General features: G+C 43.7%; 3 protein-coding genes across 6 annotated transcripts in view; 1 reads left to right on the top strand and 2 right to left on the bottom strand.

The window, feature by feature from the left end:
* The window catches only part of ptprn2 (protein tyrosine phosphatase receptor type N2), a 177,143-nt gene extending 155,116 nt beyond the window's left edge, over window positions 1-22,027 (top strand). Inside the window, 10 exon segments of the mRNA XM_031584363.1 lie at window positions 915-1,017; window positions 1,020-1,061; window positions 1,747-1,820; window positions 7,147-7,224; window positions 11,101-11,220; window positions 11,596-11,762; window positions 14,428-14,481; window positions 16,361-16,425; window positions 18,494-18,567; window positions 20,899-22,027. Coding sequence (XP_031440223.1) covers window positions 915-1,017; window positions 1,020-1,061; window positions 1,747-1,820; window positions 7,147-7,224; window positions 11,101-11,220; window positions 11,596-11,762; window positions 14,428-14,481; window positions 16,361-16,425; window positions 18,494-18,567; window positions 20,899-20,970 — 849 coding nt within the window. The 3' untranslated portion in view covers window positions 20,971-22,027.
* A 28,103-nt stretch (window positions 22,028-50,130) lies between these two features.
* Window positions 50,131-85,748, bottom strand: dnajb6b (DnaJ heat shock protein family (Hsp40) member B6b). Of its 2 annotated transcripts, XM_012815211.3 has the most exons (10): window positions 85,196-85,748; window positions 77,044-77,181; window positions 74,658-74,767; window positions 71,005-71,091; window positions 70,386-70,487; window positions 67,000-67,137; window positions 66,719-66,872; window positions 65,663-65,733; window positions 53,120-53,278; window positions 50,131-52,151 (listed from the first exon to the last, which is right to left on the bottom strand). In XM_012815211.3, the coding sequence occupies exons 2-10, from the start codon at window positions 77,106-77,108 to the stop codon at window positions 52,051-52,053; spliced, it is 987 nt and encodes a 328-aa protein (XP_012670665.2). In that variant the 5' UTR covers window positions 77,109-77,181; window positions 85,196-85,748; the 3' UTR covers window positions 50,131-52,050. The 2 variants fall into 2 exon arrangements, with proteins under 2 accessions (XP_012670665.2, XP_042566130.1); XM_042710196.1 differs by lacking the exons at window positions 50,131-52,151; window positions 53,120-53,278 and having other exon boundaries at window positions 64,426-65,733; window positions 85,196-85,746.
* Window positions 85,749-88,240: 2,492 nt separating this feature from the next.
* ube3c (ubiquitin protein ligase E3C) lies at window positions 88,241-123,246 on the bottom strand. 3 transcript variants are annotated; one of them, XM_012815154.3, is made up of 24 exons: window positions 123,108-123,246; window positions 121,377-121,483; window positions 121,198-121,251; window positions 120,786-120,860; window positions 120,418-120,564; window positions 119,755-119,870; window positions 119,385-119,542; window positions 119,033-119,186; window positions 116,252-116,472; window positions 115,951-116,102; window positions 115,464-115,651; window positions 111,108-111,194; window positions 110,770-110,972; window positions 110,312-110,541; window positions 108,307-108,411; window positions 107,944-108,031; window positions 105,423-105,520; window positions 104,644-104,776; window positions 102,888-103,135; window positions 95,530-95,742; window positions 92,650-92,838; window positions 92,271-92,337; window positions 91,948-92,078; window positions 88,241-89,882 (listed from the first exon to the last, which is right to left on the bottom strand). In XM_012815154.3, the coding sequence occupies exons 2-24, from the start codon at window positions 121,440-121,442 to the stop codon at window positions 89,712-89,714; spliced, it is 3,294 nt and encodes a 1,097-aa protein (XP_012670608.1). In that variant the 5' UTR covers window positions 121,443-121,483; window positions 123,108-123,246; the 3' UTR covers window positions 88,241-89,711. The 3 variants fall into 3 exon arrangements, with proteins under 3 accessions (XP_012670608.1, XP_012670609.1, XP_031439408.1); XM_012815155.3 differs by having other exon boundaries at window positions 110,788-110,972; XM_031583548.2 differs by having other exon boundaries at window positions 110,815-110,972.
* Between the last annotated feature and the right edge of the window lie 1,754 nt (window positions 123,247-125,000).

Below are 125,000 nucleotides of genomic sequence, written 5' to 3'. Positions count from 1 at the left end.
CCACACCCACAGCTCTGTCAGACAAGCCTTGCTCTCTTTTCTTCTCTTATTCCCTCTCCCTTCTTTTTTCTCTCCCTCTCTCTCCCACCCTCCCTCCCTCCTTTGTCTCCGGTGAATTCAATTCAATTTGGTCTTCTCCGGGAGACGGCTTAGACGCGGACAATCTTATCAGCGTTTTTGCAAGCAGTGAAAGGGTTGATTGAAGCACCCCTGAAGTACGCGTGGATGCAGACGGACCTTTCAGGAGTCTTAATTGCATGCGATTGTCAGTCCGGGTCCCCTCCTTCCCTCCCTCTCCCCCTCTACCTTCCTCTCTCCCTCTCCCTTTCCCTCCCTCCCTCTCTCCATCTCTCTCTCCCTCCCTCCCTCCCTCCCTCCTTCTCTCACCGGTAGTGTCGTGCTCACGCATAGCACAGAGGTGCAGGATTAGCTGTCTGCGGCTGCTGTCTAGGGTGGCGTAAATGGGGGATCAGTGGGCCGACGTGCGGCCGGAGGCTCTGCCATGGCGTATGGTGAGGTGGGTCGTCGGGGCCGGCATGAATGGTGAAGTCGGAGCGAGAGCTTGGCACTGCATCTGCTCATGGCAGGAGGATGCTGGAATGTGCATATTCACATATTCACAGACAAATACAAACACTCCTGTTTTTAAACACAGTTCTTGGTACTGGCCAATCAATTCTTTGCACACACAATGGCCAAATAAAAATCTCCAGCATTCAGTTGTACATCAAATGTGCTGGTCCCCCCAAATAACATCGGAAAAAAATAGCGTGTCTCTCATGTCTAATCTTTTGTGGCACAGACAGTTTTATATTTGTTACAGAAAGTGTCTAGCAGTGGGAGTCTTTGTGACATTCTAATTTGATCCTCTTTCTCCTCCCCCCCCCCCCCTCTGTGCATCTGTCTCTCTCCAGTCGTACATGGAGGACCACTTGAAGAACAAGAACCGACTAGAGAAGGAGTGGGAGGCTCTTTGCAGCTACCAGGCTGAGCCAGGGTTCTCTGCTGTGGGCCTGGAGGCCAGAACGCCCCGCGGAACCGCCCCAATGGGGTCCTTGTCTGTAAGTAACCCCTCTCTCTGTCTCACCTCTGTACGCCCCCTCCGTTAAACCACCTCTCTGGAAAAAAAACACAACCTGCTGGGCCTTGAGCTTCTGGCGGGGATCTGTTGAGGGTGAAGCCTTTTAACTAAGGTGCCATTCAGAGCTCCAGCTACCCACTGACCTCTCGGTACTGAGCTGCCCTGGTGAATAAACATGCTCTGAAGCCCAGCCGGGGGTTTCAAGCACCCTGCTGTCAATTGAAGGCTTGAGTATTTGTGTGTGTGTGTAAGTGTTAGAAGGAATACAAAAAGATGTAGTCATACACCTAGGTATTATTTTAAAAAGGCATGAGGAAAAACTAAAACAAAAAAAAATAGCAGGATAAAACCTCTTTTTAGAAGGTATCATGCCTGTGAAATCTAGTAGTTCGGGAGATTTGGGGGGTTAAGATAGGAGTTCTGAGCTCACTTGGGTTGGAGCAGCGGTGGTGGTGTAGCAGTGCATTTCGGTGCACTCCTTTCAAGCGGAAGTGGAGATATTCACAGAAAATGAGCTCGAAAAATGAGACGTACCGCTGCTTCCTCTCTAAATGAAGTGTTATCACCAAACGTAGTGTGAGGGAGTGGAACACAAGAGTCGGAGAGAAAAAGAGAGAGGGAGAGAGAAAGAAAGAGAGGGCTGAAATTATGTGTTTCCATTTCAGACGATCACTCCAGAGTCACCTTGAAGCCTGAGAACAACCACAGCAACTCCGATTACATCAACGCCAGCCCCATTGTGAGTAGCTGCATGCTTCCAGAAAACTGTCGTCATGCCCACCCTCTGCATTTGTTCTTTCAGTCACTTCTCTTCATTTTCTTTTTTTCTTTTTTTGTCATTATTCCCATCATTCTCTTCCTATGATGCTTTTTAGCGATCATTTCTATTCAAATGGTTCACTCATCATTGTCAGTCGTGTACGTTCTTGTCAAAGTTATTTGAAATTTCGACGCCATCCTAAGCCTGGAAGATGAACTCTGCAGTATCAGCTGAGTTGAAATTGCAATAAAAGGTTTTTTTTTCTAGGCGATATTTTATTCATCTGGGCATTGATCTCGCTGCCTTTGTTCCTTGCCTGCCCTTCTCAGCGCCGTCTCGTGAGATGAGCCTTACCTTCTCAGCGCCGTCTCGTGAGATGAGCCTTACCTTTAACAGCAAAAGACCAAGACGCCAAGACGTGCGCATGTAACGGCACACTGAGCATGCTCTCTGGGCCACCCTTTTACAAGGGACGGGAACAGGAGACCTTGCTATTTGAACAGCTCAAATTCCTTGCGGGGCTTTTGAGTGTTCAAGTTTTTCTTTACGAAGCTGTATCAAAACTGGGGGGGGGGGGGGATATATATTTATGCTATTTATGATTTGGCTGGAGGGGCCAGGCAGAGAGAGGGGGAGGGTGGGAGAGATTCCATTAAACGAACAGGAAGCTATGCATTTCAAATCCACTGCCCCAGCCCCTACAGCGGCCAGGAGAGGGATTTGATGGCAGGCTGCACAAACAAGCGCTTATTAAAGTCCCAGGCAATCCGAGGCCACTCATCCATCCATCCGTCCATCCATCTATCTATCCATTTTGACCGCAGTCCTGTCCCCTCCTCCTGGCCCGACTCGAGAAACAAATCGTGCGTCATCAATAATCAATAAGCCCCTCGGTAATCATGCTGAAGGACGGAGATTGAGGTGGAACTTGGAACAGGAAGCTTGAACGTGAATTGTTCTGCATCAGTATTACACCCCACCCCACCCCACCACCATCACCACGTTCTTTTTTTGGGAAGGTGGGTTGAGGCAGTGAGTGGGAGGTGTTGTGCTTGCTGTTGGGAAGGTGGCTCCATTGAGAGGGAAACAAAAGAGGCGAGAGGAAGAGAGGGAGTTAGCGCCCAGCTCCCCCGCGTTGCTAATCGGAGGCAGCGCGGGTGTAGCAATGGCTGATTCAGGGAGGCAAGTATGATGGGGGGGCATTGAGGGTAGGGGTGGGGGGTAATTACACCATAACAGCAGCAGAGAGGGCTGGTGGTGAGGGTGTGGGGTGGGGGAGTTAGTACGGTAGTTGGAATGGGAGGGGGGTGATAATTATGTGTGTCAGCGTTACAGCTTCCTCCTCATTAGGTTGTCGGGGGGGGGAAATGGCCCAAGAGTGAATCATTTCAGAGCTTTTGTGTCCTCTGTCCATTCTATGTCTGTATGTTTTTGTCTTTCTTCAAGGCTGTGTGAGTCTGTGTGAGTGTGTGAGTCTTTTTGTGAGTCTGTGTGTGTGTGAGTGTGTGAGTGTGTGCACCTTCTTGGAATGTAAAAGAATTGTGTGAGGTTTGAGAGGGAATGGACACTGTGACCTTTTGGACTCTTTGTGCTGTCATCTGTTCTTCACACATACACACACACACAGACACACACACACACAAACACACACACACACACACACACACACACACACACACACACACACACACACACACACACACACACACAGAGGGGGAGAGAGATACACCCACACACACTTACCAACTCACTTACAGCAACCTGAAAGAGCGTCTCTCGAATGAATCCCATCTTGATGTTGTCGTGGTAACAAGTGAGATCGAAGATGCAACAGTGTGACCTTTCACCACTATGTCCGAAGGTCCACAACCATCTGTCTGAGGTCTTGCTGTGGGCGCCTCTACAGAAGCAGTAGATGCAATCTGCCTGATACTCTTCATAAAAAACACACAAGTGGCAAACTGGAAACTAAAGATCGCCCTGAGAGTACCTAAAATGCCAGTCTTCCCATTAGGGTGTAGAGTTTCATGGTTTCACTTGTGATAACAGGCTTTATTGTCCTCTTCTCTCGATGCTGGTGAGACCTGCGGCCCAATCTTGACTGAGGTGTCGTGCGCACTGTTTGATTGACTTCCAAAATGATACACATCTCTACTTAAAGTCATTAGATTTTAGTTACAGACATGATCCCCGAGTCTCACTGCTAATGTCACTACTTTAATAAGCCTGCTCATAAACCTTCGAACAAGCCATCAGAGACGGTCTCATACATGCTTCCTGTCATCATCGTTCACAGCTATAATTGCTCTTATATATTAAATTGCTCCCTTCCAACAATTAAGGTTGCACCGAACAATTGTATCCATTTACAGTATGGAATAATGATCGGGGTTGTCATTCAACATAATTGCAGATGCCAAATTAGACGGTTTATTTCTCCCTCTCCCTTTTTGGTCGCCTTTTGTTCGCCCGGAGTTCCCATTCTTTGGCGAGAAGAATGGATCGGCGTGGGGGGAGTAGCGACGCCGTGCAAACTTGGCGCTCCCAGGCGAGTCGTGACGGCGGTGGTCCGCGTGGGGTGAGGCGCGAGGGAACTCCGGCGCTTTTGTTTTCGACGACCACCGAGTCCGTGCCAGGCATCCTCCCCTCGCCCGCCTCTAGTGTTCCTTCACGCCCTGATTTGATTTCTCCTGCCGTGTCTTTCTCTCCGTCTCTCAATCTCTCTCTCTCTCTGTCTATCATTTTCTCTTCCTCCTCCTTTTGCTCTCTCTCTCTCTCAACCTCTCTTTTTTCTTTTTCCCATAGCCCTACGCCATGCAGGGAGGTTTAATATCGCAGTGCCTGGTTCGAAAATCTCACACTTCACGCGCACTTCACACACTCATGTACACCAATTACACACGCACACACACTGGGTACAAGAAAAAATGTGTGACCAAGGCTAGCCCTGACAATGGACGTAGGCCTGAGCACTGCAGTGGAGCACATACCCCCCAACACACACACACTTAAAGTACCCAGGCCTTTGTGTCCAAACAAAATAGCTGGTTTCTGAAGCAATGACAAATTCCATTTCGTTTAATAAGTGGATCTGTTTCAAGGGTTTTTCTTTTTTTCCAACCCCTGCCCACCATGTAGTCATGATTAAAGCGTTCTCTCTCACCATCCCACTGGCATTACTAATTTCGCAATACGATGGTGCCGACAGGTCTTTTATTTTTTTATTTATATCTGTATTTTCAAAAACATTTCATGAATGGAGTTTTAGTGTTTTTCCAGTGCATGTGGACTGTGAAGGATGCTCTCCAGCGGTGCGAAGGCCCATCCAGGCGTTTAGTAACACGGTGAATGGCAGAATATCGGCCCCCCTCGTCCAAAACACAGCACCATTTAAAAGCATTCCACTCAGACAGGGGGAGCAGAGACAAAGCACTGTGAGACCGTGCGTGTAGTTGAGTTCACACACACAGCACTCATGCCGTTTTTGTCTCTTGTACACACACACACACACACACACACACACACGTAAAATGTTTCAATCAAATGGCAGAAGAGGCAAATCTCATCTCGGTCTCAGTAATTGGGCTTGATGCTCTTAATGGACACAAAACGGCTTTTTTTTACTTCTGCGCTGAACGCTGCCTAGTCTGGGGTTAGGGAGCAGGGAGCGAGGGGGTGAGAGGGATGTGTGGGCCGCACGGTCAGGAAGTATTCACTCCTTCATAGCAGCTCAGCGCCACTTCGGCTCTCATGGCTGAAAGGTGTGTTGGAAACACCTTCCGTCTGCTGTCAGAAAGACACGCACTGAACCACTGTAACACCACCCAACAGAGTCACATTCAGAAGTGCACGAAGAGGACACAAAGTCAGAGTCAAGTCACCAAAAAAATAAAAAAAGAGAACACCAGGCAAAGAGATGTAGAGAAGATCCCCGGTACAAACTCATCGATGTCTCTTCACATCGCTGTGCAGACAGGCTAGCATTGACACGGTAGGGAGGGAATGTGTCAGTGTGAGCCGTGTGACAGGCACAGACAGAGAGAGAGAGCGAGAGAGAGACTGACTGAAATGCTGGTCTCTGCCACCGTTACAATAGTATTTTTTCCACAAGTATACACAAAATGGGTTTTATACTGCCTGTGCAACCAGGCTGAAGGGCTTAAGGGGGACGGTGTTTGCTAGAGAGCGGGAGAGACAGTGAGCATTACTGCTGTCTGTGGCTGACTATTTGTTGGTCTGCATACTGATAGCACACATACTATTGCACACACACACACACACACACACCGTCACACACACACACATATGTATGTGCACCCACACACACTCTCGCACACGCAAACAGCCTTGCTGAGAGTTTGATCAATATTTGTGTTTACTAATGTCTCACTTTACCACTGTGGTAAGTGTCAGAAGTATGAAAGAATAAACATGATGGGAGAGAAGAGAGAGAAGAGTCAGAGTCAGATGGAGAAGAAATATGGATGGTTCTGAATAAAGACATGGAGGGATGAAAAGAGGAAGGGAGGGAGGGAAAGAGGAAGGGAGGGAGGGAAAAAAAGATGTATGTTAGTGGAGTGACTAAGTCTGCTAATTTCTCTGAGTTCTTATGTATTCATCTACTGTATTTATTTCTCTATCCTTTATCTCTGATGATCTAGAAATGATTACTCACATGTTCATAGATGCCTATTTGTTTCACTCGGTTGCATCACTGACATTGATGACTTGTTGATTTGACAACTAGTATGTCTTCAAATAAGGCAAAGCACCTTTCGGAAAACATACCCAAAATGACAGAAAAGCGTTGCAGAGGAGTTGTTATTGGTCTTGGTTTGGAAGTGCCAAAAAAACATTATGGTGGTCAGGAATCCTCTTTTTAGATTTCTCTAATTGGACCAAAAAGTGCCCGGGGAGACGGGGGATGAAGGACGTGTTGATTTGACAGATGGCAAGATAAACAGATCACAGATTTCACCTCATATTACTTTTTATTTTATGTTTTGAAAATATGCCATAAAAAAAACGTGTATTTCCTCTTTTAAATCAATGAGGGTATACTTTGTCTTGGATGATAAGCAAACAAAAATCTAGATATTTGTGTCCAGACCGGGCAGTATGTGATTCATGGCATTTCATGTGAAATAGGCATCCTTTGTCAAGTGATGACCATTGAGTGTAGTGCGTGACTTAAAGTGATGTAGAGCATGTGGGATTATTGATCACTGATCGGTCATCCACAATAATTGGATTGTAATGAAAGGGTTTTAATCTCTTTCTCACTCTGTCTCTGGCTCTTTCTCAGATGGATCACGACCCTCGTAACCCTGCCTTCATTGCTGCCCAAGGCCCCCTGCCTGCTACTGTGGCTGATTTTTGGCAGGTAAGAAACAGCATCACCTCCTTGAAAAAGACCTTCACACTTACAAGGGAAAAGCACAACCCTCTGGGAAGGTTCTAGTATTTATGATGTCACGCACTGCAAGTGGCTGCTGTTAAGCTGTCACGTGTACAGGTACTGATTGTGCATCAGGCTCATGGTACCTCAACAACATATAGAGTTTACCTTTACACAATGATAAAACCGAACATAGCGTTCATATATGTGCTGTATGTGAAATCTGTCGGTGGATGGAGTAGTGTTAATCCAAGAACAGAGTAGGCCTACGTTTAATAGCCCAGTAATTATCTTTATGCAATCAATCATCCATAGCACTGTTGTTCATTATTATGCACACGAGACGGCAAAGGAGACTTTGATCGATCAATATCACTTTTGGTTTTAATCAAACGCTACAGCGATGAAATCATTCATTCCATTTTACACAAACACCTGCCTTTGGACAAATAAATCTTCTATTGTTTTTCACGGACCCCTACACACATTGATTACAACTCAGGGCACAAACCAAGAACAGGATGTGACTAATTCCCACTTCCCACTATTGGCGCCTCTGTCCGTTGCATTAACGCTGAGCATGCTATCAGACGTCATAAGCCCAGGTCCCCGATGCTATACGGTGGGGATTGGAGCGCTACAGTTGTCCTCAGTTATCAAGTGCAGGCCTTATGGAAACATATTAGCCTAATTAGGCCATTAGGCCATCCGTCCGATCATACTGGGCCGTTCGTCTGCTGCAGAGGGCTGCTGCTGCTATGGACACAGAGGTGAAGGTTTAAAAGGCCAAGGCACCAGATGGTTTCCAGTCCTGTCACAGGGCCCGTCTCTGGTGTGTACAGGCTAGGTATGAATGGTAGTTTTTAAAAGGTGTGTGTGTGTGTGATTGTGTGTGTGTCTGCACTTGTGTGTGCATGTGCAAGTGCATCTGTGTCTGTCTGACTGTACGTGTGTGTGTGTGTGTGTTCTCTGCTCTTCTATGTGGATACATTTGAAGGTTTGCCAGTGATTGGGTGTGTATGTGTGTGTAAACATCCATGTCGGCTTGTGTGTGTGTGTGTTGTTTGTGTGTGTAGAGAGAGCTGGCTTGTTTTCTGCCCTTGTCGTCCTTGTTGTGCCCACACATATTAGTCATTCAGAGAATGGCTGCACCAGTGTTGTGTTGTTCGCTAATGGATTAGATTGTGATGTTGAGGTAGAGGTCTCCATGTTAACACATCAATTATGATGTGATCTCTTCATACTGTTAGTCTTTTGTTTGAGAAGTGTGCTTTGATTGAACTGGTTGGCTGTCTTTTTAATGTGTTGATTCTGTCATTTTTTTTTTCATTCTAATTAACCATCCGTTTGTGCCAACTCCAACTACAAAAAAGTTGATTATCATTGTTTGTTTTTTTCATAGCTGCCATTTTGTCAATTAATCAGTAAATATCCATTATCTAAATTGAATTAACTATTTACCCGCAAATTAGTCACAGTTGAATCCTCCCTATCAAAACATGCCTTTCAATAAAATAAAAGTATTAAAAACCCAACTGAGAATGATTAAACTTTTTAGCGCAACCTCCTCCACAATTATTTCTAATGAGTCATTCCCTTTCTATTTCTTTTTTTCTTTTCCACCCGAAAGTTCAATTCAATTCAATTTAAAGTTACGTTAATTGTTCTCATTATTTCAAATGGTGGTCCCCCTTTTCCGCATCTGAAAGAGGCCAAAATGGAGTCTGGGCCGGCCAGGCTAATGGAGGGGGGTGAAGGAGGAGACTCTTCAGGTTGGGCTTGTGTCTAATCCCAGCAGTAGCCCAGCAAGCCCCCACCCCCCACCCAAACCTCTGCCTAATCCACCACTCCTGTCCCCTTATCCTCCCCCATTCCCTCAATCAACTCTCCCTCTCTTTTTCTTCCCTCTCTCTCTCTCTCTCTCTCTCTCTTTCTCTCCCCTCCCTGTTTGAACAGTTCCTGTATTGCACCTGAGTAAGCCTTATCCATCTCCAGCACACTATTGACATTTTCTCTGGATTAGATCGACTCTGTTAGGCTTTCAGCTGTGTGTGGGTTGGTTTTTTCTTTGCTTCTTCATACATTTGTTTGTATCAATCCAAATCCTCTGGATATATAAATATATTAATTTAGTCAAACACTTATACTGTATATAAATTCTGATCACTTACAGCCAATGAGTCGAATTTTCGATGAAAGGTGTTTACAGTAATTAGAGCTAATTTAGGTTTGAAAAATCTTTTCAGGACATGTTTCTGTAGGCTTATGAAACCATTGTAATGGTATGTATCATCCTCTGAACCAGCAGACACAACAAGGCCCCACATTTTTTTTTCAGTTTACAAGAATACAAAATAGGCAGGGGCATGACAGAAATGCAGCAAAATGTGTACTCACAGGTTTGCACGCTGTTTTACCGCTGGATTCTTAAACCCTGAAAGGCAGAAACAGACAGTAAACAGCACATACTGAAAAAATGTTATATGGTTAAAGGCCTAAAAATGTAATACACCGATAACAGTATGAAGATAAATGCTCTAAAATGTGAGGTATTATATGAGATCTTATGTAAGTTACTTTGGTATGGTCAGAATATATGTAGATAAATATAAAAATAACATAGCTTTGTTTGGTAGGTTGTGGAGACTGGCACTTTTATTGTAGCGTGTCATCTTGGCACATCTCTGCTAATGTCTCCATGGGGATACATCACAGGTGCGCTTGTGTGATTAGTTTATGGTCAAGACCATTGTATTTTTATGGCTCTCATAAAAGTCAGTGTTTTTTCCTCATTTTCCTAATGGCCCCAGTGGGGCCTTAGATCTTCCAAGGACACATTAAAGTGTGATAAGGGGAAATGGAGTGTAGCGCGAAGGCTGCTAGCTTTAGCATTACCTTTTAGGCTTTGCCGCTGTCTTTAGCATTACCTTTCAGGCTCGCCACTGTCAGCTGTGAGATATGAGTGCAGCGAGCAAGCACAGACACCTCTGATCACTCAGCCACATGCAGCGGACGGATGGCACCCGCACAGACATTCAGTTCAATTCATTCAATGCTTTAGCCGCTAATGTCATACTCAATTTTGGCAGCTAAATCGCCACAGTGAATTTCCCCCTCCAAGATATGCAAACACATTGGTGATGGTCAGTCTTTTAAGGAGGTGCAACAGAATGTGGTGTTGAACCTGTTTACTTTGCTTGTTCTTGACAAACACTTTGATTGACAATGTGAGACAACTCTTCCAGGCCACTGTGCGTGTTATTATAATTTGCCGCTTCACTATTAATTGCCTGATTGTTTTAATTAATGAGCTGAAGAGTCTTCTCACCTTGTCTGCACGGCTGTAATCAATTCATGATTGGAAGATTGTGATGGAACAGTATCAGCTCGCCAGTCTGTGGAGAGATAGGCAGTATAACTGACAAACAAGAATGGGTGATTTTACCACAGTCTGAGGTGCAGCTTTTGTACTATGTATTCCACCAGTATTGAGTGCTATTACGCTAATGTCAGAAATTAGAAGTGCATTGTGCGTGAGTGTGAAGTGATCACAGATCCTCGCAGGCTGCCTCGTGATCAGCAATCATGATGCAAGACCATTCCCTTCCTACTTAAAAACTATGGAATTAAGTATGGATCAATTTCCACTTGTATTTAATAGTTTGTTAAATATCAGAAAATGGAACTCTGCAGTTTTTGACCATCTCCTCACACACTGCATGTATGTGCTCATCATGGAGTTATGCCACTGTGGCCACGCCCACAGAGCACAAATGAGGAGTGTTTCTTGTTTGTTTTTTGTAGTGTCTCTGTAACTAACCTCTGTTTTGTGCGTGTGTTTGTGTGTGTGTGTGTGTGTAGATGGTGTGGGAGAGTGGCTGTGTGGTGGTGGTCATGCTCACTCCCCTGACAGAGAGCGGTAACAAGCAGTGTCATCAGTACTGGCCCGATGAGGGCTCCACCCTCTACCACATCTACGAGGTACGTCAGAAACAGAGCGAGTGTCTGATGGAGCGTATCAGGTGGGGAGATGAATGAGCGTAGTGCACAGGGAGTAGTGAGTTATAAGTCTTTATATCTGAGTATTTCTGATTGTTACTATATATATTGTGATAGCTATGGTAGAAAAAAAACTACTTTAACCAGCAGAGAATATCTGAAGAGCAAACACAATCAGACTTAATTCCACATAAGAGCCCTGTCTAATATCTATGTATGTATGTATGTATGTATGTATGTATGTATGTATGTATGTATGTATGTATGTATGTATGTATGTATGTATGTTTGTATGTATGTATTGTGTGTGTATCCCTGCTGTGATAACAGTACTCCAATGCTCCATTGCCACTGCAGGTGAACCTGGTGTCGGAGCACATCTGGTGCGAGGACTTCCTGGTACGCAGCTTCTACCTGAAGAACGTGCAGACTAACGAGACACGCACCGTGTCGCAGTTCCACTTCCTGTCCTGGATGGACCAGAGTGTCCCCGAGTCGGCCAGGACCCTGCTGGACTTCCGCAGGTAAGGTTGCAATTTTGAGAGCAGACAAGCTTTCTCGTTTTAAAGACTGGAACAGGCTGGAGTATCCTGACACCCTCCCGGTGATCGCTGCCCGTTGCCCTCTGCCAGTTAACTCTACTTCCCTCTTCTCCCTCAGTGAGTGGCTCACGTTGTTGTCTGACTAAGAGCAGGTGTCTTCTTCAGTGCACTGTCGATTTTAGGCCACACGCACACACACACACACACACACACACACACACACACTTGGCAGCAAATTAACTGTCCACGTTGCGTGGCAATCCTTAATTTAAACAGGCAATTAAATGTGAAATGTCCAGCAGTAAAAGCGGGGTGAGGAAAGAGAAAAGCCGATGAAGTGTGTTTGCTCGGGTCGGTGTGTGAGCTCGCTCTGATGGCCCTCAATGGCTCCCCTGGGTCAGACCGTAAGCAGTTGGAAAATCCTTTTAAATGAGAATATATACCTCAGAAGAGTGGGCCAGGTTCGATCCACTACCACCCCCAGCAGCACCACCTCCACTGTGTGACCAGAGACACAGATATCAAGGTGTTTGGTTGGTTTGGAACACAGTTTGTTTTGTTGGTTTTGCACTTTTAACAAAAAAAAGCTTTCTCTCCCACCCGCTATCTCTGAAATGAAAGAAGAGGAAATGAAACCGAGTCCAAGAGGGAGATTGTAATACTTCTTCACAATTTTGTGTGCTTTTTACGCTCTCAAATGTGGTGCATGGGATATTTGATTGTGGCGGAATCGAATAGATGCCCGTTCACTTATTGCAGCTATTAACCAACCATCCTGAAGATTTCAAGAGGAGATAATCCACCCGCATCCAACCATCCAAAAACACTGTTTTGTGTTTACGGGCCCACTTCACTTCAACAAAAGGGAAGCTGAGTCAGAAGTAGTTTCTTTTTCTTTGAAGTCAAAATGAGATTCTAAATGATTCATTCATCCATCTTTCCCTTGCACTTTGCACCAGTTGCAGTTAAAGGTTCCTCCTCGATAACATACAAAAGCATTTATTCCTTTTGCTGGTTTCTATGCGCTGCTTTCTGGCTTCTTACTCCTCATCACAAAGACTATGAGACAAGCAAAACTCAGCTGACATTTTGTTTTACGGTTTTACATTTTTCTATGGTTTATTTTTGTTGGGTTTCTTTTGGCCAGCTAATTAGCGGTTGCCAGTGTCATTTTTGTGATGTTGCAGCTAGTAATATGAGCCCAGTTGCATAGTCACAAAAGTGATCATTGGAGACTGTGTCTCTTCAGCCAGGCCCTTGCTTTTTCCCCGCTTCTTTTCCTCTCACTCTCTCCTTGTATCTCTCTTTTTTGTTTTTTTGCCGACTCTCCACTTCTCTTGCTATTCCTGGTTTCTCCCCACTAACTTCTCTGATCTTACCTGCCCCACACTCGCATGGCGGCTCCCAACCATCTGTCCTACTCTCAGTCAACTAAAACACCTGGATTGTATGATTGAACCAGAATCCTTCTGAAAGCCACTCTTATATTTCGGTTGGATGTTGGTTTGATGCTCAATTTTTACCAAATTTGATGTGTGTTAAAATATTATTCTTACACGTATCTTATATACTAAATCAACAGACTGTACCTGAACCAGTAGGTTGTCTTGACAATATTGATTTAGACAAATGTGTTGTCGTATATGAAATCCAAGTGTCCAAAGAAGACAAGGAGTGAGATATACTTTTTTTGTAAGTTTTGTCCACATTTGCTGTCCAGTTGAAAGCATCCATTGTGGTTTTCAGCTTATCAGTAAATTGGTAATGACAATTTTTTTGGAGTTATAGGAAAATAAATTGGCTTTCAATGAAACAAAACCCTCATTGGTCATAATTGTGTAATTGCTTGTGTGTGCATATGTGCGTGTGTGTGCATGTGTGCGTGAGCGCGTGTGTGTGCATGTGTGTGTGAGTGTGCGCATGTGTGTGTGCATGTTCTAAAAGTGTTGGCCCTCATGTTCCTTTTACAGGCGTGTAACATTGATAATTGTGCAGGGTTAATGTGCAGTGGATTGCACCACCTCGCCACGGCATCCATCACCACCCTAACAGCATGTCACAATATGGAGTTTTAAAAGGACCAAATTCCTTTTAATTGCTTAACGCTCGCTCATTTTGTCTCCGGATGATTTTGATTGACAAGGCACTTTAATGGAGGGGAAAGAACGGTCACAGTTTTCCATCACAGTTGAAAGTGTATGCAAATAGGATGTTGTTTCTGTGTGCATTCAGGCAGAGGAAGATCAGTCTAAATACTTTAAAAGACCCAAACTCTAATTCCATTCAGCATATTTAAAACTAATGAAGTCAACAAAATATATACTTGTATGTGTAGGCCATGAACTTCGAAAAAAAAGTAATTCTCTGAGACAATCCAACTTCATAAAGTATATTTTTGTTACTTGTGTGAAACTCTGATTTAGGTTTCCTCGTGATAATTATCTAGTAATAACTCCGCTGCAAGTACAGGGAGAGCTGTATAGTACAGGGAGAGTATGTATAGTTAGTATGTATAGAGTATGTAAAGTATAGTATGTATAGCTGTATAGTATGAACATAAGTCAGACAGACAGGACCTGAGCTGCATTGTTTTCTTGTCTTGTCATTTATGGCATATTTCCTTCTCTCTTTTTCTCTCTCACAACAGAAAGATTAACAAGTGCTACCGGGGTCGGTCTTGTCCGGTCATAATCCACTGCAGGCAAGTATATCTGCCTCTTTCAACACACACACACACACACACACACACCCCAATTGTATCTCTACAACAAGCCACTAATGCAAAGGGTGAGCTGATGTATCTGAATTCAGAGTTGTTTTCCATTGGAGTCACTGATAGATTTTGAGCACTTGAGAGCCCCCTCAGAGTCACATCTGGTTTCAACCATTTGCCTTGTGCAGTGTCAGAATCTCATTCTAAATCGCTTTTCAGTTGGATCAGTTGAATTCGCACAGTTAAGTCGCAGTGTGTGTGAGAGCAGTCATTTGGCGTTCTCACAGAAGATGTGTGTGTGTGTGTGTGTGTGTGTGTGTGTGTGTGTGTGTGTGTGTGTGTGTGTGTGTGTGTGTGTGTGTGTGTGTGTGTGTGTGTGTGTGTGTGTGTGTGTTTGAGACCATCAGACAAAAGGGAGGGGGCCTGGGCAGGGCTCTGTGGGTGAATTCATCCCTAGAGTGTGAAAGCCACCAGAGAGCAGATGGCCCCCTCGGAGGCTCCTTCTCCGCGCAGTAGTGACTGACGCCCGTGATTGATGCCCTCTGCTCACCGCACTCCCGTTTGAAAAGAGCCCGTCTTAGCTGAGCGGGCGGCTCCAAATAATGCAGCATGACCTTTTCTGCTCCTGATGGGTCAAGGAGGTCAGGGGCGGTCACCCGTCTCATCCAACCCCCGACCCTCAGCTTTCATCTGCAAGGATTTGCATCGCAGGCCATGCGCATTTGCATGCTTAGTCTGCCGCTGACGTTTGCCTGGTGATGTGTGACACTCCGCAAGAGTCACTGTCTTTATAGGCGCAGCTGCACTGTGGGTTAGTGTAGCCAGCATGGCCTACACACAGGCCAGATTGCGCGTCGTGGAATAGGTAACAGAGGATTAATGAACCATCCGTTTTTTTGAGGCTGGTGCAGCCTGGGAGGTTTGATTGCCAAGAACTTTATTAGCGGGATGCTAGCTCTGTGTGCCAGTTAACACGCGTGCAGTCTGCAATTAAAAAGCAAACACATATGTGCACCTCGTTATGATGTGCACTGGCAGTCAATGGAGAGAGAGAGTCGTTCCAAGACTGTATGACAGAAGTATGATACAGCGGCATGGGGCTGTCTTAGAGGCCTGGGAAAGTGGGTTGTTGCCCTTCAGTATTATAATGGCAATAAGCAGCTGGAGATGTTTCTATGATTCACATACATACAACCCCTCTCACAAGGACACTAACATTAACAAAAAAGAGACCTTTCTCATTTATACATACATAAATGTACACTTCTTTCTGTCGCTCTCTCCCTCACACACACACCCACAGACACATTTAAATGCTTTCTGAGAAGAAAGGATTAAAATGAGATTCCCTGTTATTTCTGGGCAGAAGCAGTTCAGCCTTAAACGGTGCTTATTTCAGTGCTGTCTCACTGCCATTCAACTTTTCTCATTAAAGCATGGATCAATACCCATTTTAGTTAAGGGTCTCTCACACTCTGATAATTGTATTGTTTTGTATCGGAATAATTAGTTTGTCATATCACATCAGTTCTCAAACATATCTTGGTCTTTCTTGGCTTGCTCTCAGAAACAGTGAAAATTCACTAAATCAACAGACAACCAGGAGGATTAGGCTTGTTTTTGTTGTTTGCAACAGGACTGTTGTACACATGCTCGGCGATGATGCAACAGCAAACAATGACACTGAAATAAAAGAAAAAGAAATGAGCAATTTGTTTTCGTTTGAGAGGCAAGCCTTCTTTTTATGTTGAAACCCAAACAGGTTTCTGCTTTTTTTTCTCCTTTCTAGCGGTGCTAATGAGACTCTCTCTTTTTCCCTCTGCCTCCCTCTTTTTCTTGCTCTCTATCTCCCTCTCATTGTTTGCAGTGATGGCGCCGGGAGAAGCGGAACATACATCCTGATTGACATGGTCCTCAATAAGATGGCTAAAGGTGGGAGTCGATAGGCTTCTTTTTTTTTTACCCCTTCTTTCTTGCGTGTGTGGAGGCGTTGCCGTGGCAACACTAAAGCCTCAATTTTCAGCAGAAGGTCTTGCAATGCATTAGAGGATGACTGAGGGTCCTGCTTGAATACTCAAGGATCTGAGGAGAACAAGGGAGGAAGGAGGGGGAGGGAGGGAGGGGAAGAGAGGAAGAAAAAGGGAAAGGATTGAGGACTGAAGTAAATTGGAAAAATTCCCAACAAAACGAGGGGAGGAAAATGCTGTCAGGAGCTGCTGTAGGTTTTGGCTTTAGACATGCTTTCTCCTTTGTGCCGAAGGTATTTACACTCTAATTGTTTCTTGTGGAGAATGAAAAATATATTTTTTCATTTAATTCAAAAGGACCACAGTAATTCCAGGTGAAAAGAGGTCAGCTCTTTGGATCTCAACCACAATCTCGGTGCCTTACTTACCAGTAGACAAATTCTGCTCTCCCCTTCTCAACTCCAACCTCAGCAGGGTTGCATTAAATTAAACAGCTCATGTGAATCTAGCCAAGAAGACAATGGGGTGGCCTCCGCGCCCCCTTCTCCCACCCCTCGTCACCCCCAGAACCCTCCTCCTCTGGCCCCTGCCCCCCCATCCTCTTCCCCAGGCGGAGCAGGTCATCCGTGCATCTGCCGTGACCCCGTCCTTCCCTGGGTCTGTTGGAGTCAGTGGGATCTCAGGCCACCTGACCACGCTGGCCACCTCCCTCCATAATGAGAGATCAAAGGCCAGAGGCAGGGCAGGGCTCTACCCACTGGGAGGGCCCTTTCCCAGGCTGTCAGGGGCCTCGGTGCTGGGGCCTCGGCCGGTTCTCCCCTGGTTCTCCTTTTGTCTGTCTCTGAGAAGGAGGCCCAGGTTGCTGCTCGCTGTGTGCACTTGTGTGATCAAAGCAGCAAAGGCTGATGGGAACGGCCACACTGCCGCTCTCCTTCCTCCACCTCCTCCCCTTCATTTGGTCTCCGTTTTCTTTTTCTGCGATTTTTTTCTACCCCCACCCCCCGCCAACCCCGATTTCTCAGAATGAATTGTAAATTACTCAAGAATGCTGTTTTATTCCCAAAGTCTTTTCTTGTGGAAGAGAGGCTTCTCCCTCCTAAACTGAGGCATCCAACACTTCTTAAGACTTGAAAGTGTTGGAGCACTTTTTGAGTTGGGAACCCAGCTGCACTCTGCTTCTTTTCCGAAAAAAAAAGAGAAAGAAAAAAAGGTCTGTAAGGATTCTAGCTTTTTCTCTCACTCTCTCTCTCGCTCGCCCTCTCTCCATCCGTTCTCTCTGAGAAGGGGGTCTCTATTCTTTCAGGGAACGAGTGAATCTAAAATGAGCCCTTGTGAGCTTTGCCCCCCCCCCCCCCCCCCCCACCCCCAGTAGTTTCTGGTTTATGAGTGAGCCCAACAATAGTCCAGTTGTTAAAGTCATTCAAGCTAAAGGTGAATGGAGAAGGTCTTTTTTTTCCGAATCGTGAGTTTATATCACTTTTGTGTGATTTGGTCTCTTTGTCACTCCACCATAACGGCAGTTGGGTGAATAACAAAGTTCCTGGACAAGCCTTGTAGGGAAAAAATGAGCGTAGCTGAGGTTCACTCAATACGAGTCCCGCACAGACAATAAAAGCCCACATGCGAGTGTTGTTCCCACAAAACCATATTTGCCCGCCCGGGTCAAGATTACGCACAGATGCACTCAGGTTTGTTTGGAAGAAAAGAACCATTAATAACTGCTTCAGCACTAGACATGAAGTCCCCTCTGATATCGCGTGTCTTCATGTACCAACCTGCTTTGGGTACCTGAGAGTGTAGCATTCCATTTAAAAAAGGCTACAAGGTTCTTTGCCAGACCTTCTGAAGCGATGAATGCAATAATTTTCAATCACTGCATGCTTCTAGTGGGTTTGTGATACCCAAACAGAGTAAGAGAGGGGAGAGGGAGAGAGAGAAAGTGAAAGAGAGAAGGAGAGGGAGAGAGAGATTGACAGATGCATGCAGGATTACAGGGTTTCTTTGAACTCAGTCCAATTTGCGGTCTGTTGCAGGTGCTAAAGAGATTGATATTGCTGCTACCCTGGAGCACTTGAGAGACCAGAGACCCGGCATGGTGCAGACAAAGGTAAGGCCCTTCAGTTTGCCTGGGGCTCTGAGTGAAAAGGGTGGGAGGGAGGGATGGAGGGAGGGAGGAAGGGAGGGATGGAGGGAGAGGTAATGTGTGTGCGTCATCTCATCTTGCCCATAGAGGGATTTGTCTTAAATACTTCAGAAATGGTGAAGGCAGTGCCAAGACAAGACTGACTTTGCAGACAGAGGGAGTTGTTTCAGGGGCTTCTTTTGTTGTTCTTATCCTTCAAGAGAGGGAGAGTGAGGGGAAAAATGTTATTTGGGGTCTATGAAAGGGATTACAGACAGGCCCTAAATAGACCACTGGGTGGCTTGCCGAGTAGGAAAACATTATCTACCTACATTACCAACCCCACTCACCCGCCTACACATCTGAAGGTGCTCACCTCAAGACTCAACCTGTACACGTACTGGTCTCTTAGTTCATTAAACCGAGCGTGGAGCTTCAGTTTTAATCACTTTCCCACACCGTTTCCTAACCCGTGTAGGGCTAGCACACTTGCGCTAGCATAATTAAGGATATGAAATCAATTTGTAATCTTGGCACCACATAGTCAATACGTTGCCACATTTAAATTAAAGGTAGCATTGATTTTAGTTACCTGGACAATTTTATTAAATCCTCCTATATGGAGCTACACTCAGTTGAGAGGCTTTCAAGGTGGACAGCGAGGATTTGTCGCCACGGCCTTGTAAAATGAATGGATCATCTTGCCATCACACGTGGACATAAAAGCGATTGGGACAAAGCCAATAGAAATCGAGCGGTGGACTGGTTAGCGCACGCAGGTTCTCCTCTTTAGGTTCCTGTTAGAGTTTGTTTGTAAAAGGTCTGTGACGATGCCAATCTCCACAGGGTGCTGTTTATTTATTTATATATTTGCGGTACTTTCCTCGCTCTTTTTTTTCTTTTCTCAAAGTAGCCTATCTAATTCATTTATTCAGACGTGTGACAAATTTCAAATATCTGATTACGAGGCGACGGGGGTGCTCTCTGGAGAATTTGTTTTGATGGGTTTAAACAAACCATGTGTGCGTTTCGCTGCATACCAATGATGAGCACTGGAGCTTTCAGAGTCATTTAAAGCTCCGCGTTAAGAGTGAGTGCGGAAATGTCAATTACGGCACATCCTTGGGCAAAATTAGTCTGCAAGGCTTCCACGCCATTCATGTTTGTCCAAGCTACCGCAGCATCACTCAGTTGTATTAAAGCACTGGTCTTAGCCACACCTCTCTAATCAAACATTTGTGTTTTTACGAGTGAATTATGGGTTCTGGACTAACATTTCTTTGCTAGGCGACTGTTGAAGATCCAAATCAAATAAAGGAAGAGAAATTATTTTATATCCAGCTCATACGTTGTAGAGAATGCTGCTGTGGTGAAAAGAAAATCCAAGGATTCAGAATTTCGACAGTTTCATAAAACGATGAATGTTTTCATTTAATACGACTATGCCCTTCGACTGCTAACTGTTGTTGAAATAATCTGCCGATATTTCTGATAAGTGTACTTCTGAGGGGGAAACAACATTGCTGATAATTATCTCTTTACAGCTCTGTCTGATGTTTGACTCCCTCTAGTGGTGGTAACCTAACACATGCTGTCTGTTTGTCACACCTTCAAGCAACCTTGGAGAAAAAATCTAATGTAGTTATTTTGGCAGATCCTGTTAACATGCATTTTGGTCTGTTTTACTGCGGGTGGGAGTTGTTGAGTAGAGGAAAAATGATGACAGCATTCTGACCTTAATAACTGTATTGTGAATCAAGAAGAATCAAGACAAACTTACGTCTTGAGGGTATTTCTGAGGTTCTTTCCTCATCTTAAGCCTCTCTGCTCTGAAACACCCACCAGTGTGAGCTTTATTTCATGGCCAGCGGAGGGGTGGAATTTCAAACATTAGTTTTGGGGTCGGTCTTCAGACAAGAGATCGATATGGGATAGTGCCCTGGAGGGAAATAAAGTGAGTCACTTTCAGCCTTGAGTCTGAGTCTGAGTCAGGTGCTTATTTAAAGACAGGCAGATCTCACACATTGTGAAGAGCATAGATGCATACATACACACACACAAACACACACAGAGGAAAACCAGCCTCCTGAATTGGTTCCCCAAGGCACACACATTCATGTACACACAAACACAGATGTGTACACACCCACGCACCTGCAAACACACACACACACACACACACACACACTTGAAGGACTTTCACCTACTAGAAACACCTCAGCTGGGGGGGGGCATTGTTTGCTTTATATTGCAAAGCAAATGATTGCATTGTCATTTGAAATCATTTTTTTCTCCTTTTCTCTCTCTCTCCTTCAGGAGCAGTTTGAGTTTGCGCTGACAGCAGTGGCTGAAGAGGTGAACGCCATCCTCAAAGCGCTTCCACAGTGAGGGTCATGAGCAGTCACTCTTCAGACTGGCAGCTGTCCTCTCTAGACACTTCTCTCTCTCCCTCTCTCTCTCCCTCTGAATCTCTCTAAGCCTCTCACTCCCTCTCTCTCCTTGCTCGCACTCGTTCTCAAGAGGACTGTACCCTCCCCTCCTCTCCTGTCTTTCACTCCTTTTGAAGATGGATGCACCTGCCCTTTTCCTTCATCTCTGTCTCTCTCATTTTCTCCCCTCCTCCCCATGTCTTCCCCTGCCTTTTTCATCTCTCTTTGTATAAACAAAATGCATCCTCCACTTTCCCTCTCTCTTTTCACTGTACTATAGCGGCTATCCCTCTTCTCCTCTTCTAACCTCCAACACTTTTTGTGAACGTGTGACTCTGTGAGCATATTCATAAATGTGTTGTGTTCTAATAGAAAATGTTTTTAGAACAAAACCTTCCTGTGGTGGTAGAAATGAAAAAAAAAAAAGATATCTATAAAGAGCCTCTCCCCCTTTACTCCTGCAACCTGAGTAAAAATGATACACTATAACCAACCTCAGAGAAATGATTTAGATGTGTGAATGTTGTAAGGAAAGTCTGATATTCTTTCTCTTACTCTCTGTCTTGCTCTCTTTGAACTGAGGTTCCTAGACTTGAGTTGATGCAAGTAGAAAATCTCATGACATGCAGCATTGGTATATGACACATCCCATAAAGAACCATGTATCAGTGTTTATACTAATCTCATTTATTTCTGTGCAATGGATCAATATAGCAGCCACTGCCTCAATGTGAATATCAATGTGACAAATCTGGATACATGAATGGTGACAAGCAATATCAAACATATTACCCATGGAGATTGCCAGACGGTGAAAAGTTTAATTGTGGCATATTGGTTGTGTCCACACAAATCTTGTGATTGTGTAATTTAGACTGATAACTCAAGCGTATACCATGAATATGAAATAATTAATCTTGTATTGCCATCTGATATGTTCTGTAAATTGTAAAATATATTTTTGTGTGTAAATGATATGCCTATCATGTTAGTAATAAAGCTCTATTTAAACTGGCTCTTTTCTCAAGCATTGGGGGTTGTTTTCTAACTGGCATTTCCTGTTGATGTGGCTTTGGACTGGAGCAGTTTGACATGAATACTGTGCTCAGTATGTAAATTATACTTTATATATTACTGATAGTAGAAACATTTTGGGCATTTTACATTTTGCATTTTACACGTAAAGGCTGCAACATATAGGGCTATTACACGTAGAAAGTAAAGCTCTGGTGAACTCATCATCACTTACTAGTTCTGTTTCTCTCTCTCTGTCTCTGTCCCTGTCCCTCTCTCTCTCTCTCTCTCTCTCTCTCTCTCTCAAAGACATACACACTAAATCAGTGGAGGTAGGTCATGAGTTCCATCAGTTGATTCATTCAGAAGCATCAAGTCAATGCTGGAACATCTTTTAGCCACATCTCCAGGACTGAGGGATCATTACTGTCTCACATCACCGCCTGTGTCACCTCACAGTCACTACTGATGTAGTAGCAAAAGAATTACAAATAATGACTCCGTACTTCCTTGCTCATCATTTGTGGAAAATTGGAGACATAATTGTTGAAAACTTGTTGAATAAACTTGAAATGCTAAAAGAGGACTGTTGCTTTCTAATATAATTTATTTACCTGGCACATTGAACATTCGATAATAACAATATTAACAAGGACATGAACATGACAGGAAAAAAATCCATTCCAAGACATATCCACAACAGCTAAGATTGCTCCATTACTGCAACTTAACAGTGAGTACAAACTTATTAACTAATTAATATTAACTGACACATCCAGCCCATCTGTCCACACAAGCTGGCTCCCTCTCTCTCAATCTCTCCCAGGCTCGGGGCAAAACACCAAATGTGGCTATTTCCTTGCGGCGAGGGTATTATTGACAGTCCTAATGAGTGTCTTAATTCATAATTTGCCTGAGATTTTCGGAAGACTAGCCATACACACAATCCTAAAGCTAACATTAAGCACAAACCTCGCGCTGCTCATTATGCAGCCTCCTCTTGCATATAAGCCTACATGCTAATGAGCTGATGAATAACTGTATGGAAACCATGATTACGCTTGTTTAATTGGTTATCACCTGAGCGATATAAGTTTATTAGGGATACAATTATCGATGGTAATTGCTTCCTTCAGTACCTAGTGCACTCTGCAACACAATCCTGTCACCTCCCATTCGCCAGAATTAATATAACCACAATATCTGCTCAGAATAGCTTACACAATTAATTATTGATTTCCACTGTGATTGGTCTACCTCAAGCTGAGTTTTAATTAACAAAGTGTAGAATTACCATTTTGGTTCTTGTTTTTTTATCTTCTCCACCCCATCATTAAAGTTATCCCTGGAAAGCCGCCGTCGTCATGTAGGCATTGCACTTCCGCCCCATCAGTGTCGTGGGTAGCTGTGCAATGGTTTGACGCATGCCCAGGCCTCACGCTGATTGATGGCAGCATTGGATGTGGATTGTGACCCCCAGCACCCAAATATTTAGATTGAAATTAGCTGATATTCAAGATGGCGCCGCGAATGGCTGCCACGGTGGTGCGCTCTCTCGTGCTTTTTATGTTTTTGTTTACCGTTGCACTGTTTGTTTTGTATTGTGTTGTAATGTATATTTTGTGTAAGCACACTGAGAGCCACTTTACCAAGTCAAATTCCTTGTTTGTGAAAACTTACTTGGCCAATAAAACCTGATTCTGATTCTGATAATAATATTGACTATGTATGACTATGTCTATTCCCACCTCTCTGGAAGAAAGTCTGAAACCAAATCTGCACTATTTTCTACATTAACCTTCTTTATTAAGACATAATGGGCATAGCCAGATTAATGGCAAGTGATGAAACATCAGTTGATGACACTGTCAAACTATTGACTATCAAAGTGAAACAGGCCTGTAAGAATAGAACCAAAATATCAATAATGTCTTTTGGAGTGTGCATATGACAAATTCCTGGAACCAACAGTATGTCAATATGGAAGCACCCCAACATTGACCGCAGATGCAGACACTGAGTAAGAGAAGTGGCTACTACAGCTTTGGCTCCACAGATCAAGTGGCCAGTCCACTTCTATCCAGACGTCGCTAGCCAGGCCGCAGTCCCAGAAATGAATTCATCTGAAAGAATTAAAGAGTGAGAGGGGAAAGAGTCCCTTTTTGCGTGGAGCTTCTCATACATTTCAGGCTGAAAGTTGAGATTAGAGTCCTCGAGAGGGCGATTCAATCATCAGTCTGGGCACCAAGAAAAAAAAACCTCCCTGAAAAACCCAATTATTCTCAGATAATATGCCTAAGTCCCTCTGACAATTGCAGCCTCTGCTTCTCTGCTCTGAGAGAGGACCGTCTCAGCCTGAGATCACTTTAATGGCACTTAAAACACTGTCACAATCTACCCTATAAGGACATCGCATCTCCTAAACTCTATCCAAAAACCAACGAGTCCATCTATGGCACACAGAAAGACAGATGGAGATAGAGACAGTGAACAAATCTTCCTATGCAAAACCTGCATAAACTTTCTCACAGTCTGAACCCTGACAAGTACGAATCAATGCTGGCAGACTCACACAGATTAAGTTAAAACTTTTTTGGTTCATCAGTAAATGTATCAAGGCTCGCCAATGAACATGTCTACAGTGAATACCCATGCCTGCCTATAACTCTTCTCTTCATTAGTAGTCCAGAGGTCGGTTGAGTAAGTGTTATGAATTGGTGGGAAATTCCATTAATAATTTAGGCGAGGGGGCTCCAGGGTATAGAAAGCCCCCCTGAAGATACCATTAAGGAGTCTACAAAAGTAATTGATATTGTAAATTAAACCAAGGCCCAATGAATGATGGAGGAGACAGGGAAAAAATTCCCACCATATCAGGGAAGGAGTGGAGCTGACGAGAAAGCCATCAATGGCCCTGTAATGTATAAAAGCCCGCCCTCGCTTCAGGAGAGGATTGGAAAAACAACATTTTCTGAGAGACAGCAGGCCCTAATTTGATAGATGCGCACCGTGGGTTATTACGTGCAACAAAGAAAAGCTAGTGCAAAGCTATTTTGATTACTAGGGCACATTCATTTGATAATTTCATAACATGCGCGCAGACCTAAGCGCCTTTGTGGGCGGACTGACGCCTCATTTGGGTGTGTCTGATCAAAAAGGTAGGCGTTGCATGGAAATTGTTTTGAGGAAACCATTCTGCCACTTCCGCCATTGAAATGTATACTACCTCTTGGTTTTGTGTCTGGCAGGCACATTTAATCAAATGTCTACACAGTTTGATAGCATAACATTGACCACTCAGTTACTAAATTGACAAATCATTTAACTCAACAAAATATGTTACCAAATAGGTACGTAGGCTATGCAACTACGCTCAACATCACATAGAGAGTGAATCCGAACAGTGGTCCGAACAGCTTCTGTTCGGGCATAGTTTCGGAGCAATGCCAGACTGAACTTCCCAACCTCAAATGTTGTGGGCGGGGCTAAGTTCGTGCTGGCACCCAGGCTAGTTTTAATATGCCATGGAACTAAATTGAAAATAAACATGGAGTCAAAAGTTTCAAGCACATGACTCCATTGGAGAGCAGCCTTTACCACTGCCTCATGACTGATGTGCAGATGGGATGCTACACATCAGCTTCAAGTAGTGCCTAGCGACAGTGGTCATGATTAGCGACAGTGTTCATGATTATTTTCAGTTGAACTTGACAAACTCTCCCCGTGCTGTCCTCAATGGTCTTGGTGACTCGCCCCATGATCCAGGAACTTCTGGGAGCTGAATCGTCACCAACAGCAACATTGCACCCTGGGTGCAACCACTTCCAAAACAAATCCACCAGATACTGGACTTGGAGAGTCTGGAGTAGATATCCATCTCATTAAAAACACCTGGTGGAGACTTGTGAAGATTTGATCACACCCACTTGATCCCTTGTAGCAACAAGCCTATGTAAGACATTAATACAGGAGGAGTAATACAGGTGAAGTTGCTCTTCCAAAGCTATGTGGCTTGACAACATTTCACTTCAAACTCAGGTCTCAACTCAAACACAGGCCTGCTACCCATTGTTCCAACTGCATCATCCCACCCATGCTTCGTCACACACAATTCCTGCAGTATTCCTTTCACAGGGAGGATTATGGGGGAAAGAATCCCTAGTAGGTCGTAGAAAGAGCTGACCATGGACAGTATACCTTGGCTTGTCAGAACCTTCCTTTGAATAGGAACACTGAACTTCAGAACATCTGACAACACACCACTGCATTCCTAAGGCCCTTTCAAGGGGGAGTAAGTCTTTCTCCAAATCCAAATCTTTGACCTTTTTCATCCTCAGGCACCGATGCAAGCACTATATGACTATTAAAGATCCATTTGGTCACTCTGAACCATCCTGCAGTGCACAGAGATCTTATCTCCAGTATAAGTGCAAATGCCTGATCCTCAGACTCAACTGATTTTAAGCAGTGCCACATCAAATTTTCACAGCACCATCCTAGCTGCCTCTGAACTAAACTGCTCTTGATGGTTCTCTGCACGATGCCTGAGTGCATAGTTTGCACAACTGGTGATAAGGTAGCACCAGATAAGTACACAGCCCTCCTGTATTCCTCCAACTTCTGCCTGTAGTCCCCCTGTGGCCTCAGCATCTCTGTCAGGAACTCTAACTTGATGGAATATACACCTCTTATGTCAGACATTAAGGCAACTGGTTCCTACTTGAACCTCAACAGCACACTGACCAAGGAGATTGTTAGGTCTGGAGTTCAAAAAGATTTCCTAGAACTTTGCTGCACAATTGAAGACCACTCTGATCCTTTGTTTGGGAAGGTGGAAGATTCCATGATCTGGAGCGTTTCATATTCTGCCTTCGTCTTCATTTTTGTGGATATCGTCATTGGGAGTTTTCAGGATGTAATTCACGAACTTCAAATAGTCTTCATTCCTGATGAATTTCCTTCTCAAATGCTCTGCCCTTTGCACTGCAACCACGCAGTTGTTTGGAAATTTCAACTCTACCACCTTAAATGGGAGTCTAATGCTATCTCTGTCTTGGAATACTTTATTTCAAGCCTTCAAGTGATAAATAAACATTCAGCAACTGCCCTTTCCAATTTCCTTGCCTCACGTGAGTTTTTGTCGTATTTTCTGGGCCTTTGAAAAGCCTCTGATATGGTTAGCTGTGTATGTGTTTGCCAACATTGCTCTTGTCTCTCCTGGTCTGTCTGATGCTTCGTTAAATTGGAAGAGTTTCCTCCTTTTGTCTGAAAGGTTCGATGGCACTATTTACTATTCACGACTAACTGTTTTTCTTTTCAATAAGTTGAGGGGGAGCTGTCGCTGTAGCTGCACTTGTCACCATCATCCACATGTTCCTCCATGCTGGTAGGCATTCTTCTTTTTGCTTTGGTATTTAACAGTAGACAAGAACACTTGTAGGGCCCAGGTGGAAAAATCCCAAAGTTTTCCTTCAAGGCATTAAGCTCTTTCATCTTTTGGCAAAGAACTCCAAAGCTAACTTTCCTAGCTCTTATTCGCTGGTTAAGCTTTCCCGCTTGAGCTTTAGCAGTTGGCTTTGGTGTCCTCTTAGAACATTTACTTCATTTCCATCCACTGTAACTCCTTACAGAGGGCTTGACATTATCGATTGCCCTCAGCAACCAAATTTAGACAAGTGGGAACCATTTCATTAGCCCTGGTTGCTCCCTGTGGCAACTGCATTTTCACAGTATTTTATGATATTTATGAATAAAATAAAATACATTCCTCTGTGACACATCACATCAAGTCCCACTGCACTGCATTTTTTGCTATTGTGAAAACGTATACAACAGTTTGATTAATTATAATGGCCCAAAACTTTGGTTCAAACTCAGACTTGGACTCAACATTTATTGACATTTATTAACAGTTTATTGCAGTATATTGGATGAAGTCATGTGCTTCATTCAGTATATGCACTATGCCATTTATCACAAACAACTAGTAACTTTAGCCGGACAGGAGGTAACATCTTTGGCCTGTTCCACACTGGCTGCATTGCGTGTGCATTGCGGCTACGTTAGTTGTGGATATTCATTTTGGTGCCCATGTTAACAGGTTAGATCAGGGGTTCTCAAACTTTTGCAAGCTGGGCCCCCCCTAAGCTGGTTAGGGGTAGTTGGGGCCCCCCCATCCGCCCGCGGGCCGCCGCCACCGGCGCCCTCAACTACACCACCATATATAGATAGATAGATAGATAGATAGATAGATAGATAGCGTATTGTTATTGATAGGCCTGACATGTCAAGGTTAGGCTATTGTTATTGTTAGGCCCATACAGACAATTATTATAACTATTTATTATTATTATTGTTATTATTATTATCAGTAATAGTAGGCCTATTATTAGGCTATTCATTATTATCACCATCATTATGTTATTATTATTATAATGAATGATTATCGACCAATTATTATTATTGTATTATTATTATTATCATAATAATAATACGTGTTATTATTGCTATCATTAGGATACTGTTATTATTATGGGCCTCTTGTGATCTTTACAAAAAAAAATCCTACAGGTCTGTCAATGTGAGACATGAGCCTGCTTTGCACTGCAAAGGTCCTCAAATCTTGGGGCAATGTTTGACAAATAAATCATCAGGTCATCCTCGATCTGTGCGCGGTTGCGGTATTTAGTTTTGAGCGCAGTCTTGAAAAGCCTATCTCGCACAAATATGTCGACGCGAAAAGGAGGAGCATTTTTAAGGCTATGTCGCAAAGCTGATCATTGCTACCCCGAATGACGAAAGAGGGGAGATGCTTAAGTCTACTGTCACTCTACAGCTGCTCTTTCATGTCTAGTGACAGCTCATCTGCTGAGCAGAGAAATGGATCCCGAACTCAGGCGAATGAACGGTAGTCCTCTTTGAAATAGGACCCAAACTGATTTCTGATATTCGGCGTGATACAGTGTCATTTGACATAGGAGCTAAACTCAGCACAATACCTATCATTATTCTACACGTCTTGCGTGGCCGGCTAAATCAGTGTTTCGGCAATTGTATGGGGTTTGCCAAGCTCAATTCTATGAGCAACTACATAAGATGCCTCCAGACACTACTTGGAGACAGTGCTATGCTTGGACATGGTGGTTCGTTGTTGCTGGAGGCCATCACGTTTATGTTTAAAGAAGTCCACAGGCTTCTCTTTCTGACTTTTACGAATCAGAAACTTGTCCATGTTGTGTTTGTTTGCTGATACAGTGTGTGTGAAGTTAATAAAGTTATAATTTCAACGTCGTGTTCTTGTATGTGTGGTTGTGAACGATTTGCACACGAATAATGGATAAGGCTGTGCTAGGCAATGATTCCTAACAAAACGAACTGTACACAATGTAAACAGGGACAGCACAAAATAGTATTCAAGTGCTGGTGTTTTATTTGTTGCAACACGGTGGATGATCAAAAAATGTAAAGGTAGGCTAGGTGTTAAGGAGAAAAGGGCTAGCTGTAGTTGGAAAAGGTAGCTAGCTAGGCTAGCTCTCGGGGCTACGAGCTTTTTTTAAAGATTGTGGAGCAAATTACTCCTTAGAATAGGCTACGAATAGACCTACTGCACGTGCAATAAGGTATTACTAAGGAAGGAGTGAGTCTTTAAAAATACTGTTTATAAAGCAATGAATATCTGAATGATAGAGGAAACAAGAGAAATTGAACAAACTCTGCAGTGTCGTCTCAGGGTGAGCGCTTACCATGCCTGCGTTTTTTTTATACTCGGAAGCGGAGGTGCAACTCGAGTTGAAATGATAAGACTCCGTTTTGATTGGTGGATCAGGAGCAAAACAGTATTTGATTTGTTTGGGTCAGTCCAGCCCCTTGCATTTCGCCACTGAGGGAGCTTTCACTAACCAGTGACAGGTCGGCGTTTTTTTTTTTTTTTCTCCGTCTGTGACATCGCGCCCCCCCTGGAGAGTGTTCGCACCCGCCCAGGGGGGCGCGCCCCCCACTTTGAGAACCACTGGGTTAGATCATGCACACTGCCTGCATAAGGGCCGAAACACACCAAACGCGTTTTAAAAAACGGGACGCTAGCAAATGCATTGTTTCCTATGGTACGGCGCCTTTTCTCCGCCACGCGTTGCGTCTTTCTGGCGTTATTTAGATGCGCTTAAAAGTTGAACTATTCTCAACTTTCCAGCGCAAGGCGCGGAGGCGCACCGCTCATCAATGTCACACTCGGCCCAGGCAGGTTGCGCACGCAGCTCCGCTTCCTAGGCGCCGGGCAAAACAGCCTGGTGATCCTGCGAATGTTTTGCCCGCCGCACTTTGCCAAGGCGTTTTTGAAGCGTCTGCCGTTTTAAAAACGCGTTTGGTGTGTTTCAGCCCTAAGACGTGCGTCGCTGGCACACATACACACACTCTAACAACTCAGAATAACAACTCAGAATAAAGGCCACCAGTTGGATTTGGCAACCAAAAGCTCATGTCAGCTTGGTAAACACTATTTAAAGTTAGTGTTAAACCATGTACAATGTCCTTTAAGACCAAAGCAATTGCATTGATGCTTCACACAAGGACTTTGTTCTATTGGCAAGTTCAATTAGCTTGTTAATGCAGCAAAACTAGTATTTACGATGGCTGCTAGGCTAAGCGCATAGCATTATGTGAAACAGCTGAGTCAACCTGTCCCGTGGCTTCGTCTTAAATTTAAATTATTCCGTAAAGCCATCCTCCAATATCAACAAACTCAAATTCAAATACTTGCATGTAGATGACTGACTTCCATTTCTCAGGGCATCCACAGCCTTGCCATCGTCCATGTGAGGCTCTTTTCTGACTACTTGTAGAGCTGGCTTTTCAGGCAAACCATTTCCATTATTATTTTTTAACAAACAGTTTTTTCAAAACTGTGACTGCAGTCAGAAAAGGTTTAAAGGAAATTCAAATAATCTTTAAAATGGTTCTTACAATTACAGAGAGATGAACCAAGGAATTTCCTTTGCTTTCCTTCATTTTTCACCATCACACCTCCTTTCGCTGTCCTGCTTGCTGGTCACCTGGAAATGAAGGGTAGGGAATTAAGTTAGACGCCGAAACAAGTCATCTGAAGTTTCTAATATTTGAATCTTTACTTGGCTTATTCACCATTTGGGATAATTCACTTTCCACTAGATATGAAATATTAGCCTACATGTGTTTCATTGATGTCTTTGCTGTGTCCTGTTCCCTGAAAATTATCAAATTATCACTCCATTTAAAGGATTGTCATTGTATAATCAAAAGGCTACTCTTCTCTCATTCTTCTGTTGGAGTGTGGCAGGGACAGCCAGGGTTGCCATTAGACTGTGAGTATTTTGTTATTTTGTGAGAAATAGGCTTAATTTGAAGACAACCTTGCTGTTTTTGGTTCATCGATTGATAAGCGCATATGTAGCGTGTTCTTTTCTCCAGGTCATAAGCGGTAACAGGATGTTTAATAAGACTCCCCATCCATACACTTACCTTCACTTCACTTACCTTTTCACTATATTCTACATAAGTCATTTCCCTATCTTATGTAGCCTGCTTTCATGTGTGTTTATTAGGCCCATATGCCTATATGTTAAAATATGTGAATAGGCCTACCATAGCAATGCTTACACTTTGGTCTGAAATGTGCTGGGCTTATATCAATTCAACACATTTTTTTTTTTTTTTTTTTTTTTTTTGAAGAGGCTGAAAGGGAGTAAAACACTGCCTTTGTTTATTCTTTTGTAAAAAAACAAAAAACAAAAAAAAAAGCAATTTATATCGTATCACTTCTGTTATGTTAATTTGTTGTTATAATTATTGTTATATTTTGTAAGAAAATAATTGAAATGACAAAATTAACAAGTAAATACATTAAACGTATGAAAGTAAAGAGAGCTTTTTTACTACGTATTTGTTTCTCAGAAAAACACAAACACTTCAAGTTGCAGTCTGAGATTCAGCTTCGGTTTTGTGAAAGAATGTTGATATAACAGTTAGCGCTATTGATATCTGAAGTTGATTTCACCAAGTTGCCAAGGTGAGTACATTTTTAACACTTTTACACGCCAGTTTCAAGACACCCCAGTGGAACATTATGACGTACCAGTTCCACCTAGAGTTCACCTGTGGAAAATGAATTATTTCCAAAGGAAACTGTCATGGAATACAGGGTACAGTATTTGATACCAGGAGGTGATTTGTTTCATTCAGCATCTTAGCGGGCTTCAGAACAAGATGTATGAGACATAAACAGGAGTTTCACTTCCTAACTGTAGCATCTGCTCACACAGCCCTTTCTTTTAGAGCATGCTATGTGACACACAACAGTCATTTTTTTCTGTGGTCACCAGTGCATTTTAGTAGCCATGATGCCAAACTCTGATAAATAATAATAACAACAACAACAATGAAAATGAGCCCCCAGACCCAAATTGCATCGCCAGGTCCATGTTTGTAAGTTAGTATTCATATGCATCACTCTGTTGCCATCATTCTTATTTGTTACAATTACAGTATTATAGACTTGCAGTCGTGCATTTTTTAATTTGGACAGAGTTTTTTTTTTTTTTTTTTTTTTTTTTAAACAATGTATTTATTGTTTTTCAGTTTGCAAGTCATGTCAAATTGAATAACAACAGAACAATACACAGCAAACATTTTCACCCTGTTCCCCCACCCATAATAATAGAGTAACTAAATAATAGTTAAATTAAAAACAGATAATAAAAAGAAAATAAAAAGAAACATAAAAGCATACTTTTACACACTGAATAATGGGTGTTTTTTGTTGTTGTTTTTCCTACTAGTCAATGTAAATAATCAGATAGTTGTCCTACTCCCCCAGAGCCTGTTCTTGCTGGAGCAAGTTACCAACATTAGTATTATGCCTTAAGAAGTACCTAAAAGGTCCCCAGGTATTATCAAAAACATTTTGTTTACGTCTAACAATATACGTTATCTTTTCCATTGACATGTTTGAGGCCATTTCTTTAACCCACATACCAATTCTTGGGCCATCAACACTTTTCCAATTAAGAGCAATTATACGTTTAGCTTGTAATATACACATATCTATGAATCTGAACTCTTTGCTTTGTAGAAGTGGTATGGTAGGATATAAACCAAGAATAAAAAGCTTGGGATTCAATGGTAATTTCTTTGATAAAATTTGATCAATCATATTAACAACATCTTGCCAGAAGGTTTTCACTTTCCCACATTCCCATATACAGTGAAACAGTGTCCCCCTTGCCTCATCACACTTAATACAGGTATCAGGAATATTATCATTAAACTTATGCAATTTCACAGGAGTTATATATGTACGCATCAGCCATTTATACTGTAGGAGTTTTAGGTTGCTGCTGACTGACTGCCTCTGTGCCTCTTTACAAGCCTCTCTCCAGTCTTCTAAAGATATTTCCTCCTCTATATCTTCATTCCATAATCTCAGTTTTGATTCTGATGATTCAATAGATCCAGACACAAACAAGTCATACAGAGTTGAAATTAAACCTTTGCCATAACAGTGTCTAGTGACTGCTACTTCTAATGCAGAAATGGTCGGTATATCTAATGAATGGTTTTGAGATGAAGATATAAAACTCCTAAGCTGAAGATATCTGAAAAAGTTATTATTTGGAATGTCATATTTGGTAGATATTTCCGCAAAAGACATAAACACTTCATCCTCCTCCCTGTACATGTCTTGTACTTTCCCTAACCCCTTTTCAGCCCATAGTTTAAATCCTCTATCCTTTAGCCCTGGTTCAAAGTTGGCATTACCCCAAATAGGACTGAAGCGTGAATGGGACAAATTTATATTCAAATATTTGCAAGAGTCGAACCAAACATCAATCATATTCAATATAATAGGGTTGTCTGTATTTTTCTTCAGATATTTACGGCCTGCTGAGTACAAGTACAGGTGCAATGGTAAACTCGGTTTAACAGAGCAGGATTCCAAATCAATCCAAGCAGGGGGATTTCCGGAAGAGAAGTAAAACATGATCGACCGCAATTGAGCTGCCCAGTAATACCATTGGATATTTGGGCATTTAAGGCCTCCTCGGTCATATGGTAGATAAAGTAAAGATAGACGTAATCTGGGACGTTTATTTTGCCAAATAAAGTTGGTAAACAGTTTCTTGATTCTTGTGAACAAGGATGAGGGAGGGGGTAGGGGGATATTCTGGAACAAATAAAGACATTTGGGGAGTATATTCATTTTTAGAATATTAATCCTGCCAATCATTGGGATAGGTAAGGATGTCCAACGCTCTATTGAGGAAATACTAGCTTCCAGAATTGGGTCATAGTTTATCTGAGCAATCGTATTCACCTCAGGGACAATTTGTATTCCCAAATATGTAAAATTATCTGTTGACTTGAAAGTAGAAGCATATACAGGACTATTTTTCCTCTCTGTTTCATTAAGTAGCATTATAGATGATTTTGAGTAATTAACTTTATAACCGGCTATTTTTCCAAATGTTTCAATAAGACTTAAGAGCGCTGGGATAGATCTATGTAGATTTTTAATCATTAATATTACATCATCGGCAAAGAGCGCTATCTTATGTTCTAAATGACCCTCTCGAATTCCATAAATATCGCTATGTGACCTCACCGCTATAGCAAATGGTTCAATCGCAAGGATAAAAAGCAATGGCGATAAAGGGCTCCCTTGCGGGCAACTTCGACAGATGTTAAAAGGTTTAGAAACCTTACTATTAGTCAAAACTTCTGCAGTAAGCCCTGTACAAAGCAATCTAACCCATTTAATGAATGTACCTCCAAAGCCAAATTGTTTTAACACCTCAAACAGATAGGGCCATTCAACACGATCGAAAGCCTTCTCTGCATCAAGTGAAAGTAAGGCCGTGTCTGTGGCCTCTCTCTGACTGTATAAAATATTGAGCACTCGTCTGACGTTATGAAAACCCTGTCTCCCTTGAATAAACCCATTTTGGTCTTCCCCCACCACCCTAGGTAGAAGATCCTCCAATCTTCTTGCTAAAATTTTACAAAGTATTTTTGTGTCTGAATTTAGAAGGCTAATTGGACGCATATTTTCACATTTTGTATTTGTTTTCCCTGGCTTTGGAAGTAAAGTGATTAAGGCGCCCCTCATAGATGTGGGGAGAAGACCATTCTCAAAGGATTCCTGAAACATCTCCAAAAGGGGTGATATTAATTTGGTTTGAAATTTTTTATAGATATCTATCGAAATGCCATCTGGGCCGGCCGATGTAGCAGCCTTCATACAGCCAATCGCTTCTGCAATTTCCAATACAGTTACATTTTTATCTAATGCTCTACTTTCTTCTTCCGAAATTTTGGGAATATCAAGGTTGTCTAAGAATTGTGTCTGCGTGTCCAGATTAGGAGAACACTCAGAGCTGTATAATTTCTCATAGAAGACTCTGAAGGTCTCATTAATCTCTGTCGGGTCCACTATAGTTCTACCACTTGGGGCTTCAATACAATTAATAGATCTTTCTGTTTGTTGTTGTTTAATGCGCCATGCTAGAAGTTTTCCGGGCTTTTCCCCCTGATCATAGTAGGACTGTTTGAGTCTCATTAAATCAGCAGCTGCTTTGTTAGCTGCCAATTCATTGTACTGAGATCTAAGCAGTAGCAGTTTTGAATGTACATCCGTAGCTATATGTCTGTTATAGTAGATTTCTGTTTCCAGCTTTTTAATTTCCTCATCTAATGTCTTCATTTCAAGTCGTGTAGCCTTTTTCTTTGAGCTAGTGAAAGAAATGATCTGGCCCCTAATAAAGGCCTTGAAAGCCTCCCATCTTGTACTAGCAGAGGTCTGGGACTTGTTACATTCAAAATACAGGTCTATTTGTTTATCTAAGAAATCTACGAATGTGGGATCCGTAAGCCATCCCGGTTGAAAACGCCATTTTGGGGGATCACTCACTAATTTAGTATCTTCATAGGTCAAGGATACAGCTGCGTGGTCAGAAAGGACTATACTACTATAATGACATTCGTCAATTTTGGAGACAAGTAGTGCTGAAACTAAAAAGTAGTCTATGCGTGAGTGAGTTTTATAAGTGCTAGAATAGCAGGAATACTCTACTGCATTTGGTTTACCATGTCTCCAGATATCCAACAGATTTAATTCCTTCATAAAATGGTGTAACGTCTTTCTCGACTTATTGTGAGTATCATCTAAACCAGTCGACCTGTCTCTTGAAGAGTCTAACGTGCAATTAAAGTCACCAGCTATTATGTATTGTCCAGGGAAATTTGATGCAGTCAAAAATAAACTATCATAGAATTTAGGGTCATCTTCATTGGGACCATAGACATTTATCAGAGTTATGGTTTCAGATAATAACCTGCCCTGGACCATAATATATCTACCTGCAGAGTCCTTAACTACATTTTGTACCCGTAATGGGACAGATTTATGAATTAGTATCATAACCCCTCTAGCATGAGTGGTGTAGGGAGCAGACAACACTTGACCCTGCCATCTTCTTGCTATTTTGGAAACATCCTCACTCAACAGATGTGTTTCTTGTAAAAATACTACTTTTGATTTCAAGGATTTTATCCTGCTCATTACTTGTTTCACCTTTGTAAGTTTGTTCAGACCCCTACAATTCCACGAAGTAAATTTTATCTTACAGCTATCCGACATTAAATCCAATATGTATTAATGTATCCTTAGGAACCATTTTGGTAAAGTACATTGACAAACCACACCCGAAAATAAGAGAACAAATAATAACGTAAAACAAAAAGCCCCCACCCCCACCCCCATACGAACCTGAAGTCCATGCGCTCTGAACCTCCCCTCCCATCCCACACTTTAAGCTAACGATAAAGCGAGTAACTAACTTTTTCTTCCTTCTCTTAAGCTCTAACTAGCTTTCTCATTTTTCCTGAATACTAATCACACATAACATAAGTAATGTAACATTGAACTATGCAACATTTGCAACCTGTAGCCTGGTCACTAGACATATTATAAAGTAAAACCGCCTGAACACATTTAACACAAACCTGAAACCCGCACATGCAGGCTGGAAAACGGAGAAAAGGGCAAAAAGTTCTTAGCCTAGCCACATAAAATCCACGATGCGTTGTAGCCTACGTCCAATAGGGCTAAACCAATGTCAACTCTGTCCAATGTGTGCTCCCAAGTTGACGATAAATGTCACTTCACCTTACCAGTGTTTGGGTGCTTAAACAGTGTCTCTCATCCAAATTTAAATCCATTGTCCACAACAGTAACGTTACATTTTTAACATATGTTAGCCATAACAGCCTAAAGAAGTAATGCTCAGTCCTGTCCGTGTCAAAGGGATAGGCTAAACAAAAACGGAACAATAATAATTTCGTGGAAATGGCTATAAAATAAAGTAAATTTAGTAAGGCTACTGTGTTACTTTCCTGTCGGAACCTTTCAACGGCGAGCCCGACTCAGTCCTTGGTTCAAAGGGATTGAATAAAACGGTCCACCTCTGCCGGAGTTTGAAAGGCGTGGGATCTCTCTTTGTGTGTTACCAGAAGCCGGGCTGGAAAGATGATTCGGTGTTTGTGGATCCCCCTGTCTCGTAGCTTCTTTCGCACCTCATCGTAGTCGCACTGCATCCTGTGCACACCAGCAGAGAGGTCCACATAAAAACGAACCGGCTTATTCTGGTACAAGACCTGTCCCTTGGTTCTAGCTGCCTTCAGTACCCGCTCCCTGTCCTTAAAGTTCAAGAACTTCATGATTAAAGTCCTTGGATGAGCCGTGCGAGAGTCATTGCTTGGCGGAGCGCCTATTCTATGAGCCCGCTCCACCACCAACCCCTCTCGTGGTTCCATGTTCAGAGCCTCCGGTATCCATTTCTCCAAAAATTCAGTTGCATCCTGACCCTCAGTCTTCTCTGGTAGCCCCACCAATCTCACGTTGTTTCGCCGACTTCTGCATTCCAAATCATCAACTTTGTCAGCAAGGCTTTTGACTGTGCTTTCCAGTGTGCTAACTTTGGATGTTAGCTTGTTAACGTCATCCTCCACATCAGAGATCCGTTGTTCGGCATGCTCTATGCGGCCTGTGCAGTCCTGTATCTGTTTTTTTACATCCGCAATTGTTGCTTGCACTCCATCAATTTTTTTATAAAGTCCACTTTTCAAGGACAATATGGCTTTCATGATATCTTGATTGCTATTCTTGTCTGGATCTAATATTTCGTCGTCTGCTTCGTCAAGGTCATCCTCGTTAGCCATACTGTCAATCTGAATGTTGCTAGCCTCCTCGACCTCCAAATGTTCGCCGTCTTGTCGTGCTTTCTTTTTCTCTTTCTTTGCCTTGTCTTTAACATTTTTTCCTGACATTTTAATTATGGATACTCTCATACACGTGTTGCGTGACTTTTGACAATATTTTGATTAGTATTGTAGGATTAAATTACATTCCAGCAGTAGAGCTTAAAATGTGCGACCTCCTAGCACCTCGCCATACCCGGAAGTCCCAATTCAACACATTTAGTCATTCCACAATGACAATGCACTGATGTCTGTTTGACTGTTCGTTGACTGTTCATCTGTTCGAAACAAATTATAAGTGGTTTGTCATCAAAGCATCTGTCTAGAATTCTAGTTCTAATTCTAGTTCTAGTTCGAATTCTAGATAAGACTGGCTCAAAAGACACAAATCCAACAGCACACCCATAATTTACTGTGCCGTTTCACCTGTCGCACAAAGGTTTGCCGCTACTCTGCATAAAAGCAAGTAACAATTCCTCCTCGACTCCCTTTGATGTTGTGCCATTTGCGGACTATCATTATGTCACATGCGAAGCTCACAGCTCATTGCCCTATGAAATTAGGGCCCAGCATCTTCTAACAGGAGCCTAATAAAGGTAGCAGAACACATACCTGATGATCAATATGGTAAGATAAAGGGTATCAGTTGTCCTTGGGAAGGACAGGGAATTTCTGAGAAGGGGACCCTCAAGGGAATTCAATGTAGGGGTATCTGGGATGTCTTCCAGGACTCCCAACGAGAACAGAAGACTCACATGCACTCTCTCTCTCTCTCCCTCTGTGTCTCTCCCTCTCTCTCTCTCTGTCTCCCTCTCTCTTCCCCCTCTCTTTAAGCAGGCTGTAATGAGAGGGAGAAGCAGATTGCTGATGCTCGCTCTCTCATGTCTGTCCAAGGCCTTTGATACCTTTGATGTTCTTTATAGGGAAAAGGAGGGGGAAAATACAAACATGCTTTTAAACGCGATGCTATGGGGCAATTACACCCTTCCTCAGTCTTAGCCTCCGCGCTTCAGTCTGCCATGCTGATGCTGAGTGAATCGAACAACCTCTTGAATAGTAAACTACACACACACACACACACACACACACACACACACACACACACACACACACACGTTTGTGGACTGGCTTATGGCCTCTTTCCATCCCCTTAACCAGCTTTGAGTTGGGGCCAGAGGAGTGCACAGTGTTGGCCTGTTCTACCACACTACCCAGCAGAGTCAAAGCACAGACAATGTCTTTCAATCTGTCTATCTTTCATCTCTGTCTCTTTCTGTCTCTGTCTGTTTCTCTCTATCTATCTGTCGGTCTATCAACCAATTTAGCAATCTAGCTGTCTGGAAAGAAACAGCTAAAAAGTCTGTGAGCTTGCTTCTGAGAAAAACGTTCAGATTACCGTTGCAGATGCAGTCAATTGCATCGACAGAAACATTAATGTAGTCCATACCGGTTTCTAAAAGTTTGATCCGTCATACAAAAAAAGGACTTCATAGGATGTTATAATGAAGAGTTTTTTATCACTATGTAAAAAGCAGTCTTGCATCTCAAAGATGTGGTAGCAAGAGATCTGTGGTTTCAGTGAACAGTCCCACAAACCCGCTTCTCTCTTCAGTTGTCCACTGACGTGTGTGTGCGTGTGTGTGTGTGTGCGTGCATTTCGTACGTTAGTGTGTTGAGTGTTTCCCTGGCTGTCTGTGCAGTGGTGACATTTTACTCCATTTCATCCCCGTTCCATCATTCATGGGATGGAGGTGGGGAGAAGGACTACAGTAAATGGGGGGGGGGGGGGTGTAGCATGAGGGTGGGGGACACTTCTGGCATTTGGTTTACCACTTTCATCAGTGTCGTCGGTGGGGGCGACCAGCGTGACCCCAATATTGCATGCTGTCAGTCATCATGAGCCAGTTTATCAGCACACATCTAATCGGCCCTCTCCGCAGGGACCTGGGCCATTTGCATAGGAAGATTGCATTCTTCTTCCCCTCTCTACTCGGCCGACGGAGGCATCTCCCTTTGCATAATTATTAATGATAAGGGGCGCGCTAACAAAGGTGTCGCTGGGTATTAGAATGGCACATACATTTTAGGTGCTTATAATAATATGGATTTAAATGGGTTTAGAGGGGCTTAGGTCTTCAGACTGGAAGCGGAAAGGGAGAGGCATGAATGAAGTTTGGGGGGAGGGGGGAGGGGGGTGGTGCAGGTCATGTGCGACGGCTCGGACCAGAGAGAGGCTTAGGCGTGATGCAGAGTGGTGTTATCTATGTAAAATGAGCTGTGCTGTTGGCTAAGTATGCCATGTTTGGGCTTGCAGGGAAAATGTCTTGAAAATGACAACATACGACAGTCCCACGAGTCCCATGGTGAATCAGTGCAGAATTATACAGTGCATTGTAAAACTTTGTAGTGAACAATGCTGCTTTTACAATGGCCATTGCACATCGTCATTGGTACCGAGAACCTTTGTACATCATGCGCAGTGGTGTACTGGCCACCTGGCATACAGGGACAAATCCTGCTGAGCCGCTGCATCTGTGAGCCGATGGACCATCTAAACAAAATCTGTATTAAGTTTTTACTGGCCCTATATGGCTCATTACTGGCTCTCTGGCCGGTGCTAGCAGACAAGTCCAGGGCCGAATCTCTTTCCCAGTACACCCCTGATCATGCATATGCTTGCAGACATTTTCATGTTTTTGAGAGGGTTTGAAAGAATGTCTTGTCTTTCCTATGTAAAAGACTTGATGGGAAAAGTTGGTGAATATTCTGAATGATAAAAACATACTGTGTAATGTCATTTTATGGTATGTGTTTACCATATATACTCAGTATAAGCAAATATGTAGACATTTTGTAAAAAAAATATATGACCATAACTTACAATTAGTAGAACTGTATTTAAGCTGCATCCATGAGTCTAAAGCCAGCCACTCAGTCTCTGTGGACAATCACTGGCAGTATAATGAGAATAATGAGCGACTCTGTGAGAAGCTGCGGGGTAGTCTGGCATCACCATAGGATGCCACCTTTCCAGCAGAAGTTTGTGCTAATCTTGGCCCCTGTTAGAGCTGCCCCTGTCAACAGTAAATGTTATGACTAAATTATAAGGTGGGGAACTGCAGACGAGAAGAAAAGGGCCTCAGTCAAATAAGCCCGCTGAGTGAGCTGTGTTAAAAAATGGTTAGTCTGTCCTTGGTCACACACTCACTGGAGAAATTCCGACTACATCTGGAAGTAACATCGACACAAGCTGCTCATCAAGAGAGCTTCACGAGATGGCTCTCCACGGCTGAACAGGTGCACACAAGCAGACTGATCCCCATGTGCTTTGCCATGCTTTGGATGGAGTGGCTGAGAGCTCATCATCACTGGACTCTGCAGCTGTGCAAAGGCATTCTTCAGAGGGATGACTCATGCTTCACCATCTGGCAGGTCAGTGAAGAAATCGAAGTTTGGGAGATGCCAGGAAAAGGCTACCTTCCTGAATACATAGTGCCCACTCTAAGGGTCGCTGGAGAAGGTCAAATCGTCTGGGGCAGAGGAAGCCTTTATACACATTAAAGGAAAGCTTTTGTTCAATTTTAGGTCAAGAACTTGTATTGTCGCGTGTGTGTCCAACTGATGGATCGACTTAAATTTGTAATGAACCCTGTAGCACTAATACTATGTGGTTGTTTTACACATAATGAGCAACTGTTCCATTCAGTTGTATGACTAGTGAGTCATTTTAGAATCAATTTTGCTAGATCTGTTTTTCCATCAATAATTAATATGAATAAAACATTTACGTACTAAAGTTTGGATCCATGATGCATGCGTACCTAAGATGAAATCAGACACATGAGGTGCTGACATTTGGTCTTTATTTGGTTTCTAAACGTGATGATTTTGGACTGAGGGGGATAGTTTGCGTTCAACACTATACTCGCTATACTCAATTTTGAGACATCAGGCTCTTTGACAAACACATATTCTGAACATCATAAGCAGTCCCATTTCTCACAACTTCCAGTTTTGAGGCCAACCTTTTTTTGGCCATTTTTTGTGGTTCACCATAATGGTGCTGTCATGGCAAAAAGTGACCGGGTGCCAAAAAGAGCCCGGGTGATGTAATATTGGCTTTCGAATGACTCTTGAGTGACAGTTGCTATACCAACGCTTAGCATTACGTAACCCGGACACTACGTAACCCGGGCACTTTTTTGGTCAGTCTCAAGAGTCGTCCGAAAGCCCTCAGCTACTTGTTAGTCACTTAATAATTTGCCTAAAACTATTAAGTATTCCGTTTTAGCTACACCTGCCGGTATCCTGTACATCAACATTTGCAGTCAATACTACTTTTTGAATCGCTATATATTGTGGCTAAACACATTTTTACCCGGTAAATAAAGTGTTCCATTTTAGCCGTTTACATCATCATTTGCATTTCAATTGAAATTGTTTAGAGTAGAAATTCGTTTTTATAAAAAGGAGAAAATATACTGATATACGGTGCTTGTTTATCTACCGTTTTAGCAAGCCAGCCAGTTAATTTGCTAACATCTTAAATAATATACTGTGCTTGTTCATCTACCTTTTTAGCAGGCCAGCCAGTTCATTTGCTCACATCTTAAATAATATACGGTACGGTGCTTGTTCATATACCTTTTAAGCAAGCTAGCCAGTTAATTTAATAACATCTTAAATAATATATGGTGCTTGTTCATCTACCTTTTAAGCAAGCCAGCAAGTTAATTAGCTAACATCCTAAATACTATACGGTGCTTGTTCATCTACCTTTTTAGCAAGCCAGCCAGTTCATTTGCTAACATCTTAAATAATATACGGTGCTTGTTCATCTACCTTTTTAGCAAGCCAGCCAGTTCATTTGCTAACATCTTAAATAATTTAAGATCTACCATTATTTGTTGATATAGGCCTATTTATAAAAACTTGGGAGAGTTCATACTAGCTTGCTAGCTATACACTAAGGAAAATAACGTGCCCCAGCTAACGGAGGAATTGCTAATCGCTAACGAGATGCTAGCAGCGATTTAACCGGTTGAAATTTACTTACTTTGACACTATAACAAACTTGTGAGTCAACAACTTTCCTAACACAGTCAAACATCAAGCACATGGTTTATTGCAGGTAAAATACAGGCAAGCTGGTTTCAGGTAGCGAAGTATAATGCGAGATGCTCTGGGGTAAATCGCGTTATTGAGGTAGTCTGACTTCCAAAAAGAGCCCGGGTGACGTAATGCTAACGTTGGTATAGCAACTGTCACTCAAGAGTCGTTCGAAAGCCAATATTACATCACCCGGGCTCTTTTTGGCACCCGGTCACTTTTTACCATGACAGTGCCATCAAGCACAACAGTGATATATGTGGTTTGCCAGGATCAGGGTGGAAGAACTTAACTGACCTACGATGAGCCTTGACCTCAACCATTCTCCACAGTCTGTGAGCATGATGGAAACGGGTAAGAACAAGTGCAGACTGTATGCCCACCTCCACATCCAACTTTTTTGCAACAGTAAACATTTAGTAACCATATAGAAATGAGTAGAGGATGTTTTGTTTCTGAATTGTGTAAATTGCGTAATTGAGTCCTGACTTCCCTCATAGTGTTGATACCCTGCTACAGCCACAGCTTTTACATGGCTTGCTTTGATACCCAGCAGTAGCCACAGATGGTGCTACTTTGTCTTATTTTTGTATCGTCTCGGATGATGTGGCTGGTGAAAGACACACAAACACACACACACACACACACACACACACACACACACACACACGCAAAAACAGAAAGGAAAAGGTCTTTGCATATCAAGCCCTAACATCTCTAGAAGCTACTGTGTCGGCTGCTGACATTGAGACCGTGGGCCATATTGACCATCATCTGTTTATGCTAATCGTTGCTTTTAAAGCCCTTGCACCATACCCAGCCTGGTCTGCGTGCCACACAGGAGAGCTGTTCCATATGAATAGTATGCTTCGCCGTTTGTGTAGGAAACAGCTGCACTCTCTCTGGGAATTACAAACAAATTAAAGGACAGCGACAAAAAAGGTAACATTTCATAGAAAAAGGAAGAGAGATATCTCTCGTTTGCCAGCACCACTGCCTAAAATGGATTTCGTATTTATGGTGGGGGAAAAAAAATTCAATAACACATTATTAAAAATGCTGCTGGCTATTGTAGCGTCGCCCGCTGCATTGCCTAGCACGATGGAGGACCTTTTGTGCATTTTAATAAGCAAACGTTTCATGTGTTTTAAAATAAATAAATAAATAACAGCCACAAAACACACCATGTGGAACAATAAGCACCACAATTGAATCTGGTTTACATTTGTTTTGTGCAAATGCCCAAGGGGGTTAGTAGCGCTCTTTACTCTACAGAGGGACGTGAGTCCATTTCTGTTCCTGTCACTCCCACTGGGTTCTCCCTCCACACCCTCACTGGCTAATCAAGGGCCTGTCAGATGCCTGGAAAAAAAAAAGTCTACTCTGTGACTAACAATTCTTTTCAGTCACACCACTAACATATTGTTTTCATCAACATCTCTGTAATAAGAGAATTGTTAAATGGGATGAATGAACTAGGAACGCTGACTTGAAGGGGCATTGTTCTTGGTCAGCTGGAAAAGGAAAAGGCGAAACCACACAGGAAAAAAGTCATGAGAGATATATCAAACAGCTGCTGCCCTGTGAGTGATACGCGTCTTAAGGATTATAAGGATACATGGACCCAATTACACTCCTTGAGCTTTAAGTATCTTATCAATTTGGATTGCACAGAATTAGAAAGATAGAGACAGAGAGGGGGCGAGAGAGAAAAGAAACGATTTTGCACAGAAGAGGCCATTTCTTCGTGTTCCATCTTTGCAGAAAGGTGAGCCAGTGAACCTCTTGTGTTTCCTCCCGCTGTTTTGTCACTCATCAAACAATAATCCCGCAGGTTATGCGAGGTCATCGGGCAAATCCCCCCGTGCCTCTCCTGAACAAATAACAGATAATGACCTTTGACCTCGGCTTTTGCATAAGAATCGACATCAGTATTCTGCCGTCACCACCGCGGCAGCCGGGCCTACGCCAAATGCCAACCTCCAAAACCCCGCTCTTTTTTTTAATGAACCCAGCCGAAGAGGGGGGCTTGGGAGCTCATCTGCATCACAGATTAGACCTCTCGGAGAAAAATCAACCATCCATAATTCATTACATGTTTCCCGCTGCGCCCCGGAGATGGCAACGGTCCTAGCAACAGGAACCTAGCAACAGCAACAACTCTCCTCAGCCGCAGCCTATGGGGAACTTTTGTGTCTCATCAAATTTGGCCAATGGGGTGAGGGGAGAGGGGCTGGCAGGGAGTGGAGTGGTGGTGGTGGTGGTGGGGGGTGCGGGGCGTGGAAGAGAGTGTGTGTGTGTGCATGTAAGGGGGGGCAGGGAGAGAGTGATGCATTTCTTCCTGCTGCCGGCTAGACAGTTGTGGAGTAAGGGTCTGAGAGGGCCAGCCTCACTGGCACTGCTATGAGACTATAACAGCCAAGGGAGGGGGAACAACTATATGTTTAAGTGTGCGTGTGTGTGTGAAGAGAGGGTGGGTGTCTGGACATGGTATTTGACTGGGGCAATCACAGATATACACTGTGCAATCATGGCGGATACTCACTAATCATCAGGCCCCAGACGGCTGATGCTGTACATCAGTGTGGCTATCTGCTCAGACTATAGTGCTATAGCCGTGTGCAGATTGCTCACAACAGGTGAGGTGGCTGTGCAAACCTACAGAATGAAAAAGTAATCATAAGGGCAATAGCCAGTGTTATTAGGCTCCAACAGTATCGAAAAACAGGGCACTATTGCATGGGCTGTCACCTCGCAATGTTTCCAATCTAGTCAGGCAGAATCGTTTCCCACTTAAAGCTGCCTGAACCAAAATATGTTGGAAATATGTCTCGAAAAACACATGAGCTAGTTGGCTTTACGTTCTTATATCTTTTTAGCTCCGGGGTCTAAATTTCAACACGGCCTGGCTGTATTAACTAATCAAGGAACTTCTAAAGAGATGGGAAAGTCTGCCTGCCAATTTATTTGCCTGTCCACCAGATATTGAAGAGAAGGAAGGGAATCTGCAGTGACAAAGTCTGGCAGAAATTAGCAAGAATTGATAACATTGATTCCAGCATCTTGAAAGGCTCGTCTTACGCTGACCCCAAACGTAATTTTCACAGAAAACCTTTACTGATACTGATATACAAAGTTTGTGGCCAGTTGCCAGTCAACATTTTTTTTTTTTTAGTGGGACCTTCCAGCTGCCTCAACTTAGAGTTAGTTTGGTCAAATACATTAGAAAAGATACAAAGAATAAAGAAATAAGAAGTAAGAAATGAACAGGAGAAGCTAAAGAACCATCAAGCGGAGAGTTGTTGGGAATGGCATTCGGAAACATTGTTACATATCCGTCTAAAAAACGAAGATAGGCTAAATATCTTCTGCACCCAGGTCTTCAAAGATAACACACTTTTCATTACATATAACCCATAGCCTGCATTTTACGTTTTGTTTCACAATTTTGGATTGTGACATCATACCTTTTATATTTGTATATACTACATGTTCATAACACATCCTGTGTGTGCCACCTGCTGCTTAAAGTAGAAGGGACAATAATTACACTACATGTCACATACAGCACAGGAGGTCATCTACTGGAGGTCATTAATCAGTTACTCTGTGTGTTCATTATCATTATTAGCAGTGCTACTCTTCTGCCTTCATTAGTCCCATAACTTATTAGTCCACATAGCCAGGGAACATGATGGATATGCAGAAGACACAATTAAAGACACTGAGACCAGAGGCAAGGCAGTCAGTCTATACCCCACGTGCCAGTGGCCTACTCCAGAGCCATCAGTGCTAATTTGCTGGCCTGCAGCTCTGTCTTGCTGTGTGTGTCTTCACTCTGGACCTAGCTGTGGGCATGTGGGTCCCTCGGGAGCAAGACCTACAGTTAACTAATTGCTCCGTTAAATCCTTTCATAAATCATGTCAGTTCCTGTCAGAGTTGTGTGTGTGGTGTGTGGGGGGGGACAGTGTGTCAGTCCATTTAGTTTCCTTTACACTTCTAGGCTACCATAATATGGGACAGGGCTTCATATAGAGCTGCCACTGATTTTCACATTAATAAAGACAGTGTACATTATCTTTATTAGATTGTCTGACATATGGTCACATTCTGTGCACATTCCGTTAAACACAGAGACTATTCTCCAAGCAACTGCTTGTTCAGTTTGATTGGACATGTACAAATACTTCATTATATACTTATTATGTCATATTATAACACCTTACACCTATTTTCTTTTTCAATTTACGTCCAAACCCATTCTCTGTCTCAATGCGGTCAAACATATTTTTATCATCAGTCACAGGTTAATGTTCATGAAATATGCTCTTTGTGTGTAAGTGTAAGTGCAACAGTCAGAGCAATATCCCTGCTGTGCAGTTATTCACGATAACAACATTCCTTCCTTTTTATATATATATATAAATCATCATTACTAATCAAACAAAATCAAGGTGTAATATCTCCCCCTCTGTGACAGGACAAAACCTTGAGTGGTGCCCAGTTCAAAAATGTTGGTTGGTGGGGGTGGGGCAAATCTGCCTTAGGCCAGTAAGGAACAGAACAAAATGAATAAAATAAGGAATAGATGAGGGAATAGCAACACGGAGGAAGAAGACAGACCAAGGAAAGACAGATCAGAAGAAATAAAAATCAGGGTAACAGGTTGAGGGGTAAAATGTGAGAGAAAGTACATGTGTGATAGTACTTATGATAGTCCTAAAGTGAATAATTGGGAATATATGGTATCATTTGAATGGTCTCTATTCATTCCACATACAAATGCAATAAATATATATAGATTCATCCTATGTATTGCAGTTCATACTGATCATAATATACAAATTCGTTTACGTTTGAGATTATAATCTCATCATGTCATGTAGGAAACAACCAGATGAGATTCATCTACTTCAGACAATCTGTAGATTACACAGCCAGTTTCGCCACCCCATGGACCTGCCACATGGATGCCTAAAACACCGGTGGCCATTACTGCAGAGAATAGATGTATACAAAATGCAAGGCTAAAAACACACATGATGTTGAGGCTTACTGAATTTGAGGTGTTAAATTAGATGAGTTATCTGAGTGAGTTCAGTTAGGGTGCCGGGTCAGTCGGTTCAGCGGCAAGATATTTTCTCCAGTGGAGTGTGCAAACACTGTAGTACAGCCCTCTGCACTCAGCTGAGGGGTTGTTTAGACGTCTTTTGGCTCCGAAACACAGAGCTTGTTTTCTTCCATTGGGGCAGGCTGCTGAGAAACCTCAGGGTGAGAGTGAAGGCTTACAAGGGATGGTTGTGTTCTCCGACTGTTTACCTGAGGCAGATCGGAGGTGGTGTGAAGCAGAGAGCACAAAGCATGTCTACCTTTTTTCAGTTCTTCAGGGGGAGGGCATGGTTGCATAACAAGCCTACAATGCTAACCTGCAATGAGACAGCAAATGTGTTTCCTAGCCTGAGAGCTGAACACCACCCAATCTGCCCAGCAGGCCATAAGAAACTGCATTTCCTCATTCCTTTCAGATGGCATATGTTTGTAGTCATTGTACCCTTTTTTCTTTTGTCGAGACCACTGCAGCTGTTACTTCGAAAAATGCATCTGCACTAGACTTTAATACCTGCACATACACTCTCACACACACACACACTTTCACACACGCACACACTCTCACACACATGCACATTATAGTATTTTTCCTGTCTCTCCCCTCCCTTGCTAGTGTCCACTCCTTGTCATGCTGAATACCTCCATCTAGCGTCTGCTTCTCCGCCTTCCCAGCAGAACGAGACAGGAGAATGGTGGTGGTTGGTGCTAATGATTCAGCCATGTATTCAGACTCAGCGCTCCACATCCCCGCGGGGCAAAGAGTGCTTTACACGCCGTTTATTTAACTGCGCGAGAAGGGAAACTTTAACACGTTTAACGGCATGCATGAGACTCCAGAGCAAATTCCGAAGAGATTCTACGGATACCTGGGGACCCTTTAACTTTCTGCTGTTTCCCCCCTAGCACAGTGCACAAACACGGACATAAACACAGGATCCCTGGACCTTAAAAAAGTTGACCCCCGTATTGAGGTTCCTCATTTGTGCAAAAATGCTTTTTGGAGAGTCTCTCTCTTCTGCAGTTCGAAGCAGGGGAAATAAATAAGTGCTGAAACGGTTTGCAAATTGAAAGCAATAGAGAGAGTGGAGCCATCACACCCATGCTGTTTAATTAAGCCCACAGAGAGTTGTGTCAAGGAACCAAGGGCCACGTGACTCGGTGGGTCATGTGAATGTTTCAAGCAATATGAATAATACAACATAGCCCCAACCAAGCCGTCCTGAAATAAATGGAAAATGTCGCCACCTTCATGGTTGAGCCGTTGACAGAGTAATCCGAGGGTGTGCAGGGTAAGTGGGCTTCCTCATTCTTCCTTTCTTCCGCCCCGGCTTTCTTATTCTTTTTTTTTTTTTCCACTTTTCTTTCCTTGGGACCAAAAAAAAGTAAAAACCCATTTGCCATCCTGGTCCACTGGTCCAATTAATAAATGAATGGAAATGCAGAATGCAAATCACAAATGGGGTTATTCATTTTCAGTTTTGTACCAATGTACCATTTATTGACTGATGTTAGAGAAAACAAACCTATTTTCTGTGTGACAAATATATAACAAAAGTAATGATATACTCAAGTACTGTATCTGCAGTGAACAGACACAATCTGTTTTCTTTTTCTTTAAAGCTTTATTATGCAGTTATAGAAAATAATTGTTTCCAAAAAAATATGTCCACCTCCTCACATCCCAAAGAATGTATGCACAGGCCATTCACTATACAGCACAACAAACATGATGATCAGCTCAAAATGCAAAACACAAATGAAAATGTTCTTTTCTTCATGGAGTAACAATATCATCCTACCGTGTAGCTCTTAAAACAAAAGACCAAGCATCTTCATCAGTTGAGATGAAATGGAAATTCATGCAGTTCTTTGATTTATTATTTCAATCATGAAGGACCACTAAAATATTACAGCGGAAAAATATGCCCCCAATACATTTACACTTTATCAGTCCTTTTGCTGGTGAGTGGTTTCAGTTCAGTGTTGCACAAAAATAGATTCCTAACCACAGTAGACCACACACCTGATGAATGCTGACGTAAACTCAGGACAAATAACATTACAAACTTTTAGTTTCCATACAGCTAGATGGATCCAGATCAGTTTAGCCAATTAAATAGCATTCAATGTCTAGAGGTTTGCTTCTTCTTTGCCCAAGGTTCCTGGCCTCTATCCAATGTTAGTTTAATTTGACAACACACAACTCAAAGAGAGATTACCTCCAAGTAAATGGCCACAACCCTGATGGATGTCCATTTATTTCACAAAGATCTTCTCTTTTTATTTCTGTCTGATTTCAAAGTTGGCTTCCTCACCGTCACACACCGCTATGACTGACCTAAAACAGTGTCAAAGCTGCTCTCTATTTTTATCACACAGAAGCCTCTCGCTGTCTAAAACACTAGGGCTTTTATTGTCCGCCATTGATTTCTGCTTCTTCTCCTTTGGCCTGAAATATTGATACAGCGTTTAACGTGGGGGTGGAGGACAGCGCAGTGACAACTTGTTCTCTCACTTCCCCGCATAAATAATGTACATCATTCTACCTTTTCTCTCTCTCTCTCTCTCTCTCCCTCTCCTGCTCCTGACTTCTCTCTCCCTTTGCTTTAGTCAGGGGCCGTGACTCTCCCTCATCTTTGACCTCATTGGTCAGGTCCTCTCTGAGGGCTGGGCTCATCGGATCTGTCGGCAGTCCCTGTCTTTTTCATTTCTCACTTACCCCGCGACCCACCCAGCACCCCCAAATATCGTCACCATGTTCCAAACCGCTTGCCTACTCCTTGACCACTGAAAGACTAATACAGCTAACAGAGGAAATACCACATCATTTACATTATCCAATAAGCCTTAAAGTCTTACTGTTATGAATTTGAGTAAGTGAATTTGAATGACTTGTTTCTGACACTGAATACTAAATGAAACTGTGAAGATTAGTGTTCTTTGAAGCACCTTCATGTTCTCATACGTTTGTCTAAAAGTAATTGTTTTCTACATGGCTTAACTGGATAGCAGCAGTGGCCTTGTATGAGCCCTTGCTGTTCTGTGTCTGTCCACATGAAATGTTAACACCACACACACAAAAACAATCATCCAAACACACATTAACACAACTGGTTAAAAGGTTGGGCGGAGGAGAGACGCGAGCCCTCTCCACTGGCGTCTCCTTTTGGGTAATTAGAGGCGAAGCTACATTCAAGAGGAAAACCATCACAGAATCAGGAAAACAAAACATGAGCTCATGAGAATAAGAAGAGACCTTGAGAAGTAACTACATATTCAGGCTTAAACTGCTGAACAGGGTCTCTAATGGACAAGGAGAAAAGAGAGACTATTCCTGCATCTTAGCGGGATGTACAAATAATACTAGTAAATAAATAAGGGGGTGAGATAGCACTGAGGCACTGGCATATTGTGTGTGTGTGTGTGTGTGTGTGTGTGTGTGTGTGTGTGTGTGTGTGTGTGTGTGTGTGTGTGTTTATCTCCTCTTCTTTGCAAAGGATGGAACAGTGACCATGGCTTCCTTTAAAACCAGGCCCCAATCCGGGGAGCCAATCGGGATGTGCGTTTCTTTTTAGTCTCTGTATCTTTCAACCACAGTTTCTTCCTCCTGGAATCAAAGAATCCTAAAGGATGAAAGTCATGTCAGAGTCATGATCAATCATGGAGTGCGTACCTTCAGATATGCAACATCAACAAAATCAAGAAAAGTGAGAACATGCTGACTTACCTTAGCTTAGAGTTCACAATAACCTTTAATTAACTACTATAATTACAATGTATACAACAATTTGGAATATCAGATTTGGTGTGATTTGAAGCCGGATGTAATGTCATAATATTAAAAACCTGGCAGCCTGCCAGTTACAGTCTTCCATGACTGGTAGAATATTCCACTAATATCCCACACAGCATCATTTCCCATCCCTTTCCTGAAATATCGCTTTAAAAACATCCAATTAAGAGCTCACAAAGTTAAGATATTAGCTTGACTTCTCAAAAGCAAAAGCTGGGTTACACAGCAAATAATTTACCAAACAACCTAAGTTTACTCAAGAGCACTTCAAATCTCAAGGAAAGCTACCTAAAACCTCATTAAGAACATCAAAGAGACTGGGAACAAGACGCCCTGATGTGAAATGTAAGACATGACATATTTTACAGCGTCTTCTGTCCAACAACTCCATAGGGAGGAAATCTCTTTTAAACTCCTGCCAGTGAGTATCCAAATGGGGTGTCTTTGCTCAAATATTTAGAGGCAAATTCAAAAGGCAAAATTAGCCCTAAATTGAGTCTCTTTATAGAGGATGGGCTTCTTGCTTCTCTTTTAACTGACAGGCATTCATACCCCAATTACCTGTTGGTGCCGTTTCATTCATAGTGTTCATAACATGCTGTTGATGATATTTTTCTGAAGATAGTGCATCTGTTTTATACTGCTGCCTTTCACTTTATGCAAAGTGTTCACTGAGGCTAATACAGAATTAGCTGAGAGCGCAGCAGGGGCACACTGGAGGCCTAAGCCTGCTCTTGCGACCCCCTACACCCTGATCTGCTTTCCTGCGGAGTGAAGGTCATGTTTGGGGGGACACACCTCTAGCGAGTCCCAGGCTCTGTAGGCCTCTCTCCTCCTCCTCTTCAGGGGGGTTCTGGGCGCTGTTCCTCAGATAGCGACCGTGGGAGGCCGGGGCGGGGAGCGAGTTCTGCCGCCAGCGATGAGGCTCTTCTTCCAGGGCGTTTTCGTCAGCTACATCTGTGTGTACAGAGACCAGTGACTTGTATGCATGTGTCTGTGTGTGTGTATACAAACCATTTGCGCAGGGTGAATATCAGTGTATATGTGTTTTGTGGGTGTTTTGTGTGGGTGTTTTTTTTGTGTGTGCGTGTGTGTGTGTGTGTGTGTGTGTGTGTGTGTGTGTGTGTGTGTGTGTGTGTGTGTGTGAGTGTATACCAGTACGCAGATATTAATTGTACGCTTGTATGGTGTGAATGTTTGTGTTTACAAGCTGTCTAATTTACCAGTCAGTTTCAAATCTCTCTGAACAGGTTTGGGGCACCCTGTGTTACGATGTATTTCTGGATGTGTATTTCAGTCAGAAAGCTTTATGTAGAAGCAATGACCTATCACCATAGTAATGATATTACTGAATGTTGAAGAAGCAGTGGGGTAAGTGCTTCTTCTTAAGGTTTCACATACATATACACATACACCCACCCACACACACACAAACACACACAGGCTGCCTTCCGTAGTGTGTGATTATTATCATGTCACTTATATTTACACCAAACCTAGGCTTTGGATAAACTTTAAGAGTGGTGAATACTAAATAGTCAGGAGACAAGCCGTTTTTGACAGGTGTCTCCACAGGTTTACACAACTGCTTTTTTCTCTCATGCAGAACACTCCTGTATTTATCTTGCCACGTCCATGACATCAAAAGCACAATCAGGGGGCCAAAATGAGAAGCATCACCTATTATCAAAGCGTCATTCAGACAATAACAGCAACACTAGACTAGTTTGTATACTCGCGCAAAAACACCGGGGAGAAATGTACAGAAAGTTCAAACATTCCCTCCGGCAAAGCATCTCTCTCGCTTTCTCGCTCATAAGACCTGCCGTATATACCATTTCTTATTTCATGTGGCACGCTTTTATTGTGATTAGTCATGTAAATAAAATGAGATTTCTTTATTCTTTTCTCTTGGTAATTTACATTTATATTGAATTAGCGTCGGAGAGGCTGAGAGTGGAGAGGGGGTGATTACGCCAGGAGATTACGGGCAGATTTCATCGCCATTGTGTGGTGTAATTAAAGAGGGAGAGCCGAAGAAAGGAGACAGATGCTCCCGTGCCGAACCTGTTTTCATTACCAAAGAGGTCCATACTACCTCTAGAAAACCACTCCCACCGCATCCTCTTTCTCTCAGCCCTCCCATAATGTCTCCTCAAAACACCCGAGTTATTATTCATATTATGAACATTTACAAGTCAAGCCTTTGACAAACCATGTCACTTGAGACACATCAAAACCGAAACCAGAGCCATATCAGACTCACCTACAAGAATCAAGTTAGCGAAAGCTGATAGGATGATCATGGGATGAAAGAATAGCATGAACACTTAGATATTCTCACTTCATCCCTGTGGATAGAAAACAATGAGGAATTTACTAAATTAATGAAATGCTGTCGGTAACATCAACATATCAACATGTAGACTATGCAATAAAAGTCTTATGAGCTGCCAGTTCATCGCTGTGCTCATGGTTATTCAAAAATGTGGCCTATACATAAAAAAAATTGTAGGACTTTAAATTTTTTCTATGTTCATATTCACCGATTAGACTGTAAACAAAACAAATAGATCTGACTAAAATAAGCTTTTCCTGCTTGCTTATATAACAGTTGAGAACAGCTACCTACAAAATAACAAGGGTTCCAGTCATTAGTTGGTCATTTCAAAATAAACTCACTAATTTGCAAGCCTTCTAATAAGCCCTTGGCAACTCATTGTTTGTGCTGTCTGTTTAGCCAGCTGCCAACAACAGTAGACAATATATAACCTGCATCATCAGGGCATCACTTTCTCCGGCCTAACAGCCCAACATCATGGGATTCACAGTTGGCCAGTGCTTTGGACAGATATATAGCCCATACACCGATGCATTTATGGTACCCCCATGTGTGTGCAAATGTGAGGAAATGTCTTGGTGTGATATCCTTCGTAGCCCTCGGGTGGGTGTGTGTGTGTGTGTGTGTGTGTGGGGGGGGGGGTTGGCTTTGTGATATGAGAGTGTGAGCTTGGTGTCGTGAGCATTGCACAGCAACAGCCTCCCCGCTCCCCGCGCCCAGATGACACAGCCTTCCTCTCTGCTAATAATGTCATCCGCGGCATGGCCACGGCCGGCTCAATTTGCGCTCTCCTTCCCCAAGCATGTCACCTCCACGACTGTCTGCGCAAAGAAGTGACAGAGACTACAATCAGGGATCGGAACTGTTGATTGTATGAAGGAAGAGGGTGATAGAGGGGGAAGGATGAAATGGCACGAGAGAGAGAGAAGACAACACTGGGCGAAATGAGAGAGAGACATAGAGAGGCGTAATGAGCCTCGTCAAACAGAGACAAAGGCAACCTGGCAAGACTCAATTTACCTCTCCGGATGAATGGAGGTCTTATTACCACGGGGTCAGCCACTTCGACCCTGTAAATTCGCAGTCCATTACTGAAGGCACACGGACACCCATCGGTCCCTCTCTCTCTCTCTCTCTCTCTCTCTCTCTCTCTCTCTCTCTCTCTCTCTGAGAGAGAGAAAGAGAGCACAGCCCCTCTCGTAAAGGTATCCAAACCCATCACAGTGTCTAAATCCCAGTCAGGGAATTGGAAACAGAAAATGAGTGTTGCTCGTTCTTAAGCGTCCTCCGCAAAACATTCAAGTGGCAGCAGGTCCTTCTCTGACAGCCTTGAATAACAAGCAGTGTTTGTTTGCCCGTGAAAGGCAGTGCTGGCGGTCATATCAGATTTTAAATTTTAAGAAATGAAAATGAAAACAGAAAGTCATTCTAATACCATACGGTCTTTCTCCACAGGGATAGCAAAGCGGATGCTTTCCAAAGAGGCGTCCACTGCTTTTTTCTGATCAATATTTGTTTCTATTATATATGGTTACCTGGGAGACAAGACTTAAAAAGAGAGAAAGGGAGAAAGAAAAGGGGAAAGAGCATAATCCATTATCATTTAATTACTTTAAACAAAAAGCAAAAAAAAATCAAAGAGCAATAATGATAATGAGATCTTTTAATAGGCCTACTCATAAAGAGGAGGGCTGCTTTTATGCTTCGGATCAAAGCGGTGCTTTAATTTCAAGTACAAAACACGGACCATGTCCCAGACTCATTCTCCATGCATGGATTTGCAGCCTTTGTGCTCTGTGTGATTTTGTTTATTCGGGTCGTGCTGAAAGTGAGGCCAATGAATAGGCTCTATATTTAGATTGGCGGAGGTTGGTTGCCAGAGGAAACAGACACACACACCTGACAAGACTGAGCCAAGCCTGGTGATTGGCATTCTGACCTCAGATTAGTTCCAACTAGACGACCATCACCAGATGAAGCTCTCATGAGCTGGTTCAGTTTGCAGTAAGAAAAAAAAAGAGCTGCTGTTGGAAGTCAGTGTGTTTCCTCTCGTCTCTGATTCATAAATATACCGGTATGTCTAGCCTTGCAACATTCGGCTCCTCAAGAAAAACATCATTGCGGTTTTCTCAAAGCAATGGTATGAACATACCGTTATGTGCACATGAAATTCATGGTTGTCATCATACAGGTTGTAGCTGCAGAATGCATTTCCTCCTACTATAGTTGTATACCCTATCCATGAGCATATTTGTGTTCTACACTTCTACATGCTTGTCACTATAATAATGATGATTAGAGCCCAGGCTTGGACTGGCGCGCCTAGTGGGCCGCAAGGCCACCAGCAATGTGAGGGGAAAAAATTGTTAGAAAATATTCGACCTGCCGCCGGTTGCAGCCCACTTGAGCAAATTACGGATACTGTATTCGAAAATATGGATCTTGGTACGCATAATGCTACCATATACGATTGTATGGAGTCAGAGCACTCCTGTTGTAGCTGTTGTTCTGTGTACAATTTTCATGTCATTTCCCTCTAGAAATATAATGTTGAATGCATCATTCACTGTAGTTAGCTAGCTAGCTAGCTGGCTAGCTAAACTGAACATATGACAAATTGATTTTAGAAAATGATGACACTGGAGTACAGCACGCTGTGAATATCGCCCACACCAACTAAGCGCGTGAACATATGGCAATGCTCTCTGTTCTTAGTTACTCCTTTTACAGGGTGACCAGACCTCCCCGTTTTCTGGTGACAGTCCATGTTATTGGTGGCCTTTCCCCAGCAGTAACTGTCCCCAGAAATGTCCCCGATTTTAACTATGAATTGAACAGACCGTGCAGACGGGCAGATGTCTCATGCTTGTTTTGGCCAACAGAGGGGGCTGGCTGCTCACTGTAGTAGCTTCATATCACTGTTCCTCTTCTACTAACCACTTGCTTGCCTAGTTTTAGAGAAAACTGCAGTGTAAACCCCACCCAGAAGCTAGCAAGTGTTAAAGAAATCCACAACATGACCATAAATGTATTTTCAAGCCAGGAGGTAACCCACAGATTAAAGCACGGGTGGGGTTACGGGATTTAGGAATCGTATTACCAGGTGATAGGTAGTTGATTTGTAAGCATCCACTGGATGTAGGCTAGTCCATCTTTTTTTCCCACTGTAACACTTTTTTATATGTTGAGTTTTTCCATAACTGAAGCTAGCCCAGTTAAATAATACAAATATTTAATATGAATATGAGTTATAAGATCATACAACCACTGAATCTTTTGTGGTAAACATAGCTATCCCTGTCCCATCACGCACCTGACACAAACACACAAACATTCAGTGTTGCTTTCTTGCTAGACTTTTCAGACCCTCTTAGCAACTATATTTCTAAAAAGTGACGAGCGTCAAATCTCAAAGTTTAATAAGTACCCTATTATACCAGTCGGCCTTCACCGTAGTCACACTACAACAGTAACTATGGTCAAACTGGAACTGTCCCCCTTCTTTATTTCATAGATAGTGAAAATATTGAATATTTGAATGATATATCGACCTGCCGAACTGAAAATGCTCTGGTTTTCATTTATGGACACCTTATCTTGTAATGTTGCTAGTTGTGTTAATGCTCCATGTGATCTTTTATTAAAAAACGTACACAAAAAAAGAAGCCACGTCCCGCATGTTGCAGAATACACACAGCTTGTGCCAGTACTGTGACCAACTGTACATGCTGAATATGCAGAATGCATTTTATCGGCATTGAAAATGTTTTTAGATGTTTAAAGAGAAAGAAGGAATATTTTTAGCATAAGGTGCAATATTTTCCATGTTTGATTTTGATGCAATCCAAAAGCAATCCTAAAGTATTCAGATTAGATTATGTTTTTTTGTAATCCCTTTACAGAAATTGCTAGGTAATTTGTATTCTACATTACATTGTAGACTACATTTCAAAGTAATCTGACCCAACGCTGAACAAAACATGATCCCATGGGAATCAAACCTGTATGCCTTACTGTGATATGTGATACTGTAATCGCCATATCATGGTGTTGCTCTGACCAGAAATGTCTTGTAGCCTAACTAATAAGGCAGCTTTACTGATGTTACGCAAACAATGACTATCTAAACTGTGAATTTAAACAGGTGCTGAGAAACATTATACTGACTCAGAGCATTTTTGCCCCCAACCTAATATAAGTGCACCCTTGGACAGTTCCATATTCACATTTAACTACAGCCAACCAGCAACAGAAAGCAGAGGCAGCATCTTCAGAAAATGAACGACACCAAGAGTCAGTGACCTCGTCACTGGCTCCCTGCCAAGTTGCGAGGGGAATACTCACTCCTCTCACATAAATGCCGCTATTCAGCGACATTGAGGATCACCACCAAAAAAAGCCGCGTCAGCATAGGCAGTAAGCAGCTTTACTTTTGCGCTCTCTCCCCGTCGACCCCCATAACTCCATCTCTCCACGCAGCCACACCGTCCGGTGCTGTGGCCTGAGCCGAGATAGCGGGGGCTAGAGCCATCACTTGAAGGAGCTGGCGCAAAACCGGATGTTTTCCCATCCGCCTATACTCTATCAGTTTCATCTTTCATAAGGCAGCCAGGGGTCCCAGGCTCCACAGCCGGGCGTTGATGAGCGTCGTGACAAGGAACCGTCCGGCCTGTCGAAGACGCACAGACGTCATGACTGAATGAGAGGAGTTTGTGTTGCGTGAGACAAATGTGAAAGTGGAGTCTCAATATTTCCCTCACTTCGATCGCCAGTCCTAGAAATTAACTCCCGAGGTCTTACAGATGATCCTATTTGCAGGAGTGTCGGTGGGTCATAATGATTCAATAATAGGCCTATTTCCCTTAAATTGTGTATGTATAGCCTTCTATAATTATAATAATTAAGACCTTTGTCAGGTTTTTAATGGCACACACGACACACTGGAACACACACGTGCATATATGGAGGCGACACAGGACACACACACACACACACACACACACACACACACACACACACACACACACACACGCAGGTAGGCCTGAGGTCGCGGTGAATTTATTTTCTGCTTATTCCCATCCTGGACAGTCCTTCCTCCAGGACCCCCCAGGAGCAGTGGGCAGCTTGTAGCGCCCGGGGACCAAGTGAAGTGAACTGTCCATCTTTGGTCAGGGATGGACATGTGTTCTGTTATTTTGCATGTTTTTTCTGTTGGGGTCCTTAGTGAAGAGAACATGCAAACTCCACACATAAAGGCCCGGGAGATAGCCCACCTGAGTACTGAAGGTCTGGGGAGGAGCTGCCCCCCAGAGCCAACAGCGCCCCATGCGGGAATCAAACCCATGACCTTCTTGATGTGAGGCGGCAGTGCAAGCAGTGCAAGCAACTGAGCCACCGTGAGCCATCTTCTACAGGTAGCCTACAGTTGTGGGGACAGATGTAATTGACTTAATTTCATGTTATGTCTTAAGATACTGTCTAACTTGATGCGATGAAACCCACAGACAACATGTGGGATGGCATCAGTATGTTACGTTCAAAATTACAGCTTGTGTCTCGATCTCTGTGAAAGTTAGACAGAACTGTTTTCTGGGGCACAGTTGCCCAAGATTTTGACTGCACAACTGATGCGTTTTGGCAGGAACACAAGTAGGCCAACAGGTGGTTGTGATCACTGATTTCCGAACTAGATCCTAGTACAATTATGGCATACAATGTGTTATATTCCAATTGCCTTATCAAATATTAGAAGGGGTCGGCCGGTGACAATTGTAACACGCCACAATCAGTCGCAACCAGCGTAACAAGTGAAATAGGTTAGCCACTGCTGCGAAAATGAGAAACCCTTGGTTTGAAAGCTTGTAATCTCACTGGCATGTGAAGACTACAATTTAGAAAGAATCCTTGTCCACCACTATTTTGGTTTGGATAATGCATGGCTGTTGCCATAAAAATTGTCCTCGGCCACTCTGACGGCGGTCCCTGACACCTGACATTCACTGCATTTAGATGGAAGTTTGAGAAAGACTAAAACACAATTGAATTAGCAAAGTAATATATCGAGACGAAAGATGTAGGCTATGTTGTATAGACCTGTATGTTAAAACGAAAGATGTCACTTATGCCGATTTTTTTTTTAAACAAGACAATAACTATGCTCCAACAGTAGCCTACCTGGCCTGGTTTTTTATTTAGCAACTAACTTTGGAGATATTTTTCAACATGAGGTCAAACCTATTTTTACCTCACTCTCCAAGAAAAACACAACAACGTGTGAAAGTGAAGAGCTAGTGACGCTGTTTTTTTGGCACATACACACACAAAACTGGCTAAAGCTCTGTGTCAATGTTTCTTCCGCCATGCTGCTGTCAAAACTGGACAAGAATTCTAATGTGAGCAGGTTCTGGGGTGACGTCCTAGTCGAAAACTACGGAGAAACAGCACCATCTATCGTAAACCCCTGATCAATCGCCCATTGAATTCGTTCTAGAGTAAAAGTAATGTCACTCTGTAGTCTGGATTTAAAGTGCACAGTGTTGTGCTTTAAGTAGCACTTACATGAAAATATAAAACATCCTTAATGACCATGTTATGACTAATTTAATTATTCAATGATGTTCAGAGACAGACAAATAAACATCCATTTGACAGATGTTGTCATTACACATACTAACTAATGTAGCATTCGATTCTACAGCAATTGCCAAATATCTCTGCATCAAGTCCACTTTAACTAAAAAAAATCATATACAAAAATGTATGCAATTGACACGTTTAGATCAAAGGCTGCATTTAGAGCTTTATGCCAGCAGGGGGAGGCATTGTACTATGAAAAGCTCACTAGCGCAAACATGGCTACTGCCAAATACCATCAATGTCAACACAATCTGCTGGCTCTCTATCTGTTTACAATCAAACACAGTATGTAGAATTCACACATAAAAGGTCAAATTCACTTGAAAGCGATAAATATTATCAGCAATCGCTGCAGAGCAGGCCAGTGGAGCACCTGTCTGTGTGTGTGAGCTGATGAGATGTGCCGTGATGTGCTAATCCCTTTCTGCTGGAACTCTCTTTCTCTCCCCCTCTCAACACAACCGGACACACACACACACACACACACCACAAGGGATTATAATCTCCCTCTTGGTCCATTAATACTTAGCAGACTGATGTTAGTCCAACACCTATAAACCCTATGTTCATGGCATTCAGAATCAAAGGGATGTTGTGATAATGCTGGAGTAAAGGAGCCATCACTAAGAGAAGTGGGTTAGGGCCCTGTTTTATCAAACTGAATGAGAGCATTTCCTAATTGATGGGGCTCAAATTTAAAGGGCAGGCAGTGTGTCCCCTGTAACCGAATGCAGTTTTGATAAAAAATGCATTGAAGGGACCTTCTGGCAATCTCCCCCAGCAATCAGCAGCGGGCAAGGGCATTTTCTTCACTCTCTCGCTCTCTCTCCCTCCCCCTCTCTCTCTTCCTCCCCCTCTAGCCCTAAAACATGAGCTTGAGCTACACGCTCACAAAAATGTACTGCGAGAAATGTAAACAGACTCTTCTGGCACATTCCACAAGACTGGTGTGTATTTGTGTTATGCTTCCTGTGCAAACTCTTGTCTCCTTTTTAACACACACATATTTTTCTCCTTGAGCCCTCTAGCTACAAGTCATGCATCACTAGCTATAACAGCCTCCACCCTCTTTTATAGTCTATGCCATGAGGGCTGTTAGTCACAGCCAATAGCCTCAGTAGATAACATCTGTGGGCAGGAAGCTTTGAGAACAAACAGTGCAACATTGGCCTCAGTGCTGTGGCCTGTTCAGGGTTATAATCTTGCACATTTTGCACATCCATGATTTACGTTCAAAGTTACACAATGCAAATCAAGTCTTTGGCATTCAAATGTTCAGGTACAGGTTGAGGCATAACCCCAGCACAGATTATGAAGCCATCAGAAACTCAGAACTCTTCCTGCATTGGCATGGTGGGCCAGAGGCAAACCACACGCTTTACAAACAAATGTTAGAATTCATCCTGCTTTATGTGATGTTTATAGACAGGCCAAATAAGAGAGTGCGGTTCGGTGTGCGGCTCTAAATCTGGGCAGATCGCCTTGTTTAGGAGCGGAGTGAGGAGGTCAGACAAGACACGAGTGAAGAGCTGGGGGAGAGCTAGGAGGAGACACGGCTCGTTCAGAAATGTCAAATCATCACATTCTCTCACATAAGAAAACAGACACACACACACACACACACACACACACACACACACACACACACACACAGACCGGTCTACGACAGATACTTTGTTAAACAGACATAGATGAACACACAACGCACACAAAACATTGATCCACAATCACACTATCCTTTAGACAGGACATATTAGACACACATTTGGACTCACACAGACACAATTACACTGTCAACACACACACACACACACACACACACACACACACACACACACACAGTAGCAGTGACCAGATATGAGTTCCACCACCACAGTGACTACTAGAGTTAAAGCAACAGTAAGATGTTTTGGTCAAAAACTAACAATCTAACCAATGAAAAGGCATAAAAACACCAACAGCACAGCTAGCACTGACAAAAGGCTTGCTAGCATGCTCACTCATGTCTTTTGGCTAGTGCTTTTTTTTACATATTCGCAGGGTTGTCCGACCCGGACCACAGAACTGCACAGTTCATAGCCTAGGTGGCTAGTTGGAAAGACCGGTGTGTTTATGTCCTTCACAACGACAGTGGTACAGAAGTCGTTTAGTAATCAGAAGGTTGCTAGTTCGATTCCCTGTTGAACCGTCCTTGAGCAAGACACTGAACCCCTAATTGCTCCTGATGTGCAGTGTGCCATCAGTGTAAAATGTAAAATGTGTATAAATTGTAAGTCGCACATATGTAAGTCGCTTTGGATAAAAGCGTCTGCTAAATGACTAAATGTAAATGCCATGACAATTAATTTGAAGAAAATACCAGAACTAGTTGCTTTTAAAAACATGTGTCAAAAAAAAAAAAAAAAAAAAAAAAATGGAGGCTACGTAAACCATAACCTCAAAGGCTACACCTAAAACCGTCAGGCAAGAGTGTTAATTACCGTGTTGGGTGAGGCACGGAGGCCGGCTGGAACTGCACACCTGCCTCCCAAGCAATTAAGACTAATAGATGGACGCTGGCTGTAGGAGAGAGGAGCCAGAGCTTGCTCTGTTATTACACCACTGGGGATTCAGTTTGCACTCAAGCGCATAGAAGCCGTTTGGATGGTATTAAAAGAAAAGAAAAAAAAACACCACACACACACACACAAACACAGTGGTTACTGTTTAACTAGCACAGAAGTCACATCTAGTCACTTCTAGATGGTGCACATACCCTTTGGCTTATATAATTTCAATGTCATCAACATCAAATCAATTTTGTTCTTGCCTCGTCAAATGTTTGCTGGATCCCACCCCAATGCAGCAAATCAGTCACAGAGGTGACCATGAGGAAAAACAAGAGGACTAAAAATGTCGACAGTTAGTGAAGCAGTGACCCGGATGTTCAGTGAGTTTGTGGAGGTGATGTTGCAGTGAGCAAACCGTTTTATTTCATGGCAGGTGTTTTAGTGTGGCTCTGTGTTAAGACACACCAGTGAGCAGGCTCAAACACACACAAAGACACACAGTCAACACACACATTAGAAAAGCATGTTCAAAAGTGACATCACCAGGTTTGACACAATCATCACACAGACAGCGTGAGTGCAACAACCCCCAAAAGGGTGAAAACTGAGATTTATTGATCCATTGTGAAAATCTTGTTTTTGTTTTTTCCTCCTTCTTCCTTTCGCTACTTGGATTTTCTTTACAAAGTACACAAATCCCCCTTGTATGCATTTGTTATAATACATTTAAATACTATGTCTCTAATATTCTCAGCTCTTGGTTTGAGGTTATGCTGTACTTACAATGAAAAAAAAAGTGTCACTGGCAATCATGCAGAAATGAAAAACACTCTTCCATCCAAAACATACAAATAGAAAAAAAAGCCTAAAAAAAAAATAGAATAATAATGCATATTAAACACTCCTAAATTAGTAATAATCTAGTAGCACGTACAAATGGAGAGTTGCTAACACCAGTTAGGAGGCTGTGGTCGGGTTTAAATATTAGGACAGAATGGGGGTTAAGACGTCCAAGTCAAACAGGATTAAACTATCCCAGATGAGATGAAAAGCAAGGCAAAAGGCTCATTCAGATGCACAGCGTGTGCTTCAGACTCTTATGCAAAAAGGCAATGTGCTCTTCGGGAGAGATAAGGGAAAGAGCTGTAACACAGCTGAAGTGTGTAGAGCAGGAGGGGAAATAAAAACCAAAAATACAAAACCAAAAAGGGAGTTTAAGAGAGCTCCTGTGGTCCTAGATAGACAATGGTCCCAAAAGAATGTTCATCATAATAATAATACTAGTAATAATAATTGGAATAACTATAACAACGACAAAAGCTACCATTTCATTTTTACCCATTCTGCTGGTCTCTCGTGGTGATCATATAAGTATCTCCAGCGAAAAACACAGATCCAGTTCATAGAAGGAAAGAAACTGCACTGGTCTACTGTATGCACATCAGCGAGATAAAAAGAGCTATGGAGAGAGAGAGAGAGAGAGAGAGAGAGAGAGAGAAAGAATGACAAAAGAAGTGTAGGAGAGAGAGCATAGAGAGAGATAGAGCGGTATAGACAGGTGGAAGGTGCAACAGAGAAGGAATAAGCGAGAGAGAGAGAAAGAGAGAAGCAGGGGATACCTGTGTGATACCTTTGTGCGAGTGTGAGAGTGTTATGTGCAGTTATCAGTTCCATTGGTTGGTCGGTCGGTGTCGGGCTGAGGTCAGGGGTGGAGTTGAGTTGGTGTTTGGGTGAGTGCTGGTGGGGTGTCTGCGCTGCGCTGTGCCCCACGCCCTGCGTCTCACTTGTTATCCAGCCTGAGCATCTGCTCCTTACCGTTGACAGTGAGCGACTTCAGCTGGCCGTCCTCCTCCACCTCCACGCGCTCCTGCCCGTTCTCCATGATCCTGAAGGAAGGACATCCTTACATTAACCCCTCTGTTGACCTCAACCTGCACTACCGAGTTTCTACACAGCTCTGTTTAAATGACTACAAGGAAAAAAACAATTGCTTTAGTTTGCTATGAAAAGAAGAAAGTAATTATCCATAAGGTTCCCGATAGAATCTTTAAGGATTTGTCTACATACAAGTCAGAGATGTGAGAAGAGTTTAGAGTGCAACCATTTTTTCAAGAGGGTGTACTCAATGTTCACGTTCGTTTGTAAATATAGAGGACCACATGTTGTTTCAGTACTCAAGGCTGTGAAGAGTCTCCCCAGATGCTGAATGAACATACTGCAAATCTCAACACCATGGTCTTTTCTGAGGGTGTCCTTACACTTGAGCTAAACCACCACTTGTAGCGCCTCCCAGCCACATCTCCTCCATATGATTGTGAATTTCAGTGCTATAAATACATGGATGAGTCACCGAAACACCAAAGTAACACTGAAACGCTTCTGGCTAAGGGATGAGACTGAGAATGTCCACTTCAACACGCTCATAAACCATGTACAACCCCACATGACTAGACCATTACGTGGCGAGTGATTTGAAGGCAATGTCCTTGCCAGCTGTCACAAATATAGAAAGGACATGCATGTTTTGAAGCGGGTGCTGCCATAATCAGATACTATAAGGTCAAAAGGTCAAAAGACATACCATGCACCGCTTATGGTCCAAGTCCATGGTTCCAGATCGTGTTTACAGTCAACAGTGGGAAAGAATACACCGACCTTCTGTAGCTAACATTTGTTATGGTAAGGAGAACCCTGCCTATGTTTGGAACTCTGCGCTTAGCATGTATGCTAGCTGGCTTAGAGGTGTGCTAACAGCAGCAACAACACAATATACCAGTTTTCATCCCTGAGTGTATACCTCAGCTGTACATGAGGGCACCACAATAGGGCTTCAGTGGTATATTGGTGGTGAGTGTTCTGAGGCTGTCGTACCGTTTGGTGGTGATCTTCTTGCCGTTGATGAACTTAGTGGAGGAGGAAACGGAGCGGAAGGCCCCCCCACCACCACCACCACCACCACCCCCAAACGAAGAGGAGGAGAAAGAGGCGAAGCCCCCACCGCCCATTTGACCGAAGGAGGTGAATCCTGTGGAGAGACGCACACAAATGAATGAATGAATGAATGAATGAATGAATGAATGCACTCCCTCTGACACACTCTCTCACACACACACACACACACACAGTTGTGGCGTGTGTGGCGACACACATACCAGAATCGAATCCTGAGAAGCCCGCCCCAAAACCGGGGAAACCCCCGAATCCACCGTAAAAGGGTCCCGCTGTCCGGCTTCTGCTCACCCCCCTGTGGCGATGCCCACCGCCGAAGAAGTCATCGAACGGGTCATCAGCTACCAGAGAAAAGCACAGGGACAGAGAAGGGGGAAGGAGAGAGCGAGAAAGAGAGAAAGAAAGAATGAATGAGAGAGACATAAAGAGAGAAGGAGAACAGTTAAGACTCTGTTTTGGATGCTTACAGTGGGAGTTTACACAACTTGAATCAGGTTAAGGAGTTTAGGATTTCTGCTGAGCAATCCCTGCCAGAAGACAGGCTTTCCCCACATCATCTGCAGGCCTTAATTACAGAGGCTCAAAACCAACCAGAGCAGTCATCGGTCAGGCTTTGAAGAGGTGGGGGAGGGGAGACAAAGGGCCTTTGGACATTTGTTTCACATCCTAGCAGCTTAATTCCTCTGTTTTCCCCTCACTCTGCAATAGACTTGTTCTCGCTAGAAAGCCCAGGGGAAGGCATTTCATTACTGCTATGTGGGTCAAAGCTGGAATGGCTTCAAAACGTTTTTTAACACACACACACACACACACACACACACACACACACACACACACACACACACACACACACACACACACACACACAGGGTGAAAGGAGCCATGTGCACACAGTCAGGTGAGAGCACATTTCTAACACATGCGATGGTACAGGGCAGAGAGCGCACAGCTGTCCAACACTCACACACCCAGGGAGAGAGGCTACAAGGTCATGAACCTCACATAGAAAAAAATAAAAGGCACACACCCAAAAAGGCCAAGGAGAACTATGCAGTCATGATCCAGACAAACACACACACACACACACACAATGAAAGTAAGGAAAACTCAGCATATCCCTCCCTCCCTCTGTCTCTGTTCCCCTCTGCCTCTCTTTTGTCTCTCTCACGCAAGCACACACACACACACACACACACACACAAACAACCATACACAAGGACAAACTAAGGACCTCCAACATTTTCTGACGCATGATGCATGTTTCCAGGAGAACGATTGTGATTTGGGCCACGTCCATCTCCCCTGATCTGGTATTGACTCACTCACTCACCCCCCTCCTGCCCTGCTGGGTGTAGAGTTCCCATCCAGGGACCCCTCCAGAGCCAGATTCCCATCCCAGCACTACTCACTGACGTACGGGGGAGCGGCGACTGCAGGCTGCCCTCTTCTCTTACCTGTAGTGGCTGGATCAGGTTGCCGGATGCTGTTACCGGAACCGCTTGGCTTGATGAGAATCGGACATGGCCAAATGGCTAAATCTGGCACACACACACAACAATGTGTACGGTGTGCACTGAGATAGGTGTGAGTATGCCAACAGAGTCTTAAAGTCAGTGGAGCTCCTGTACTGAGCCTGGAATTTAATCAGGGAAATTAGTCAGTGAGTGGGATTGAAACCCTATTATTTGTCAGCCATCCTTGATTGAATGCATCCCTGAGTTAGAGGTGACCAACACAGAAATCCAAACTGGCTTGATGGCTAATGGGGCTGATTTATCATTAGTTGTGAGGAGTTGTGTGTAGAATGTTATAATAGAATTGGGTTTGGCCAAATTCACAGGTTACAGTCGCAGTGACCATACATAACGATCCACAATTTACGTCTAGACCAATACCATACACACTACACTTAAATAATCGCACACAGACGTAAACAGACTGGCCAGCCAGCTCTAAGAGTACCAATCTTTTCATACCACTCACAAAAAAAACAAAAACAAAAACAAACCATTTATGAATACTCATACATATTTTAACCCACCCACAAGTACACGCTCACATTCTTTCAGGCACATACACACACTGGCAGTAAAAGCCCCTGCCCTGCCCCCCCCCCCCCCCCCCCCCCCCCCCGGCGGCCCCCGCTTGTTTTATACGGAAGCTATTTCAGAGAGCATTCCTGGCCTGTGATGCAGCCTCCGCTATCGTCCGGCTGGTCGACCCGTTGGCTCAGGGTCCAGACCTTATTTAGAGCTGAGTGGGTGAAACATGGATGCCATGCAGCCATTCGCCCCCTACACGCCCCCAGTACCTCGACCCACCCCAAGGCAGGGCCATAGACACATGCTCCAACACATTTATGGATGTAAACAGAGAGATGTATAGGATCACCTTTAAACGATGGTCAGAATCTCTCCCCATTCAGCCATATATAAACAGATACACATGCTCGCCCCCAAAGCTTCCATTTCAATGGCTTCTCCCTCGTGCGCAGTCTCTCAGTCTTGAGCCATCCTCTTGCTCTCCCACAAACACAGAGAGTCACTCTCGCTCCGACACTTAGTTAGAACAAGCCCCCCAGTAAACCTCTTCCCTCACGCACATAACCACAAGTGGGTCCACCAGCACTCAAGACAGCTCGCTCATGAAGGTCCTCTCTCACTCTCCGGCAGGGCCTGCTCTGCTTAATATCAGGTGGAGATTTCTCTCTCTTTCTGTAAACACGCGTTTGATATCTGACTCAATCGGCTAAGCATTAACACCAATCGTTAGATATAACACTTCGAGTTTGAATCCATGTTGTTTTTCGCTTTTGTGAGTCTTTTATTAAGTATTGCTTCATCTGCTTAAATGGATGAGCCGCCCCTGACACTCACACACACACACGATAAACGATAAATACACACACACAGGCAATCCAGCGTTTGGATGAGCAATGTTCCTTGTAATTAAGCAGGATTAGGCAGAGGCAGCATTAAGACCTATCTGGCTGTGAGTGGCAATCAGAGGCTCTTTAAATCAAGCTGTGGAGAGCGTGTGAACTGGATACAGCGCGCTCCCATGGATACATAATGATAAACCTCATCCCTAAACGAAGCCCTGTCCTGCCGAAGTCTTGGCAGCCATGTTTTTGCCTCTAGCTTTCGTCTGTGGCTAAGCTTCAGGTGATTAATGTCTTCTTGGCCCCAGAGCGGAACATTTCAATAGTAGGCTACAGCTCATGAAAAGACCAGCAGACTGGGGCATAATGCACAGTAAAAGAATAAGGAGAGGTCCATTTTTTCCTTTTACTGGGTCTTTTTCACTGTGGTGATCTCACAGTATTTATTACAGTAGTAAAGACTTCCTAATGGTCAAGCCATGCCTTGGACTCCTATTTTACAATAGCTCTGCAGATCTATTAAGATGACCTTGTGTTATCTGTTCAGGTGATTGAACGTGTGTGGATGACCACATGTCTCAGTGTAACTCTTAAATAAAACAGAGGACCTGCTCGCGCACACACTCCACACCGCCTCTCCCCCTTTCCATCCTGGCCCCTCTATCTTTCCCCCTACAAAACCCAGAGATATAATATAAAAGTGTTTACCGAAAAAGTCTGCAAAAGGATCCCGTCCACCGAAGAATTCCCTGAAGACGTCATCTGGGTTCCGGAATGTGAATCCGCCGAAGTGGTCATTATAGTTTCCTCCTACGACAGGAGAGGAGAGGAGGGGAGAGGAGAGGAGAGGAGCTAGGTTAACCTCAAGCTCTTCTTCTCGCTAAATGAAGGCCTCCAGGTTATCACGCCATCGGTTAAACAATCTGTGAAAGACCCGTCCTGCACCTAAACACAGATCAACTGCCTCTCAATAACTCCACAACAACAATTCTGCAATTAAAAAGGTACCTTGCTCCCCAGAGATTTATAAAGTCTGAAGATGAAGAGGAAAACAGTGTGTCTGGAATTAATCTAATGTGTGAGTTTGTTATCCATTTTGTTAAGCACACTTCCTGAATATGTTAGTTGAAAAAGAGCCAAAGGTACTTTCATCATCTAAACATTTCCTGTGTGTGTATGACTGAAATATCACTGTTAACAGGAAGTGACACAACTGTTCTTCAGAAAGAAACATCCTCTAAACAGTGGACAGCATTGAGTCATGTGTCTACAGCACTTTACATGGCTGTAAACCTTGTGGAGCGAGAATGACACTATATGGTCTTACCTCCTCCTCCTCCTCCCCCTCCTCCTCCTCCTCCTCCTCGAGTGAGGCCGTCTTTGCCATACCTATCGTACAGGTTCCTCTTGTTCTCTGTTGGGAAAGAACAGACACAGCCATCAGGCAAATGCCCTTTCATCTGAAAATGACAAAGGGGGCCTGGAGCTGGCCTTAAGGTAAAGAAGGTTAAGGTTAAAACACTACATTGAAATGTGGGTGTCAATGTTGGGATCTCCATGGTATGAACTACACCAGGCTGGCCTGAATTGACAGATGAAGCCATTTACTCATTCAAAGAGCACTTCAATTATAATATGTTTGTCTAGAATTGTTTTTTTCTTCATACACTATTGTCATGGTTCAATACAAACAACATGTTAGAATGAGAGAACAATCTGATCATAATTTGAGCCTAGTGATTCTAGAAGTAGGCTACGTAATAATGCACAGATGAGCCACCCTTTAGCACAGTGTAGATGTAGCAAGGATGTGAACTCTTTTAGGGACATCGCAAACACAGACAGCTCAAATAAGCAGCCATTTGATTCACTGAAGTGCAGCTAGAGCCATTCAGCGCCATACTGGCCCTTCAGTTTGTTTAGGAAACCACAACAAAGCCACGCGGCAACAGAGGACGGAGTGAGTGTAAGCAGACGCCAGTGTGAAACATGGGCTCTGGACTGTTCTGAGATCAGGACGCTGTCGGGTTATGACCCAAATGTGTCTGACCTGATTCATGCCATAACCCTGAGGCACGCCGCACCGAGAGCACAGAGGACAGCAGGCGCACAGAACAAAATAAACCACAGCCACGCGAGCACCTGCCTCACACACAGCCCAACGTAGGCCACTCTGGTATAGCTCAGATCGCCACAGAGCGTCATTCATTTCTATGGTCTTTCTGCCAACTGATTAAGCTACATTTCACCAACATCTTTATTATACTTTGCCTTCTGGCTCCAGTAGTTCCTTTGTGAGAACTACATTGACATTCAGTCTGTAAATAAATAACCAATTACATTATGGCTTACTAGGCTACAGGGATGCTGGAAAACCAACCAATCCTTTCATATGTTAAGGAAAGCTACAGTACCTTTTCTACCTTTATCAGGCACATAATGTCACTACATTTGCACAGCTATACTGAATAAAGCCATTGTGCTCACCAAATTGAGTAAAGTTTTAATACTACTGTAGCTCATTATCATATTGAGGTCTTGGCTGATAAAAGCAACACACGGGCACCTTGAAATGTGGGTCTGTACAACAGAAAGCCGGGCATGGTATTGAGCTATGAAAACGGGTTGAGATGTCCCACTATGCTAAAGCTTACACCAGTGCTAGTGCCCTAGGGATTTGGACTGGTTTCTCTGTTTCCACAGGCGGCTAACCTTTCCTGGGCGGCCCCGCACACATTGTTTCCAGCTTTGGCACTCACACGGACAGCCTCATATATTTACGAGCCTATTCTTTCAGGCGCCTGAGAGGACGGAGTCTTCTCTAAATGAAAGTCAAAACAAAAGACATTTTTACAATCCCAGGAATCTCTGGCCGTTCAAAAAGGCGTTTTGTTCAAGGCTGTTGCTGGGTGCGCACACGAGGGAGGCAAATATTATCGGTCATGAGGGCCGCTTGCGTTTGCTCAAGCTTCAGGCCTACTCGCATGCATTCCACAAGTCTAACAAAGGATTCTCTTACTGTCTCTCTCTTGCAATGTCTCTCTACCAGTCTCTCTCTCTACCACTGTCTCTCTCTACCACTGTGTCTCTCTCTCTACCACTGTGTCTCTCTCTCTACCACTGTGTCTCTCTCTACCACTGTGTCTCTCTCTCTACCACTGTGTCTCTCTCTCTACCACTGTGTCTCTCTCTCTACCACTGTCTCTCTCTCTACCACTGTCTCTCTCTTCACCACTGTCTCTCTTCACCACTGTCTCTCTTCACCACTGTCTCTCTCTCTACCACTGTCTCTCTCTCTACCACTGTCTCTCTCTCTTCCACCGTCTCTCTTCACCACTGTCTCTCTCTCTACCACTGTCTCTCTCTCTACCACTGTCTCTCTCTCTACCACTGTCTCTCTCTACCACTGTCTCTCTCTACCACTGTCTCTCTCTACCACTGTCTCTCTCCCTCTCCTCTCTCGCTCTCAGGAAATATGTTCTGCTAATGAAATGAGCTGCCTATTCCTCAGGCCATAACAGCAGATTAGGGAGCGGTGTACAAGCTGAAGACTAAGTAAATGGAGTAAACTGCATGCCTCTGAATACTACAAAGGCCACAGCAGCCTGAATCCTACACACACACACAAACAAAGTGCAAGTGACCTTGACCACACACACACACACACACACACACTGTAATTACAGGCTCGGTGATTGACCCCTATCCGTCAAAGGCCACAGTAACCCTAAGGCACAGTGCTTGGATTTGGAATGGAGAGAGAAGGAAATGTTTCTGAGAACAGGGGAATGGTAGGCTTCTTTTGGGGGTGGCAGAACCAAGGGATGTCAGGGCTTGTGTGGGACTGGCAGGGAATTATTTTAGTAATGGCAGATTTAAGCAATGGCAGAATGTTGTTGTTTACAGAAAGTATCAGGCAGAAAACTGCAAGCTGCAACAAGGGCAAAGGAGATCTTGACAAAAACAAAAGGTACATTTAATAATCTACAAACTGTAATTTATCATCTGCACTTCACAGAAGTGGCCAAGTATTTGGTGAGTAGTGGAGCCTGGAGGCCTTTTCTCCGTAGTAAACATGGGCTGTGGGGGGCCAAGTTCTTTCCAAGAGCGGCAGGAGCTGGGGGAGCGCCTGCCATCAGCAGCAGCAGCAGCTGATGGAACTGTCACAGGCAGCCGGGGAGCCACCGCTACCGGCCAAATGAGTCCCATCCATCATGCTGAAGGGCCCAATGGGATAGTTTTACAACCACACGCGCACTCACACACACACACACACGCACACACAAACAAGCAGAAATCCTCACAGCCAACAACCAAGGGCTATAAACACGGTATAATGAAGACACAAACAATGCCTCAACAGTGCAAGTGACCTTGACAAACATGCTCTGACACAGGGTTTCTGACACAGGGTTTCTCAACTGGTGGGCCATGATCCAAAAGTATCCTTATGTGTGTGTATTTTTATGTTTTAAGAAAGGTCATGATGACATTGTGTAAGCCCATGTGTACTTACTACCCTATTTTGGAGAAATCACTTTGAATTCTATAAATACTTGGGTCGTGACTTAAAGTAACACTATGGAGTTTCTGGAGCCGCCAGCTAGGGGGCTACTTTGTGCTGGACTATTCAGTAACTTATTTTCTGTCTTGCTTTGTCTTGTGTTGCACTTGCTTGATGTTTGACTGTGTTAGGAAAGTTGTTGACTCGCTGGTTTGTCATAAACAAAGTAAGCAAATTTCAACAGGTTCCGCTAAGTGAAGCTGCTAGCAAGACATCTCGTTAGCGATGTTAGCAAGCTTGTTATAACACGCTTGGACTTTGATGCTAGTAATAAGTGCTCTGGCGTCGACTTCTTTGTAATGTTATTGTGATAGGAAAGTTTTTGGCAAGCTAGCCAACATAGCTAACAGTTATGTCGCTGCAGTGGACTGAGTGGAGTGGGGGTGGGAATGAACAGAGGCAAGAGAGGATGTTACCGTCTGACAGGACTTCATAGGCCTCTGAAAGCTCTTTAAACCTCCCCTCTGCCTCGTCCTTGTTTTCGGGGTTCTTGTCCGGGTGCCATTTCAGCGCTTGCTTTCTGTACCTGTACAGGGCAGACGAAGACACACACATATGTAAGAGCTCATTTAAAAAGGTCACAGACGAAGACACGCACATATGTAAGAACTCATTTAAATAGGTCACCGAGACACAAAAGACAGTCCAATGAGAAAATGAAGAGCCCCTAAAGCTTTCATCCATGAAGGTTTTGCCTTTCATGAAATATTTTCATAAACAATTCATAAAGTATGAAGCTTGGTACACCTGAATGAGAGACTGGTAAGAGCATTCAAAAGCTCATCACTACTCTGCAGATGTAGCTCAGTGGCTGCGTATACACCAGGGGCCTGTTTGCTCTGTGCTTGGCCATCTACAGCCATAGCAGGAGGGGGAAGCTTAAGGCCCCAGCAGAAGGGGAGCCTCTGTGTGTGTGTGTGTGTGTGTGTGTGTGTGCAGACAGGCCATATCAGCAGTTCTGTGGGTCAGGCACTGGTCAGAAACAGCCCTGCCGTTCTCCCCAACAGGAGGAGGAGTTCAAAAGCGGAACTGGATGGGAGTGGGGGGATTTGCTCTCTTCAATGTCTCTAAAGAACATGCCTCTGTGGGCTCTTTCATCATGCCTTACCCCCTGAAAGAACAAAACTAGCTGAGCCCATAGAAGTCAATAGGATCTGTTTGAGCATATGGAAATGCATTGTCATAACAGACAGTCTCTTTTTTGTGAAATTGTCATTGTGAAAATGAATAAGGGTGGAGACAGACTGAAAGATGCACGTGAGCACACACACATGCACACACACACACACACACACACACACAACGACACACCTGTACATACACGCCCACAGCTTAACACACTACCAGTCCTCTTACTTTATCTCAAATACTTTTGGCAGAGACTGCGGGTGGGGTGAATGTGCCTCAGACAGATTATGTGAGCAGTATTAAGTGAACACTGCTGGCTCTTTGGGGAACTATGATGGGGTTTATGTTTTACGTGCATCAGGAAGTGTGTGAGATGTGATACAACACACTGTAACTGAACTACAAACCAACTGCTTGACAGTGGTTTGACAGACAGAAGAGTGTGCGTGTGTGTGTGTGTAAAGAGGTGAGGATGGATTGTGTGTGGGTGTGTGTGTGTAAGGAAGTGAGGATTGTGTGTGTGTGTGCGTGTGTGTAAGGAGGTGAGAAGAGACTGAGCGGGAACAGAAGACGATCTTGACCTTTCAAGCTGGCTGCCTCCAGGGCTCAGATGTCTGCATAACACACCTCAGCTCCACCACTCAAACCAACAGAACAGTGCAATCACTACAACTACTGCTCAACTGACAGCGTCGGGGAGGGAGAGAGACGGAGAGAGGGAGGGAGAGGGAGAGAGAGAGAGAGAGAGAGAGAGAGAGAGAGAGAGAGAGAGAGAGAGAGAGAGAGAGAGAGAGAGAGGGACAGACATAGAGAGTGAGTGAGGGAGAGAGAGAAAGAGTAAGGGATATACAGAGAGAGTGAGGGAGAGAGAGAGGGAGGGAGGGAGGGAGGGAGAGAGAGAGAGAGAGTGAGGCAGAGACGGAGAGTGAGGGAGTGTGAGGGAGAAAGAGAGAGAGAGGCAGAGACGGAGAGTGAGAGAGTGTGAGGGAGAAAGAGAGAGAGAAAAATGAAGTTAAAGGTTAAGCAGATGGGAAGGTTTAAGTGAAAGAGTTAAGTCACGTCAGACAGAGAGGAAGAGATACTGCTCTTTAGAGAAGGAGGGAAATGGGGGAACAAGAAAGACTTGAGAGGCGAAGTTACTGTGCTTCTTCAAAAAGAGGCAATGAGGTGTGACAGATTGTAGACGGTCAGGTTCACAAAGCGTGGGAAATGAAAGAAAAAGAACAAACAAATGTAAAAACAAAATGAAAACATGCAAGACAAAGATAGAGCGGGACAGAAACAAACCACGATAAGCTTTAAAAACAGAGTCTCTAGTAGGCTATATGGGTGTGTAGCCAGAGGCCACTTACACACACTCCCTCTCTCTCCCTCCCACACACACACACACACACTGGCAAGAGAATGGTGGAAAGTCTTTCTCCCTGCGTTGCGGCTGCTGCGTCTGTTTATCCTGGGTTAAAATTAGTCCATTACATCCTTCAGTGGGTCTGCAGCTCTGACTCTAACCCCTCCACCACATAGGGCATAAAAATAGATAGCCTTGCTGGACACAGGCTCACACACATACTGTCACATAGGCATGGACACACACACACACACACACACACACACACACACACACACACACACATCAAGAGGAGTGTCCACACGAACAGGCAACCAGCTACTCACGCTTTCTTGATCTCGTCCTGAGATGAGTTCTTGGGGACGCCCAGGACCTGGTAGTACTCCACCATGGCGCCGTGCTGGTGACCACCCCCCCCCCTCCTCTCCGACCGCGTCGCCCTCGCCGGCTAGCACTGGGTCAGCCTGAAGACACAAGAGCACCAAAACATGAGCTGATGGAGAAAGTGAACCAAACCTCAAGGAGCAGATCTTAAAAAAAAATCAAAAACTCTAACGGCACAGAGTGGCGATCCCTGATATGGAACGAGAGGAGAAGAAAACACGGAGAGAGGTGTGAAAAAAACGAAGCCAAGGTGTGCCAGAGGCTGCCATGAATCTCATTGTGGCACTGCTTCAAACACTCTCCCTCTCTGTCACTCGCGGGATGGCAACGCTCAACAGTGTAATCTACAGCACAGAAATAGAAGCCCTTCAGAGAGAACGAGAGAGGAAAAGAGATGGGAGCAAGCGAACGAGGGAGAGAGGGAGGGAGAGAGAGAGAGGGCAAGAGGGAGAGAAGGGAATAGAGTGAAAGAGAAATCAAAGGATGTTAATAGGAAAAGAAAACTAGAGAGAGAGAGCGAGAGAGTGTAAAAGACAGAGAGAACTTGGAAAAGTGAGAGGTCACATAGCTCACTCTAATGTTACATAATGATGGCTGTGTGTAATTAAGTGTTGGGTTTCCAGAGTAAACTCAGACCATTCTCTCTCTCTCTAGGGGCTCCACTTGCCCATGGGAGGCCGAGAGTAAGGAGGTGTGAGGGAACGTGTCAAGGTAACACAAGGTGCTGGTTCAGTGGGCTGCTGTGGCTCAAGGCTGACTCAGCATTCTTTCAAGAATTTTGAGAAATTTGAGAATGTGGGAAACAACAAGCAGTGGCTCCCGGCATTATCGATCAACAAGCATCAAAGTGCAGGGGAGAGGTTTGAGGAGTCCTCAAAGTGTGTGGGATGCCTAAAATACACCACATACAGATATACCACATACACCACACACACACACACACACACACACACACACACACACACACACACACACACACACACACACACACACACACACACACACACACACACACACATATATATGGGATGTCAGGCTGACAATTGAAACCTTTACCGCCGTCTTTACAACTGATAGAAATAAAAAAAATTGCTGCAGTCGGATATTCTGAGGAAGTATGACATATACTAACTGGACCAAACCAGGAACTGTTACATCGAGTTCAATTAGAATGTTGAGATGGCTTTAATCTGAGTGTCAAAATTAAAGTCCTGTCCTGGATTTGACACTCCTTACCCAGTTGCATCCTTTCCGATGGATCCAGACATATGCACAATAAAAATCATGAAGAGAGAAACATGTGATTAACCTGAAACCAGCAGGCAGAGGTCACTTCAGTTTTCATAGACCAGCTTTCTAGACACCTTTAAACATAAGATTATCTCATCTAAGTGATTGGGCGGCGACAGTGTGGCATGAATTAATTAAGATAAAAACCAAAAGATTAGGTTCAGGGCCTGTAAGGAGGTTAATAAGAGATTAAGCAGGATATTCAAAACAGCTGCTCTGACTTTCAACCTTTTACCACGACAGACCATCTCTCTCTTTCTCTCTCCCTCCCTCTCTTATTTAATTCTTGGTCTCTCTTTGAACTTCTACAACTGTACATTTCCACCCCTCTTACTCTGCGGGTGTTAGGTGTGTACAAATGTGTGACTGCATGTGTGAGTTCACCTTACCTCAAGTTACTTTCTGAGAGTAGGCAGTTACAAGAAGGTTCCATTGTGTCTGTGTGTGTTTTTGTGTGCAGTAGTGCAAACGTTTGGATGTCTATGTAACTGTATCAAGTTCAAGGAAACCCCCAACCGTAGGTCACACACAATCGAAGGGTCGGAGCATAAATGCTTTGAGGACAGGAAAACTGCACAGTGGGAGGTGAAGAGCACAAGAGAGTCAAGCCGTATCAACTTCCTGTCTCCACACAGCCTTTCTGTCTCTCAGTCACCTTCTCGACACACCATAAACTTCATCCAACCACTGAAGATACACAACTATTTCTCCAGGAGTGAGACAGAGAGAAAGAGAGAGAGAGAGAGAGAGAGGCAGGACAAACAGAAGCTCCTCAGAACACACAAACCTCACCTAAAGAGTGCTGTACCTTGCGATGAAACTGAACTGCCTTTATCTTTCCAGCATAAGTGTCATTCGATCGCTTCTCCGAGCTTAGCGATGTGTCCATACAAGTCCTGTTGGCAGTTGTTTGGCTGCTCTGAGATGCAAAAGGCCCTGCAGCTCAAAGCCTGGGACAGTAAATCTTCTCACTGCGCCGGTGAGATCCACACGCCACCTGAGCTCAGCGCTAAGGCTACCGTCTTTCATTTCCTGGCAAACACTACACAATCCCACAAACATGCGGGACATGATGGTAGTGGAGGCATCACAGACATTGGTCCAGAGGGAGAGAGAGGGAAGGAGGACCGAGAGAGAAAAAGGGAAAGAGGAAGAGTGTGATGAATGATGCATTTTTAAGAGGAGGAAAAGAGAGGGGGGGGGGGGATTAAAGGCTCTCTGATAAAGACCCTGACAAGCATGGTGAAAAAATGTGGAGTTGAGAAGCCAACAACAGAGCAAGCGGGTGAGACAGCGAGAGATTGAGTTCCTGCTTCGGTCTTGTGACTTGCATCTGTAGTTGGCTAATAATTCCATATCTAGCCTTAAAAGGAGTAGATGAGGAGCACACTCGTATTAGCCCTAATCACCATCCGGTGACTCACAATTTCTCTGTTTATTTTTTGGTCTATCTACTGACGTCTCAGAAACAGATTATCTGATGATCAACCACAAAAGTTACAAGCTTATCCGTCATCGACGAGAAGAGTACAAGCACTGTTATTTAACATGAGGGGAAACTTTAATTAAACGCCCTGCAGGCAAATCTCTACCACACAAAGACTATTGAAGATAGTCTATAAAAGACTGACAAGTTCTGACAACTAAATATCAGACCAGAGCAGATATCTAAACAGTACCCTAAATCTACACGAGATATAACAAAATAAGTTTTCCTTTCGTATTTTGCTTGCACTAAGAGAGTTAATTTTGCTCACTGGGCCCCATTACCAAGCTTAAGAGCTGTACCTATTAGCAAAGCTAGATGGTCCACATAACAAGTCAAGTCAAGTCAAAGTCAACCTACTGGGTAAGGCTTTTACTTCATGAACCAGAAAAGGTTTGTTCTCAGATCAATACAAGGACGGTCTCTACCTGTCCGTCTATGGCCAGCATGACTGCAGGAGATTACGCACCACCATCAAAACTGATACACACTCTCTGTGCTGTAACCAATGAAACAAACCAAACAAACAAAAAAAGGGTAAAAATAACACAGTGCTAAGTGACTAGTTCCAATTGGAGGCGGGTCGTCTCATGTTTGTTTGCTATTTATATTGGTGCTGGCCTTTAAGAGGGTTTCCATCATTGCCATTATGCCCCCCCCCCCCCCCCCCCACACTGTGGGTGCCAGGGTATCTAACTACCCTGGAAACGCCAGCAAAGCACTGATTAACCTGATGGACAAGGAGTGAAGGAAACCATCTCCTTTTGTGGATATTCCTGCAGGACTGGGTGTCATCATTTAACACAAACTCAGTGGTTCTGCTCACATTCTGCACATACCTGACCTTCAGTGTTCTCACCTACCTCTGAATCACATTGGCATTCTTATCTCTCTTCCCCGGCCTCACTCTTTCTCGTTGGATCAGCATTTCTCTGTCCACTCATCACTTTTTTGTTATCGCTCTCCTTCTTAATCTCCCTTTCCACCTCAGGACTTTACACTCTTTCTCTTTCTCCCTCTCTCTCTTCCTCTTTCTGTCACAAAGTGACAGCTCCGTCTGGCTGTGCCGTCAGCAGATGTGAGATGTGAGATGTGAGAGCGGGCGGTGAGTGGGGCTGCCCAGCAGTCTCGCGCTTGTTTGCTCCTTTTGCACAGCTGTCCTAACTGCTCACTGTCAGCTCACAATAAACGAGAGGAAAGAGTGACGAACACGAGCGTGGAGCGGCCAGGGAAGAGAGGAGGAGAGACAAAGAGGAGAGGAGAGGAGAGGAGAGGAAGCGCAAGAACCGGCCACTGTTTCCTCCTGAACGCAAATCACCAGTTGCTCATCATACAATCTATGAATATTGACTTTTTACAACAGACAAGCAGCCAACTCTAAGCATCATGGAGAGCCCATAAACCCAGATGTCTCTTTGGTATTCATCTCCTCTGAGCTACAGGAGCTGCAGGTCACAGCTGGCTTAGTTGAACAAAAGGCCATACTCTATGGTTTGCTTCCATAGAGAAACCATGAAGGGCAGACAACATTGTTTTTATCTAAAACTGATGTGAAACTGAAATTTAAAACATCTCAAAAGGCAGCTTATGACTGACATTTAAAGTTCAAGTGGAAATATTGGTCACAGAGGCTACCAGAATCAAATTAAATAATTTTTTAGAAGAGATGAACACATTATTGTTTATTGTAAACACTTAATTGTTGCTGTACATGCTTATTGGGTTTATTTGTCTATATTTCAAAAGAAATTCTTTGAAATAGTGAAATAGTCCAAAATCTGATGTTTCTCAAATGAAGCCCCTTTATTGGGCTTACTTTGTTATATTGCAAGATCTTTTTCATTTTCAACAGCAAAAGTTACACAGTGAGTTATGGGGTTTCTTCCAAGGAACGGTTTATTTTGTCGCTGTATGAGGCGGAGTGTGTGAATGTCTCCAGGGGTATTGAATTTGGCTGCTTACAGACACTAAAGACGGCACACAGGTTGAATATGTTGGGGTGTCGCCAAATAAAAGTTTAAAAACAAATCTGTATCAAAAAGACACAGAAGGAAAAGTAACATCTATTTTAAATATCTTTAATGTCTCTACTTCACAATGCCTTCATTTTGCAATCCTGATGAAGTGCTTCAGTCTGTTAAAATGGAAATAGTGATTTTAAATAGAAGAAGAAGAATCTGTCAAATGAATAAATGCAATGCAATTCAGAGTGTGACAGTTCTGTGTGTATATGTGTGTATGTGTGTGGGGGGGGACCTCCATCTGTTCACTTGGAGAATGCAATAGTGGAGGGGCTTTCTGAGTGTCAACAAATCCTACAGATCGGTGGAGTAAAGGTTAAACTCCATCATGAACTGGTAGTATGGACATCATTTAATACCAGCATCACTTAAATACCTCAGTTTTCCCCTAGTTTAATAAGGATTAACTAGGGACTTGTGGTGAGGGACTCACAAAGCCGTGACAAGACACACATTGCTATCCAGGTCAGTGCACGCACACACACGCACACACACACACACACACACACACACACACACGCGCACACACGCGCGCACGCACACACACGCGCGCACACACACACACACGCACACACACACGCACACACGCACACACACACGCACACACGCACACACACTCTTTGGCATAGAATACTAGAGGCCAAACAGAGGAGCCCTATGTGACTGAAAGCTCTGTAACAATTCAAGAGTGCCTGGTCAGTTTTCTTCAATGACAGTCCCCACATATGCATTTCATGAGACTCACCATTGCAAATATGCCTGTGGGATTTAGTGGGCACTTCAATTAACTAGATGGCTTTCTACATCTCTTTTAAAAAAACTCCACTGGTTATGGCCAAGAGGCAAGAAACACAATGATGTTCATAAAAGTGTCATGTGACAAGGATGACTGTTCGTGACTGGCGGTGCTGACCCACTCAAAAGGCAATAATGTTATTACAGCTATCTTTTAAAGGCTCATAAATGTGTATCACGCTACTGGAATGAGAGTTAATCATCACACCAACAATGAAGAAAGCAATACACCAACATTATAAGAGGAGATCATATTTAAGTCAATGTAACCGGCTGAAAACTATGATTACTAGGAACAGAGCATATAAGCAATGTTACTGTCTATTATTGTGTACTTAATGGCTGCATACATACACATCTTGTATACTGGATGTAAATATTGGTATAGAAAATGTCCAGAATATACCGCATAAGCCATACTCAAGGTCAACTTGACTTCTAGAGAAGAGCATGTCTCCCTGCTGGTTGCCAGGCAACTAATTGAGTAATGCAAGTGATAGAATGAATAAGCGTAAAGCTTACCAATGTACTGAGCATGTGCACAAGTGGATAATAAATATATGGTGCTAAAAAAAAAAAAACTAAATGTAATGGCCAATTCATATTCAGTCATAAGATTCAGTTAACACCTCCTCATCCAACTCAACAGCAGCTTACATTTGCCACACTATTTAAATGAACTGAGGTAAATTCATTTCCATCCAGTTACAGGAAACATTATGTTCTGGATAAGCCCACCAACACACTGACTACCAGCATTTCAATATAGCCCCACTCAGAGCAAAGGCACCCAACTACAGGATTGCTTTGATGAGGCAATTCATTGTGGGACCCATTAAAGCTTTCTACGAATAACACTCCATGGACAGGCAGTGTTCACTGAGTGACTTCAGGCTATTCATGGGTATTTCAAGTCTTTGTAGTCTGAAATCAGAGACAATTAGAAATCTCAACAGAATACTAATAATCCTCATCCATCCACCTCCACCTTCATTAAAACTGTGGAAGATTTTAGGGGCTCAATTAAAAAGTCGATGGCACTTGGCGTGCCTGCACCTACAGTGACAAAGAGAAGACTACTGCCCTTGCCCAATGAGAAGACTACTGCCCTTGCCCAATCAGAAGATCACTGCCCTTGCCCAATGAGAAAATCACTGCCCTTGCCCAATGAGAAGATCACTGCCCTTGCCCAATGAGAAGATCACTGCCCTTGCCCAAAGGGAAGACTACTGCCCTTGCCCAAAGAGAAGACTACTGCCCTTGCCCAAAGAGGGTTGAACTCTGGCAGGCTTTAGCACCTCCAACGCCTCTTTGACCTCTTTTTCTCACCTACACACCCATCAAGGCGCCTGAGAAAAGGTGGCCAATGGCACTGGAGCTGGCTTGCTATGGTAGAAAATACTTCGAACACGGCCATAGTTCTTATAATGTTTCTGCCTGAACTGCACATTATCAGCAACTTTCATTTCAACATACTTTGAAGGTATCTTACATTATTCTCCTCCATTAAAAGCCATCTAAAAAATGTTCACATGAATATAGTGATATGCAAAACAGAGATTGTATTAAAGTATGAGAATGTATTGAAAACACAACATAGCACTTAATCTGGGTCAGGATATTTCCAACAAGCAAGAAGAAGTCCTGTTGTCACTGTGTTTGATTTATTATACCCAATATCCATAATACAAATATAACATATCCTACGCCATTGTTTCAACTACGGGTTTGACAAAGCCAGTGCGAGTTTCAGTGTTTTTCCCCGAACAGCCTCATGCAACAAGAACGCCAACAAAAACACTTTACTATATCCATTATTTGAGGACAAATCGGGATACCAAAGTCTGAACCAGTTTCAATGTTGACAGATAAGTTAGGCTACAAGGTGAATCACTTTTCTTCTGTAGTTAACGTATATGACAAATAATTTTTCTTTTTCAAAATCAGACTGACAGAGCTTTAAACTGTACCACCTTCATTTCTGTTAAAGCTGCCAAAGTAGGCTACGCGAGACGTTTGAACTTGAAAGACACAAACGTTACCTACAGAAGTTTCTGGAAAACAGATGCGCGCTATTGGCTACGCTCACAGGTTTGTCATGTTGGTCAATAGGACTTTACGTTTTTTAACAGTTAGTGACTATTCAAGATGACAACGGGCGTAAAATCAGGTGATTAAAATTGGTCTCGTCTGTGAGCATGCTGCGTGTAAGGTCTCATCACCTTGAAAAGCCATCAAGAGCAAGCAACGTAGCCAGTTTCGAAGATTTGCATTTCTAGGCTGCTAACGTGTCAAATGTGACACGCTTTGTCCCTTGTTTTCAACCGACTTAAGTATGATGTGGAAAAAAATCGAGATTCAAACATTTAGTAACGTAGGCATGCAGAACATAAAAAAAAATTCCCCAAAAAATTATCGCATCTGTTTCTGTGATGATATGAGAATGCGTACTGGTGTTTGATAACATTGCGGGTGTCAGTCTCACAACGTTAGCTCACTTACACACTGATATCTCGTAGTTGAAGACTTGTTGTGATCAGTTCGCAATTAGATGTCAAGTGCCTTCCAACAGCGTAGGGTTCCAGACAGGTTCTTTGTTCAGTCCCTTTCGAATCTTCTAGGAATTCCAGTGATGGCAAATCAAGCTTCTCAGTCTGTTTTTCACCAGCAACCTCGGTGAATTCTTGCTAGGCTGCTAAATATCTGTTTGTGACCGAAGACCACATACTCTGTCCGCTCGCATGCAATACAAATCTTGCAAACAACTACTCTATCAAAGAGGAGCTGTCAATGCAGACTATCCTTTTGGCTACCTAAGCTTGAATCTTATCGCATCGATGTAGGCTACATTCTGTTGCGCAAACTCAGAGCTGTATTTTGAATGGTATGTATCGCTGGTAACTCAACGTCACTTCCCCTCGCAGTGAGGTTTGTAGCTGCTTTTAATTGGAAAATCGACTACTTAATGTTACTTCGAAAAGGATAACAGTGTAACTTTACTTGACTTTGGACATACACAAAATATTCACAATGCAGACAGTATCCAATCACTGGAAACGGACACATATGGGTAGATGTGGTCTCGCGTATTTGTTTTTTTTTCGCCACCTAGAGCAAGACTAAGAAATGACAACGCACCAAAAGTCCATCAGATTTTTAGACCATCAGATAGCCTGCATAGGCCTACCCACAAAGTCTGTTGTGTTTTGAAGGCAGGCCAGAGAGAACAAACTGAATTGGTTCGGTCATTTCTACAGTTAGTGTAGCCTAATGTAACATCCCATTATCAGTAGTCGCCACATACGCTCTGCAGTCTAAGACTTTTAAAGTAGAGCAAGTTAGAGCTGAACCATTTTGAAACTAAATAGTTAAAAACCATACACTCCTTCAACGTTCTCTCCTAAAGCACTTTTCCTGCTTGCACACTAGTGTTGCCTTGGCCTGACACATGATTGGCAGATCATGGTCCTCATTGTCCCTCCACATTATCCCCTTTTACAGAGCATGGGGTAATCATACCAAAGATTTTCCTTAGTACAGAGAACTATACAAATAATACCTGCCTAAACGTGAGGAGAACCAGCAAAAACTGCAAAAGTCTTCTCTTTACTCTTACCTTTCAGTGAATGCAAATATACTTCACCTCAGGAATGCCCACACCTTTCCACGCTTCATGTCAAAACCTGACCCATCCCAAGTGACGCAACAGATAGCTTCTGAGGCTATGTAAATGTCATAAAAATAAACCTCACATGAAAGACAGCTTAAGAAACTGCATATAGACCAGTGTACCGTTTAACTACAATATTTTACTAAATATTTAGGAATGGCAAACCTGGCGCCGTTAACTAGGGGCAAGTGGTAAACCTAATAGAACAGCCGTCTTCATTATCCTGGAAAAACATAAAAGCCATAAGGTTCTTCTAGGTTTACCACTTACTCTGACTAAACCATGTTCTTTGAATACCCCCCCCCCCCTGGAAGGACTGAGGGCAACATGATCTGTGTTATGCTTCCTGTCTTACCAAACTTGTTATATTCTTTTACAACTCTGCTCTTTGTTGCTCTGATTTGATCAGTTCACAAGACAATAACCTGACTTCAAGGTCAAGGAACTATGAATAAACCTCTCTGCTCCCCACCCCATCATCTCCGTTCTTTTGTTCCACTGAAATCACCCAAATCCTGAATCGGAGCTCCTCTGTGCTTCTGACTGGTAGGAACTTCCTGCGCTTCACAGAGGAAAATCTGTGGCCAAATATCTACATTAACATATGCTTTTGAGTAAATTGAGACACACAATCGGTTTGTAAAATGCTTTTAAAATCATTGTAATACATGGTGCAAATAATGAAATCATAAATAGGTCTACCTTATGACAAGCAACTGTAGCATATCTCCAGCATTTAACCATTAGATTATTCATGGTCTGTTTACCTGCAGGCTGGATTAGATATATAGTATGTCATATCTTCTAGCCTGGAGGGTGCAGAAAGCCAACACTGCCCTGTGGAGGGTCTGCTGCCACAAGATGGCAGTCTTACCCAATGAACCATCACTATAACTGTTTTTAGTGCTCATATTGTTTGCACAAGATGGTCACCTGCAGATAGGTGGACTGCGCATTGCGATAATACAGTTTTAACCATATACTACGTATAACTTCATTTAAGTCCTCCTAATCTTATTTATAGCACCACTTAAGAGGGAAATATACACAAACGCTTACAAGAACACTGTACATGTTTTGTTTGTGCTTGGCACATGATGGGTTGTGTCATGTGTAAACTGTAATATTGTATGTTGAGCCATAAGAATCAAAATGTTAATATACTCCGTTGTAACTAATATCGTCACTAGTACGAATGTCACTAATACCGTCACTAGTAGGAATGTCACTAATACTGTCCTTAGTACTAATGTCACTAGTACAAAGGTCACTAGTACGAATGTCACTAATACTGTCACTAGTACTAATATCACTAATACTTTTACTAGTAATTTAATACAAGCTTTCAGATCAAGCATAGGACTGTGGTGCACCTAAACTGTCACTACTAATCTCCAGTAGTATTGTGAGCTCATCCATTATAGCCATAATGGCCCTAAATATATCTAACTGCAGTTGAGATGAATCACTCAGATCAACTTGGCTATTTAAGACCCAATTAACTCTCCTTGGGCTTCCCCCTTCAATGCTAGCCTTTCTGTCATAGGACAGGAGGAATCATTGCTTTGCCTTTACAGAGATGGGTGGAAATGGTCCAAAGATGACAGATGAAACATTTCTTCCCCTCCACCTCATGCTCTGGGTGGCATCAGATTTATGATGAAAGCACACAATCTTAATTTGCGTCTGAGCAGTAATGTGTCTGATAGAGGGGGGTGGGTGGATAGCCCAGCTCAGTGCTTCTTAACTGGATGTTTCTTTAATTATATGTCAGAGGCCATTAAACTCCCAATGAAGATTTCCCTCGCAACACATTTTCACGTTGCAAAATCGACCTCCTTGTCACGCAGAAGCACAAAAGACCACTCGATCCATAATTGCAAAAAAAAAAAAACTAAAAACAACTTTTAATCATATCCATTTACACTCTTCCTCCCATGGTATGGGTACACAGATATCCACACTCTGTACGGAAGGGACTGTTACTTCAAGACAAACTATTTCAGGGCACATGGACTGTGTTCACTTTTAAGATTAAGCAGCTGACTTCAGGATTCAGCCTTCATCCCAAAACACAAGGGGATCATGGCCAAGGGGAAATACAATCTGTACAAACACACTGTGCAAAGTAGTAGCACGCAGAAAACGTGTTAACATGTACATATGGGCAAATACCATTGGCCACACTGCCACCACAAAACGTGCTTATGTTGGGCAAGATCCTCAGTCTTAAACCTTGCTTGACATGGTAAAGAATGCTTAGAAAGACAGAAAACATCATGATGGCAATTAATAATTGTCATATTAATTACCAATATGGAAATCACAAAATATCTGCTATTGTTGGTTAATTCTTCAGTCATGCAGACTTTAGGAGGAGCTTTAAGTAGCCCCTGGTAGAGTAGGGCATGTGGGTGAGCGGCACGGTGCCTGCTCTCTGCAGAATCAGCATCTGAAACCGTCCCCAAAGGCCTACTGCTCCATGACCTCCGACCATTTAATGCTTGAACGTGCTCCAACCGCCTGTTTGAGTGAGCGGTAAATCTTGACCAGCCTCTTCCGTTAGCATCGCTAACATGTTTAGCCCCCTGTGCTATCCTGTTTGATCTTCAGCCATTCAGTGCAGACCAGCACTAAAACAGCTAAGTGTTCAAGGCTTTTCCTTCGGTGGTCTGTGAGGGTCATTACTGCCTTCACAAATATCACTGAGGCCGATGTGTTAGCATGTCTTAGATATCTACGTATGTCTGCTTGTGTTTGCTTCAGTTCTTGTTTTAGCATCACAAACTTGAGGATTTCTGTTAACAAGGCAGAAAAGCATCTGGTTGTGGTAGATCAGCTAAATCTTTGGTGAATTTGCCATTGGACAGGTATAAGGTTTTACATTTTATTTTTAGCGTGCAAACTCCCAGAAGTGTAATCTTGGCTGTAGGATGTAGGTTTTGCACAAAAGCAACTAAAATCTATAGTAGCCATTCCATTTTTTCTATACATAGGTTTTCTTTAAAATACACGTTACATCATCTTAAAATAAAATGTCTAAATGTCCTTTCCCCCATTATGTCATGTCCGCCTAGTGCCTTTTAGAGTGCTTCAACAGTCACAACTTCCAAAAAACACCCAAAGATATCTGTGCTCTGACTGGTGAGTTTTTCATGTCCTCAGCCAATAACTGCAGTCTTTCAGACAAGCACAGCCTGTCCGATTACGTTTCTGCTCCAGTGATTGTTGTGACAGTGGTGTTTGCTGACCACCACAACCACAACAACCACCACCAAAACCCAACACCAACTTCACTCCCCGTCCAGGTCTGTAGGGTTGCCATGGCAACACCCCCAAGGTCCTTCCTCAGCTGAGCTCGAAGCCTGCAGAGGACTCGATGGCGTAGAGAAGCTTGTTCCTCATCAGGTGCTGGTCACAGAACTCTGGGAGCTTCAGCAGGTTCATGCAGGTGCTGGCAGTCGGTAGTCTCTCCAGATCAGTGCCGCCATTGTGGATACAAAAGGCTGGGTACAGCTCCTACAGACATAAACAGAAACACACAGGACTCACTGAAGGCTCCGACCACTGTCTAACTACTGTGACCAGATGCCATATCCCCAAAGGATGGGGATATATATATATATATTTTGTCTGATGGACAAGACTGTTGTTATCAAAGCAATAATATTTGTCAGGGTTTTTTTCTTTCACAAATAGAATCACCAATGGAAACACAAAGGCTATTGGCTGGAAGCTACTATCATATTTGATTTAGTACTTAAGCTGAATGGACCAGCTAGTTCTTCTAAATCAAGGTGTCTACATCTATGTACATGATTGGTAAGGCAGTTGACTTCTGCCGGCTCACGATGACAAAGCTGGTTTGATTGAGGCTGCCCTCCTTAATTGCACACCAATCTGTGTTCATTTGGTCGCGTTTCACCTAATCTCTTCCTGCTTGAGAGCTTGTGACCCCCTCACCTCTCCTCTGATTGCAGATGGACTGACCCCCGTTTGCTGCACTGCCCTCCACCCTGTTGGACAGACGAATCCCAGCAGCCCCCGGAGACGCCTGGCGAAGTGGGCAGTCCCCAAAACGAACCCCGTTTAACGCTTCTGGGGTGGGCGGATGGCTGGGGGGGGGGGGGGCTGCTTCACTTTAACAAGCCAATTTTTCTGACAATTACCGTATTAAACTATCGTTGGTTATTGGGGAAGTGTCATGGTGCAGGCGATAATTTTGAGAAAAAGGTTTCCATCATCTTTTTTAAATGGTTTCTCTTGACAGGGCTATTTCTCCCGTAATGAATTCTGGGACGTTTAACGGCACCTAATTAAGGCTGTGCTGGCTGTAGAGGCAGAAGGGGTGAGAGGGCATCTCTCCCTCCAATCGCTGCTCTCATTCAAGCTCTCCTTTTTTCCCTCTCCATCTCTCCTTCCATCTCTCTTGTTCTGTCCCTCCCAAAGTCAAATTCATTAAAAACAGGTACACTTAGGGGAGGAGCACGTACCTGTATCTTTATAAAAAGTCTCCCTGAAACATTTTTCCCCCTAAGAGGAGAAGAGCTCTTTGCTGTTTTTAACCTAATGGCGGCCATAAACACCCCTAATAAAACCGATCAAACGACAATTATAGAGCCTGGTTAGGCTAAGTAAGGTATTAAACGGCTAATGGATTTCAGTGGAGATTTTTTCTGTCATCTTCCCCATGGTTTTAGTGTCCTATTCAATCAAGAGATTAAGAAGGAGAGTGCGCTTTATAACAGAAATTGACAGTTAATGACACAGTAATGGAATTCCAATATAAAACACCTTCATGATGTCTGTTAGGAGTCGTCAGCGCCAGAAAAGAACAAAAGCAAAGTTGAAATTCATGATCTACAATGTCACTGTAGACAACAGTAACCAACACTTTCAATGCTATGCATAAAGCGCTAATTGCAAAGATAATTTTAAATCTCTGGTTGTACCGAACATTTTTAACATAACATTCACTCTGCTGTGTTTCGGCAGCTACAAGCTTTGGGTACAACACGTTGACACGCATACATCTTGTGCACTGAACTTGTCAAGTTCAAACTTGTGAGGTGTCTATTCAGAAGGGTTAGTATTTAACCACGTTTAGGGTGGGAAAGTGGGAGACCTTTCCAAGAAGTGACGCAAAATGGCATCTATTTCACCACAGGTGTCAATTTGAGTTCATGCTGCCCTCAGTGTGGCGGTGCTGAAACTGGAGTCAGAGACGGGCAAAGCCTCAAATCATGTTATAATGCGGCAGGTCACGGCCCTGAAGAGCACCGGTAGCTGGGGACGATAAGCGCTAATCCTACTGGGCCTTATCGCTGCATGATGAGGAAATGATCGCTCCGAGACTTTATCAGGAGAGCTGCTTTCATTACATGCCCATTAACGGCTAGCACTCCTTAACACCCCACCACAACTGCAACTGCACACATATACACACAGTGGTGGAATTGCTGGCCTCCACAGTGCACAAAAAAAATCAACATCGATAACAGGATGTGCAACAATGGAGGAGGCTTCACAAGGGAAAATAAGGCGCAACCACTGAACTCTGGCTGAACCCGGTGTGAACTCTGACCTTGAAGCCAAGCAGCGGTGGGCGTGAACAGCTGGTGACAAACTTCAGCAGTTTCCTCTTCTCGTCATCTGTGAAACTCTCCACAACCTCCCAGAAGATCGTAATGACTGGGTGGGTGGCTGCGTAACCACCTGAAGGTGAGAAGTAATGCTTTAGCAGGTTAGTCGAATAGGCCAGCGGTCAACAACTACCCAAGACCAGGCCTGTACAGTTACAGTTTAACTCCACTTTGTAAATGTACGTTTACTTTACATTAACTAAAAATATTGAAAGTATTTTTAAGTAGATTAACTAGCCGTGACATTTGAATCAAAAGGGCGTACCTGAATAGTTAGTGAACTTCTTTAGGTCATCAAGGCAAATTGGTACATGAGCACCAGAGATCAGCACCTAAGAGAGCAGAGAGACAGACAAGTATGTACTCGTGGAGGAGGGAAAGGATCCAGATCTAGTGATTCACATGGGACAAAGCAACAGTTTTGAAACAATGTGATTTCTTGACTATGTGTGTCTGTCAGTCTGTGGTGATGTTGTATGCTTGCCAGTTACTTTATGTGTTAAATGCTTTCTTTGAGTGTTATTCCAAGCTGTGTATCTATTCGGATAATGTTTTGTGTGTGTGTGTGTGTGTGTGTGTGTGTGTGTGTGTGTGTGTGTGTGTGTGTGAGTGAATGACAGACTGCCCCCCCCCCCCCCCCGCACCTGTATTTCCTGCTGGTCAAACATGCGTAGCCACTCCAGGTTGACCACATTGGCCAGGCCCTGCCGAAAGGCCAGGCAATGCGGCCGGATCTGTTTGTTCAGGCGGTAATCTGCCACTAAATGGATGTAGGCTATCCGGTTTGCCGTGGTCACTGGGACGTCCTTGCCGCCCGGCTTCAGCTCAACCACCTGGAAACAACAGGCACACAAACACCCACTCTGTGAGAGCCCATCAGTTAAGGGTAAGGGAAGCAAATGGGGCATTTTAGGAACCATCACCCATGTTTCCACACAACGCCCACTGGCTTAACAGCATTACTGGTGAAAATAGGCACTTTATTTCCTATTGCAGAGTTGGCATGCCATCCTTGATCCACTTACTGGTCAAAGAAAAAAAGCCTTGGTTGCCAACTATGTAAATTTATATACAAGATGGTACAATACGTCACGAGGACCAAGAAAGGAGTTTAAACAGGAAAGTGTTGGAGGTACCAAACTGGTCTGAGATAATGTGACATCCAAAACCTACCTGTCATTGCAACTTTGAACATGATCACACTTGTAACAAAATTATTCTAATGTGATTTAGTCAACAGCTGTTAAAACTATTCTGCTTGGGAACCATAGATGAGAGAAGCAGCTACAGTTTTGCCAAAGCAGCGGCGCATCATGGTTTTTGCAGTTGAGCCGAGATTGATCATTTATTTTTTTGTAGCAGGAAAAAATTATAGGGGGTTCCGGGGGTGTCACCACTGCAGATAATTGACCATTATAGTGTATGAACTCGCACTGTTTAAGCATTTTGGGGCGAGAAGGACGACAGAAATGCATGAAGTGAAGTAACAGCCTAGGCCTTACCATGAAACAAGATGATTATTAAAGCAATGGCTCTACGAGACAAGTCTAGTCTATTCTATTTGTTCATTTCTCTCTCCTTCTAGTCATTGCTCTGTTCCCATTGTTTTGATGGGTAAGAGCGACCGCCTGCTTATCAATAAAATATACAATACAATATACTTCATGCATTATGGATTTGAGTGGAGGCTGGGGGATCCACCGAGATTGGGGGGTACGTGTCCCTATTTCCTACGCCTCTGAGTTTAAACCCCTTGCAAATGCAATCTTTTACAACAAAACATGCCATGCTTGCTAAAGCATATGAACATACACTTCTAGTCACAAGCTTGTTGACTGTGGCTGCATTGCTTTACGGTGGTTCTTTTTTGAAGGGGAGGGGGGGCTCAGTGGCTCAGAAGTAGAATGTATAGCAGTGGCTGGACTCTGCAGTCAACTCTGCACCACAGACAGCTGGGCCTTTCAGTGTTTGGCACACAATGACCAGGAGAGACACATCCAATTAACTTTAGTGTGGCAGATCTGGAGGGGGTCAGGCACCTCGGCAGACCTGCACAAGAAAGCTCAAAGCTCCCATTCAATCTCCATCTCAATACTTATAGTGTGTGTGTATATGTGTGTGCAAGTATGGGAGGGGTCTGGTATAATGGAATGGCTAGCAGCCATCTTGACTTTTTAACCCTGATTATATGAACAGATTCCAGTCAGAATATTGGTGGAAAAGGTTTGCAGCATTAATCACGACACTCTTGGAACCACCTGGACGGAGAGGCATTCACATTTAATATGTTTTCTGAAGGTAAATATCTTCGAGAGCATGATTTTTGCAAATGCGCTAGGATTCAGATCAAACGCGGCGCCAACATGTCCTTCGGCAGAATAGCGGAGCACGAGGCATGTTGCGCGTGTTTCTGATGGCTTTGTGGAACATTTATCATGGCCGTGTGTCTTGCAGAGGGCACTGGCAGGGCAGGGCTTCTGAGTGTGCCTAATCTCCCACAAATGGCTTCCCATATCGCCTCTGCGGTGCCCTTTCACAAACCCTATCGACTGGGGGGAGGCCATTTTGTGGCCTATTTACAGAAAAGCCAATAAGACGCAAGGCCCTGTGCAAACAGGGGCTGTGGGTAGTCGGCTAACCCAGCTCAGGGTGCCACAGAGGGGACACAGACTCCTCTGATTAATCCCGCCCCCCCCCCCCCCCCACCCAAACCACCAATCACTCCTTTCTCAATGAATCAGGTAAACTCGTGACTGGGTGAAGAGAGAAGTAATGGAGGTGTGTCTGTACATATTTGTGTGTGAGTGTGTATGTGCATGAGAGAGAGAGAGAGGTATTGTGGGTGGGTGTGTGAGAGCAAGTGACAGTGTGTGTGTGTGTGTGTGTGTGTGTGTGTGTGTGTGTGTGACAGAATGAGTGTGTGTGTGTGTGTGAGTGTGACAGAATGAGTGAGTGAGTGAGTGTGTGTGTGTGTGTGTGTGTGTGTGTGTGTGTGTGTGTGTGTGTGTGTGTGTGTGTGTGTGTGTGTGTGTGTGTGTGTGTGTGTGTGTGTGTGTGTGTGTGTTTGAGTGAGAGAAAGAGAGAGGTGGTGACTACTGGTTTATCAGTGGCAGCTTCTTGATAATTGGTGCTCTGATGTGTTCTCACAGCTGGCGAGTGTGTGATGGTCAACAGAGGCGTTCTTTCTAGCTGCCACACTGCACCCGACACCAAGTCCACAGCAAAGCGCGCGGGGAGAGAGGACGTGCTTTATCTTTCACAGCGCAGAATGCAGGCACACAGTGCCAGGATCAATCATTAACAGCAACAGAAAAGAGGGAACAAGACAGAGGTGAATAAAGAGTAAGAGGAGGCTGACAAAAATGAATAGAGAGGGAGAGACAAAGGAATAATCAGGAATCAAACTGAACATCACAAGTCAGATTAATTATGTAAAGGTATCACATAAGGTTTTTGTACAGAGGTGGAAAAGAAAAATAAATGTTTTGCTCCATCCCTTCATCCGTTTCATTCTCCCTCCTCACCTGAGCCTCCCCAAGGTCGTTGTTGACGATGGTGAAGTTAAGTCCCAGGTCCTCCACATCTTCGTCGTAGCTCTTCAGGAACAGAAGGTTCCGGTACATCTCCGGGTCCAGAGAGGCCAAGTGATGAATATCCACATCCGCACTCGTGCCCAGCAGTTTGGACAGGAAGAAACTGGCAAACGGCAACTCCACCAGCATGTTCTCATACAGGGCCTACAGTGTCATAGAGAAGAAACCACATTTACACTGTGTGTTATTTAAAGAGACAGCATACAACAAATATTTTATAGCATATGGTCATGTGAAGGACAGATAAACAAACCTGTCTTTCCAACTAGCTGCCTAGGCTATGTACTAGACAGTTCTGTGGTCCTAGCCGGACCACCACGAAAAAATACAAAAAAAGCTTTCACAGCACGACATCGCCAAATATATCGCCAAAAGACATGACTTAGCACAGTTGGCACTGATAAAGGCCTGCTAGCGTACTGTTGTTGGGTTTGTAAGGTTTGGGTTTGCATGCCTTTCACTAGTTAGATTGCTAGTTTTTGACTAAAACTCTTTTTACTCCTGCTTTAATCCATTTGAATACATACAGTGGGGAAAATAAGTATTTGAACCCCGGCAGATTTGGCCACTTTGGCCACTTGCAAAGAAATGTGTGATCTATAATTGTAATAGTAGGTGTATTTTAATAGTGAGAAACAGAATATCAACAGAAAAATCCAGAAAACTGCATTTTATAACATTTATGACTTAATTTGCATTTGATGCAGAAAATAAGTATTTGAACCACTAGCAAAACATGACTTAGTACTTGGTGGAATAACCCTTGTTGGCAAGCACAGACGTCAGACTTTTCTTGTAGTTGGTCACCAGGTTTACACACATCTCAGGAGGGATTTTGGTCCACTCCTCTTTGCAGATCCTCTCCAAATCCTTAAGGTTGCGTTTCAATGGGAGGGAATGAGGTTCAAGCCCAATATTCCACGTTACATGGCCCCATCCATAGTCCCCTCGATGCAGTGGAGTCGTCCTGTACCCTTGGCAGAGAAACAGCCCCAAAGCATAATGTTTCCACCTCCATGCTTGACGGTGGGGATGGTGTTCTTGGGGTCATATTCAGCATTCTTCCCCCTCCAAACGCGGCAAGTCGAGTTGATGCCAAAGAGCTTGATTTTGGTCTCATCTGACCACATCCTGTCTCCCAATCCTCCTTAGAATCATTCAAGTGTTCATTGGCAAACTTCAGACGGCCCTGTACATGTGCTTCCTTGAGCAGGGGGACCTTGCGAGTGCTGCAGTACTTCAAACCATTACGGCGTAGTGTATTGCCAATGGTTTTCTTGGTGACTGTGGTCCCAGCTGCCTTGAGATCATTCACAAGCTCCCCCTGTGTAGTTCTGGGGTTATTCTGCACCTTTCGGATGATCACCGATACCGCACGAGGGGATATCTTGCATGGAGCCCCAGACCTAGAGCGGTTGACAGTTGTTTGGTGTTGCTTCCATTTACGAATAATCGCACCAATAGTTGTCTGCTTCTCACCAAGCTGCTTGCCGATGGTTTTGTAACCCATTCCAGCCTTGTGCAGGTCTACAATCTTATCTCTGACGTCCTTGGTCAACTCTTTGGTCTTGCCCATGGTTGAAGGTGTGAAGTATGATTCTTTGGACAGGTTTCTTTTATACACGTCACCAGTTGAGATCAGGTGTACCTTGTTAGGCCCAATGAGGACTAATCTGTGTGCTTCTTGGGCACATAACTGGTCATTGGGAGCCAGAATTCTTGCTGTTTGCTTGGGGGTTCAAATACTTATTTTCTGCATCAAATACAAATAAAGTCATGAATGTTATAAAATGCAGTTTTCTGGATTTGTTTGTTGATATTCTATTTCTCACTGTTAAAATACACCTACCATTACAATTATAGATAACACATTTCTTTGCAAGTGGCCAAAATTGCGAAATTGACAGGGGTTCAAATACTTATTTTCCCCACTGTATGTTAGGAATATGACAATGCAACATGTAGGCCAAAATACACCAGCAGTCATCTAAGCAGCGGCATACAAGAGAAAACCACAGATTATTATAAGTCTATAGTACGAGAGCGCTGCCCATCATCACCACACACACACACACACACACACACACACACACACACACACACACACACACACACACACACACACACACACACACACACACACACACACACACACACACACACACACACAACCTGACAGACGTTAAAAACCAGACCATTGCGCACACACTAAGGACTTGGAGGGCAATCCATCAAAAGTGCCCCACCCCCACCACCTCTTCACAAAAGGCCTGGAAACCGCCAGCCAGCTCAAACTTTATAAATGTTAATCCTCACCTTGACCCAAAGCACCATCAAGCAGTGACTGGGAGCAAGTGAGTCATAAAGCCCAAAGCTAATGTACTGGAATAGTCCTCAAAAGAGCAAACTGGATCACATTAAAATATACAGGGGGCCTTTTATAAATGATTGCACTAAACGGCCCACCCTCCCCGAGACACATCAGCTAAATGGATTATAAATTCAGGCAGATTTCCATAATGCATGCATCTTTAAACACACATGCGGTGTCCGTAAATCACCCGGTATTTTCTAAACACAGGTTAATCGTGCTACTTCAAAACAGAGCGAAGGATGAAGGGAGGGGGGAAAAAAACAGGCGTGATTTTTTTAATGCAAAATAATCCACTTAGCATTTTTCACACACTCTGGCCGAGTCGTTTGGAGAACATATGCATTCCACATCCCCCCCCCCATCCCCGATTGAAAACTATCAATAACCTGTGATGCCGGGAAACAGTAGCGTAAAGGACGCAAGGGAAAAGCAGGAGCGCATTTTCACGCCAGATGTGTGTGTGTGTGTGTGGTTGTGTGTGTGTGTATGTGGTTGTGTGTGTGTGTGTGTGCGCACACGTTTGTGTGTGTTATTTATGTCTGTTTATTGCCAGAAATTGTGCCAAAATGACTTGGGATGTAAAAATGGGTGCCGGAAGGATTAATTATGGGCCTGGGCCTTTTAATATAAGTGAGTGCCGTGGCAACGCAATTAATGCAAATGTGGATGCGGTGAGCGAGGTAAACGGCGACAGCGGCTCCGGGGCCTTCTGTTAGCTGCCAGGCTAATTTGTTAATTTACAACATTAAGAATCAATAAAAATATAATGCGTCTCCAAACGCATCACTATCAATCAGGAGTTGTAACCTTCTCTCACTCTTTCTCTGTCTGTCCCTGAAACACTCGCTTGCCTGCTCACTTACTCACACACCCCCCAACTTTTTCTACAAAGTTTGGAAAGAAAAATGAATGAATGAATGAATGAATGAATGAATGAGAGAGAGAGAGAGAGAGAGAGAGAGAAAGGGGAAGAGAGTGGGATATTGGAAGAGGGGGGTGCTCAGTGAAAGCATGCAAGGCACTTGTGTGATGTTAAGGAGACCTGTAAAATATACAGGGGTGGGGGTGGTCTGTAATGAGTTTGTGTGTGCCTGAGTGTGTGTGTGTCTAAGTGTGTGTGTGGTGAAGGTTGGCAGGACGTTTGATCTGGGCAGCTTTAATGCAGAGCTGTAAAACTGGTAGATTTGGCCTAATGCTTCTACAAAAGCATGAGCGCGAAAGAGAGGGACGACCCGACTGAAATGGAGTCGAGGATGAAGAGTGGGGTACAGGCACAGAGAGGGAGTGGAGGATGAAGAGTGGGGTACAGGCACAGAGAGGAAACTGAACAGGGCAGGAACAGCAAGAGGCAGAAAGGAGAGAGAAACAGGGAAAGGGAGAGGGGTGAGAAGGAGAGGAAGAGGAGGGAATATGGATACAAAGCCAAACAGAATAACTCTTAAAGCAAGAATCTAAACCTAAAAATAATATCTAAAAATAGTCCCACAAGTTCACTTTGTAACTTTCTTTTGTCTTTGTTACAATAGGAGGGTGAAAATATGCCGTCTACTGACGTCAATCATCAGTTAAATAATGAAATCCCATATTTTTAAATGATGGCATAAAAGCAATCAATACACATTAACAAACAATGAGTCACCAGTATGAGTCTGAGTGTCTGACATCGATAAACTAATATGACCATGAGGTAAAAGCCATATGACCGACTCCTTACGGACCGCTGTTGTTTTATTTCAAGGAGGAAAATTAATAACAGCCATTTCGGTCCTTTTTTACAGAGTGACATTGTGTCTGACTCTGACACACCCACACAAACACACACACACACACACACACACACACACACACACACATCATCCTGACCACAATGCATCACACTCAAACCCAACTTTGATACATTACCTCTGACAATAACTTCCCCAGTGAATGGAGAGAAATGTGATCTCAAACAGTTTTTGTAAATATATATATATATATATATATATATGTGTGTGTGTGTGTATGTGTGAGAGAGTGAGTGAGTGAGTGTGTGAGTGTGTGAGTGTGTGAGAGAGAGTGAGCGCGTGTGTGTGTGTGTGTGTGTGAGAGTGAGAGTGAGTGTGTGTCTCCTTGCATGTGTGTGTGAGCATGCTTCAGTCTCAACATTCAAATGAGATTAAACGCCACATACTGCACCAATGATGCAATTCTAATCTATAGCCGTTCCCTTTATAATGGCGCTAAACAAATATCAATACAGTTCCACCACTCACTCCGCCACTTTGGACTATATTTATGGAGAGAGAGAGGGGGTTAATTGAAAGTCAAATTCAAATTAATTTCCTCACCTTAATTGCCTCTGCCATTAGTGGGGAAAGGGCTGGGGGAGATCAGGCAGGGAGGAAGGGAGGGGAATAGGCGGGGTGGATAGGGTGCAAGCCCGCTGACTGGCCATTTCTCACCAGAGAAGATTCCGGCATGTCCAGCCGGAGAAAAGAGGGGGGTGTACTTATAGGTCTGAGTGAATAGCCTCTGATACAGTGAGAGCGAGGAGGGAGAGAGAGATAGGGAGAGAGGGAGAGGGGATAGAGAGAGAGAGGGGATAGAGGGGAGAGAGAGAACGAGAGAGAGGAGAGAGGGGGGAGAGAGAGGGAGAGAGAGAGCATGGAGCGGTAAAGAGTGTGTGTATGAGGCCGAGATGCTCCTGACTGTAAAACAGATCAAAACTCCATTACCAGGGTGGCCTGGGCTGCTTATTTATGTGTGGCCCTTCCACATGCCCCCGCCCCTCCCCTCCCCCCTAGCCTGGCTGATTTAGCGCTGGCCTCACAGGACAGCTACACAAACAATGCGCTGGAATCATCGGCTAATGGACTAGTCGGACTGAGGGGCTGGGGGTGGGGGGGGTGTAGCTGTCATGAGCTAATTCCTGCCCCCCCTTAATTACCATCTGTCCCTTTCCTCGTCCATCCTGCCATCAGCACCACTATCTGTGGCATCTCCACATACAGAAGGCTGTGTGCGAGGTCAGGAAAATTTAAAAACATTAGAGGTTAATAAATAGCACACTGCTTGACAGGGAAGAGGCCGCGGGGCAAAGCAGAGGACAGATCGCTGGCTGGGTTAATGGGGCCGAGAGCTCCTGGCAGGTAAGCCTGAGCCTTGGGGACAGAAATGACCAAGCATGATTCTGAGCACAATCTCTCACACACACGGCTTGATTGTTCTGCATTTGCTTCGATTTTTAACAACACACACCTCCTTGTAATTTGCGCTCTTTTAATGAAACTCACCAACAAACACAAGCATTCTTGGTAATTACGCATGACCTCTTGATGTTTTGAAAGTCAAATAGTTACACTGTTGTCATACAAAGCCGTTAAATGTGTTAAGGTTTTTGTTGACTACTTAGTGCTTGATAGTAAAAAAAAAAAAGGCTAGACTTACAAGCTTACTGTGAAGAGGGGTATAAATCAGGCAGACCAGACTGCCAGTCATCGACTAGCTTCACCCACTGAACCTGAACTCTAACCCTTGACCTCTCCCATCAATCCAGAGAGGGGGGTCACATGAATAATCTACAGACATACACTTACCACTAGAGGGCAAAGGAGGACACACAACACGGCGGCTGTGTGTGTGTGTGTGTGTGTGTGTGTGTGTGTGTGTGTGTGTGTGTTGAATGTCCAATGATTATATTCCTTAGGATTGTAAAGTTGCGATATGTCACTGTTATTTACTAACCATAAGTGAATGTGACTGGTTTGTGTAAACCAGACCAGCTCCAGTTCCATGGAAAACTAACCACATAAGAACACAATAATCAGTTAATATCCAAAAGATAAACGCGCACCTAAATACTCTTGTATTTACCCAGTCTATTGCTTTAATCACACAATGCAATAATAATGAGTTGTTATAATAGTCATTAAGCACTGACCAGTGCCTTATCATTCCTTTCTCTAGTATAGCAGAGTTTGAATGACATTTCAGTGTGTCCAGAGTAAAGGTGTGCCATGCAAAGCCAGGGAGTTCTCCGATACGGAGTTAATCACAGCTCTTTAAATGCCCTGAGGAAAAAACAGGTGTCTCACAATGTCAACAATTAGAGTGAATATATGGAGGTTTTATTTCGCTCACATTCTCTCACATGGACTCACTAATTTCTTTCTCTACATATTTTGTGAGACAGAGAGAACAAAAGAGACAGTCTCTCTGTCTCTACCAAGACGTAGTGTTCTCACAGCTACATTGTGTCTACATAATTAACATGGTTTGGTTTATTTTTCCTCTTTCCTCCTGTCCCTGAAGCATACTCACCCATGCACACACACACAAACACACCTCATTTCACTGGAACAACCTTTGGACCACCCTGGACACACTGAAACACATTTACCTCCATTGGAGCCCAATGAGGTGGAAGCAGACTCGTCAGACAACACTCAGACACCACTAACAACTAAAACCAGCCGTTCATCACCCCTTCCATTAACACTCTCACACACACACACACACACACACACACACACACACACACACACACACACACACAAATACTTAGTCATGGACTACGGCACAGGTGACCAGAGGAGGAAGCAACACAATATCAATAATATTCATATCAACAAGCTGACTAGCTCTGGTAAAAACATGAACCAAATTAGGTTGTGCCTGTGAGACCATGACTTTACTGTACTTGGGTACACTGGGGGATGGGTGAAAGTATAGATGAATGAATGTATGTATGTATGTATGGATAAATGTATGTATGAATGTATGGATGAATGTATGGATAAATGTATGGATAAATGTATGGATAAATGTATGGATGAATGTATGGATGAATGTATGTATGGATGATTGTATGGATAAATGTATAGATGAATGTATGGATGAATGTATGTATGAATGACTGTAAATGGGTTAGGGTTACCTTCCCCAGGATCCTGCCCAGGAAGTAGTAGTGGCGGGTAAAGGAGTCCCCCACCAACATATCAGCGCTGGGGCTGGGGTAGAGAAGACCCTCGTTGGTGGTCTTGAAGAAGCCCTGGTTGGGGTTGAAGCCCGTCTTCAGCAGCTCGTTCAGGAACTCCCGGAAGATGCCCCCGCCGTCAATCCCGGCCTCGTCCAGACCATGAGCGTTGAGTAAGTGCACCCGGATTCGCTTCTTCAGGTCAGGCTCTACAGAACAGAGGAAGGATGGAAAACCAGGTGTGACACTCAGAGATGCTCGGTAACAATGTGTTAAAGGCAAGAGAGAGTGTCTGACAAATAGATAAACAAAATAAATACATACATCATATTTCCATCTTTTGTTTCCTATGCTTTGTATTCATACGCAATTCACATTCCTTTAACTACAACAGCTAATCCCTCTGAGGACAGCATTAACACCAGCAGGAGCATTTATTTTTCATTTATTGAAGCTTGTTTCAAAAAGCTCCACGTTAATAACCAATATCTTCCAGATGCTTTTTGAAAGGTCTGAACCAACATTTTCAACTAAATTCAATCAGATCCAAGGAAACAATGGACAAAGAAAGCCTGGATATCGCTGCACGATAACAGGTTTGGAATAGCAGCAGAAAATAAAGGTACATGATCATCCCTGATTTCATACTTATTTTAGGAATATGCATGAACATACTTGAGAATGAGCTGTTCATGAACACCTATAGAACTATTGCAGGGGGAAAAGCTGTTCATGTATGTGTCTGAGTCGGTATGTATGCATGCATGAGACCAGAAGAATATTCTAATGAAAAAAGGTCATCTTTCAGCATTATTAAGCTCTACTCATAAATCACATCTCCAATAACTCAGACTGACAGGCCCTCACACTCACTCACACACACACACACACACACACACCAACCAGCCCTGCCTTTCTATGGCCAGCTTCAAACTCTCCTTTTAATCATATCACCAGGCAGCCATACCCTTTCACTGTTTTACCTAAATTACTACACCGTAAAAAAAGGCGCTCGACTTAAAGGAATTGATCTCTGGCCTTTTATACGTTCCATTACGGTCGGAATACGATCTGCTGGATCCATGCTTTGGCAAGTCATAACAGTCCCGTATCAAACATCTCGCTCCATTTCCAATTAAATCTGTGGCGATCAGAAGTCACATGGGTGAAAAAAAAAACCTTAAATACTATATATGAGAAGTGTGAAGTGTGAAGTGTGACCCCCCCCCCCAATCACTCCATGCTGTAGGCCCAGGGCCGCTCTCTGAGGGAGCATCACACCAAAGGGGCCTTCAATCTGTCTAATAACATTTGAATGCATTTCCATTTCCCCTGCTGTCCATTACGTATTAATCTATCACAAACCCTAAATAAAGCCAGTCTGCACCTTCCCCGACAGCACTTAAAGCACCCTACGTGAATGCACTTCAATATGCTCCGACACTGTCATTCAAGACGTTACAGTACATATGTACAATAAAGGGAGATGGTGTGAGATTGTGATGCACCCACTTGACTGTTCAAACACCACGTATATGCTTGTGTGTGGGAGTGGGTGGGTAGGATAATGCACGCGTCAATGTGAGTACGTATACATCATACATACAGACATGTAAGCAGGTTGGCATTAATGTGATTGTGGCATTCATCTAGGTGTCTGAAAGAGAATTTTTCCAGTGAGAGAGTGTGTGTGTGTGTGTGTGTTTGTTCTGCTCACCATTCTCTGGGGACAGCTTGTCGTAGGCGTCCTCATAGATGTAGTTCCTGCGGATAGTGACGCTGATGCCATCCAGGAAGGGCCCGTCCCCCTGCACGTCCCGCTTGTCTGCGTAGATGAGACGCTGGAAGATCTGCCAAGCACACACACACAGGAAATTCTCCTATTATGCAGTCATGTCACTGTAATACCTCTGACTGAATTCATACAACGGGTTTGTATGATTCCTATGTAATCGCATGCGACCTCATGGTATAATAAGAAAACAGCAGATGGATGGAGAGAGAGAGACAGTAGGTGGCGAGAGAATGAAAGAACAATGGAAACCAGAGGAATACAAGTCCCATTCAAAAGGAGCTAATGAACAAGAATGAGAAACACCCTTACAACATTAACCCAGATTAACCCTGATGTAAAATAGCTTATATAGCTGGTTATAGACTAGAGCAGACAGTATAAACACAGCCTTTTCAGTGGGGACTGATCACTGATCAATGCTCTGGACAGGTCCTAATCATACTGTTCATTACAATGGCAGTGTAGTATTGATAGAGGCCCGGCCATGTTGGTGATTAGAGCAACGTCACTGAAGCAAACTGTTTACGTGTCACTGATCATTAGTGCATTTCTGATATATAGGGAAAGCAATGTTTTTTTTTTTAGTTTGTTTCAAAATTGACAATGGACATGGCTGAAAATTCAATAGTTAAGACTAAGAACAAGGTAACTGGGAGAACTGATCATGTAGCCTTCGGTGTGCGACAGAGGAGAGCGCTTACCTTGACTCTCTCCTCAAAGGGAACCACGAACGGAAGCTCTGTGAGGATGGCCAGGTGCCGCTCCTCAGACACAGAGAGCTGAGGGGGCTCCATCCCCACTGCAGGCGGAGGGAGAGAGAGAGAGAGAGAGAAAGAAAGAGAGAGGGAGAGAGAGAGAGAGAGAGAAATTTCAATATGACCATCCTTCAATCACTTGTCTTTCCCACATGCTTGCTAAGCCTATCCATCTATCCCTCCCTCCTTCCTTCTTTCCCTCCCTCCTTCCCTTCTTTCTTCAATCCATCCTTCCATCCATCCACGCCTCTCTCCTCATACATTTGTGGTTTTGTGGTTAGTTGTTTCACTCCATCCATCTATCCATTCAAGCAAATCTTCTTCCATTCATCTATCTCTCCATCCTTCTCTCCTTCCATCTGTCAACAAGCAAATCTGGAAAATATCTTACATCTGAAGAATGATCTCCAAGTCCTTGACCACTGCAGACTTTTAATCTACCTGCTGGACCTCACCCTGAGACCCAATCTATTTATCGATCCTGCGATCGCCATACATAATCCCTCACACCCATTCTTCATCCACCCATTTCCAAACATCAACATTTCATACATTTTGTTCTTAATGAGGCAGCGGAGTCTTACCCTCCTCATAAAGGACAGACATCTTAGTTCAGCAGACCTCAGAGCTGGTACTACCAGTCCTGTGTCTTTACTGCAACCTTAAAACTACAACAAAGCATGCTTCATTTATCTTACTTGTGTGTGTGTGTGTGTACCCCATTAAAGAGTGCTCAATCCTTTCTCCCCCTGCTGGCTAACACATACTTTTAATTAACTGGACTGTGAGATGCCCATCCACCTGCTCGACAATCTCCATTACGGGGACGTTTGTTTTGTATTAGAGTAAGGCTTCTGATCATTTAGACCTTACACACACACACACACACACACACACGTGGGGGGGAGGATAAAGAGCCAGACCAGCAGAGTTTAAAGCACCCCCCCCCCCAGCCACCCCCCCCTCAACCCCTAGCACAGTGTAATCATTCTGCTCAATTAGTCAATCCTACTCCTGCTCTGCTCAACTCCCCCACCCCCATCAAGTCTCCATTGCAGAGGAGAAAATATGGCCCCCGTGGTAGTCAATACAGCAGTCATCTATCACCAGTTTGTGTGCCCCCCTCCCACCCCACACACACACACAGGCCACTATCCCCAATCCCCCAGTCCATTTAGGGAAATGAAAGGAGGGTCCGGAGCAAACAAGCGGGCAGGCAGATGGGGCCTCCGTCAGGACTTTTCAGGCTAATTGGATGGGTGGTGCGCGTGAGCTTGAGTGGGCATTAGGCTGATCAGACGCACATTGTTATCTGCTTGTTTTCACACCAGGCCGCCCGAGCGGGTGCCTGTCTGCACTGCACTGCCTCCTCTACGCGGTTCAGGGTCGGTCGGTCGGTCGGTCGGTCGGTCGGTCGGTCGGTCGGTCGCTCTCTCTCTCTCTCTCTCTCTCTCTCTCTCTCTCTCTCTCTCTCTCTCTCTCTCTCTCTCTCACAAACATAGACACAAGCACAAACACATTTGGGGTGAGACTGCCTCTAAATTACCCTCTAAGATGCCCCCAAAAGATCTTTCTCTCATCTTCACTCTCCGTTATTTCCACAAGGTTTTAAAAGCATGTTAAGGATTAGACCGAGAGAACCGACAATGACGAGGCATGTTTGCCTACCGGGCGAGGTGACTCGGCCAAAGCCACAGCGGCGTGCTAAGAGTGTGTGAGACCGCTGCTCTCAGGAGTGACAGTAGGCCAAGTGTGTGTGAGACCGCTGCTCTGAGGAGTGACAGTAGGCCAAGTGTGTGTGAGACCACTGCCATGAGGAGTGATAGCGGGCGGCTCCCAGCCTCCTCTGTTTGGAGGGAGGCTCAATGGCTGCTCTCACAGTGACACCACCAAACACGGTGGTGCGACTTCCTGCTTGCGGACAGCAACAACAACAGACAATCAAACCCTCCAACTGCCAAGAATGCCATTATTAGCCTCTCACAATGCTGGCATACCTCGCAGACAGGCGCAAATTGAGCGGAGCTGTCACTATTGGACCTTGGCAGATATTTTTGCTGTGAGATCTGGCCAAGACGCTTTACCGATGAGGACAATGACGCTTGGAAGGATGACATCTGTAACCCCTCAATGACTTCCCGCAGAATATCTGAATATTTTTTACTCCACTGTTTCTTGATTTCACATAAATAATCTTAAGTTTTTTTGTTAAATGTAAGTGCTATGTTTCATATTTTTTGTGTTTGCAAAAACACACTTAAATCACAGCAGATAACAATGTACTGATATTTTTCTCCACAACAAACACACTTCAAACTATTTGAAACTGACAAGAATTTCTCAAAATGTAAAATTATGCATTCACAGCTATCAACTGTTGTGCTGTGTGTTGAGGCAAAAAACCACACTTTACAAAATATAAATTGTGAGACTGAGCTCCAGTGAGGCAGTCATTGCTGTGTCTCACCATCGAGCGTGGACTGCAGAGGTCCGATGCGGCCCATCCTCCTGATCCTCCACATGTGGCGTGCTGACGGGACATAGAGCTGAGTGACCTAAGAAATAAGGAGCACACAACATCTCAATACACAACAAACGACACACCAATAACTACTTAGCACAGGTAACATTTAAAAGTTCAAATGGTAGAAAAAAAATGTAGGCCTTAAAAGCAACCATTTTTACCATTCCATTTCAATAAATTACCGGGTTTATGAAAACAGATCAGATGCTTTTCTGTTTCCGTTAATATGTCAAACTGTATGAATCCCAAACCTCATCCCTTAACAGGTTACTTTAGGTAAACATCTGAAGTGAGTGTGGCAGCTACCTTATCAGCACTGATGTTGACCTCCTGAGAGAGCCAGTGGCCCCGGGGACAGAAAGGCCGCCTGATGTCGCGCGCCTTCACCATCTTCACCAAGTTTGTGATAACCTGAAACATACGATACATAAAAAGATATACGAGATGATATGTAAACATATGCTATGAAATATATGAACACCGGCGGGCACACACGTTTACACAACGCACACGGCCCGAAGAACAGATATGTCCTTCTACAACTCCGTGAGCATGATTGCCCAGGTGCCTGACTGAGAAGCATCCCTTCTCTGAGCTAAGGATTCCACCTAATCAAGACAGTAATTCTAAGACAGCGCCTTTTACAGAGGGATGTTCGATTCTGGCAAAGGACCTTTGTTTAATCGACGCTTAAATAAAAGGATGTTTATGAGAGGGGGCACAAAATGGCTTGCATCTCCTCTTCTTGGCGGGAGCCAATCTCCCCCTTGACGTGCGATGGAGCCATTTGTGGGAAGCGCAGGAGATAAACGAGTTGTCTGTGGACATTAAGCACTGTTAATTAAGCAGCAGACTGCTGACATCAGGGCCTGAGTCTCCGAGGAAGAGTAAGTGCCGCTGCGCATCGCTCCCGCCACACGCAGGGGAAACATTCGGTCCAGTGCGAGAACTAGTCACAATCTCGCATTTCGGCGTTTTAACGCAGTAGCTCAGTCCGATTTAACCAAGCTGATTTTACAGGGTGGTCGAGAGATGCGCAGATGCTTTGACACAAATGCCAACACACAATAGCCCTACTTGCATTTTCAACACAGAAAGATTCACAAATTGATAGAGTAATGACAAAAGGAGGGGCAATATCAAGCTCGTCGTTTCTAGAGGACGCCATCAATCCCCTCACCCCCAAAGTCGGCAATAACAGCGAGTGCAAACCGCTGTAACGCACCCACCGCAGGACCGGTCCAAGGGACCCCCCCGCCACCACCACCACTGACTCCCAGAATGAATAAGTATCAGTTAATTAGACCTGTCGGGCTTAAGTGCACACCGTAATAGGCCTCTCCCCAAACTCTCGACCAGTGACATCCCTTCTCCAAACACGGGCCAGCCCGTGAGTTCCATTAGCAATATTAATACAAGCTTAGTTGATCATTTTCATTCAATTAACTTCTTTCAATTAAATAGATAGCTTGACAATGGAAGTGATAAAAGATCCGGAGGGACGTCTGATGACTCCAGGCGGACATTAGCGTGTTAGGGGTCAGCGCCGCCCCGGCCGACTGTAAATCCAGCGTTCAATTTGGGAAATGCGTTTCTGCTGCTCCTACCTCTTTAATGGCCACTTTCAGCTGACAGGAGGGCCTGCACCGCTGACATCGCTTAGGAATGTTCCTTTCTTTTTTCACTCTCTCCCTCGCTTTCTCAGACTTTTCTTCTCTCGTGGTCTTCTACCCTCTACATTTCCACTCTATACATATTATATGCCTCTCTTATTCTCTAACTCACACTTGTTTCTTTCTTTTTCTGTCAAAGCAAACAAAGGTGGTGACAGAACTGGATAGGAGAGAGACGGGGAGGAGGACAAAATAAAAACGGGTGAAGACACTTAAGAAACAAAATAACGCCTGTCAAATGGAGAACAATTAGAGGGGTAATCAGAGCAAGGAGATGATCAAACGAATGTACTTTGATTACTCAGCACAGTCATCAGATTTTTAATTTAGTCTATTAATATGTTGTGTTATCAAACCTTAAAGGTTGGCAGATAAGAAACATTGAGATACTGACTGATCCACAGTTACTGAGAGAGGACACCAGATTTTAACACTGATCTTTACCATTCAATCATTCAGAAAGATGGCCTCCAAAAAGGTGTTTGGTTCTCAACAGACTGAACTACTCTTAACATATTCAGAATAGATGGAGATCACCTCTTAAACTTAACGGATTCCGAGTCAACTCGATGAACTGATGAGCATAAAATAACAACACACAGAACACAAGGCATCTGGGTCCCATCCTCCGTGCTCACCTTGAAGAGCTGCACCCAGCGCTTCTGCTGGGCCTGGATGCGCTGCTGCACAGCGGCGTTGGTGGTGACCCCCACGCTGCGGAAGGCCGCCAGGTACTCCTCGCGGTGCTCGCTTTTGGTCTCGGGGTAGGCCAGCTTGATGATGCCCAGGCCGGCATCCCGCATGCAGCGCGACAGGGAAACCAGCTCTATCAGGGAGAAGGGCATCATGGAGGACGACTGGGGCTCGTCTGAAAGAGACGGCACAGAGGAGTCATAGGCAGAAGCAGCAGGGGAAGCCAGTGTGGTTGGGGAATATGGTTCAATGCAAATATCTTAAAAGATTTAAATAAGGGAATTCTACATGGGTGCCTAGAGTGTTATGCAAATTATATTACTGTAATCCTTTGTTTGTGAGTGATGTGATTCAGGAGTGAGTGCATATGTATACTTTTGATAAAGACTGAGAATGCTCATACTGTTACAGCATATTGTACCGGTGACCAGATGAAAACTCCAGGCACCTTCAATGGAGGAGCCAAAGAATTCGGAGTCGTGCACAGAGATGAGGGCGTGACTGAAGAGCGAGCTGAAGAGATAGAAGAGGGGAATGATACGGTTGGAGTCCTCCAGGGACATGGGAGAACCTCGAGACAACACCTGCAACAGAGGAACCATGGAGCTGCAGCCCAGGGAGAGGGGGAGAGAAGGAGGAGTGAAGGAGGAGAGAAGTCAGAATGGTTCACACTGCCACACTCGTGTGCTACATATTCTACTCAAAGAGGAGTTCATATTGGAGATGATATTTTAAGCTCACCCTGTGATCATCTTTGTTGTCATGGAGCAGATCAAGTGCCAGAGATGTCTGAGGAAGCGGGCGTTGAAGGCCAAACTGTACAGTAGCCTGCAGAGGACAAAAAAGAAAAAAGCAAAAAATGCCAGCGTCAACACAGCACAGAGACTCACTTTAACAGACATGGGGGAAAAAAAAAAAAAAAAAAACTCAGAGCACAAATACAACCAATCCTTTTCAGCACATGAGTTAATTCAATTCCTCTATACATCATCCAGAAACACTGAAGGTATCAGTACTTGAGTACAGCACATAATGCATCTGTGTGCTCTTTGAAGGCTTTTACCACAAAAGACACAGGAAAGGAGATGCGACAGAGTTAAAACATCATGCACAACTGCATGGGTTACTGCTCCCCTTCTCCCTCCATCTCTCTGTCTCTATGCCCATTTCTCCTTCTACTCCTACGCTCCCCCTCTCTGTCTCTGGGCACCGACCGTGCTTGGCGAGGGGAGATTAAATGAGCCATTAAGCTTTATTTAGGTGAGGCACCCTCCATTAGTAAACTAGCGGCCTGGCCCGTGGCTCGTAAACAGATGCTGGCTTCCTGAGTGGGGGGGGCATTTCACTTAATGACCACAGAAGCGGGACAATGGAGGCCTGAAGTAGAGGACTGCCATAACACAATCCCCCCCTCCCACACACACACACACAGTTCAGGTTTGCTGGCTTCCACATACCCACACAGCATTACACACTCACTCACAAGAGCTGAATAGGTGGGTGGGTCGGAGGGTGTGTAAGGGAGTGTATTTAAATGTGTGTGGGCTAACTGTGCCTAAACAATTTTTTACAACTAGGTGTGAGGACACCCACCTGTGAGTAGTTAATGAGCCAGTCACTCATCACACATTCAAACTTGGACATTCCAATTTTGTGTCGCCTTGCCTCTCTACCCAGACTGCGCTGCTAATGGCAGGTAGCACCTCCAGAGTAAACAACCGCAAAACAACAAGATGGAAGCTCTTGAATAAGACAGAGTAGGCCCATGTTTTAGTACACTCCAGCATTAGCATCAATAAGTGGCATCTGACCTGGAGAGGTCAGTCTCCTTTCACTATAATGAGGGAAGGGATTGTAGGCCTACAGGGAGAGAGGGAAAGAGAGGGGGAAAAAAAGAGAGAGAAAGAGATGGAGGGAGGGAAGGAAGGAGGGAGGGAGGGAGAGTGCTAGAGAAAGGGTGGGATTTATGTAATAAGCTCTAATGGACGTGCCTTTATGCAATATCTTGGGCCTCATTTGGAAAAAGGTGAAAAGAGAAATCAAATGAGCCCAAGTGTATATAAAAAGCACACAATGATTTGAGTCACTTGTCAGGAGGGGGAGACCTGCCAACGCTGGCCTTCTGTTCATACCTCTGCCATGAATGGGGACCAGGGGAGGGGTGCATATAGAGGGTGGGGGGTGGGGGGGTCATAGTGCTCTTTTGCCTTTAAAGAGCCCCCCGTTTGATTGAAATGGGAAACAAAGCACTAAAACGCTGAGTGACACGGTGATTTACGGCCTGCGAGAACACCAAAGCTCCATTTCAATCATGAGATGAAGCACTAATAAACACAAACACACACACAGACGAGGTGAAGTGTGTGTGTGTGTGTTGGGGGGGGGGGGGGGGGGTTGTGCTGGGGTGGGGGTGGTGAATTAAAATGACCTTGATAAAAGAGCATTGACCATTTTGTTGAAACGGCGACAGCAGATTGATTCAAATGTGCCTGTGTGAGGAACGAGGAGTGAAGCAGGCGCCCGGCGCCACACTCAGGGCTGGCTGATGGAGGCGTAATGCCGAGGCAAATGGATGGCGAACGGAACGAATGACGCCCCACGGAAGGCAGATCAGTCAGAAGAGAAAAATAGAGTTTGCCGTTCAAAAGTAAACCAACAAGGAGGACGCCAGTGTGTAAGACACTCAGGGCCAAATCCGTTTTCATTTAGAGACTTCTCCAACGATTGCCAATGTCCACTCTTGAGGCACCAACATATGCTCTTGCCAATGACTGAAAGCAGGGACCCTCCAATGTGAGTCATCCCTTTCTAATCCCACTGTTGTTGTACGGTCATGTCACACATGTCAAGTGTAGATCGACAGAGACCCTGAACCAGACCTCCCCCCTCCATCTCACCCCCCCAAAGATCAGACCCAGGGCGAGACCCCAGCCAGATGCTGGACGCTGGCCTGTTTGCTCAGGCTGCTTATCCTGGAGGTTTCCTGGGAGGCCTTTGAAGAGGAAGCCTCAGCTGGGTGCCACCTCACTGCCGAGAGACCGGTGGCCATGGCGGCACTTTTCTCACGTAAACTACACCCTCACAGTCCACCCCAGATCAGAGGGTCAGGGCAGTGCATGGACCTGACATGGGTCCATCAGTGTGTGTGTGTTTGTGAATGTGTGTGTGGTTACTCCACTGTTTAAGTAGGAGGTAAACACTTAGAGAAAGATTACACACACATCAGTCCCCATTTCACACCACTTCTTAAAGAAAACACCAATTATGGAGCAAACATTAAATGCAAGCCAGCAGTGGTTAAAAAAAAAACACAGCCTGTGCCCACTATCTGGATTTGACGACTACAAGGAGATCTTCAATTTTAAGATCAAGATTTAAAGTTTATTTCCCCAATAAATGTAGATCTCATTTATGTACACTCTATACTACCTTCATTTCATTCACATATTTAGATCAGCCTTGTGATACATCTGCAAACAGTGGCATGACTGACCAATCAAAGTATTTCCTTTCAATGATCAGTCGAATACCCATTCCCTGAGATCAAATGACACACCACTCACAGATCCCCAGAGACTTGAGCCACTAATCTCTGATACCAGCAGTGGCCCTTTACTTATTAAAGGGCCACAGCTCCTCAATGGGAGGCCAGCAGCAAGCACAGAGGCAGGCAGGCACAGAGGCAGAGAGGCAGCGTGCAGGCCGACCTCTTCTTTAAACGCTGTAAATCAGGCCAGGCTGTAATTTGCCTCCCCTTCGCCTCTTGTAAAGCTATCCCGTCCACTTCTGCGGGAATTAATCTTGGGCAGTGAGCTAATTATTTTGTACAGATATCCGATAATGATAGAGGGGCGAGGAGCAGGATTTATGGTAAAAGCGTTTTGCTCGGAGGAAGCTGTAAAATAAAAATACCACCAAATAAAAAAAGAGGAGAGGAAGAGAGGGGGACAGAGAGGATGAGCAAGAGGAGGGAGACAAGGGGGGGGGAGTGGTTTGGTAAGCAAAAATAACACTTAAAAGTCTTCATTCAGAGATGTTTTTTTTGGAATGTCACTGGAGACAAGGTCGGTGGAGGGGGGCAGTGATGGAGCTGCCCCTGACCACCATTTCTGGGGTCAAAGGTGGAAGAACGGCAATGACGTCACAGGGGTCATCCTTGATATAGGTAGAGACTGCTAAAGCTTATGTAATCAGGACACGAGTGAGTGGACTCAGTGGACCAACCCAAGGTCAGATTGGATCCACTCAAAAACCCCAAACACTGCTCTCTGACCTGCTCATCTTACCCCGCTGAGCCACTGGACAGCCATGAGAAAATGGCTAAAAGGGGTTATCTGTAAGTTGTTATAAATCGGGTCTGTCTGTCTTGACGGTTCATAGGTGACTAAACACAAATCTTCAAAATATGATCTGAACGAATATGAAAATCAAATGGAGAAACAGTTACCTTGAAAAAAAACACGTAAGTGTATGTAGGTATGCAGTTTATAAACAAGTATTTTTTCCCCTCATCACAGTCCTGGAGTAAAGACTATACACCACCTACACACCACCTTCCTCTACTTTTTCACCTACTTATCTGTTTTTCACCCCTCTCTCACTCTTCCTCTCGTTCTGTCCTTCTCCCGGCTCGTTTCAGTGCAATAATACCCAGTCAGGCATGGCTGTGACACTGCCTATAAAACCAAAGCTGGTTCCATCCCATTATCCCCCACCCCAATATCCTGTCCTAATACAGACAGGCTGCGGAATCAGATAATGACCCTAATTGTGGACAGACAGTTAGTCCTGACATCCACTTCCTGGGGTGGTAGTAAAAGATGCCAGGTACACGGAGAAGCTAATCGGCTCAGTGATATCATTAGAGCTAACGCTAACTCACATGAGTAACCGGGCACTGCTGAAGACTGCATAAGCCTGATTCCTGGCACCCTCACACATTAACTTGTTGAGTTGAAGATATTTGTCTAAAAATATATTACGAGTGGATAATAACATGTCTTGGTGCATGTTGGTGCATGTCCATTTATGAGCTTTAAAACGATAAATTCAATGCGTTATAAATTTGTGCACATGTTTATTGGTCTGTGTCCTGACCTGACTTTGGGCACCATCATGCGATGCTGCACCATGAGCGTGTGGCAGATGGAGGCCATCATGGTGAAGACCTCCTCGCTGGCAGAGTCCCTCCACACCAGCGTCAGGAGCGCGTTGGTCTGCTCCTTGGTGTCCAGCTTCTGAATGCACTCCGCTGTGATCAGCTGGACTGAGATCCTAAAGTCATCCTGAGAGAGAGAGAGAGGGAGAGGGAGAAAACCAATTAAACCAAATGTATTTCATGGCAGAAAACAGAGATCCTCAATCAGCGGATTAGCACACAAAAAATATCTAGAAAAATCCCAAAAATCCAAATGATATCAGGACCAACCAAATTTCCATAATAATAATCACATTTATATAGCGCTTTTCAAAGTACTCAAAGACAGTTAAATAATGAAATAAACACATGATTTACTGTAAGTGTAAAGAAGAGAGGAAGTGTACACCTCCACACATGCACACAGTGAATGTGTATGTGTTTTACCTGTGAGGAGAGGGCGTGCTTGTTTGTCGCCTCCTCGTCCTCCGAGTCGCTGCTGACCTCGGTTCTGCTGGTGCTCTCAGACACTGGCAACAGTGGCAGCAGAGTCTGCAGGGCACTCAGGTACAGAAGCAGACCCTCCTCAGACAGAGATCCTACACACACACACAAGCCATTTCAGATATCAAACAGCACTTATCCAGTGACTTCTCACGCACACATTACACAACATCCATTTCATTCCCTCTCTCACTCACTCAGTCTCACACAAACACACACACACGAATAAACAATAGGGCATTACCTAGGTTAGTCTCTCCAACAGAGAGCACAAAGTATAGGAGCCAGGGGGCCTGTGCTTGCATGGTGGCGGAGGAAACTACAGTAGCCCGGAGGGAAGCCAGGAAGGGTTGGAACGGGAAGGCCAACCGTGGGTCTGACAGTGCGGGGATGAAGAAGTGGAACACCTGCTCGGTGAACGGAACCGAAATGAACTCCTCCGTGAAGGCTGAGAACACGTACTGCCTGAAAGAGGAACGCAGAGAGGAGAGAAAGATGAGACACAAAAACAGCAGGAAGTGGAAAGGGAGAGAGAGGAAGAGGAAGGCAACTAAACGGTCATGAGATCTGTGTATTAAGAATTCCACTGTCTTCTATGTCACAATGACATTCCAATTCACTTCAGCTCAAATCAGAGGGATTATACTTAGAACTGAAACATCCCAAAGAAGATAGCAGGCTTGGCCCTATAAAATAACACTTTATCGTCAATCAACACCACATTTATTAAACTCACTTAAGTTTACTTACTATGAGTATTGAAACTCTGTATAACTCCGTATTAACAGAATTATTTCAGCACTGTTCACAGTTATGGGATTTAATTTGTTGCATTAAGACCTTTTTACAAATAAAACAAATAAATACAATTTGAATCTATAACAAGGTTGTTGCCAGCAGAACAGAGATAAGGACTACAGCAAGGCATACTGGTTTCACCATCTTATTCACATTTGTATGTGCTACGTTGAGTGTTGATTTAGTCTACATGGTTAATTTAACCATTTATTTCACCTTGGTGCGGATATTTTTTAAATGTTTCAAAACCTTTAGCTTTAAAAAAAAAAAAAAAATGTAAGCATGCACACTAATCTTCTACAAACAAAATCACAAATGACCAGGACACATGGCCACAGTGACGGGAATTTCCCCTTAAAACAGCATCAGCCTGATGTTTACCATCCCTGACACAAAAACACTCAAACATGGACAGATAAAAAAGAAAAAGACCCTTCACTTGTTCCAAATGAACAGGGCAGCTCATTCCCCTTTCAGCTCCATGAGCCAATCAATAACATCAGCTCAAACACAAGTGGAGGGCCCACATCTGGTGGCCCCGGGTGTGATAATTGGCCTACAGGGAGAGTGTGTGCACAAGGTTCTCGCACCCCGGGGCCTGCCTTTCTTCAGCAAGAGGAGAGAGAAAATAAAGAACAACAGTGTGTCGTTTGTCATTAGGAATGTTAAGAATGGAGAGTAAACACGGCCGGTTTTCCCCTCCCTGGCTGGAACGGGGCATTTATGGCGGGCTGTAAACAGGTAGGGAGAAGCAGTTACGGCATCACTGTGGGATGGAAGGACAAACAGAGCGGGAGGGACTCTCCATTATGGGCCTTTTAGTGGGTGATTTTTCGGTGCATGCACCAGGGACAAAAGAATTCCTCTGCCCCGAGGGCTGACCTCTTAAGAAGCCCTTCTGTAATGGCCGACCTGCTGGCGGCTGTGGGACACAGAATGATGCTAGCATACAGATGTTCACCTCAGTTATGTTATGTGTGAATCAGTCATGACTGACGTTACAAATTGGAGGGTTTTGTGCCACGGTATTTATTATTCAGTTTCAGGTTTTATGGCTAATTATACTTGGCCCTTGCTTGACGTGGAAAAAGTGTTCTTTAGCTTTGTGCTTCTTTGTGCTGTCGTGGAAGTTTGGAGCGTGACTGATGTTACAAAAAATGGATACGCAAAAAGAACAACTTTGATTCGAAATTGCCTTTAAACTATTGGCTGCAATAAACAAAAGCTGATAAATATAATTATAGCGTGACTGATGTTACAACTTGTTCGCTTGGGATGGCAGAGTTAAGTATAAGAGGCCTGAATGGTTAATATTAGAACCAGAGTTCTAACATGTATGTCATTACTGTGAAAAATAAGGTCTAATCGACATTAGTCCATCAATACCATCAGTCACACAAAACCTCAATTTATTTTATTGCCTAGCTTTCGGTCCTGATTTTTTTGTGCCTTTCACAATTCTTTTACTACAGGTTATGAGTAACTTATCCATAGCAAACAAAACCCCAGGTCAGCTATCTGTGCTGACAGGGCTGGTGTTGAAATATGTAACATCAGTCACATGTAACGTCGTCATTTCGTAACGTAACAGTTACAATTTGAAGTTATTAAAGCTCCAAATATATAAAGAGAAATGCCAATTTAATCAAATAAAAAAAATCAGTTCTTGTCAGCTGCAATTATGGTGAAGTATTTACCGCAATCTCAGAGAAGATTTTCATACAGAAGGCCAGTTTGTGTTTTGCCAAGGAGCTTTCAAATATAAGAAAATTCCATTGTTTGTGATGCCATTTAAGTGGCACTGATTTGTGGGACACATGAAACATATATGAGACACTGTGGATCAAGTCTAGTACCTCAGGTGTTAGCACACCAGATACATGTTTTGTACAGTATTTGGTTCATGTCCACCTAGTGATGGATTTGACCTGCCGGATTCAATGTGTGTGTGTGTGTGGGAGGGGGTTGTCTACCTCATGTTGTGCAAGTGCAGGGCTTTAAATGTATGGATATGTCAAGGGTCATCTGAGCTTGAGACGTACCATCTAGGGACTTGAGGAAATCCAAAAGTAAGTGTGTGTGTGTGTGTGTGTGTGTGTGTGTGTGCATGCGTCTGTGTGTGCGAATGGAAAAGCGACATTGAGCATGAATGTGAGTGAGCGAGCGAGTGTTTGTGTGTAAGTGAAAAAGAGAGAGAGTGTGTGTGTGTGTGTGTGTGTGTATTTACCTGGCATCTGCTGAACAGGAGGTATAGTTAAAGTGCAGAGGCTTGAGAGTGTGCTCCAGCAAAGTACTAGCCACGGGGATTGAGGGGGCATCGCTGTACTCCAAACTCGACGGCAACTTGTGATTCACCAAAATATAAAGAGACCTGTAGTATCCTGGGGGAGGACAAGCCATGGTAAAATGACAGAAAATAGGATGAAGAGGGAAAAAAAAGAAGGATATAAGTAGATGGAGGGGGAGAGAGAGAATGAGAGTCACATATTTGTTTAAGAAAAGTTAAATAAACCTTGTACTTAAAAGTTAAAAGCACTTGTGATTGTTCGATGACAGAAACAACTGTTTGATTATTTTACCTTTTTGAACCATATAGTGCAAAATTTGCTCAATAAGTGCTGTTACGCAGTTAGCGTCCTGCAGAACAGACACATAGGTTCTTTCTGAAGAGAAGACCTCCAGCATCCTCATGGGCACTGCCACATTCAAACTGTCATCCCTGCACAGCTTCAACAGTCTGCACCAACCAAACACAGAGAGAGCAATGGATCAGCTTCAAGGTCACCTTATAATGTACTGAGCATGTTCTCTAGCAACCAAGCATGTCAAGCTGATAGAGTAAGGTACAAGAACTACAGAAGGCACCGTAAGACATTCCAGACAGTGATCTCTGTTAAACAAAGCAATGTAAGAATAAATGTACTTGGGAGATGTTAGAAATGTCCATACCTGCAGCAGTGTCCCAGCAACCTCTTGATCTGAAAGACACACGTTTGCCTCTCTGGCCCTGCCAAGAGGCTCACAAACTGGGCGTGGTGCTTCACCAGGTTCTGGCACATCCATATCTGCCACCACAACACAAAGTCTACTCAGCATGTTGTCATGAGGTCTAGAAAGTTAGCGCGCACTATTTCCCTTCTATACAGCCTGATAAACCATAAATATGTGAGGGACCACAGATGAACAACCTTGTCAAAAGCATTTCTTGTAACTGGTCATTTGTGCACACTTTTGGACAAGCAGTCTCATTCGCACACAGTGAGAATGCAATCTGTCATCCATGTTCTTCACAGAATTACCATGCACTGTTCCCTATTTGTATCCATTTCTAAATGTTATTGTATTGGAGATCAGGCCCACTGGATGACGTACATTAAACAACCATCTAAAGTCATGTTTCACTTTGCACATGGAAACAGATGCCACTGAACAAAACAGACCTTACAACATTGTCAGTCTATTTTTCCCCCTTCTGAGATAAGGAATACAACCACAAGCAAGACTATGCGCTCAGGTCTAGAACAAGACCGCTTATGGAATTAGATAATTTGCTGATCGGATCCATAAAACTCCACAGACACCATATTCAGATCTATTCTTATCTGTGCTCACCAGTCTGTGTGTGTCCTCACGCTGCCTGTAGAAGAACAGCAGCTGCCGCACCAGGAAGCTGAGAGCGGAGGGGTCCGCCAGCGAAGGGACCCCAGCAGACTGAGCCTGGCACACACAATGGTCAAACCGCCCCCTCTGGATGGAGTGCTGGACAGCACAAAGCAGGTGGTGAGAGGGAGACAAGGGGTGTTGGTGGGAGTGACCACATATAGATGTGATAGATGTGCTAGATGTGGGGGGGCATGGCTTGTATGGCTAAGTCAGAGTGAGATGTCAACATCTCAAACCAGACAATGAAAAAACGTGAATTACTGTACATGACAGTGGTCAAATGTTTATAAAGAAATACCAAATGTTTCTGAACACACCTGCTGTTTCCGGTCCTGGTATCCTCGGATATAGGACTGGATGATGATAGCATTTTTCAGTCTTCGTCGTTCATCCTACAAGGGACAAGAATACCTGGTTATTCCTTGACTCGTCTTGCTCTCCTGACACCCCGTCTCATGGAAAAGCACAAACAATCTGACAAAATACTACACACAAGCATGGCTACTGCTTTGGGAACCAATCAGTATTTAAAAGCACATCCACATCTCTGGAGTTCATTGTTTTTTAATCATCACCAAAATGACTAGCTCCTACAAACCAATAACAGTTTGTGATGTTTGGGGGATTTTATCCTTGAATAGTACTCGAGTCAGTTAATGAGGACATGGTCTATGGCAATAAACACATAGCATAGCAACAATCATGGAAAACATTTCACTGCATTCTCACCTCACGTTTCCGTCTCTCTTCTTGAGTGCGATGAAGAAGTGATGCTTTCTCCTCCTAAAGAATAGTGAATATGGGCTTAAGTGATACTATACCATAAATACACTATACTGGTAAAGCATAAGTCCTGAGCCGTGTGTTGCTCTTACAGGGTCTACCACCTGAACATAACAGGTTCTTACCTTTCTGCTTGCTCCCCCAAGGGACACCTTGGGTCTTGTTTTGAAATCACCCTCAAAGCTGAACATGATTAGTCTTTTCCCATTGAGGAATGGTCTGGATATTTTCTCTGCAAAGGAAGTAGATAGAAAGCATTTTTTTACACAGGGATATGCTTCATCAGCTGGACAATGCTGAATTGTACGCACTTTTACACAATACGGCTATGCATTGCAATATTCTACCATCACCATGCTCAGTCAGTGATGGTCTGTTGCTATGGATACCATGACTTGGACATGGACAACATGTAGGAGAGCTGGTCTGTTTTAATAATGGGAACCAGCACAGGGCAAAGGATGTGGCTTTATCTCTGACAATAGCTTGACTGAACCAGGATACTGTCTAATGACACCCAGTTCTCAAGAAATGTGACTAATCACTGCAAAACCTTGTGTGCTCATCAAGGGTATCACTGACTCAGAGGCATGCGGGACTCGGGAGAAATCAGATAACTCAGGCACAGGAATAGAGTGCAAAATGACAGAAAATCCTACCACCCTAGTAAGCCATATGCTTAAATTAAATTATGTAAACCTGACTAGACAATGGCACTGAATTTAAAAGCCACACCGCGGACAAGATGATACAAGCTCATACACGGGTCCAAGGCCACAAACTGTGATCTTTATTGTATCAATGTATTTAAACACCTATCTATCGTTATCAAGCCAATAGCTAGTTTAGTGATGTCTTCATTTGCTCTAATATTATTTCCCCATTTCTTATCGTGGCTTTATGGCAAGTAACCCGTATAACTTTGATACCAATAGAAAATTGAGTACTTGCCAATTTCGAGAACATTCTTTGAAACATTTATAGAATAGCTTGCTAACTACCCAACTAGCTGTTACTCCAAATCAATGACGACGTCATTCACTCACGTTCGCTTGAGGTCAAAGACACCCGTGTAACTTCGAATATTTAAAAATGTCGAGATCTTTTAGTAATCTTGCACTCATACCAATTAATGAGATTTCCAGCAACAAAAACAGTGGATGATGCTGTAATGTCGATTGCATGTCCTCAACACATTAGCGGTCTATCTGGTCGAGGAATATTGTTTACTGACAGTATGGAAAGTAGCCCGAGCTATTTGTTAGCTTAGCCATGGTCTGGGTAGTAGCCTACATACTGCTCCAAAACCCAACGTAATTGCTAGCATGAACATGCCAGTCAGATAAATTGACAAGGGAATGTTAGAATTACACAGTAACTTAGCTCATCTTACGCATATTCCCCTTACGACTGTAGGATAACTGTCTAATTGTATGATTTAGCCAGCTAGCCAATCATGGCTGTTGGGCAGTGGTAGCGGTATATGCCATACCTATAGCTGTGGCTAGCTCAGTATCTCGCTAGATAATGACTCAGCAGCTGACTAACTATGATTCTTCAAATTAAACAGATTTTCGTGGCTTATGAATATATGCGAAATGTTACCATAAACCCGATTAAATCAACCCATTTGGTTATATTAGGGTTGATTTCATTAAGCAACATCTATGAAGTCAGTCGGCTTGCTAGCTTGATGGCTAGCTAGATAGCTAGGTAGCTTGTTGGCTAGCTAAGTAACTTCACAGGGGGCAGGTTGTTCTTTGCTCATCGATGTGTATCTCTGAGCGACATTATTACACAAACCTATTTAAGAGACAACGTTCTTACTTAGGTGAATATAATGTAAACCATTTTACCTGCTTTTAGAGAAGGATCAACCGATTAGAGATCCTTTAACTAGAGAACTAGCTAGTGAAAACGAAAGAGGAAAACGACTGTTTCTTTCTTTCAGCCTTCTTTCTAGATACATAATACAGAAAGCCCGCCTACATGACAACTGTGATCATTGATTGGACACGGAGGCTTCCGGTAAAACACTACTGGCTAGGAAGACTTGGCCAAATGTGTCAGAAGTACTTCCTGGTTTATGATCACCTGTAGTGCTTAGCTTACCCCACATACTCTGTACGGACACATTCTGCTTACAAGATAAGCAAGAAAGTGTCCGTAGTCTATGCCTGTGGTGCTTGTCAACTGTATCTTCTGCCTTGACTTTTTTCTAACCTCCATATAGAAGAGAAATGAGAAGATATGTCATGAAAACGTTCATAATTGCCTTGAAAGTGTTTGGGGAGACATTGATCACATAGGAAATCTTGGCTCCTTAGGGTCCAATCCATGGACAAAACACCAGATCAATTCAAAAACATTATTTTTATAAAGAGCATTGACCTGCCATGCTGTTTCCCTTAGTGTCTAACACTATGAATGTGAAAAAATCTCTGTGAGGTTCAGAAATGGAAATCATTGCATTTCAATTGACATATCAGATGACTTATGAGCTATTGATTGATCTCATCCCTCCTTTTAAATTTGAAATAGGATGAATAGTTGCTCCAGCTATTCTCCTGGAGATACTTAAGAATAAAAGAAATGCCTCACATTTACTGTGTGGGTCATCCACACTGGGAGACTCTGAAAAAGGGTCACTAATTTGTGCCATCTTATATGAGCAATTAGGCCCTATAACTCATTGTCAGTACTCCTTCATTGCTTGATTGTGAAGAAATGTTCCCCCACCCCTTTTCTATATATGTTTCCCTATGAGGACATGTAGATTCCACTGCACTGTATTGCTATTTTATGTTATAATGTATGCCGGGTATATCATTACAAGGTACAATCAACCAGAGAAATTTGGGAAGCCCCTACTCGTCCAAGCTCAGGAGTTTCACAAAGTTCCACTTTAGTAAGTGGAGTCTTTTGTCTCCATTTAGAAGTCATATCCATTTAAAAGTTTGACTGTGTATCAACACTTAGTTGGGCGCACAATAATATTCCAGAATAATAAATTCCAAGGCCAAATCCAATTACAGCCATTAAATCAATGCTGTAAGGCTGTTGCCAATATAGCACTTCTGATGATGTCGCTTGACAGATGCAAATAACACAGGAGACCAAATTCATCACTCACCCAATTGTTTATGCATTTTCAAAGGGTTCAACAGGGGTAACAAACGTGATTTTTTTCATATAGTAGCATTTCAAAACAGTGCTCCTTTATTTTCATTGCTTTGCATTGCCCTGCTTTAGCCTGTTTGAAGTACTGAAGAGAGCAATGAGCGGTAACATCTTCACTCTTCCGTGGCGCAATGAAAAATGACGCCATCATAGGTGTTGCACATCTAATCCAATCCATTTAGTGGAAGCAAATGGAAAATGCTCCTGGAAAAGGCATCAGAATAATTTACTATCTCCGGGATACTATGGTAAATTTAGCAAATCTCTCTCATCTGGAGAGTGTGGTGTGTAGTCAGAGGTATATTGAGTAAAGCTTTTTTGATATGAGGTGTAAAATGTGTCAAATGTGACTAGACTATATAATGTGAAGGGCATTGTCCTTGCGGAAAAGGAAGTGTCTTAATCTTGTCACCCATGTCACTTGAAGTCAGTGATATCGGTTAAATATCCAACTGTTTGCCATTAAAGTATTTGAGCATTAATGATCAGAAAATGTCGAGATAAATGAAACCATAATCAGAACACAATGCACGTGTGATGATCACTGCTCCTGCTTACCACCCCAAAAT

This window comes from Clupea harengus, chromosome 17 (genome assembly GCF_900700415.2).
Source record: "Clupea harengus chromosome 17, Ch_v2.0.2, whole genome shotgun sequence".
In the NCBI taxonomy this organism is placed as follows: domain Eukaryota; kingdom Metazoa; phylum Chordata; class Actinopteri; order Clupeiformes; family Clupeidae; genus Clupea; species Clupea harengus.
Note: the sequence above shows the minus strand (reverse complement) of the source record. Positions and strands in the feature narration are given on the sequence as shown.

What these genes read in the sequence shown, in the direction of transcription:
- ube3c (XM_012815154.3), bottom strand. Translation starts at nt 121,442, where the DNA reads ATGTTCAGCTTTGAGGGTGATTTCAAAACAAGACCCAAGGTGTCCCTT. An exon ending in GCTGGGTGCAGCTCTTCAAG is followed by an intron (nt 108,412 to 110,311) that starts GTGAGCACGGAG and finishes CGTATGTTTCAG; the next exon opens with GTTATCACAAACTTGGTGAA. An exon ending in ACGACCTTGGGGAGGCTCAG is followed by an intron (nt 92,839 to 95,529) that starts GTGAGGAGGGAG and finishes TGTTGTTTCCAG; the next exon opens with GTGGTTGAGCTGAAGCCGGG.
- dnajb6b (XM_012815211.3), bottom strand. Translation starts at nt 77,108, where the DNA reads ATGGTGGAGTACTACCAGGTCCTGGGCGTCCCCAAGAACTCATCTCAG. An exon ending in AGGGGGAGGAGGAGGAGGAG is followed by an intron (nt 70,488 to 71,004) that starts GTAAGACCATAT and finishes CTCCTGTCGTAG; the next exon opens with GAGGAAACTATAATGACCAC. An exon ending in GAGCCTGGGACTCGCTAGAG is followed by an intron (nt 52,152 to 53,119) that starts GTGTGTCCCCCC and finishes TTCATCCTTTAG; the next exon opens with GATTCTTTGATTCCAGGAGG.